This window comes from Chaetodon trifascialis, chromosome 6 (genome assembly GCF_039877785.1).
Source record: "Chaetodon trifascialis isolate fChaTrf1 chromosome 6, fChaTrf1.hap1, whole genome shotgun sequence".
Taxonomy (NCBI): domain Eukaryota; kingdom Metazoa; phylum Chordata; class Actinopteri; order Chaetodontiformes; family Chaetodontidae; genus Chaetodon; species Chaetodon trifascialis.
The window spans coordinates 8252333-8373542 of NC_092061.1; the positions used below are offsets into that span (position 1 = coordinate 8252333).

The 121210-nt window shown below is 44.1% G+C and overlaps 7 protein-coding genes and 1 long non-coding RNA gene across 13 annotated transcripts; 3 read left to right on the forward strand and 5 right to left on the reverse strand.

The window, feature by feature from the left end:
- The first annotated feature begins 286 nt into the window (after positions 1-286).
- fam222aa (family with sequence similarity 222 member Aa) lies at positions 287-46196 on the forward strand. 2 transcript variants are annotated; one of them, XM_070963793.1, is made up of 3 exons: positions 287-1205; positions 26178-26320; positions 42692-46196. In XM_070963793.1, the coding sequence occupies exons 2-3, from the start codon at positions 26224-26226 to the stop codon at positions 44167-44169; spliced, it is 1575 nt and encodes a 524-aa protein (XP_070819894.1). In that variant the 5' UTR covers positions 287-1205; positions 26178-26223; the 3' UTR covers positions 44170-46196. The 2 variants fall into 2 exon arrangements, with proteins under 2 accessions (XP_070819894.1, XP_070819895.1); XM_070963794.1 differs by lacking the exon at positions 26178-26320 and having other exon boundaries at positions 304-1205.
- A 6894-nt stretch (positions 46197-53090) lies between these two features.
- On the reverse strand, positions 53091-65732 carry trpv4 (transient receptor potential cation channel, subfamily V, member 4). The gene is made up of 17 exons (XM_070964324.1): positions 65704-65732; positions 64408-64489; positions 63425-63873; positions 62637-62812; positions 61684-61836; positions 60708-60848; positions 58932-59230; positions 58653-58832; positions 58346-58504; positions 57478-57570; positions 57264-57337; positions 56730-56895; positions 56570-56636; positions 55837-56141; positions 54839-54966; positions 54636-54757; positions 53091-54522 (listed from the first exon to the last, which is right to left on the reverse strand). Exons 2-17 carry the CDS (start codon positions 64414-64416, stop codon positions 54422-54424), a joined length of 2622 nt encoding a protein of 873 aa, XP_070820425.1. The 5' UTR covers positions 64417-64489; positions 65704-65732; the 3' UTR covers positions 53091-54421.
- Positions 65733-67799: 2067 nt separating this feature from the next.
- Positions 67800-72891, reverse strand: gltpa (glycolipid transfer protein a). 3 transcript variants are annotated; one of them, XM_070964952.1, is made up of 6 exons: positions 72751-72891; positions 72442-72571; positions 70101-70159; positions 69882-70015; positions 69631-69781; positions 67806-69542 (listed from the first exon to the last, which is right to left on the reverse strand). In XM_070964952.1, exons 2-6 carry the CDS (start codon positions 72542-72544, stop codon positions 69360-69362), a joined length of 630 nt encoding a protein of 209 aa, XP_070821053.1. In that variant the 5' UTR covers positions 72545-72571; positions 72751-72891; the 3' UTR covers positions 67806-69359. The 3 variants fall into 3 exon arrangements, with proteins under 3 accessions (XP_070821054.1, XP_070821053.1, XP_070821051.1); XM_070964950.1 differs by having other exon boundaries at positions 72442-72564; positions 72747-72821; XM_070964953.1 differs by lacking the exon at positions 72751-72891 and having other exon boundaries at positions 67800-69542; positions 72442-72624.
- A 1139-nt stretch (positions 72892-74030) lies between these two features.
- Positions 74031-79426, forward strand: tchp (trichoplein, keratin filament binding). The gene is made up of 13 exons (XM_070963796.1): positions 74031-74188; positions 74536-74730; positions 75446-75656; positions 75740-75796; positions 76136-76204; positions 76624-76797; positions 76879-76991; positions 77086-77152; positions 77252-77424; positions 77515-77596; positions 77686-77871; positions 78461-78604; positions 78713-79426. Exons 2-13 carry the CDS (start codon positions 74540-74542, stop codon positions 78743-78745), a joined length of 1500 nt encoding a protein of 499 aa, XP_070819897.1. The 5' UTR covers positions 74031-74188; positions 74536-74539; the 3' UTR covers positions 78746-79426.
- Positions 79427-79495: 69 nt separating this feature from the next.
- On the reverse strand, positions 79496-95120 carry git2a (G protein-coupled receptor kinase interacting ArfGAP 2a). Of its 3 annotated transcripts, none has more exons than XM_070963790.1 (20): positions 94734-95120; positions 91493-91626; positions 90339-90451; positions 90099-90204; positions 89894-89980; positions 89668-89798; positions 89480-89574; positions 89223-89268; positions 88124-88175; positions 87968-88040; positions 87758-87855; positions 87544-87655; positions 87303-87445; positions 87064-87213; positions 85054-85302; positions 82592-82674; positions 82279-82470; positions 81882-82016; positions 81250-81313; positions 79496-80929 (listed from the first exon to the last, which is right to left on the reverse strand). In XM_070963790.1, exons 1-20 carry the CDS (start codon positions 94783-94785, stop codon positions 80717-80719), a joined length of 2328 nt encoding a protein of 775 aa, XP_070819891.1. In that variant the 5' UTR covers positions 94786-95120; the 3' UTR covers positions 79496-80716. The 3 variants fall into 3 exon arrangements, with proteins under 3 accessions (XP_070819891.1, XP_070819890.1, XP_070819889.1); XM_070963789.1 differs by lacking the exon at positions 81882-82016 and adding an exon at positions 84055-84144; XM_070963788.1 differs by lacking the exon at positions 81882-82016.
- Positions 95121-96215: 1095 nt separating this feature from the next.
- On the forward strand, positions 96216-103849 carry ankrd13a (ankyrin repeat domain 13A). Its single transcript, XM_070963792.1, has 15 exons — positions 96216-96598; positions 97559-97694; positions 98003-98127; positions 98236-98281; positions 98610-98753; positions 98860-99049; positions 99736-99802; positions 99905-99986; positions 100074-100135; positions 100223-100353; positions 100458-100615; positions 100694-100825; positions 100926-101086; positions 101189-101253; positions 101884-103849. The coding sequence occupies exons 1-15, from the start codon at positions 96491-96493 to the stop codon at positions 102080-102082; spliced, it is 1806 nt and encodes a 601-aa protein (XP_070819893.1). The 5' UTR covers positions 96216-96490; the 3' UTR covers positions 102083-103849.
- Positions 103850-104277: 428 nt separating this feature from the next.
- Positions 104278-105645, reverse strand: LOC139332085 (uncharacterized). Its single transcript, XR_011602279.1, has 2 exons — positions 105490-105645; positions 104278-105217 (listed from the first exon to the last, which is right to left on the reverse strand). It is a non-coding gene; the product is annotated as an uncharacterized lncRNA (long non-coding RNA).
- A 4173-nt stretch (positions 105646-109818) lies between these two features.
- On the reverse strand, positions 109819-117313 carry slc6a4b (solute carrier family 6 member 4b). The gene is made up of 13 exons (XM_070963872.1): positions 117086-117313; positions 116071-116205; positions 115727-115946; positions 115474-115612; positions 115228-115362; positions 114210-114313; positions 113095-113222; positions 112903-113015; positions 112549-112680; positions 112268-112367; positions 112052-112152; positions 111315-111482; positions 109819-111202 (listed from the first exon to the last, which is right to left on the reverse strand). The coding sequence occupies exons 1-13, from the start codon at positions 117309-117311 to the stop codon at positions 111122-111124; spliced, it is 1782 nt and encodes a 593-aa protein (XP_070819973.1). The 5' UTR covers positions 117312-117313; the 3' UTR covers positions 109819-111121.
- Positions 117314-121210: the final 3897 nt, after the last annotated feature.

Below are 121210 nucleotides of genomic sequence, written 5' to 3' on the forward strand. Positions count from 1 at the left end.
GCCTTTAACCTTTCACTGGCTGCTGATAAGAAGAAAAGAGTGATTAAAGATCTCAATCTGCATTCTGCCACGGCAATTTATATCAGACTTTTTTTTTTTTTTTTTTCTTATTCCGCGAATAAACAACGTGGTTTCAGACGCTTGGACGCCGAGCATCTCTATGGTAACAGTCCTCAATTACCGATGATTGGCCAACCCGTGGGAATGTTTCTATTCCCTCAGTACAGTGATTGGTCGGTGGGCGGTCTGTGCAGCCTGACAGTCTGCAGCGTTCCGGGTTATTGTCAGTCTCGGCAGCTCGGCACAAGGGCAGGACCGCATCCCGGAGCTGCCTGAAGCAGCTAGCTCTTTATTCAGACGTAACCATTTCCTATTTGGTTAATATACCAAAGAGAGCATCTTGGAGCTTTGCTATCGAGGTTACTCCACAGCCTCAGCTGGAAATCTGAGTCTGAATCGGGAGGCAAGACATCTCCGAGAGGCTGCCGACACCACGGAGAAAGTGACGGACGGAGCAGAGCCTGATCCCCGGGATTTTACATCGCATCAGTTTAGGATATTTCAGGCAGCTGCTTCGGCCTAGCCTTGATTTCTTTCAGGGTACCTTCACACAATATTGCCTAAATAAAAATACTAACATTTGCATGAATATTTCACCTAAGGTCGTCGGCAGTGAGCAGGCGGACCACTTTAAACCCATGCGTAACAGCGGTGGATTTTGGAATACTGCGTAGCAGTTCAACCATCCAGTCTGTCGATTCTCAGTTCTGTTATTTGGAGGAATCTACGAGCGACAAGAAGAGCAACGAGGACCTTTTTATTGTGTCCCGGAGGCTAAACGGTGAAAACCCGAGGCGCACTTGGTGCGCAATCCTTCCGAGGACGCTGCTGAAATTGCCGACCTGCGCTTTTGCCCTCGACAAAAATTGGCAGCCGAGTCGAGAAAAAAGGCAAAGCTTATTAACTTTGCATGCTAGAGGCTATAGTGTGGAATCTAATTCGCAGGGTTACCGGTACAGTGTATTTGCATACCGTCGGAAGAGGAGGATAAACTTAATCAACATTTGACATCGACGAAGCGGCTGCTGGATTTTGGAGAACAGCATGAATCCTTTTTAATTTGGACCACAGAAGTATGAGGCAGATTGCTCAGTGAATGCTACAATCTGCATGGAGTTCTAGTCTGCACTACGGAGCAATTTATGGTAAATATGTTTTATGGTACATTTCTCCTTGTCTGAGTCTTTCGGATTCAGAGCGGTTTGGGTTTGTAACCATTAGCGTGCTCACTGTCAGAGCCTCGCTGGGTCTTTTTGGGATGGCAAATAGAGGAACGGCAGAAAATAACGAATGTTTGTAAATGCTCCCTTCTCCCAGGATGCTGCTCACATAACGATGTCTCAGATTTAAACCCTTTGTTTCCTTGCGTGACCCACAGTAAAGGAAGTGTTGTAAAAATCGACTTGTTAGAGAGCCGCTCCCGAATGGCTTTAGGAACTGCTTTGATGTGTAATATTGGTCTTTTCAAGTATGGGTAGCAATTAAGTGTATTGTCGAGGGTATTGCACCGCAGGCACCGCAGGCAGGAATATGTGGCACTGGAGGAGTTTGCGGCTCAGAGCAAAAGGTGCGAATTTTTCATCTGTACGCCCCCGTGCGTCACCGCGTGTGGGGAGGGCGACTGGAGTGTCTGCTGCAATTAGTGATTTTTCACCCCGGAGTGTTAATGATATACAGTCTCCTTTTATAGTGGGTCTGCATATTGTGACAGGCTTTTATGGAGGGAGTCATAAAATTCATGGAGATGTGTGCGTAACACTGTAAAACTTTTCACTTTGTGCTCGGCGACATGGATGATGCTCTGTGCTGCATTGAGGTCTGGAGGCAATTTGTCATTGTCCTGTGAATTCTTCAGCAAATTTGTCCTCTGCAGCCCAGGCCTTGAATGCAAATAGAGAAGTCTGATTGTGCTGAATGTAGCTGGAGTCCGTGCGTTATTTGAATGTGAATGCTGGCTGATAAAGTTTAGGCACTTTCGACTCCTGTGAACTTTGAGCCCCGTGCGTTGGGGAGGTTGTTTTGCAAAATTTAACTCCTTCGCTCCCACTGCACACAGATGAGCCCGCGTGTCATGCTGACTGTGCAGTGAAAAAGCTGCACACAGAATGTTTTATCATAAGACTACAAGCATCCTCAAAATTTATCTTCCTCGCTGGCTCCAGTCATTCTCTCTCCAGCAGCCCTGCAGACAGGCAGCTCGCTGAATGTAATATGGGCCCCTACAGCAGGGCAGGCGCCCCCACAGTCAGGGCACCTGCCATAGAGCCTTCCTGGCTGTATTGAATAAAACATCCAGTGATGTATGAGGCAGGGGCTGCACCCGAGGGGGCAGAACTGCCTCATTTACTTCCTCCACTCTGCGCCTGTGACCTGCTGAGCAAATTGTGCTCATATTAGCTCTGCGGCTGCTCCTCACCTAAACAAATAGTCTTCCCAGCATAATGCTTGCCTTAACTCAACATGATGGTTGGACAAGGCAGGGGAGAACGAAATGGCAGAAAAGCTTTAATATCTAGGTCACTGAATTACCTTTTGGAGTTTGTAGCTCTTGTTTTGCCTCTTTATTTTCTGCCTTGCTGTTGGATCTTTTTTTTTCTTCCTGTAACATTGGACCTTCAAGTATCCTGCTGCAAGACTTTCCTCACATTTCATCTTCCTCTTACTCTCAGCCTGTTTCCTGTTGCTCTCTACGATCGGCTGTCTAACAAAGGCAAAAGTCCATTCAGGCTTTGCGGGTTGAGAACTTGTGTTGCGTAAACCCTGATCACAGCAGCACTTTATTCTATTCTGATGAAATTATGAAAAGAGATTACTAAAGTACAATCTGATCTGCTACTCTTATTTAAGCTGGCAACAGTTGGAAGGTGGAGAGGATATTTTGGCATCTAGCTACAAGAAGTCTTGCATTTTTTATCAATTTGCAACTCAAATTGCATCAGTTTGGTTGATTGATAGCGTTTGGGTTCCTTACTGTATTCTTTGCTTATTAAAGCGCCTGCCTGAAGTGAATAAGTGAGCTCCACTCATGAATATCGTTAAAGTCGCTGAAGTTTAATTTCCTGCACTGTGTATTAATCTTTTTTAATCCCTGCATGGTTTGATTGTCTCAACACCTACCCAGAGGCAGCAAAACTCATTTTGGCACTTAAGATGACTAAAATAGTAGATACAGATGTGTGTGTGTGTGTGTGTGTGTGTGTGTGTGTGTGTGTGTGTGTGTGTGTGTGTGTGATATTAAGCTAAGCATGTCCATTCTTGTCACAAAAGTGCTTCATTTTCATTTACTCAAATGAAATAACACTTTAAAAACTACTCTTCCAAACTCCTTTTATGTAAAAAAAAATCTACTGTAGGTGTGAATTATCATGATAAATATCTTTCCCTCCTGTCAAAGAAAAGAAAACACAGCTGCTCCGAGATGATCTGAGATCCTACAGATGCACCAAGCTTCTTACTCGGAAATATCATCGGACACTTAAAGTAGCATGAACGTGTTCTCTCAAAGCCACGTCGACGGCAGCTCATTAGAAACCCGATCAAAGCGCTTCGTTTCAGGAAAAGTCTCAAACATCTGTGTTTTAACACCTTTCATGTGCAGGCAAACAAAAGAGACGTGCCCTCTCTTTATAATATTACATGATTTAATACAAAACTCTGCTGTCCTGGCAGCGAGGCTTGTCTTGCATGTCAGCGCTCCGGGTGTGGAGACAGAGAAAAGCAACATAAAACAAACGCATTTCACACAAATGATCGTGGAGAAGCAAACGCACCCTTCAGCCAGTCAGTGGGAATAAATAGAGGTGACAGGGATGTTCAGTTTCCAGCACAGATGACGCCGCTGATGCGGTTTGATATTAAATGTACGGTGGGATTAGCAGGAATAGTTTGTGTTTTTGGCATTTGCAGGTTTTTGTCTTGTTATAGCTGCTACAATACCTCAGACTGCACACTGGATCTATTTCACTGCCGGATGATTGACCCGTGGTCTTATTAGCTGTGCTGACAAACTCAGATGAGCAGCTCTGGTTTTCTTCCCGGTCTCTTGATGTTTGCTCAATGTCGGGGTCAAATAATCAAACACAGACTCTTTTAAATGGTTCAGGGTCACTACCGGAAAAGGACCGCTTCTCAGTTTTCAGATCAGCTATATGTGAGGCATCTGTAAACCAGCTTTCCTCTGGTATTGACATTGTCCCAGTGAGGTATCTCATTTCCTGAATATCTGTCCAATCATGTGATGTCCCAGTGAGATTCCACTCAAATGGTGTAATATGTAAAATTCATATCATGCAAACAAACTTAAAAATCTTTTCCACTGCTGTACTTTTAGCATAACATCTTGTTTTCATACACCGGCGCTTAAGCTGTTAAGCTGTTGTGTTTGACGTGGAGTAGCTCCACTAAAACAGACGCCGTGCATGTGATTACATACATGCACCCCCGCCGTGTTTCTGATGAGTGCTGCGTGTTAGCGAGACGCTGTGCAGTTCTCAGCTCGCCGCTCCGCAGATGATTTCCTGTTCTTTGGGGCTGTAGTAAAAGGTTTACCTGACCGCTGCTCTGCTCATGTGATCTGACCTGCTGTGCTGCTAGACGCTGGCAGCTCTTCATCAGGGTTATCCACTTAGCGCATGACGGACAGCGATGGCCGTCCGACCTGCTCCCTCTCTTCCCCTCTCACCTCCTGTCAGACTGAATGGAAGTCACGTCTCGCCAGGCCCCGAGGTTAATGTATAGCCTTTTAATTTGGAAAGGTTGGGGCGGTTAGTCCATTTTTTTTGTTTTAAAATGCTCTTGGGTGTGTGAAATATAGTCAACAGGAACTGTGCAGTTTATATGTGGTTAATGAGTACACTAGTATGGAGGGGCTGAGTGCTGTGCAGTTTATAGTTTGCTCCATAACCCAGCCAGAAAAGTGCGGGGAGGCATGCTCCTTCCAAAGTGTTCTTAGGAGTAGAAGGAGAATAAAGCAAATCTGACAAGCTCTCCAACAGCGAATTTGCTCTCCTTAAAAACAATGCCGCTCTTGCCTTCCTCATGGTCACATTGATTTGTTCTGGGTGACAGTGCAGGCTGCTGTGAAATCACCCCGGTGCCATTGATCTCAAGGAGAGGAGGAGGAGGAGAGGCAATGAGAGCCTGGCGACAGTGAGCAACATGGGAAAATCCTCAGCGTGCCCTCCTCAACCTTAACCAGTAATAAAATGAAGGCCTTGGTTGCTATCAGATCAGCCCCTGCTGTACTTCTTCAGCCACTGTATCGCAGTCTAGTCGGCCCTTTGATTTGTTTTGGAGGCCCGTGCATGCTGTTTGATTTGCTATTGTGCCTCGCCATGTTTCAGATTATCAGTTGAACTCTTTATTGCCACTGTTTTCCATGCCAGAAGCAAGGCTGTTTTTTATCTCACACAGGCCTCTGATTAATCTCTCCCTCTATGCTGGTGTACTTTAATCTTGAATGGGAGATATCTGATTCTCCTCGGCTATTGAGGAAGATCAAACTTTAATGGAACAAGGAACTGCACATCATCCTAATCTCCATCTCCCTGCATTTTGGTTGACTGCTCTCCCTCGGGCTTTGTAGCTTTCTGCAGAAGCAGGAAATACATCAGACAGATAAGATGTTTTCTCTTCATGCTTTGGTAATTTATTCCCTGTTGACAATGGCCACCACTTTTTACATCTCTGCTGTTTGATTACCTGGTCGAAGGAACGGCGGGTAAAAAGCAGAGGAATTGATTGACACGTCCAAATGGCTATCCTGTATGACCGAAATGTGTGAAACTTTTCCAGAAGCTTTAATTGGGGTTTCTCCACAGTTCAGTCATTCTACAGGAAAACGTGCCTCCCCTGTCTCTACTTATTGACATGCGAGAGATGTGACCTACGTCATCTGTCTATAATAGCCTGAGGAGGGATACGTCAGCTGTATGGATGTATTCAGGTTCAATGCATTTGATTACACTACAGCCAATCCAGGAATTAGCTATTGACCGCTATTTTCTCCATTCAGTTCCTCCATATCACTGAATAATGGGGCACATTATGCTGACCAGCATCCGGACTTTTACCGCCTAGATGCATATTGTTGCAAATGGATAACACTTATGGGGTGTCGCACCTCCCACAGACGGTTTGTGTCTGTGACAAAAAGAGGCTATTACCCAATTCTAAGGCGGTTGCTGTAAAGTAATGAAATTTCCACTGACTGGAGAAAACAATGTTGTCTGGTCCGGATTGTAATTGCAGAACCCACCTCACCATTTTCCTGAGTTCAGCGTGAATGCAACACGATTTAATAAAACTCTGGAGATTTTTATCATCTATTGCCAGGCCTGGCAGCCACATCAGGCAGAGTAAGCTGAGGCTTGCACAGATAAAACTCATTCAATTTACTTGTTGAATTTTAACCAAGCCGGAGAGCATTTACAAGAGAGCCAGCATGTGACCCATAGGGGAGCGTTCTGTTTTTTTGTATAGGGCCGGTGCAGGTCAGCTATATTGTTTATATAAAGCCACCATTTCCGTAATCTAAAAGGAGGAGTAGCCTGGAATTTCCGTCATTTTCTCCAGTGTTATTATTTGTGTCAAGAAAGGGTTGAAAATCTGTGGGATATTAGGCCCTAAGGCCAAAGAGCTTCTGTGTGCCTGCCTCCACTCACATACAAAAACATAGGAACATTGACATGAGGACATGTATGGACACACACACACACTCTCACACACACGCACGCACACACTCCTAGCCCTGTTTTATTACCTCCTGCCTGCTGCTGGAATTGCTTTCCTCCCTCGAGTGAGCCAGGCAAAGCCGGCTTTATTGTGTTAACCTATTTGTGTGTCAAGAGCGATTGCAGCGTTCTTTATCTCTGTTTGTATTCGGACGGGGAGACGGCAGAGAGAGAGAGCGAGAGAGCGAGGAAGAGGAAGAGAGAGTGGCAGAGGCAAAGGGGGGGGGGGGGGGGGGGGGGCGGTTTGTACAGGAGCCAGGCAAGCCACCGGAGTTAGACGGATGGCCGGTCACCTCGCTCCACTCTGGAGGATAATGACTGGTTGCTTAGCAATAACCCACCCCCACCCACTTCCAGACTTGCATCCAGAGTAATCACTTTTTTTTTTTTGCTCTAAAAGATTTCATATATAATTATAAGCCCAGTGCCGGCCTTTGAAATCTGCCTAATGGGTCTTTTCATTTATTTAGCAGAGTGGGTTGAGGGTGCGAGCTGGAATTGGAGATTTTGGTGTGTGTGTGTGTGTGTGTGTGTGTGTGTGTGTGTGTGTGTGTGGGTATGGCGGGCTCCAGAACTGTGCGTGTGTGTGTGTTAGCGTTCGTCAGCATGTGTTTATGTCTGCTTTGTGCTGAGCAGTTGGTGGAGTTTGACCGGGATTACGACCAGGCCAAAGCTATATTTCCTGCTAGATATCTGCTGCCGTACAACCTTTGACCTGCGTAATGCCGCAGTGGCAACGATGCATTCAAATAGATGCATCCGCACAAGCGCACACGTTCACGTATTCACTTTTTTTGATGGGCGACCAGAGGCAACGAGTGCTTCTTCTTGTGAGCTCTTAGTTTTATTAACATTTTTATTGAGTTGAACAAATTGCTGACCTTTTGTGGCATAATGAATAGACCGGCCTGCTTAGGAAAAATGAGAGTTTTGGCAGAAGTGACTGGCGTCAATCCAAGCTGTTTAACACATGATTTGCGGTGTGTTTATTCAGCAGGTGACAACATTTAATACCGCTGAGTGTTTTCCAACATTTCAATTCTTTCTCAGCTGCTTTTTTTTTTTTTTTTGAAATCTTCCTCCTCAGGCGGGACATTAATCTGCTGTAAAGGCTGTCTTTATTCTGCACTGTTCTCCAGCAGGTCTCTATAGTTTTAGGTAACTGTGTTTTTAAGTGGCAGGATGAAGGTATAATATCTGCACATGACCCCAATTTAAATAGCCTTTCATCACCAGCAGCCACTAATGTTGGCACAAAGTCCAGAGTCATTTTAATGCTCAGCCAATTATCCTCTCTGCTTTTGAAAATAGATTTTTTTCCTTCCCATCTTTTATGAAGATGTAAAAAATTAATTTGAAATTCCCTGTGAAGTTCATATTAAACTTTTACTTGTTTACGGTGATAAAAACGTTGCGGCTGCTCAAACAGACCCCCTGGATCAGATGAAATGTTTTGACTTATGCCAGTGTAGCCAGTTGGTGACGCGTTCGATTGTTCATTTATGGAAAGACAAAATACAATTTACAGAAAATCTTTTTTGTTATTGAAGTTTCTTCAAATAATGTCAGCCGTGTCTGATAGTTACCCATCTGTGCTTCCTCTCCGTATCCTGATCACTGCCATCTTTCCTTATCCAGCCTCATGCACCATTGCTAAAACTGACAGCTATGCACGTCCTGGGAACTTCATACAGATAAACTAAACATACAGCACCATCCCCCACCCCCGTCTCTGTGGCATGCTTCTGTGGCTGCGTCTATAGGAACAGCTGTCCAGCTGTCACCGCAGCCAGCCAGTCAGCCGCTCTCCAAGGCAACATCTGTAGAAACTGAACGCACAAGGGCAGCCTGCCGCTCTGTGCTCGTCCCCAAAGACCACAGAAGTGTGTCAGGCCTTTTGGCTGCACATTACCGCTGACCGCATCAACCGTATCACTGGGTTTTGATTGAACGTTATCTGCTCCTCTGCCACTTAAATAAGCTCTGCGAGGCGTCACACTGTTGTTTTTTTGTCACCAACTCACAGCGATCTGTTACTGAAGCGATTCGTATTATCACAGCAGTTCTTTAAAACGGAACACGTGACTGTGCAGCCCAAAAAAAAACCCCACACCACATTATCGAAGCCATTAATAGTCATCTGCTTCTGCATGGATGTGTGTGCGTGTGTGTGCGCGCACGTGTGTGTGTAAACAAAACAAAATCCCAGCGAGCAAGGTGCAATGGCCTGGAACTGACGAGAACCCACTGGGAGAGTCTATCCTTGATGTAGCCCCCCCCCCCCCCCCCCCCCCCCCCGCTCCCCCTCCCCACCATCTTTTCCTCCTGGCAGCGGAGTGATGGTGAGGTGGGCGGCGAGGGGGGTGGGGTGGGGGGGGCACAGAGCCATGTGAGTGGGGAGATGAACAGAGCTGCGGTCCCCTCTGTCAGCCACAAACTAGGATCAGGAAGCTCGCATGGGACTCTCTCCGAGGATGAGCAAAGGGAAGAAGGGAGAAAGCAGCTGTTCGCTGTTTTTCTCTTACTTCTTCTTCACTTGTGCTTTTTTTTAACGCTCTCTTTCGTCTTCTCTGAGGCTGTCATTAGCTTCTGTCATGCTCTTTTTTTTCGGTGGGCCTGTCTTTAAAGGAGGAAATGCTTTGAGTGCTGCTGGAGACATGGATGAGATGACAATTTGCTCTTTAAAAGTGTCATAATCATCCCCATGCCTCTTCTTGTTGTTTTTAGGGACTTTTAAAGGACTTGATGTCCTCATCGGTCCTCTTGGTAACCGAGGGCCTCTCAGGCATACTGTGCCTCTCCCCACAGACAGCTGCAGACTCATACAGGCTCTGGGCGAGGTTTGATGGATCCTGTTTACTGGAGCTGAGAGAATGCCTGGGTATCTCAAATTAAGTGTCACTTAAAGCTTGTCTTTTAGTCAGCTTTCCATTTTGTTCCCCCATCTCTAGTGACAGCACTGTGCTGCCAATTGTAACAGGGATTGAGAGGAAGACATTTGGTGATTACACATTCTGTCATGATTGAGGGGTGAAGCCAGCAACTCGAGGCAAAACCAAATTCCATATGGCTGCAGTGAAATCTCTCCACCCATAGTGAGTTACACTCAAACAGCCCCTGTCCCGATGACAGGGAAATCGCCTGCTCATGACTTATCGTTTTATCATTCAAATTTACCCCATTGATGCCTGCTGCTGTGATTGACAGCCGAGCTTGAAAGCCACAGCTATCTCAATTGAGCTGCGGCAGCCAGTTGGTAACTGTGACAATGGTCTCTCCTCTTTGCCTTGTTTTCACACTTTTTCTGCTGTCACAGAAACCTCACTGATTGCTTCTCTGCCAAGACAGCATCCTATTAATCTTTTAAATAAGGGCCGCAGCCCAGCAGTATTGTTTGCAGAAAACCGAGAGGACCTTGTGAGACCACACTGAAAGGGAAAAAGGGGCAACTGGGGCTGAATCTGTCTCATTGTGGCAGGAAAGCCGAGCCTCGGTAAAACCAACAATATTAGAAATCTAATAGCTGCTGTGGAGATAGATGGTGCAGGGGGCTGAGTGTAGCCAGCGCTCTCTGGCCCCACCTGATAACTCCGTGTGCTCTCTTGTCTTCTGCCGCTCTCAGCTTTGCTCTCCAGGTGCATTCTGTGCTTTCATCTACATCGTGGCACTCTGAATAAAAGCGCCTGTGTTTATGGCCATTTTCTTTTTCTATGCATTTATTGATCCCTTTCAGCATGGGTGGAATAGGCCTTTTTTTTCACTTCTGGCCTCAAACCGCACAACAGTGACATATTCTGAAATGGCAAACCATTGATGTATTGTGATGTGACCTAGGGAAGGAAGAATAGCAGCTCAACCTTTTGTCCCTCAGCTGACAATTTGTTTGAGACAAACATAATGAAGCGACGGTGTCCTTGCGCAAATCTATGTTTCTTATAACCCAGAAAAATCTCGCCTCTGCTTTCAAAAGGCTTTCTGCTCTCTGATTTCATGGACTCGGCTTTTGTGTTTAATTAGGTGTGATTTGTGAACATTTCCCAAGCGGTAGGAAGTCTTTTTTGAGTCTCTGTACTGTCTTGTCAAGTGGTTGTTAATGGAGAATTGCTGCAATGCTCCTGACACCTTCTGCTTTGTAATGAGTGCCTCCTATGCAAAATGGCCCCATAAACCAAACCTTTCAAGTATGAGGAACATGTGGTGGCAGTATTTGGTATCTCAGTAGTTGGGGATGTTTACTCCGAGTAAAGACCCTGAAGTTATGGGATGGTTATATACCGTCTTCACGTCTTTGTCTCGTCTCTGGCCATGGAAACCCAGTGAGGCACGGCAACCTAGATGACTAATTGACTCCCAGGTCAGAGCCACATGATAGCAAGACTGCAGGTGAATGGAAATTGATCTACTTTCCCCTGCAGGGAGCTATGACTGCTTTGTGATCATCTGTGTGATCACGCACCCGCGCATGCACGCATTCATGAGAGTTTGAGTGTAGCTGTTCGTCCTCTGTGACGCAGAAAATCAGTCCCTTAATGATAATGATATTTAGTGGTGATATATCACCACTAAAGCTGCGTTTACACCCAAAATACCACAAACTTTTAGCCCCAAAGAACTTCTTTAGAAGGAATTAAAAGGTTCCCTCGGCCCGTTGTTGTCTGCATTTCCACCGCAGTCTAAAGACCAGCCGAGATTAGGCAAATCAGCCACCTGAATGAAAAAGAAACGGCTGTTTTTACGGCTCATTTTTGCATGCAGCTATACGGCAACAATGTATGGCTTTGTCTGCCGTGTGCCGACGGCGCTGTGTCAGAGCACAATGAACAAACTGGTTTCCGGCTGCAGGTTTTTTAAAAATGGAGGCTGAAATAAAATGCTGCGAGTACTCGATCAATCAGAAGTGTTCAGCGCTGCAAGCTCCGACTACCAAAGTTCTTGTTGTTTTGGACAGGATAACCCCCTGAGCAGAAACTTTTTGGGGGGTAAAATAATATCCCTGGAACTTAATTGAGACCCTGGTCCCTGTGGTGGAAACGCTCTGGGTCCCGAGTCTCTGGGAAAGTTCCTGCGGAGGAAACACAGCTTATTTATACAGGCTATAACAGTGAGTGTTTAACAAATGAGGAATCTGTGAAGTAAAGCATTTGTGTTTTAAAATACTGTGCTTTAGCTTTGCTGAATTGTGGCCTGGTTGTGTAATATTTGACACCAGTTTTAAGTGTATCCACTTCAGTATTTTATGAAGAAGTGTCCTCAGGGCGCAGCAACTGTTTTGTGGTGGTAAAGGTTTTCCCTGCTTTCTTTCCGTGTAGCCTCACTGCAGTGCTTTTTATCAACAATGAAGTGCTCTGTGCTTTACGTGCAGCTTGTTGTGCACAAAGACAAGCGAGCGTCTGTAACAGTTGGTCCTCGAAGTGTGCGCTAAACCGCGAGTCTGTGTTTCCTCTGAACATGCAAAATGTGTGCACATAGGGATGTCTTTTTGTTCTTGTTTGCAGGTTAAACACAAACACTGCTGTCCCAGATTCACACACAAGCCCCCCTCCACCTGAGCCTGATCCCCGGCAAGCAGCCCGAGCGCCTCACACGCAGCCACGAGCCTCCTCCCCTCCGCCCGTCACCCAAAAGAGATCCTCTCAGTTCCTCCACTTTCAAAGCGCTCGCATAGCTCGGCTGTGTTGAAGCATGCCCCTCCTCCCTGACCCCACCTCCTGGAGACGGCACTCTTGACCTGCTGCCCCATTGTTTCCAGCGGGGATGGATGAGGAGCCGCCTCTGCCGGCGCGATCCTTCACTCAATAGCTGCTCCATCTGTTGACTGCGTGACTCTGGGTTACAAGCGGGGATTTTGCTCCGTCTGTGCAGGGGTGTGAAAGGAGCTATCTCAGGGGGCTTCCTGAATAGGGTTTTAAAACTGCAGTAGCAGGGTGTTGTGATGCCCCTCACACCCCAACTCCCCCTCCACCCGTCATCAGCCCAACACAGCCGGCTGGGTGTGTGCAGGATGAGAGGCCTTCATTGTGCCTGTTCACAGGCCCCTAGGCAACAGGGTCACCTTGTCCCCAAACAAATGCTGCCCTCAGAGGGATTGTTGGCACTGCATGTCTGTGTTTCTGTGTGTGTGTGTGTGTGTGTGTGTGTGTGTGTGTGTGTGTGTGTGTGTGTGTGTGTGTGCAGGGGGAGTGGGTATTTGAGTGTAAGAATGCATCATCAGGGAGAGGGCAGAGGCCTTGGCTGTGAGGACATTTATCTAACATCTCTGCCTTTCACATCAAGGCCTATTCAGTGCAACCCGTCTGCGTCAGGCTTTCAAAGGACATCTGAGATAGAGAAACACTCTGGGCTGCTTTACAGGTCAAACTGCTCAGCATTTAGCCCAACAAAGCTGCGGATGTCATTTTCTATTTCTCTTGTAAATTCAGCCTAGAAAGGAAAGAGCATCATCTGCGCTCCGTCTCTCATGAATCCGAGTTCCCATCGCTTGAAATAGTGGAATAGCGCTGCTTCAGCTGGTCTGTCCTGTGGTTCGTTCTCCTTAACAGAGCGTTTGTGAACAAAAAGCTAATCCGTGGCTGCTTTGACTGCTGCTTCACCTTCGGTAATTAATGTTGAAATTGCAATCTGTCAGATGTTTGTGCTGAGGTCCTCTGTCTGTCTGCGTGGGAGTTGTTATTGGGTGAATTCTCTTAAGTGAAAATAAGCAGGATCCTGCCCTCTGGGATCCTTTTCTTCCCCCAAATTAAATTCCCAACAACTGAAAGAAAAACCTGTGTTTGGGATGATTTTGTCTTTTATTGCAACGGAGATCCAAATAGTTGCACATATTTATCACTTCTAGGCTTTTATATGGTTTTCTCTCTCCCTCTCTCTCATGGCTTAACTTGCTTTAAACAGACTGAATAAGTCAACTGCTGTTCTTCTTTTTATTTCGGTCTAATGGGGTGGTCCTCCTGGTTTGTCTCCTCTTGCCAGGAGCTTAGTCCTAAAGAGGCACAGCCGAGCACCCTCATCTGCCTTGTTTCCTGTTCTTTTCCTTTATCGCGCAGCCACAGCTTCACGGCTGGGGCCCGAACCCCTCAGCTGTCACAGGATGTCCCCAGCACACTTTTTTACCTCGGCTAAGATGATTAAAGTAGCAGGATCCACTCTCCTCGTGTCTTTAGCACAAGTGTTTCACCTCCACCTTTCTCCTCAGGCTGAGAAAAGACAAAGTGAGCAACAGTATCAGACAGGGAAGCAGGCGGCTGGTTCAGGCGTGGAGCCCCCTCGCCAGACGAGACGGAGTTGAAGGAAGAGGGGGTTGTTGAGTGGAGGTAGAAAACTGCAGTGACAGCAGAATGAATAAATTGAAAAACTCTCTCATTGTAAATTGTCTATCGCTCGTGACAAACGATCTGATAGGCGAGCGGCCCGGGTTTCCGACGCATCCGTCCCAATAGAGCTGTGAATAACTGGTCTATCTCCACACTGCTTAGCACTGGCCCCGCACTTAATAATTCATACAGTGTGAAATATTTTCCCCGGTACAGATATGCCAAAGAGCTGCCGCCAGCAGGCGGGGGCGGTGAGGGGGGTGTCCCTGCGGTGCTAATTTGGGGGATGGTGACGTGCATAGATTTCTAAGGGGGCTGTAGTTTAGTGGAGATGCCTCAGACACGTTTGCTCTCCTGTATGCTCTGTCTGTTATTGGAAAGAGCAAAGCTGGAGATGCAGGGAGTGAGAGTGAAAGAGTGCAGTTGACATTTAACTCATGGCTGATCTTTCTGGAATCGGGAGGAGAGAAGGGAAATACATTTCCATTTAAGCTGACTGAACACAGTTATCAGTAGCTGTGGGGACAAAGGGAGGCTGTAAACCCGTTAAGTAGTTTTTGCTGTTTGCCCCGGTGAGCGTTGTGGTCGCAGTTGACATCAGTGGCAGCAGGTGTCTGTGGACACCTGGTTTCTGTCTCCTGTTTCCATCAGGTGACTCCTCCTGCCTCGGGCTCCTGCAAGAGCTCAGCAGCCAAAAGCAGCTCTCATGGTCCCTGACCTTATTGTCCCCTTCATTCACAGCGCTGAGCTCACGCCGCCTGATTCTCCACGGCAATGAACCCAAAGCTATAATGGCCTTGCTCGCATGGGCGTGCACGAGCGTGCGCAGATGCGTGCTCGCCTGTAATGGTGGCATGCCATGTGTGTCATTTTTGTGCCACGGTGCTGTGTGGTTTTGTCTGGCTTGTTCCGCAGCGCAGTCCTGTACAAACTGGGTTTTTATGGTTCGCATTCAGGGCCTGATACCAATTATGCAAACTATTAAAAATTTAAGGAGGACAGTCTTTTATAATTTAATCCTAAAGTAATAGATTCTATTAAAAATGCATGAGAGGAGCTTTATAGATGGAGCTAGAATTAGTGTCTATCAAAGAGTCCAGTCAAGGATGCAGAGGGAATGGGCGGCAGTAGTGGTGGTATTGCCTCATTATTCAAATAGGATATGATTACCATAGAGCAGGAGTCCCTCAGAGCTGAGGAGCAGAGCCGAGCTCGCTGGCCACTGTGATCACAAACAGGAGGAGTCTGGTTGGGCTCCTCAGGGGGAGCTCTCCCCTTTTCTGCTAAAATGAAACCGATTTTAGATTTCCTGTTTTAACTTTCACAGATGGGATTCGCAGCGACGTGCGGTTCGCGGTGGTTTAAAGCGTTCTGTCGTTGAAATACCCTTTGTCTTCTCGGGTTTCTCCTCTCTGGTGTCTCACTCGAGATTGTTTAGTCTTGTCCTCGCTGAAAGCATGTAGAAGGTGTTCAAGCATGAAAACAGGAAGCCTGCAGTGTTGTAACTTAATGGCTCATGCAGCAAGCGAGCAGCAGACCTTTCACTGGCCTCGGTACTCCTCGGTTTACCCCACAGAGCTTCCTGGACAGGTGGAGAGCGCAGTGAACACTTTGCACGGTGCCAGTGCTGTTTTTAACAAAGCAGCCATATTTGCACTGTTTTACTTTTTTAAACCTTTCAGTCATTTTGCACTCCACTTTATCCTCCTGTGGCAGGGGAGCGAGCTTAACAGTTTTTATGCACCACAGGTTTTATGGAGTGTAGATAGCAGTTGAATTTCACTCTGTTGTCATTGTGACTTGCTTTAATAATTACAGGTAGAGAACTGCAGTGATTCAGATACCAAAACCTCTAAAAAGGCACCGTGCTTATTTATGTGCTGCAAGAAGTGGATTGAAAAAGCCAATAAAAATTGGAACCCTCATGAAGCTTATATGGATTTCAAGTTCTGCCTCTGAGGTAAATTCCTTGCCTTTTTGATGTAATGGCTGCCTGTTTATGGAATAAATCCATCAGGCTTAATCGATCATCTCCGTGGAAAGGTCAAGAGGAGAAGCTCTGGTGTTTGAAGTGCTTATCCCATGGAGGAGTGCCAGAAATGTGACACCTCCTTATGAGTGGGCGGCGGCGGCGGGCAGATTAGTGACGGACAGGGTGGCCCAGGGGGATGATTTAGGGAGATTCAGCTCTAAATACTCTGTGTATATCAGAGAGAGAGAGAGAGAAAATTATAAGCTGCCTTCCTCCAATCCCTATTTCCAACTGAAAAGCATATTAGTAGATTAAAAAGGAAATTTCCAAAAGAGAAGAGTGGAAAAAGGAAACAAGCGAGGTCACAGCCGCTAGTGAAAGGTGAACAAAAGTTTATTTCTTTTAACCTCCTGTCCACACTTTCTGCTTAATGTTGCTTGAAGTTACCGGTCGGTTTCATCCCTCCGCAGTCTAATCTAATCTGGAGTGGGTGGCTGTGGGCAGCATCTGTGCTCCGAGTTGAAATAGGGCTTTCTCTCTGCCTAATCCTCTATCCAGGGATCACTCAGTAGGGTGAAGACAATTACCAGCCTGCTTTCTCATGCTAATGGAATCTCTAACTAGATCTTACAGAAAGAGGAAAAAATAGATGGAGGAAGAGGAGAAGCAGGGACAATGGCGCAGAAAGATGACCCAACTAAAATGGGTTTTTAGATTACCATTTAATTATTGATAGAGACCCAGTTGTAAGGCCTAAGGTCAGGATTTGGAGAGCATTTTCAGAGAAGAGAGATAGATTATCAAGTTATTTTGGTGTGTGCGTGTGTTGGGGGTGTCAGGAAGTTGCTGAGACAGGACCGATGTCACCGTCGGATCAGCAGCTGTGTGCCAGGTAGTCTGCCTTTCACCTTTTTATCACCTGCCTCCAGCAAGGTGTCTGGAGTGGTTTTAAATTGCATTAATATGCAGGAATTTATAGATTGCCTCCCTTGGCATTTCTGCAGGGAGGGGAAGAGAGTATTACAGTCTCCATCTGCACTAATTACTGGGTCTTGGCAGTGTTACCTGTCTCTTGTGAAGGACAAACCAAGGCACCGAGCGGCAGCACACAGAGCAGAAGGAGCTCATCTGCTGAGGAGTCTTCAGGAAGAGGGATGTCTCCGGGGCATTTTTACTCTGATATGTTTGATGTGTTTGGGGCCTTGACGGCCATAAAAAATCTCCGGTAACAACATCAATAAACTAAATGACTTTGTCCAACTTCCTCCGTCGAGCGCTCAGAGAGAAGAGCGAACAGGCTTTGCACCTGATTTCACTGACAGTTAGCTCAAACTGTTGTGGTTAAATGTATCAGCGTAAATCTTCCGCTAATCCTGCTGGAAAACTTAAATTGACTGTCTCCAGTGCGTCAGAAGATTTAAAGTCGTGGCAGCTCGAGAGTAAATCTTAACAGGTGTACACCAACTGGCTCTCCTTGAAGTGTAGCTCTGAGACCTGAGACAGGAAGCAAGTGTTCGGTCCACCAAATAAATCACGGGGGCAACGAGATGTATCAAAAATCCTTGAGAGGGAAGAGATAATCAGGCTGCACGTGCAGCCGTTATCTCCGCGATGACCTCGCTTCTCAATTCTCTCCGTGCCTGGTCAAACTCGCTGATAACAGGGCCCCTTATCGGGTCGCTTTTGTCATGGAAAGCATCTACCATTTTAAATCATTACGACCTGCCCACTTTTTCACTTTCCCCAATCACTGAGCAGTGACACCGAGACCTTGCCCGTGGAAACGGGAGATCAATGCTTTAACTCTTCAGGTAGCTCTCCGGCTGCCAGCTTTCTGCCTCAAATCTGCATGCAGTAATTCCTCAGCTGGGTTTCTCAGGTTTCTGTGTTTGTCTGTCGGCCTGTCACAGAGACTTCTTGGATTGCTGCTGCACGAACATCTTGCTGCTGTTTGTGCCATCTGTGCCTTTAGCCAGCAGGTGATTACCAACTGCAGCCTCACCTCCCACTCTGTCCAATTGGATTGTCTCTGCTGGCATGGTCAGGGCCAGCTTTCAGAGGGAGCGGGATGACAACAGCTGGATAGCACACATCATGGCGCAAAGGGAAAGGCTGCTGAGCCTCGGCGTCGGGATCTGCAGCGAGAGGAAAATGTGTGTGCCTGCTTCCTCTCCCGGCTAGCTTAGCTGTGAGCGCTTGTGTCACCCTCTCTTTTATAGTCCTTAGCAAAAATGGCTTTGTCACACTTCAGATATATCAAATGAGATCAATGTCAACATTTCTACGGTGCACCGTTTGATTGCCTCGCGGGCTTCACAACACACTAATGTTATGCATGACTGACTATTGGATCTGTGACACCCTCCAGTGAAAGACGGCGGAGTTGTCCTTTGGACCATGGGAATTGGGGTCACCTTAGGCCCTGCACAGAGCGATGTTTGGAGTCAGGCTCCGGCAAGTGAGAGAAGAAATCACATTGTTTGAATTTAATTATATTCCATTGATTTATTGAACACCCATTAATACGCATACATTTCGAGGCAGGGCCATTTTGCGCGAAGGTTTTCTCCCCCTCTCTCGCTCCCTCGCTTCTCTCGCTTGCTCACTCCATTTCATCATAAATTGACATAAGCCTTTCTTTGAAGTTCAGGAGCCAAGCTGAGGAATGACAGCACAACAAACAATGAACAAAACACAAAAAGACAATGAACACTGTTTGAATATTCAAGTGAGCCACCGTAGGATGGGCGGGGGGGGGAGAAGCCTTGTTTTATTGTGGTTGTGTTAAGCCGTGAATGGACCTGTCTGGGACAATAAAGGATTGTGTCACACTGGGATAAGAAATTTTTGCAATATCAACAATGCTTTACAAATGAGTGTGTAATAAGGTTTACAGAGAAAATATAAATCCTAGCATGAAAACCGAGAAAGCACAGCTCATTTTTCGCATCTGGCTGAAGTTACCGTGGAAGGTTTGTGATTTATGTTTTAAAAGTCCTGCCTGGTGCAAATAATCTGTTTTGTGCACTAGAAGGATATTTAGCTTTTAATGCAGCCAGATTTGTATTCAATTAACAGCAGCCCTCTGGCGTATCTGTGATCAACAGTTTAGTAAAAACTCCACAGCTACTCACCACATCTGCTCAATATGTCACAACATTCGCAGGGTTTCTGTGTGAAAGTGGTATCAGATGACAACCGATGCTGCCGCCTTACAAAACAATACAAGAAAGGCTGAGGCAATAAGAGGAGAAGAGGATGTGTTTCCCCTGTGGTTTGTCTGACAATCTTAAGCCACGCTCTCGTTGCTCAAACTCCCTCGCCGGCATCAGCGGGAGCGCAGAGGCTCAGGCATGTTGGAAGAGCACCTCAGTTGCACCGTGCTGGTGGAGACGAACAGATTTTACCGAGGGGACTCTCCCAGCGTGGGATCGCAGGCATGCGCCGGGTTTCAGACGGGTGATTAGCCCACAGGATGCACAACTTTTAAAATTCAAAACACACGGCTGCAACCGTTATGACTTGTGGGTTTTGTTTGTTGGTGTGTTTTGTCACGTACTGTGCATTTAGACTCTCGTCACACTGCTGTTGTTATAGCACCGCGTTGTTGAGCTTCAAGCTTAATGAGTTTATACTATCAATTAAACATCATTTTTCATGCTCATTTTAGCTCCTTTGATTGTGAATACATCTCAGCTCTCGTAGCTTCAACTGGAATCTTCTTCCCTCGTCTGTCAGGTCTGTCGTAACTTTCTTTTAGGTGACAGAAATGTGTAAAAATGTTCGTCCAGTGCCACTGTGGCATCTGAATTAGGTCAAGCAAAATCAACAAAAGAACTCATCAAACGGTGAATTAGCATTTTCCTGCACTGTCGCATAACCTGTTCATGCTCGGGGCACTTATTTGTAAACCTCGCATGTGATCAGCTGATGTCAAGGTCAAGCTAATCACTGCTTAGCTCACTTTACGCCCCTGTACATGCTTCTCACGTCTAGTGAAGGTGTAAAAAGAGCAGCATGCAGAGCCTTACATAACTGATCCTTTGGTAAACCTCACCAAAAGCTGCACATGTAATACTTAAGAGAATTGCAGTCTCTGGTTGTTTCTGAGGACGGCAGTGGAGGACGCATTGTTTTCCCCAGAAGCTCGGGCTGCCGTGGTAGTCGAGGAACAAGCCTTGTTTTAAATATATGGAGACATTTTTGATTTCACTCAAGGAAAGTATGTTATGAATCCACGGTGCAGGGGCTGAGCATGTGAGCTGGACCGAGCTGGACCATGATGGGGATCTTGTCTCCATCCTAAACCAAACAAAGATCCCCATCACCCATAACCACCTGTTGGCTAGTATCAAACAAAACTCCTTGATTGGTGGACCATCTGCACTAAGTTCCACCTGACAGGCTGAACCCTCAGAATGCAGCTCAGGTAGTGGCTGAAAATTTCTAGTTTAATTCAGTATCATACTCTCAGATTCCTGCTCAGACTCAGAACTGTCTCTGTCTGAATCTGAATCTAAATGTCATTCATCTCCATTTACTTCAGCTCTCTGCATTTTCTACATTTTGAATGTGGTTGCCACATACTCATAATGGCTCACTGCCTTCTGAGCCCATTATTTACTATTAATGAAACCTAGCCCGGCACAAAGATGCAGCAGTTGGCTGTGAAGTCAATTAGTCCTCATTGCTATTACAGGGTTGACATTAGCCTAGGCAGGCGTGTTTTGATTAGAGATGACAGACGACTCACTGCTATTGGATTGCCAGACATTCCTCACCCTTCATCCCACGGGTGAAGCTATTGAAGCTGACTGGAATATGGAAAGCTAACAGCTGAGTGTTTTTGCCAAGATGCCCTTCATCTGCAGAGAAACCTCTTATAAATACGACTGCACGGCATACGAGGCTGTATAAGCCCCAATAACTGTGACACGCTGCATCGTATATATAAGAATCCGCTGCCAATATGTTATTCCAGGGCTGTATATCATGGAAATAATACCCAAACTGTAGGCTTTTACACACAATGGCCTTTTGTTGTGCAGGTTATTTATTGTGCTGGTGTGAGGTTGTGCAGAGCTGGTGGGTGAGTGCATCCAGGGGCTTGTATTGTTAGGGAATCAGTGGCTCTTGTTTGTGGAGCTGGGAGGGTTTGTTAACAATGCCTTTTTTATGTCCCAGAGTGCGTGCCTGTCGGCAAACGTCCCCTCAGAATTTTTGTTTGTGCGTTGTTTTGTTGTTGGTGTGTTTGTGGATCAGGGTCGGCGAACATAACCCTCTCATTGTGTGCCACGTCCAGGCAGACCAGTTTTACATCAGGAACATGTGAGCATTAGTGTGCGTGTTCGTGTGTGTGTTTTGAATATACAGTATGAGTGCAAATTATTTAGTGCGGATGTGTGGAAAGTGCCGAGCCGAAGGGGTTTACTGCCAGTCCTTCCTAATGGAGCCTTTCACTCTCCCTCCATTCATGTGACGGCATGGTGACGGAGAAGGGGGAGCCGGGGATTAAGGGGGTAGAGGCAGTGCCTTGTTAAAGAAAAAGAAAGGGTTTGAGTGTGTCGATTGGATTAACTTGTTTGGGCTTATTAAGAGGGGAGACACAGCAGCTTGTTAAAAGCACTGCATGGGGCGTCCCACAGTGAGACGGCAGGGTCACCATTCAATTAGGTTGAAGCCCCACCTCCGCTCATTGTGGCGGCTGTCTGCCAGGCTCCCGGACCACGGCTGGTCCTGAACTGGGAGGGGGAGCTTCACCGGAGACACTTTAACTAAGGCACTCAGACCTATAGAAGCTTAATGATTGGTTTTCTGGAAGGACCACTGAGGGATAATATTAGCTAAGCCTGCTACTGCTGCAGGTTTACTACTTGAGTTTCAGTACAGATGCCAGAATCATACCTGTTTGATACCTTACTTTGAGAAATATTTGCATGTTTGAAACACCCCAACAAGAGCGTTGATTGGACGATTCTGCAAAAAATGATTTATGATGCTGCACATCATGCTTAAAGTTACGTTCAGAGGTTTGTAAAATAAACTGAGGTTACAGTGTCGTTCAGGTCAGGCAAAGATCGGGATTCCCGTTAATAAAAAGGGGAACATCAATTGTAGGTTGGAACAGGAGGCGAACTCTGATTTCCTGTTAAATTCAGACATGCTTCCTGTCCATCTACCTCACTGCCTTCCTTAGCTTTCAGCCTCGCTGTACAGAGGGCACGCTACTTCCTGCCTCAGCGCTGAATGTCGGCGCTGGACTTAAATGGTGCGGTGCGGATATGTCGAATATGAACCTAATTCTGAGGATGCTTGACAAAAGAAGCCAGAATTCACAACTGTTAAGCGTTCCCAAAGCACAAGCAGCCATACAAGAGCGATCTGATCAAAGAATGAGCAAACAAGGCTGTGAGTCTGCCACCATGAACGCCATCTTTTGGTACTTAACACTTCAGCTCAGCGAGGTTCGGTTCCCGGCCCCAGTATCAGCTGCCTCGCTCCTTCTTTCACCTGACACACACACACACACACACACACACACACACACACACACACACACACACACTTCGTTTATTCACCCATGACCACCCTGTTACACCCCGCACTTGGCAGGATGCTTATCTGGGCACACAGCTTTGGGCGCGGGGAGCCATCTCCTCTGATCTCCTCTGCAGTTTAAGAACCTTTTAACTTCGAAATAGCCCTCTGCCAAGCCCACCGCCTCTTGATTCCGGCTTATTCCCTCATCTCATGGGACTGATCTTCCGCCCCCATTGCAAACCCTGCAGCAGCGTTAGCAGAACGGGGAAGAGCCGATAGACATCCTGGCTTTTGAGATATCCCCGCACTGGTGTAATAGGAGACCTGTGAGTGGATTTGATGAGCGAGTGAAGTGCAGGTGGTTTTTCCAAAGGCGTGCAGGACAGTGTGTGTGAGTGCGTGCTCACACACATCCTCCTGCACCTTCAAGGGGACTGACCCGGGCATGACAGGCTGTTTTAGGGCAGCTGGATGGCGGGTCACAGGGTTTTGGTTTGGACATAATTTCCTGCCACTGATAGACATCTGCTAAGTAGTACAATAACCTAATAGGGGGAAATGAGGGGAAAGGGGGACATGACAAACAAGCCAAAGACTTGCTCCTTCTGCTTCGCTCTTAAAGGCAATAATAGGAGAAAATTGGTTCTTGAAATTGAATTGAAAAAAAGTGGGTCTCTTTCAGCGAAGTATAATGCCTCAGAATACATTTGGTGAGCAGCAAATGGAGAAAAATGGAGGGTAGTTACACGATTGTCTTTCCTTTCAGAGAGGGGAAAACTGTGGAGGTATCCCCCGTTAAGACTAGCTTTTAGTCTCAATCTACACCATGTGTCCCTTTCCTCTCTCTCAGCCACTATCTTTTAACAAATGGGCTGCGAGGATGGGCTCGTTGTGAAATTAGTATCCTCACAGAGAGGACACAGAGAAAGGATTATGTGAATAGCCAGTAATGAGCTCAAAGTGCCAGTGTGTTTGGGCCAGGCCTGCCTGTGTGTGAGAGGAAATGGCACTGCATGCGACCTTTTTTGCTCAAGCACCTGGCGAGAAATAGAGTGGCCCCTCTCTTCCATCTGCAATGTGTGTGTTTGTGTGTACGCGTGTGTGTGTGTGTGTGTGTGTGTGTGTGAGGGCACAGTGAAATTCTTAGTCTAAAGGTTTAATTTACTTACATTTATTAGAGAGAAGCATTTTTTTTGTGAACACCATTTTCACACCGTCAGGTTTGTGCTAAAAGTGTTGTTTTGTGCTGCTTCTGACAGGTTTTAAAAATACACATTTGACTCGGAGTGTTAAGTGCGTTATACAAGCCTCGGGGTCTGAGGTCAGATTCAATGTCTTGTGAAAAATGTTTTATCTAAAAACGCGTTTTGTGAGTGAAAGGCTGAATTCTTTGCAGGGACGGTGCATTTTCTCCTGTAACACCTGCTTCTAATCTTAAAGTATTCAAACCAGGAAAGTCATTCAATGTTAATTATAGGCAGTAAATTTTGTTCTGTTTGTCAATCACGCTTCCCTCCTCCATTTCTCAATCCATACTTTAATCAGGTTTTACTTTATCCGTGAGAAAAGAAAATGTATTTGCGACAAACAGTGCAGTAAAACAGCGGCAGTAAACACGGATCGACTGCTCTCAGCTCTGTTTTAAAAAGTTGAAATCTGTGTGAGGAGGGCTGTTGAAGTTTATATAAATGCACCTATTCTTGAAAATCTAGTCCCTTCTTTCACATTCAAAGCTCAATTATACTTAAAATGGTATCAGCCCATGTGGGTGTGGAATGGGAAGAGTGTAAACATTCAGACCAAAGACTGTTTTAGTTATTTTTCAGAGGATTTGTTGTTCAAGGTCAGATGAAAAGAAGGCGCTAAATTCACTTTATCAAATCAAAATAACAGTAATCTCGAATTCTGGGAGACATTTTGAGCCGTAACCTTCCATAAAACTGCATGAAAACGTATTGCACGGATGTGTTTTTCAACTTTCAAATCAGTTTTCGATCAGATATTCCGGGAACGTTCAGCGAAGGCTGCCTTGATCGACTGCTTCTGTTAGCGCTTTGATATTTTGATGTTTTTCACTGGTGATCTGTATTGTCCTTTATTCCTTAAATGAGCAAGAGCAGGAGCTGGCGCTTTACAGACTGCCATTAATTTATCTCGTAATCATTGTAATTGCTTTCTTTCATATTAAAATGATAATCTATACAACTCAGTAATGGACTGATGGCAGGTGGCTAAATGTTCATTTAGTGATTCACTGAGAAAATAAATAACGGAGGACAAGCCTGTGACAGGCGCATGAGAAATCATTTTTCAATAATCTGCCACGCATCATGGCAGGAGACGCTGGCGCTGACAGCATAGATGAAATATTTGCCTCTGTTCTTTGTTTTAATATGGGAGGAGACCAGCCCAGATGGAAACGATAGTGTTTCATATCGATGCATTTTTGGACAAGAGACTCAAACGCATTCAGAGCTTAGACGAAGGCCGCGACGGCTCCTGAGCCTCTGCAGCGTACAGTACAGTAAGAGCACATTTTTCCTGGAAACCAAAGAATATCCGCTAAGTGAACTATAGAGGAGTGAATCTCGATCCTTATCATATAAAAACACTTTCTGAGCCTAAATGGTTTGCTTTAGCTGTTCTCATCCAGCCCATAATCCAAGTAGAAGACTTTGTAATCAGTCATCATTGTGCTATGTGACACTGGTATGTTGCTGATGAATGATACCCTCCATGCTACTCGATTGTCCTGTGTTTCCACCGGAGCTGTGATGGGCTTTTTGAGAGGAAACTAGCGGCGACTGCCTCACTGTTCCTGAGTGAAGGTGGCTGTGGGGAAAAGGGGGAGTGTAGAGCTGGAGATTTATGGCCTAGAGGGAGATTGATTAGTGCCGTCACTAGCCCTGATGTACGGCTGGCAGTCTCACCCACCCAACCCATTGCATTTGCTCACACACACACACACATGCAGCCATACGGTTCAACACACAGCTACACATACATCCAGACACCGCTCAGTCCCACAGGCCTCTCCTGACAGTCCCCCAGAGCTGTTGCATGTTAAGTTGTAGCAGACAGACTGCTGTTTTCTCAGCATTACCTTCTTTTTTTTCTTTTTTTTTTGCTGTCTATAGATAACGCCATCAATCACCGCATACACACTGCCCTGGAAGGAATGTGCCTGAGTGTTGCTACTTTCTGTGTGTGCCTGTGTGCTTGTTTTGAGGATGGTTTCACAGACGGGGGATGCGGTTGAATGGCCGTGTGGATGTGCCGTTTGAGGCTGCAGAGTGACTGGGCTGGTCTGTGCTCTGAACCCGTGTCAACCGTGCTGCCCCAGTGCAGGTGTGTGTTTATCATTCAGCACGCAGAGCTGAGAGGCAGGCAGCTGGAGGCATGCGTTCCCAATTAAATCCCGGGTGAGAAACCTAGCCCATGTAGCCCAGAGCCAGCTCCTGCCGCCTTACCGGACACGGCCGTGGAGCTTTGACCTCAAATCATCCTGCTTAACTCACCCAGTGTTCCTTCCTCTCTCTTTTTCTTGCTCTTTCTATGCTCCAGGTTGGCCGCAGAACTCCCCCGGCTGTAGTACTGTGCCCACCTCGCCATGCTGGCCTGTCTGCAGAGGAGGCAAAACCCTCCACCCCAGCACCCGGTGTGTGCCAGCAAGACCCTGGAGCCCCCGCAAGCCCTTGGACGGAAATGTGAGTTAAGAAAGCAACAGCGGGCGATGGAGGTCAGGAGTTCAGCTCGCCCAAAGCTAAGGAATGAGAGAGGCTTGTGTTTGGCGTTGGTATTTAATCTATCAGTCACGCTGAATGATGGAAACGGGTAGTTAACCCTGACTGTGAATAAGTGAAGGAAAATAGACTTTCCGGTTTCTGTTGTTTGTCACTGTGCTCTCTCTCCACTCTGAGGAATTCTAAACAGTTTCACTCGCTCTGCACTTAGACCTTGGATTGCCATGTTGTTTGGCTACTCATTGTGAGGGGGGCCTGTTTAGCTGTGCTGATTGTGCAGTCGTGGCAACAGGGCTGGACAGACAGTGTTTAACGTGCCTCACTGGCCCTGGGTGACCCTGAGGGTCTGTAAACATTTACAGTGTCTGGCCCTGGCTGTGCCGGCCGCCTGTAAAGCATGACAGCTGCTCTGTTTGCTCCCCGAGCACCACCCTCTGTCCACTCACAAAATGGTGTAAAGGGACAGAGATGAGCCAGGGATGAAAACTGTTACAGGGCTGGCAAAACTAATTCTAACCAGTTTGGGATTAGAGAGAGCTGCGGCAGTCAGGCATCTGGAAGGTGAATTTCTCCCTAATTTTGTCGAAGCTTTCGGATAAGCCTTCTACACTGAGTCTGTTTTCTGATGACGGGGAGAGAGGTCTCTCCGCCTTATTGAGCGCTCCGAGGGTCTTTAATGGCCTTTGTTTACATGGCAGGCCTACGAGCTACCTCAAGCTGATTAAAGGGGCTGGCTGATGAGAGCAGGGGAGCACTAACCCACCAGATTTTACCTCATCTCAGAGAGGCTCTGTGGGAATAGCAGCGTCTGTGCTTCTTCATCAGTGGGACATTGTATCAGGCCTGTAACCAGTCCACTGAAAGGCTTTAAAGAGGCTCTGATGGGCTCTGGGTGAAGAAATGAAGCACTGCCTGCGCTCTTTCTCAGCTCCTCACCGGCCAATTAGCTACTTCTCAGCTCAACATCACACTCCAATCGCCTCCTACAGAGGAGAGGAGAGTCACAAACAACAGGGTGACTGGGTGCTACCTCTGTCCTCAGATCTGGAGGTGTTTCTGCTGGTCTGTATGGATGTTTCATATGGAGCTGTGTAGGTGCGTGTGAAACCAGAGGGGGGATCGAAAGAGATAAACAGAGCTCCGGGCGCATTCGGATGGGGCAGCTCTTCAGCTGAGTGGGGTTCAACTGGGCCCACTAATGAGGTTTCAGAGAGAGGTGAAGTGAAAGGGAGCACAAAGAGAGGCTGCGCAAAATAGAATTAGAGAAGGTAAAGATGGAGAGGAAGGGAGAGAAATGGAGGGAGTCCTCAACAGTCGTCTTAATCGATTCCCTCCTTCCAATTTCGCAGGATTAGCCCACTTCCTCCCAGGGTCCTTCATTGAGGAGCAGCCAGTGGGAGTCAGGACTCAAATCAATAGAGAAAAAGAACAGTCTTCCCTTTCGCTCCCTCTTACTGACCCTCTCTATCTGACTCCCTCTCTCTGTCTCGCTCTCTCTCCACCTGTTAAATCCTTTGATTGAAAGACTACCACTGCGACTGACTTGAGGTTCATAATGAGGATGTTTGAACATAATAGCCTCCTTTCTGTCCTTGGAGGGGGAGGGGGGAGCAAGTGTTGGATTTCCACCACTGTGCAGCTCTTGGCCTCAATAAGGCAATTGTTCGTCCAGGCCCAGAAGGGGTGCAGAAAGGCAGACAGTGGGTCTGGCTGCAGAAGTGGGCACACTCAGGTCACCATGCTGAGCAGGTCCCCATGATTGATTGTTCGTGGCCCAGTTCGTGCCAACATGGAAGGGGGTTGTGGGTAAGGTGACCTGGGCTCTCAACAGGAGGCTGAATACCAGAATACACCCCTCAAAGAGACAGAGTGAGTGAGAGCACAGGAGGGGGATTACCTGGCAGTGAGGCAGAGGTGAGCTGTGTCATTTGCATCTTCTGTCCTTTACACACAAGTAGTGCATGTGTGTGTGCGTGCATGTGTGTGTGTGTGTGAGGACTAGGGTGGCAGAGCAGTTGGGATGAGAGGGCGAGAAAAAGCCCCTGCATGCAGATGCCGAGTGGCTGCACAGTTCATTGATGCGACTCCCATTAAAAATCCCTCATACCCTCAATAAAAAAGGACTTAACTGGCTCTACCATCAGCTGGAAGCGTTCAGATCGGCTCGCCAGACAATCAATTTCCCCCAAGCGCACAGAGCTTAGCGGGAGAAACGGGAGGCGGAGAGCGGGATGTTTCCATTATCACAGCCCGCTCTGTGTCTGGACTCGGGGGGTTGGGGGTTGGGGTTGGGGTACTGTAGAGCGGGGAGTGCAGGGGGGAGAAAGGAGGGAGCGGCAGAGGGAGGTGGGGAAAGACAGACAAGTGGAGAAGAGAGCGAGAAGCAGAAAGGGAGACAGAGAAGCTGGCTTTTCAAAAAGCCATTGACCGCCTGCCCTTAAAAATATCATATTGGATTAGCCTCACAGAGACGGCCTTTTGATATTTTTTTCTTTGGCCGTAGAATTAAAAGGAGTGCGGAGCATTACTTGAATTATAAATCATAGGCACTTGCTTTCACTGCGCCCAAATTCCGCGCATATGTGGCTGCACTCTCAAGCGCCAGCCCCTGTCATTTTTAATTAAATCCCCCCTTATGGGTGACATTTGTAGCTTGCCCCCTCCTTCGTCCTCCCCTCCACATCTCTCTACCACTGCCCTAGATGGAGACATGAAAGGCAGAGGCGGCAGCAGAGCCAGGGCCTCTCATCGTGTTGAGCCCCAGAGAGAGGGCACCCATCCAGACAGATGAGAGAGAAAGACCCTGCAAGGGGAGAGGGGTGAATGGATGCCACCGACCCCGGCCACCCTCAGCCAGCGGCGACCTCCCTCGCTCCCCGTCCCTCTCCTCGATTGTCATCCTCCGCTTAGGGTCTGAGGGTCCGGGGAGCAGGGGTGAGCGGAGCAGCCCTGCTCTTAGAGGGGAGAGGAAGGTGCGCCAGGCCAGTGATGAGCAACACCGAGATGGCTGGACAGGAGGCTCAGCAGCCCCCACCACTACCCTGCCTCCTTCCCGGCCCAGCCAGCAATTACTCTGCCACATGTCAGCTAAAGAATAACAGGTCCAGAACCCCTCAGTTGACTGCTTGATGGGAATATTTCTGCCTGGCTATTTTCCAAAATAATATCTTTTCAGATTTCTGCAGCTTTTCATTTGTTTAATCATTACTTAGCAGCTGCATTTGTCTCAGGCATGACATTTTCGAGGAATGGCATTGTCACACTGGGTGTGCACTTTTGTCTTCTTTATCCAGCTGTAGGTTCTGCCCTTGTTAACCACACAGGTCATTGCCACTCCCTATTTGCCTTGCAATTGGGTCACGCTTTGGGCAAAACCTGGGTGTTCCCTCCTGTGTCTAACCCCAGCAGGGCCTGGCTGCAGTTCACACATACTTTTGGTTATAGTGCAATGACTTATGTAAGACTAATTAAGACAGAAACTGTTTCTCATCATTATGAATGCAATTATGGTGAAATCAAACTCAAAAAAACAGTTTTGTCCCCTGTTAAATGTCTCAAACCTGCAGCCGTGACGCTCTGTGACACCACCCAGGAGGCCTAAGGTGCCAATCAGCCAAGTGTAGATGAAAAGTTCCCAGAAGGCCTGATAGCGCAGGTTCATGCTATGTCAGGCCATGTGCAGCCTTCCTCCGGCTTGAACGACAGAGACAACCTGGCCATGTCACACACAGCCTGAGGACATGACACGGAGTTCACCTGGGGATTGTAGTTTTCCTAATAGCCCTGTGCCTCAGCAGGCAGAGCTGCCAGAGCCATTAGTTTGCTTTGCTTTTAGCAGCTTCTCTTCCTAAGCCACACTCTGGCAGAGAGGGAATATGCTCAGGTAATGACCTCCAGCCACCTCTCTTCCACTGTTGTCTGAGGCCGTGCGAGACATAACAGGGGAATTAGCTGGCATATCAAATTGCAGCGCGTTGTTCCAACGGCTGTTATGTGGGGGGAAAAAATAAAACGGGGGAGAGTTTTCAGTTGAATATTTAAAAGTGGTCGCGAGCGGCAGCAGAAATAACAACCTTTTCCCTGATTGCCTCAGTACCCCGAAGGTGGGGGGCATAAAGTGGAACTGGGGGAAAAAGAATGGAAAGAGAGCGAGGGAGAGAGAATCTGCATGCGCTTGACCTTTTCCCACTGATTGAACCACCTCGTTTCTAACTCCCATTTGGAATTCCACAGAGTGCCTACAGAGACTGTCATTATTGCACAGTCTGCAGCAGGGAAGCAGAGGTCATGAGGTATTTTTCATAGTGAAAGGTGATTGACAGCTATCCATGGCCTGCCTCCTCCTGGTTGCCTACTTATGCAATCTCATTTTGGGGATCGCTGGGTTTGCATAGCCACATGAAACGTGTCATTCACACTTTCATCACGGTGCTATATTGCAAAATCCAGAGCATTAATGGAGTTTGACTTTATTTCAGAGGGACAGCCGTGTCATTTCGCTTGTACTGGTCTTAACTCATGCATACTACAGGCCCTCTTCTGTCATGTTGGCGTCTCAGTGCTGGCACACAGAGGATCATTTCCGGCTGGTGGCGTCCCACAGAGCCATGCCTTCCCTCTGCCCTCTGCCTTCTGCTGTGAACACGGGGGGCGAAGCAATCTTATTGCCTCGGGAGGTGAGCTTGAGGAAGAGGGGCTCTGCTTTAGTTTTGGTCACAGCAGGATTTGGGTTGAAAAACAGGCTCCTGGTTCCAAAACCTCCGAGCTGGCATTTGGGCATCCCAGGTGCAAGGCATCGACACCCTCTGTCTTCGCCTGCCAGAGAGTGGGGGTGGGCAGGGGGATGCGAGCGAGGGTACAGAGAGTGTCCGCGCTCCCTCGCCATCCCACAGGAAACGACACGCAGCCTTGTGCCATCTCTGAGCTGAGCCCACCACAGACTGACCATGAGAGGCGTTCAGGAGGTGTCGCACGCTCCTGGCACGCTCCAAGCGTGTTTGAGTGGTCTCTTCATTGCAAATCTCAAAATAAAAATGTAGTTTTGGTCCAACGTTTGAATTGCAAAGTGTGCAAGTAGGAAGAAAGGTTTCATTGTCCTTTTAAACTAGATTGCCAGCCTTTAATTGCTCTATTTCTGTCCAGTTTATCCAAACTCATCAAGAAATTACAGCACATTTAAAGGTGTTCATCAAAATTTCATTATATCTTAATAGATGCAGAATAAATATTTTTAAGGTTTGAGGTTGAGGTTTGCTTGATTCTGATTTATTCGTAAATTGGCCAACACACTCTAATATTCGCAGAAGGTAAATATTGATCATGATCTCCTTTAAAGGGTCTTCTTGCGCTGGGAAAAGAAATGTCGTGGGATCAAATCGAGTCACCAGCGGCAGAGTTTGGTGTTTTGGTCCGGACCAGTCATCAGCTTGCACCAGATTTTAATTCCATCCCTGGCTGTGGTTTTTCAGTGTGCTCTAATAGTGCAGAGGGTTTGGCGGAGAAAGCATGGGAGTGCAAACTGACCACAGCACAATGCTGAAATCATCGCTCCTGTGGGACATTTTACTACAGTTTCTGCGGTTTGCTCGTCAGGCTCGTTCTCATGAAGGCCATCTTCACATGCGTCGGTCTCATCGTCGTCTTTGCTTGGTTATTCGTTCAGGGTTAGGGTGTGTGTTTTTGTTTTGTTGCTGACCTCTGGTTGCCAGATCTAACTCTGGGCCTCGAGTCCTTTGAACAGACTTTGACTAACCCTCTAACCCTGGAGGAAAGCCAGGCCTGCATCCCGAACTGTTTGATCTGTAAGGTCATTTTTATGTTTTATCTTTGTTTTTGACCAACCCTGTAACATGAGGGCAAAGGTTTTACTTAATGAGCTGATGAAAGCCCCGCCAACCCGGAAGGTGTGACCCCACATTTGTCGTTCATTTTGTTTCACAGATGCATGAAATGAAAGTGTATTAATTAAGAAACATTAAAGATTTCAGCTTTAAGCAATACTTAAAATATAACACATGGCGTCTGTTAAATCCCTGCCTCCACAACTCCATTGACATTAAATCTTTCATAATGTTTTTTAATCTGACTGAAAACTTCCCATTTATGTACCCCCCTCCTCTCCTCTCCTCTCCTCTCCTCTCCTCTCCTCTCCTCTCCTCTCCTCTCCTCTCCTCTCCTCTCCCCTCCTCTCCTCTCCTCTCCTCTCCTCTCCTCTCCTCTCCTCTCCTCTCCTCTCCTCTCCCCTCCTCTCCTCTCCTCTCCTCTCCTCTCCTCTCCTCTCCTCTCCTCTCCTCTCCTTCCTCCCCCCCTCCTCTCCTCTCCTCTCCTCTCCTCTCCCCTCCTCTCCTCTCCTCTCCTCTCCTCTCCCCTCCCCTCCCCTCCTCTCCTCTCCTCTCCTCTCCTCTCCTCTCCTCTCCTCTCCTCTCCTTTCGCTGGCATGTGTACTGCAGCCGAGTGCCTTGTTGTCTGTGCAGTGTTAAATATTAATTGGGAATCAGTGGAGGACTTGTCTCCTAAATGATAGAACAGAAGGGCCCAGGCTTGCCTCAGGCAGCCTGCAGGCGCCTTTCTTCTTCCATTTACCTGCAGGCCTGCGCACCAGCACTTCCTCCAGTCTGACAGGCCTGCCCAGGCGCCTCCAGCCTCCCCTCATCTCTCCCACTCTCTCCCTTTCTTCCTCCTCCTCTGCTCTCTGCACTGGTTCCTTTTCTTATCTCTGTGTGCGCTTACAATCTCTACCTCTGGGTTCCTTTACTCCAAACCTGTGTGTGTGTTTGTGTTGTCGCTGTGTCCATTTGAGTTTGTGCATGACTGTGAATGCTGCTCGCTCTTGGCTGTACATGAAGCCCTTTGAGAAAATAGTGTCACAGCGTGGCATATTCTCTTAAAGACAGGACAGGGAGGGCACAACATAAATCTTTCAGGTCAGGATTTTCACACGTCGTATTTCTTTCTTGGCTCTGTGTCCTGTGCTGCTCTCTGCCTCGTCGCTGAATGGTTTTATCTCTGCTCCTTCTTCCTGATGTTTCCCCATATCTGGCCTCGCAGTTTGGCTTTTTTTTTCTTCTGTGAGCCTCCCTTTGTTCGTCTCTATCAGCCATGTCATCTGGAGAGGTGTACCGAGACAAAACAACTGGCACCAGCTGCTTTTTGGTGCACTGGCTGCCTCTAACTTGCGGGTGACCCTTCTGGATCGCGTTAATTACGCTGCGGAGATTTGTTTTGGAAATCAAAGCTGTCCAACCTGTTGTTGTGTTTTGTCTCCGTATCTGTTTGCTCTGGAGCACAGCTTTCCACAAGGTTCAATGAGGGTGTGTTGTGAAGTGGCAGGGCTGGATGTAAAATGGAAAAACCTAGAGAAGGAGGAGAGGGCAGCAGAGAGGCAGGGATATAACTGGAGGAGAGTAGGGGGTGGGGTTGACTTTGATGCCATAGGAATGAGTTCACAGGCTCATGAGCACAGGCCTAATCGCACATGACAATATCGGCTGGTGTGCCAGTCGCAACGCATAACCACCCCGCTGCTTGTGCTGACTCGGGGTATTTGCTGATAAAGCTCTGCTTTCTAGACCATGCTGTATGCACAATGAGGGTGGCCCAGGCAGGCCCGAGGGCTGGCTCATCACAGGCAGCCCGCAAACCGGGGGCTAGGTCCCCCCATCTATACAGAGCCGTGCACTCCACTAAGCCCTTTGGCCAGACTTGATTATTAAACAGAGAGCCGTTTTGTGATGAATATAGTTATTTTTTCCATTCATAATCTATTATGTTGCCCATCCAGGCCCATAAATTATTGCAAATGGAAAGAGCCTGGCGAAACTGGTGCCTGAAATGAGGTCGTGGCTGTGTTCACACTGTGAAATATTCAGGGATGATATTTTTCTATTGAAATGCCTTCTTTTTCTTCTTCTTCATCTTCTTCTTTTTTGGCTGTCATGGGAACAAACATGGAGCCGGTTCTTTTTGTTTGGTCGTTTTGTTTATGGAGTGCAGCGTGTAGTGTGAGTTAAACATGTTGCCCCAGTTTCTGTGTTTTGTTCGGAGCACGGATGTCCCACAAAAGGCCTGACATGGCTGCTGCTGGCCTGCATTCCTCTGTGGCTCAAAGAGGACGTAAACTGCACTCGGCGGTGTTGTTTTTGCTGGACAGATCATCAGTAATTAAGACGTGCAGTGATCCTGTGATTTCTTGCTTTAAAACATAACATAAAAGGCCTAATAAAGCTGCCTAAATATCGTTTTGTCCTTTCAAATCTTCACAAAGGTTAGTGCTGATAACAATGTTTTAATTCCAGAGAGAGGCAGCAGGTCTGCTTTGATGGTGCCAGTGGTGTTAATGGGGCAGGAATGCAGGACGAGCGCTTTCCCACGCTGTTAGTTTTCTTCTGCCGGCGCGTTTGAGACGAGGCTCTGGGCTGGCTAGGCTCTGCTAATGCAGCCAGAGTGCAGACAAATGGAAAGTGACACTTGTGTGTGTAGAATGGTATTTGTGGTGACGCTTTGACTACAGATAATAAAGTGTTCGCCCTGAGGTGATTTCGCCCGGCAAGCACCCCAGATGAAACTCACTTACTCAGAGAGAGAGACGGAAGAGACAGAGAGGGGGGGGGAATGAAGAGACAGAGAGGGTGGGGAGGATGAAGAGACAGAGAGGGGGGGGACGATGAAGAGACAGAGAGGGGGGATGACGAGACAGATGAAGCAAAAGAAGAGATAAAGAAAAATATAGAGAGGAGGTAAAGAGGATGAGGAAGCAGCAAAAAGATCAAGAGACATGTGGAGGGAAATTCATGGATCAGAGGGTTCAGAGGTCACGGAGATTTGTCCCTTTGGCTTCATCCAGTTTTAACTGTGAATCACCTGCTTTTGGGAAAAACAAAGAAGTCGCACAGATCTTGCGTAGACTTTATGGTTTTGACGACTAATAGGCATCGATGTTGGAGCTACTAAAGAGAAAGGATGTCAGGTTCATCCGGAGGGTAAAACGTTTGGATCAACTGTTGTTAGCAGGATCTGTGTGTGTGTGTGTGTGTGTGTGTGTGTGTGTGTGTGTGTGTGTGTGTGTGTGTGTGTGTGTGTGTGTGTGTGTGTGTGTGTGTGTGTCTGCCAGGCCATGTGTACAGAGGAGTCCTTCAGGATCAATCAATTCTCAGTAATTTCCCCTACAGCCCATAAAAGCCAGGTCTGTCTGGAAGGAGCATGAGGTTGCCACATCAAACCAGCTAATTAATTTTCATGGCTGATTCAGTAACATCTGGCTTTAGAGATAAATTGTAACGAGAAAATGTAAACATGGCTGTGTCCTGGCGGTATAATATTTCAGTTTCTTGGGAGGAAACCTTCATAATAGAAGCCTAATTAGCTGTTTTGATCTGACACATTGACCACCATCAAGTTCTACACCAACGTGAAACAGTGAAATAATTATAGTATCAATAGACAAACATGTTGTGCAGAAAGTGTCAGTGGATCTTGTTTTTTCTGCTCCCATCTGGTGCTATCTGTACCTGCAGACCTTATCTCAGCCTCAGTGTACTGTATTAACCGCACACGTGTACTGCCTCTCTGCAGGCTAACTAAATGACCTCATGCTGCAGTCTGTGTGAGGAGGAAGCCCAAATTAGGCTCTCAATTTGGTATTTCTTCCATCTGCTTGTGCAGGAAATAGATAGATTAAATCTTAGATGAGATTGGGTTTAATGAAATGAAAGATTAGATTTGGGAGTTTAGTCCAAGTTTTTTAAATCTCTTTTAATGATTAAATCCATTTTTGACATTGTGCCATGTCTGCGTGCCTGTGAAGGATCAGTGTGCAGATTGCTTTAACATTCTCATTATCCTCTTTGCTATTTGTGAAACATGTTGGCAGGTTAAAAGTCCAATATGTGATTGCAGTATGGCACCCCCTGTGATTTTATGTATTCATTCGATTCAGATATTTCCGTGTGATTTAGTGTGTGACATTCGAATTAGAAGTAGCACGATGTGACTGTGACATGGACGGTTTGTTTACTTTGCGAAACACAAATTTTTGACTTCAAGATTTGCATGAAAAATTACAATCGGCCCCCTCAAAAATAAACGTGAAGAATTTGGAGAAGACAGAGAGGAGTTTGGTGAAGAAGGCCACGCTTTCTTTTCTTCTTCCCCTTGTACAGTTTGCATCTGTTTGATGATTATGATGACACAAGCAGTCGTGAATTCAGACAGCTCTATCCTCTGAGAAATCATTGCAGTTTGATTTTTATCTTTGCAATTATAGATAGCAAAGGCCTGACAAATAATTGCCTTGATTTTTTTTCTCTCTCTGTGTTGTTGCACAGAAAATCAACCTTGAGATGAACAGAGGGAGATGAGTGTTCCTAAAAATGGCTTTTCTGATATCAAGCAAGCAGCAGGGTTCCCTTTCCCCTAACGTGCACTCGAATTGATTAGTCCTCTGGCTGAGGGCATATTCAACATGTCTGCCCCCCTGCAAGGCTGCTCTACCCTGTTGATCACTGGCTCATACATGTGCTTCCTCTGCTCCCTCTCTTCTCAGGAAGCTCCTGTGGGGCACTGAGGCTTTGATTGACTGGCGGCCGAGTCCACAGGACGCCTCTATTATTATCATCTCTACCTCTGCAGAGGGGCGGGGGGCTATGTCCAGGGGGTCTGGCCGACAGCCCCCGCTTTGTGTGCCCGATAGTCAATTAGAGGCAGCGCACTGCCGGAGACGAGTGGGATGCAGGGTTAATTGCAGAGGACCAAACAGCTGGCTCTATCAGGGCCCATTGTGTTTGCAGCAGTTGTCACGGCAATTGAGGCCTGGCTGTAATCGCTGACTAATCAGCCCTGTGCCAGATGACACCTCCATTAGCACAAGGCAGGTATTGTTCAGGATGCGAAGCTGCCTCTGGCTTCCCCCCGCCAGCCCGTCCTTTTACGGCAGGCTCATGGAGGTGGAGAGAGGATGTCATAGACCCTGATCCTATCTGCTAAGAGCTAAACAATAGCCGCGGGTCAAGGGTCCCTCCATGGCACAATGCTGTTGAATCTGCCCTTTCTAGGCTGCAGCACATTTGACAGGTCATCCTTTTTTTTGCAAGCTGAGGGGTTCTGACGCGACGGACTGTTCTAGCCATGAATTATTAATTTGAATAACTTGCAATTAGGGCAAAGTGTCTGTTAGTAGTGGAATGTGGAGAGGGGCATCCTGGTGGTCCAGCGGTCTCAAATGCATAGCACGGAATTTAAAAATCCCCAATTTGAATCCTCTGTTGCATGCAAAAGAATAACATTTTGGGGGGGAAAAAAGACCCAGCACATAAAGCTGCATGTAGGTTGAAAAGATACACGATCAGTGTAGCAGCTAATGTCCTCTCTGGGCTCACACACATTAAACAGGAGCCGTCCCTCTCAGGGGAAAAGGCTCCCTCTGAACCCCGTGTTTTCTTTCATCTTTCTGGTTCATCTCTGCTCCCGTTGTTTGCCCTAACCTCATCACAGACGGCTCTGTTTGTTTGGGCCGAAGTTAATGTGTACTATGCACTCGTTGTTCTGTGAAAACTTAATTGCAGTTCAGCCAAACGATCCTCTCCTTTCATTTAAACAGGCACTTTTTTTTCCCCCCTCTGCTCACCAGTGTACATGGTCAGAGGGGATCAAAGCGTGTGGTAAGTAGGGATACAGGCTCGCAGGAGTGAGTGAGAAAACGCCAAGGGCTTTTTGATGTGTTGGAGCGTTTTCTCCACTAATAAGAAGAAACTTCTCCAACCTGCTCATAATTTTAGAACACTTGGAACACTAATAAATGGGAGCAAGGGCATTTCAGGCAGTTCTCTCAGATTTTTCCCTCTGCTTATTCATTTAAACCTCTAATTAAAATGCAAAGCATTCTCGTGGTCCTCTGGATTTGGTGCTGCACTCTCGCACAGCCTCTGACTCCCTATCTCCTCTCCCTTTTTTCTCCACTCCTCTGCTACCCCCCACCCCCCCCACCCCTTTCCACCTCACCTAACTCCCTGCTCTCATACTCTCTCTGACTGCCTTTGCTTCTTGTGATCAACACAATTTGACCTCTCACTTGGAAGAAGTGCACAGAATTTAATGGATTTTTTACAGTCTAATCTAACCAGTTCCCTCTTTATTGCTGTTTTGTACCCAGTGGACCTCGTCTTTACCAGCCCCCCCCCACACCCACACCCACACCCACCTCCACCACCACCACCACCACCTCCTCCTCCACCCTCGCACCAAGAAAATTAGTTCATCAGAATTCAAAATGTACTGCTGGCTAATTAAAGGAGTGTTAATTGAGTGTTCAGAATTGGGTACCCCCTTCACTAAACGCACTCAGATACACACACACATGCATGCATACACAGAAGCACACATGCAATCACAGTGACAGCACGGGGGTACACCAAGGACGTTGCGCTTGGGGAGTTTCATGCCAATCAAAAATGGAGAGAAAGGAGAGTGCCCATCCTCCAAGTGAAATGGGATTTCTAGATCATATCATGGCCTACTGCAGCTCAGTCTGCCATGTTATCCTATCCAAGCCTTGCTATCTCTGTCTGACCGCTGGAGAGTGTAACACTGCACAGATAGCCTCTCTCACTGCGTGCATCGTACTAATGAGGGGTGGCATTTAGAGATGTGCTGCTCTGACACATGGGCATTGTGTGCCAGGCACTGGGTGATTAAGGACGAAGGTCAGCCCATTAATTGCCTCCCTGCCATCTCCGCTCCCTGGCGCGTGATCTCTCAGAACTAATGCATGTGTTTGCCTGAGCTTTTATCTCATCTCCAGTGCAGTTCAATCATATGCTTGGTTTGTTTACATTCCTTTCATGTGAAAGTTTTTTTTCCTTGCTTATTGTAAAAGCAGCTCTAGCCCAGGTTTCCCTGTTCATTTACTATAAGCTGTTTCATGTGCTTGTGAGTGCACATAGCCTCCTGCTCTCAGGAAGGGAAAAAGCATATTCTTCCATCCCCAGGGGAAATAATTAATCCTTACAAGGCTGTCGCATGTCGAAATGAAGCGAGTGTGAAGCATTTAGCCCAGGAGGCATTGCAGGCTGTCGCCCGCACAGGCACCTGTTGTTGTCCCTGCCCTACATTTCATGAGAGAGCGCTGAGCAGAGGATAACAACATGCTCCACTGATGGCAAATGAGACACACAACTGCACATGCAGGTTTGTGTGTGTATGCGTGTGTGAGTGTATGTTTTTGCCCCCCCAACCCCCCCCCATTATCGTGCATTGTGTTTGCATGCACGACCACGCCAGGGAGTGTGCACAGGTGCAGGAAACCCCCTACCTTATGAGGAGGTGAGGGCTCACACAAAGGAGGCAGTGTTGGCTGCCTCAGAGGGTGTTTATCAGGCAGCACCATCTGTATGCTGCTGCTCATAGCTATGATCTACTGCAGCCTAAACCAATAAGTCACAGAGCGCCAGCCTAAAAAGAGACTCTCTCCTTTAACCTCCACGTCCTCACTTATAGACTTACTGCTCTGGAGGAGAGAGATGTGGAGACCCTGCGCATCAAACACACAGTGTGTACAACAGTGTGTGTATGAGAGTGAAATTACACCTCAGTTTGTGGCCATACTTACTGTAATCAACTTTGCTATAAAATTTATACCATGGAACTTTTTAAAGAGGAAGCTGGAATCAGAAGCATCCAGATGCTCATTTGCCTCCTCCTCCTCTTCTTCCTTTATGCCTGTGGGTTCTAATAACCGGAAGCCTTTGTGGAGCTGAGATGGGTTTTGTAGGCCTGAAAGGCCTCTAATCCCTGTGGCCTGTGAAGTGTGAAACCCTTTGATGCCAGGTTGGTGTGCCAAAGGCTCTGCCTATTGACAAACAAGGGCCAAGCTGGGAAAAGACGGAGGGAGAGGGCTTTCTCGTCTCTCAGAAGAAATGCAGGCTCAGGCATGGAAAATATGGACTCAGTCAGTGAGAAGGAATAGAATTAGCCACCCTTTAATGAATTTCCTGGCTGTTTTTATAGTTTTTTTTTCCTCATGTGGCAGTAATTAGGTGGAATGATGGGCATATTGCAGCTGGGGGCTTGTAGGGGCGGCAGGGCACAGGCCCTTGATATGCCTGAAAGCCAAGTATCTTTCCTCATTTAGACCATGTGATGATCAAAGACAGGGTTTTTTTGCCCTCATGTAAAGAAGATCAGAAAAAAATGCTGCCATTCCATTTGCATGTGGATCAGCAATGTGCTTTGAAATGAGCATGTTTTTCTCTTCTGAGCAAATGAAATAAGTCTTCTGTCAGTTTTCCACTGCAAGTCAGAACATCAAAGCAAATGGCACTGCTGTCACCAGGGAAGCAGAGCTTTGCCTCAGTAAGGTTGGTTAGATCTTTGATAGGCTGACCTGGCACACTCAGCCTAGCCCATTAGGATGGCACCAGGTTCCCTCACTCTGATTAAAACGAAGTCATTAAAGCCAGGCTGGTTTTACAAATTTAAATTCTAATTTCAAGTGTGGTGTTTCTGATTTAGAGAGCATGTTTTCTGCAGGATGAGCCAAACTGACTGGAATAGGTTGTGCACAAAATTTGACTCGGGATATTCACAGTCGCTCCCCTCTGCTGTTAAATTCCCAATTTATTTCTTTTATGATATGGATCTTGTAGATTTAATCATTTTCACAGTTGGAGACCCATAGGGTTGTTGAAATGAACTCCCCATGCTATCTGTAATGGGAGCAAAGAAATGAGAATTGTGACTACTTGGCTGTGGAGTCTCTTTAAAATGATTTTGCAATTGCAAAGGAAATGGAGTGAGTCCCAGTCACAGCCTGCACCCTGCAGACTCCTTAGGTCGCCAGGACATTTGCTGACGGCACAGTTATGGCAGTTAATTTTTGTGCGTTTTGTTAGCTTTTGCATAAAAATGTCATTTTTGAAGGGGTTGCAAGTCATTTGTGGCAGCTGATATATTGCTTGTAAATTGAGTTCTTTTCCCAACCCCCCACCCTTTTTGTTACACTGAGCTAAGTAGCCATGAAATTGCCTGAATAATGTCGTTTAAATCCAATCTCACCGCGGCCCCTCACCTCCATGCCCAGCCCCCAAACAATGACACATGGTGCGGTTTTTAGAAATTGCCATTTTCCTGTTTGCCACCTCAATTCACAATGGCCAAGCCTTGGCTCATTGAGCGAGGGCCATTGCTAGTCTCGCCCGCCACGTTCACTGCTGAATTGAATTTTGGGATTGGATTGGTTTCATATGGCAAACAGTACAGATCATTTACATGTATATTTATAGCAAAGTCTTTGTGCTTGCCTTTTGTCTGTTGTGCCATATATTATTCTATGAATGTAAACTGAAGACATGTAATAACAATCAATATAACATGAACACAAGAGCCTTTTTCTGCTACTCTATGTTCAAGGAAAAACCATTGGCATGTCTTATGTTTTGATCTCAATGATAATGAGTTTCTGTCTTTTTCAATGCTTTTCAGCATGTGTTCATCTGCAAACTGATTTTTCCATTTTTATCCTCGACTAAGTTTGCAAATAGTAGCACTCCAGCCTTCTTGACTTGACTCTGGTCTGACATAGTTAACCTTAACCAGGCTAGTAATTCCCCATAGATGTTTAATTGGTTTTTTTGTGAGGGCCTCTCCACGTACTCCTCGATTGAATAAATGTGGAAATTCTGTGGCCAAGGGTAAGACCCAGTAAGTGATACCACTTATAAATCTCAAATGTGCCACTGCAATTAAACAAGCTTTTATCCCCTCCCCTTCGTCCCTCCTTGCCTGGTATCCAAGGCTAACCCAATTCAATGCTAAAGAGAGTCCGAATTAATTTCACAATGGACTGATTTAACAGCGCCTAAGGTACCAGGCTTTGACAGAATGAGTTTTTAAAAAGATCCATTTGTCTAGGGATGAACTTCCACAGGAGGGTGTGAAAATGAGATGGAAAGAAAGCTCAAATGGAGGAGGGGAGCGATGGAACATAAATGAATGTCAGCCCTGATTTACGATTTGCAAACTCTGATTGGGTTCTTCTGCTGTGTTTCTGCTGTTTGTGCCTGGTTTTATTCACCTGCACTTGTAGAATACTGACGTTTTTCAGTCTGCTTTAGATGTAGTCACTGTAATGCTGCCAGGTTTTACTGTTGTAACAGAGTAGTGGTTATTGCAATTGATTGATTGATCTGACTTTGTGGCTGCCATTGCTGTCGGCTCCTTTGATATTTGTGGTAATTAAACTCCTGGTCTGCTGTTCTGTTCTTCTACACGGGCAGCCATCTGTGGTTTTTTTTTAATCTCAATTATTCATTTGACTCACACTCTTCTCTCTGTTTTGTCTTGCAGGTGAGCTGGTGGTGCCCACACATACCCCACGTTACCCCACCGCAGCAGAGCTTGATGCCTACGCTCAGAAGACGGCCAACAGTCCTCTGTCCATCAAGATCTTCCCCACCAACATCAGGGTTCCCCAGCACAAGCACCTTAACCGGACTGTGAATGGGTATGACACCACAGGGCAACGCTACAGTCCCTACCCACATCTCCACACAGGGGGCTACCATGGTCTGCTTGCTATTGTCAAGGCCTCCTCCTCATCGTCATCATCATCAACATCCACCTTTGTCCCTTCAAAAGGTGTTCTGAAGAACTCGGAAGGCAGACGGACTAAGCTCTCTCCAGCCCACGTAGCTGTTGCCCCATACCCACCCCCTAGTAGTAGCACTTTAGCCAGTGGCCATGGCCAAATGGTATATCACACTGGGCCCTCAAAGCCTCCAGAAGGCCCTGGACTGTCGGTTCCCCCAAATGTCACTGTAGCAGGCTCAGTGATTCCTGTAACAGGGGGCCGAGGCCTGGCCCTGCCCGCACAGTCCAACCTCCCCTCCATCCAGAGCATCATCTACCAGATCAACCAGCATTGCCAGGCCCAGGCTCTGCAGCAGGTGTGCCAAGGGGCGGCGACAGCACCGTCGAATTCCAGCCCCTCCAAGCAGGGCACAACTGTCATGGGGCTCTCTTCTAGCTCCTCAGGTGGAGGCTACGTGGTAGGAATGGGTCCCCAGGCTAACATGGTGTACACAGGGCCTGGGCTGCCGGCTCAAAATGCAGAGGCGATGAAGACCGGTGTGTATGCTGATGGTATGGACTATATCCTTTGGCAGAAGCAGCAACAACAGCAACAACAGCAGCAGCAGCAGCATCAACAGGCCGTGCTCCGCATGTACAGTGGAGGTAGCGGAGGAGGGGGCGCCATCAGCAAGTCCCCCGAAACTTGTGTTCCAGGGGGCGGGATTATGGCGGCCCAAGTGTCCTCCTCTTCCTCCAGACCTTACCATCTGACGGCGAGTGCCAGTGGCGGAGGCGGGTTGGACAAAGTCAGCTCTTCCCCTTTGAACTGTGTGGGTATGCATGGAAATTTCTCAGTGGGTCAGTACTTTGCCCCACCATGGAACAGTGTGCTGGTGACACCTGACAGTGACTGCTACAACCCCCAGGAGCTTATGGGCACCTCCACAGGAGGGCCAGCCACGGGGCACAGAGAGATGGGCTACCCCCATCACCATCACCTCTACCACCACCATCATCATCATCATCACCCTGCTATAGACAGCGGGGGAGGTTTGTGCTGCAGCCTGCCCAGCAAGAGCTTGTGCAACACGTCTGTACTGAGCAGCAGCTTGCAGTCTCTGGAGTACCTGATCAACGACATCCACCCACCCTGCATCAAGGAGCAGATGCTTGGCAAAGGCTACGAGACTGTGTCTGTGCCACGTCTGTTAGACCACCAGCATGCACACATCCGCCTCCCTGTTTACAGATAGAGGGGGAAGAAGAGGAGGAGGAAGAGAATCAAGAGTTGCAAATTTGTGAAGAAAATCAAAGTTAAAGAACAGAGATGTTTTTCTGGGTACAGATTGTTGAGAGTGGCACTGCTTTAACTAGTGTGGGAGCTTAGAGAAGAGCAGTTGATGTGCTGTGCAACCCTGAGTTTGTTGGTTTCAAGGCAGGCTGTGGGAATCCCGAATAAGAAAGGTGGTAGTGATTGCCAGTGGGAGTGAAAAGGGATTTCAAGATTCTCCAGATGTTCCATTGTGTGGTTTGCCAATAGGAATTTTGGATTGATTTATTTTTTCTTCTTTTTTTTGTTGTTGTTGTTTTTTGGTTTTCATTTTACTTGCCTGAACTGTTTTGACGAGAATCATAGGTTGACATGAAGTGCATATGCCACTCGTATCCCCCTTCCAAATACTAAGGATGAAGCTACTGTGTAGGTTGTCACTGAAACGGTCTTAAAAGGGCCGACATTTAGGGCTGCTCTCAAAATCCAAAACTCTGTAACAGCACACACATAAACACTCACATAAACACACATACAGATACATGTGGAGACTAAAATTATAGGCAGTACTCGAGTGGGTATGTACAAGGATCATAAGGTTGAATTAAAAGGATAGTACAATATTAGTTATTATTTGCTGTTATAATTGATACATAAATTGCACTGCTTGAATCTTGTTAACTTTGAAGTTTGGAATTGGGTAGTTTGAATATGATATATTTAAGAAACTTGAAAAACTTGAACCTATTTTTTGTTGTTTTATATATTTGTAGGTATATTATATGCATCGGCTGCTATGAGGAAAAGTGTCTCAAATGCTTTTTTTTATTTTATTTTTTTCCACTTTTGTTTTTATGGTTTAATGATTCCTCCTTAAGCTGATGTGCAGTCTCTTATGTCCTGGTGCGAGGCATAGTCGCTGCTTTGGTTCTGTAAGAACCCGGTCGGAGAGCTCTTTTTCCTAACCAACACTGGAATCTACAATAAATCTTGAAATACTTATTTAAAAAGAAAATGTCGCAAAAAAAAAAACAAGATAAAAAGAAATGTTACAATGAAGAATGTGATTGGGAGGTTATCTACATAACCTGTATGTTTATGCGTGTATGTGGCTGAGTGCATGCGCGTGTGTGCATTTTAGTTTGTGTTCTTCAAAATCCTCAGACTTTTTTTTTTCTTTTCTTTTCTTTTTTTTTCCAATTGTGTCATTACAGGATTTCTACCACCAAGACTGAAAAACTGATTCACCAGTCCCATGAACATCATATCTGAGTAATGTACAGGAGACTTGGCTCCCTGCTGTTGGAGGCTTTAGATATTCTCTGGAGCGTGAGTAGAGCTCACAAGTTCTCACGAGACTCCTGTAGTTACAGTGCTACATCCCCTGCTTCTGTCCAGTGTTATCATCAGGACAGAAAGAGGTGGGAACACATGGAAGTCCTGTTTTGGGGGTGCCGTTCACCCCTGATCCTGCAAACAAAAAACAAAATGAAAACAATCATGCCCTGTCCTCTGACATCAGATGAAATGAGACGAGGCTCACTGCTTGCCCTTGTCCGTTTCAGCCCCTGGTTGGGACACATTTAGCCCGGGCCAATCTTAACTTGATGATTCAGAGCAGTGAAATATTTATTATGACTGTGAGATTCCCTTGAATGTACTGCACTTAAATTACTGCAATGTGTTATTGCCTTGTGGGACTCAAGTGAAAGAGAAAAATTGGATCAGTGCAGCAGTCCTCTGGTCTTAAATTAGCATTTCTTTTGTCCGTCAAATTTCAATGGTAAATTGAATTTAGTAACTGGAGAGAGAGTGACGGAGCTTTGTTGTGGGGAAATACTGGCATCAGTCTAGATTTATGAAGTGCAATTATTATGACTGTATTAACATTTTTCTCTGAGCTTACACCAAAAAATGTAAACTACAGTTGTCAATACATTCCCAATGTACCACATCCCTAATCCCTCTCCTTTTTTGTTTTGAGGTGTAAAATAAATTTCTTTAAGAATATATTCAGAAGCCACATCTTGGCTTTGAAGTCTGTCATTATTTTTTAACGTATGTCCTCTAGAAGTCAGTGGGAAATTGGGCCCCTGTTTCTGCAGCTCTGTGAGATCCAGAGTGGAGCGTGATGTGTGATGTAGATCCTTTCCTGTACTGTAGCGATAAAACCTCAACTGTGGAGAAAACCCAGATTTTTTTTAACTGATCATCATTTAAATGTTTACACTTTGGCCATCCAAAGATAAAGGACAGACAGCATTGTTGGAAAAAGAAAGGATTCACTCATGAATATTGAACACGAAGTGAAAAGCAGGAAATAATGTTTCTTTGATCATTTGCACTCCATAAATAGATCAGTTTCTCCCTTAAGATAACCCTTGTTTAATCTTAACTGTGAGCCTTAAATTTTGAGCTAATGGTGTTTGTAGACACGCTGCTGTGTTTGAAGGCTGACAAAGATTTCAGTCGAAAGAATACCAAGCCCCTTGGCTTAAATTTGCACAGTAAGCCTCCTTAACATTCCAGTGAAAAATTTTCATGTTGTTTCAACAGCTTAATACCCCAGCCACAGTGTGATTCCAGCATATTTTCTGTCTTGTAGAAATATTTTGACAGATTTACAGATACATCCCATCCCTAAATCCCCTCCGTTTGGCTTCTGCATCCAAGCATTAAACCCTGTCACATGATGTTGAAGTGAAGAGGAGACACTTGAGGCAGTGGAGTTTCTGGTGTCTGGCCTTTCCCACCAGTGGAGGTCTGAGACACCAGGCCTCTCTGCTAATGGGAATATTGGGTGACGCCTGGCTGCTGGACACTGCCAGTGGAGAGTATTCATTCACTCAAAGGGTTGAAATCAAACCCTTTTCAAATAGCAAGGGATTTCCTATTAGGCACTGAGAGGAATCTCGCCATTTGGAGCCAAGTTCAGCTGAATAAAACAGGGAGACAAAGACACAAAATAAAGGAATTTCTATTTTTAGCCAAAATGTTTAAGTCGGTTCCATTGAATTGTACGAAATATAAGGTGGCGTTTAGTTACTTTTACCATCTTCACTCTATGGCTGCATTTTCTGCTGGACAGGCTCCAAACTGTCTGTCCCCCTGGTCTTTTACACACATTAATGAGCTCCTATTGATGGGATGCATCTTAGCTCTCCAACTCTGGTCCATTCTACAATTCCCGATTTGGACAATGGACGCTTAGCCCATATTAGGATAATAGAATTAAATTTCAAATAGATTTGTGCCTGAGCTGATCCATGCACGGCTCACTCAGCTGCAGAGGCAGAGTGGCATATGGCACGTCATTATCTAAGCCCACCCTCCCCCTGTCCGGGGCCAACAGGGTTCAGCAGTGCTTAAACAAACTGAAGGTTAGGACTGGCTGGCTGGTGTTGAAGGGGAGGACGGCAGGGTTTGTAAGGGGGTGGGGGCGTGGGGGGGTTGCTAAATCACAGCCTCCACAGCGTCTCAGAGGGCCTCAGCGCCGCACCATGGCGCCTGGGCTCAGAGGCCTGCTTGAAAAGCTGGGCTGTGTTTGATCGAGGGGATTTGTTTTCTGTTGGATTATACATGGTTGCTCCCTGCCTGGCTGAGGGGCCCTGTGCAATGTGACAGATCTCCGCAAAAGACAGAGAGAGGGAGAGAGATACAGGGAGGGATTTTGGGGTCAGAGAAGCCTCGAAGCATCAGTAATCAGGATAATTGCCATGTTCCTGGTGCTGCTTTCAGCCCCCCCTCTTTGGCTCTGCGGCCTCATATTCAGATTCGAGCTCTGAGGAAATCACGTTCCTCACTGAAAGACTTACTGTGCCTCAGTTTACTGAAGTCTGCTAAGTGAAATCTTGATTTGTAATTAAGTTTTTAATGCTTGGAAAAATGTTGCCCAGGAAATGATAAATTACACCATCCCAACACCATCTGAAGGGGGGCTTTTAGATCTATAGCGTATCTCTGTGGCTGCAGACTATTGACTGTTAACACGTTTTCAAGGGCAATGAGACACTCACGAGGATGGCCTGAGGGCAAAGTAGATGGAAATTGACTTATGCTGTTTGTAAAAATCCCTTAGTAAATCCCAATAAGTCCATGAAGACCTTTACCCAGTGCAGACGTCCAGTCGCATATTGTGCACCTTAAATACTGCTGAGGAGGAAGGGGAGTGGACGGACCCGTTCAAAGCAGGGTCAGCTCATTCACTTACAACAGAGGGGACGGAGGGATAGAGAAAATAAAGGCAGCTGCTCGCTCTGTAGAGTCTTGGCGCTGCTTCTCTAACATACAGATGACAGAGGGAGGTGGGTGGTGGGGGCTGACGTCCCCTCCACACCGCTTTGGTCAACCCCAGTCATGTCCCCTGGCTGCCCTTGGGCCCCTGGGGCTCTCATCTAAGAGTCCTTCCCAGCATCCCTCCTTAACGTCGTCAGAAGATAAAGTCATGAGGCCAGTCCTCTCCATTTGGCTCCTACCTAGCAAGAAGATACTTTAATCAATAATACAGACGGTCCTGAGGAGGCTTGTATCGTCGGCCCACCAGCCTTATAGCTGTATTGCACAATGTCATTAAAAATTTGTTGTGTTTTGCCACAGAATTAGAGCACAGTGCCATCTCTTTAGTGCGACTGAATAAAACTGGATGGGTCACATGTGAGCGCCGTACAATTTAAATGTTGTTTTAAGCATTTGTTAAATATAACACAAGATTTAAAAAAAAAACAAAAAAAAAACAGCACAGATCACAAAATAAATCAGGATCTTTTTTCCAAAGGCACAGCCCCAGAGCCCTTTTCTAAAAGGCAGTGCAGCAGGTTGTAATTCCAGGAGCTTATAGCTTTTTCTTCAGCGTCACAACTATGTATGTTCAGCTGATAAAGCTTATGGCCTCCAAATATTCATCTAGTTTATGTGGTGGGTACATTTCTGTATCCAATCCAAACACAAAAGTCTGGGGATTTTGCTTTTTTTCTTCCTGTTTCCGTTTACTGTTTGTGTGGCTCTCAGAATGTTCCTGTGGACAAACAGGGCTGTTTTTCCCGAATGATCTCAAATGCACCAACGCTGCCAAAGTCTGAGGGTGCCGCAACCTTGAGAAAAATCATATATATGGAAATGGGAAATCTATAAAGCATCTCTCTTATTGTTCTCCCTGCAGTGTTGTATTTATGTTTAAAAAATGATTTTGTCTCCTCAGGATGAAAAAATGTAAAGAATACCTTGCTTTTTTTTTGGGAAAATGATAATATATGAGTCTTAGATTTCGAAATAAGAAGTCTGAATATAAAAAAAAGCTGTAAAATCCTTTAGTCGTGGGGTTTTCAACTTTTGAATGTGCCTACAGCCAAGCATCCCAGTGATTGCTTACCTTCTTCCCCCTCTGCAGTTCTGCAATCTCCCCCTAATCTCCCCACAACCATCATCTTCAATTTGCTGAAACTGCCACTGTCCCCCCTCCATCCCAACGACCACAGTAGATATTTTGTCTGTTCCCTGCTTTTTGTCAATCTCAGGACTGAAATTTCTTTATTTTAATGTAGATGGTTGTTTTTCATTTGACCTCTCCTCTCTTACGTATTATTGTTTGACATAAGTAAATAAAGCAGATGACTTCTATGCTTGTCTTGTTGTTGTGCTCATCCGTTGTTGTTGTTCTCTCTCTCTCTCTCTCTCTCTCTCTCTCTCTCTCTCTCTCTCTCTCTCTCTCTCTCTCGCTCTCTCGCTCTCTCTCTCTCTCTCTCTTCCTGTAATCATCTTCTTAAACATTTTTTAAGACTCTGGATGAGGCCTTACTGTAATGAAGGTAAGCATATTAGTCTTAGGATTCACTTTGCACATCACCGCCATATGCCAGCCCCCACAATCCTGTTGTTCACTTGACCTTTTTCACCTCTGCAGCAGCATGTTTGGCATAACTGAGGCCTCCCAGTTCACTAAAGATGTGTCCTCTGTGCCATTACTGGAAAACAACCTCATGTTGGGTAATCAAGAAAGAAAGAAAAAAGGGGACAGAAGCCTCAACGCTGTGAGAATGATTGACATTTTCCCTGAATGAGGACTTGGAGAAACTTCTCTTAAGCAGAGGCAAAGGCGAGCTAAGTCTCTTAACATGCAATGGACCAAAGTGGCAAAGACGAGACAGCCTGGCTGTTCAAGCCATATAATGAGGACACATCAGACGTCTCAAATAAACATTTTTCTGAAGCTAATTTGCTACAAATCAAAGCACAGCAACTCATTTTTGTCTCTTGCTGCAGGTCACACTTCATTCAAAAACACACTGAAATGCCAGATTAGTGCTTATTTCTGCATTATATTTTAATTTCATCATTGATAGTCCATATTCTAATACCAAGCTATCAGCCGTACTCTTGTGTATTCTTTTTGTGAGCAGGATTACACCAGTGCAACATGGTCTTAGTCCACTTCCTGAAGATAAGGAACACAAAATACACCCAATCTAAAATGTTAAACAACACATGCGCCTTCAAGAACTCAATATTGACGCCTTTCTTCCTTTCTCTCCTCACTCCCAAACCTCTCCACCCACCTAAAACATCAGATAAGCCGTGGAGTGATGAGCCGGCCGCCTCCACCAGAGCGTGTGGTACTGGGAGACTGCACACTGATTTCATACACGCTCGCTCAGACAGAAAAAGAGCTCTGTGGAGCAGAAATGCTCCTCTTATTAGCAAAACTCATTCACCTGCACGCCACATTGAGTCCATGGCAATTTCACAATAAATCATGAGAGATGCCTATAGAGGCCGGGCAGCAGGCTGACGCTCCGCCGCAGCCGTGCCCTCGCCTGTCAGTTTAGACACTCTGAATCATTTCGGGTTCAGCAGCCTCGTTTCATCTTAGATGAACTGAAAGGTCATCTCACAAGCCACCTAAACAATATGTCTCTGGCTCCTCATCTCCCAGCGCTTGCTGTGATTGCTCATTCCATTTAGAAATACCACACCTTGTGTTGTTTCAGTGGGAATCAGGGAAGGAATTTCAAGCAATTATTTGAAGGCAGAAAATTAGCACTGACTTAAAAGTGTGAGAAACCTGCTCCAGCAGTTTTCTTTTTAGTCCTAACCTGATTTCATCTTTTAGCCGAGAGAATCAGTCAGTGATGATCAATCCACCTGTTTTGCAACGTTACTCTGTGAAATGATGAATGAGACTGTGACCCATACGTAGGAGGGTTTCGCTCCCAGGATCAGACTGCTGGACCTCAGGCAGACAACAAATGTTTCTCTTGAAGCCATCAGACAGTCTGGAGTGTTGTTTAGTGAATAAAGAATGAGTTGGCCCAAGTCCAGCCCAGTAACCGCTTGAGACTCATCAGCCTAAACACCTTAAAGCTTAACTGGCTGGACAATAGCTGAACAATCTGTACTGCCAATACCTAAGCTAGTTAGTTTACTTAAGACCTTTGGCTGAGACTGTCAACTTTCACTCGTGCAGTTACTAAATGAGGGCCGTTACAACATGATCCTGCTTGGCTGTCACTTGGTTTGTTGAGACACATTTGTGGCAGCGAGCGCACACATGCTGCAAGCAAGTGAGCCATTTTGTTAACAGCTCACACTTCCTGTGCAAGTGTGCGGTTCCAGAGTTGCTGACAGTGACGCTTGCAGGACCGAGCCCTGCCCTACTTAACAGGCTGCAGGGAGGAGGGCAGGCCAAGTTGTCAGCAGCGCTAGGTGCTCGCTGCTTAGATAAACCTGGAGGATTAGTGGCCCAGTTAAAGTTGGGGCAAAGAGGATTAGCCTCTTCTCTGAGGTGGTGAGAGATTCCCTGTGTCCTTCAGCGCTGCCCGCCTCAGAGGGGAGAGAGAGGAGGAGAAGGAGGAGGATGGGAGGTGAGGGGTGAGGCCCTAGTTATCATGAGTGAGAATCACCACTGTAGCATTTTAAAGAGGAAGAGGAAAGGTGAGGTGTAATTATGAAAGGTGAAAGGAAATGAAGCAGTTCATAAATTGTTGCCAGCTTGTGGTTTCATTAGGAAGGCAAAAGCCCGTAATTACTGGCTGTGTTAGAGTGAGGTCAACGAGACCTGAGAGCCACAGGAAAAAATGCTCCATAAGTGGACTGCATTCCACAAACTATAACCTATTATAGTAATAACAGTTAGCACTGACAATACAATATTTACAGCTGTGATTAAAAAAATTTGTGCCCTCGCAGTACATGCATGAGTAGACGGCTAACACTCGCCTGTCTCAACTGGGATCTTTACGCCAACACGGCAGATGAATTTAGACCTCTGCAGCCATCAGCAGGCCAGAGATGGAACTGCACAGATGAAGACTGAACAGAACCCCTCATCTTTTTTGGGATTAAATTGGATTGAATGTGGACTTGTTTTGCTTTGTTTTTTAGAAATACACTGAGAACAAGAACATATTTTTTTTACACCTGTAATGTTATAAAACCCCTGTGGGAAAGATTATTAACCTCCAGTATGGTAATATAAGATGTGGGTTTTCATGCAAAGAATTATAGAACAATATTCTACTAATAGTGAGATTGTACCACCATAAATTTAAATATTTAAAGGTTTGTCCAGATATACTTCTCTACTATCTTTCTGCTAAAGCACAAATGGAGACAGAACGAGAAACCAGATTTTAAAAACCCAGAGAAAATCTTATTTTCCATGTGAAGCTTTTCTCTTTCATCATCTCTTTCATTCATTCCATATTGTTTTTGATTAAATAATGAAATCAAATTAATAAAAATGAATGAATTTCAAGCGGATGCTGATTAGTAGCACAGGCTAAAATAATTCAACCACTGAAGTAGACCACTGATTGGAAAAATCTTCTGGAAGAAAAGAATCTTATATCTATGCAGGAATTACAAGACAGATTAGGGTTTATTAAATGAATTCAGTGTTTATTGTTCTGTGCAGCAATGTACAAACAATACAATAAATGCAAAGACATGTCTCTTTATAAAAGTAATGCAAACATAGCGAACAATGACCTGTGACCTTCAACAGCACTGAATTAGTGAAAATGAATTGTAGGGTCTATCTGCTCTTAATCAAGCACTGTCATGCAGTACAATAACACAAATACATGCATACATACAGTAGTTGCGCATAAACAAGATGCTATATAGGGCAAGGAGCCAATTGCAATGAAAACACTGCAGCAAATATGGGGAAGCACATAATGGCAAGGCCTGAGAGTTGATTATGCAAATACCCCAGCTGCAAAGGAACAATAACTCTGGAAATTCAAAGACAAACCATAACACGGGACGCTATTGTCTGCCATTTGCATATTTGCTTGACAACTATAACCTGCTCATCATGCCCATCTTGTTCAGAACAATGTCTTTGTGTTCATATAATAATGCACACATCAGAAATTGTCATAGTGCATTGTTTCAGTTCAAATGAGAGCCGTGCTGCCTGAGCTGGCAGTCCAAGTCAGAGACTTATGTAGTTTTGAAACAATTTGATTAATACAAAACAGAAAACAACAAGAAAATATACTTTATAAAATAGAAATATGTCCTGTTTCTATGCTCGCTGAGCTTGAACAATAAACATTCAAATTAGCACATACAATATAATCTTTATGATACATCATATATGAACCTCTTAAAGATAAACCAAGCAAATAAAGCTGATTGTATTCTATTCTAAGTCTATGAATATTTATGGCAATGTTGAAGAAATATTTTCCATTGTGATTGTATCTGTAGATGGCATTTCTCTCAAAGCTTTTGTTTACACTGCTAATGCAATAATACAGTAATTATGCTTCTGCTAGCTATTAGATAACCCACGATTCTGTTTTCTGTAACACTATAATGAGACTGGAAATGCTGAAATATCTTGACTTAAATCCCTGAGTGATACGCCGCTGATGTCTGAAAAGCAGAGGTACAGTACGTTTATGAGAATAAGCCCTCTATTCTTATGTGACAAGTACAAAAACATATTCCAGCTCACTGTGCCATTCATTTTGATCTCAGGCTTCATTTTTAAGATCAGTGATTGTTTAAGACGTTGTACATCCAGTGTCTCTGTGCTCAGTCCTCTATGTCCTGTTACACTGACTGTCTTACTGTAATATTTACTAGACTTCCTCTTAACAGAAGGCACTTGAGATCTGTGCAGATTAGTACCCTTATTGGCCAAATCGTCCCCTGCAGAGTGATCTCACTGGTACTGATGGCTCTCTGCTGTCTCCTCATAAGAAGGACAGTAAAAGTCATGTGCAGGCGTCAGTGTCTGGGCGTCAGCGGCTCCATCTCTATCACCAGATCACGAGGCCGCGGACCCTTACTTAACTCCACCACCCGCGGGACCACTGTGGACCAGCGGTCTGGAGGGGGGTGAAAAGAAGAAAGATTTTCTTTTATCTTTATGAATAAATTAGAGTGAATATATACTTATTTGTCTATGAATTTATTCATGACAGCACGGTGAGAATCTCACCTCTCCTCAAGGCTCTGACGCTCTGCTGCAACCCGTTGGCTTGGCAGGTCTCATTCTTGCCTGGATCCTCGTTGATTATCGCTAGGTTCTGATTCCAGTGGCACCAGTTCACCTCATCCACCCTGATATAACAAGACGCCATTGGGATTGACAGTTTTCTTTGAAGAGGCACTGGCATTGTGATTATGACTCGTGCAAAATACCTGAAGCACCAGCGTCGGTCAGGTGTGCTATCCCAGTTCTTCCCCACCGTCACCATCTCCCCGACTCGAAAAGACCTGCGAAGGCACACCGGGAAAGAGCGCTCGATGTCCAAGATGGTCGTTGCCCACTGTGAGTATACATTATGTAAACACATTTAATTACTTAATTCACTAAAACAACAAAAAGGTATTTCTTTAATCACCTCCAGTTTGGTGATTGCTTTACTTTTCTTCTAGCGCCACCATGAGGTTCACAGCTGTGTTTTTAAGGGAATATCTTGGCAGCTATTTGAGGGACTGCCATGAAATAGGGTGCATGCATTCATGAGCACTCCAGGATGAATCACTTTGGTGAGTTTTTAACTTTTAACGCAGCGCCATCATTGGGTTAAAAGTCAATGGTGACGACAGAGAGAACTGGGTCCTCGGGCGCCGTTTGGATGGCAGCCCACCGCTCCTGGTCTGCCGCAGGAAGGACTACCAGGATGGGTCAAAAGCGGAGGACAAATTTCACCAATGCATGGCGTGTATAGCATGTGTAGCAGTGTGTGACAAATAAAAAAGTGGACTGTTCCTCTGATTTCTCTTAAAAAAAAAAAAAAAGATTGTGTCTATTATTATTTTGGTTTATGACCAAATTCTGCTATTAAAAAAATAGAAAAAACTAGGAACTGAAATGGTTGATATGGTGAAGGTAATGTATGATAAGATTAGCACACTTATGTTAGCATTTAGCTCAAAGTAACTCTAAGAGCTGCTAGCGTGGCTGCAGGAAAACTTAATTTTTCAAAACTGTACAACAAACAGAAATTGTTTCACCTCATATGTTGAGATACATGCAGCCGTCTCAGAGATGGATATCTCAAAACCCAGAAAAATTAAGCTAACAATCTGCATGACTTTATACAATGAGTCATTTTTTGGGAGAACTTGCCCTTTAAAGCATTAGATCATATTTCATTGCCCCAGCCCACCACAAACAGGTACTTCCAGCCCACCTGAAGCTTCCAGATCTTTTTGCTCTCCTTCGACACCTGTCCCACCGTCTCCCCCATCAAAGCGATCAACATGTTCAGCAGCAGCACAAAGGTGAGGATGATGTAGGTAACCAACAGGATGAGGAAGACTGCGGGATACTGTGCACTGTGGATCATATCCAGTTCTCCCATCCCAATGGTGAGTTTAAAGAGGTCCAGGAGGAAAGTACTGAAGGTGTCTGGGTCCCTGCAGTTGGGGTAGGTGGGACAGCCCCCGTCACACTCTGTTCCCGGGGGAGGACACACTGTCAGCAGGGACACCAGGGCTGTGGAGTGGAAGCAGAAGAAGTTGGATTATGTGTCTTATCATGTGTTAGCTGAGATCCACACCACTCTCATGTCTTTCTGTTTAATGTGAAGCTAGAGCCAAGAGATGGTTAGCTTAGCATCCAGACTGGACGCAGTAAAGCCACAACTTGACAATTTTAAACTACGGTGTTTCTACAGACAGCTCAGGTACAGTTATCTTAGCATAGCATGAAGACTGGAAATGGGGGAAACACACTGTTTGCTTTATGCTAAGCTAACATCCCTTCGCTGTTGCGTCATATATACATTTATGGACAGATATGAGAGTTATTGATGACTCCTAATTGTCGTCCTGACATGAGTGAGTTTCCCAAGATGTCAAACCATCCCTCTGAGTAATGCAGATAGACAGTACACCTGTAGATGTAGGTAACCATAAGCCTACCTGATGCATATCCAATCATGAAGAGCACATACACCAGCAGAAATCTGAAAAGGTCTTTGAAAAGAATCTGAAAACCAAAAATAAAAAGAGTGTTTACATACACATGGATGCTGATGTTCCATTTTAATTCTATTTCTGTTCATTTGCTCCATTATCTAACCTTCTGTATCATGATGCTATAGGTGCCAGTGAGCTTCAGGCCTCTGGTGAAGTAAAGAGTGTTCATCCAGCCCAGGACAAGTGCAAACACCATCACAGACACATAAGCCTTAATGCCAGACAGGTAGAGAGCAGCGGTGACTACGATCAGTACAGAGTAGATGAAGCTAGAGAGGACAGAGAAAAAGCTCGTCAAGGAACTGGTTCCAGTGCTGAAGTCTGCAAGACTGAAGGGATACATGAAGGCATGAAAACAAGACTGCTGGCATTTAGCATTTTTAACAGAACATCACAGCCATGTTGCTAATGATTTAAATCAACATGGTTCAGAGAGGTGCACGACATTCTCAGCTCTTTGTTTGTATCATGGGCTTAATTAAAGATGTAAACTACAAAAACATGCCAGGGAGGAGGTTGAGGAATTAATTAGATAACTCAATTAAGAGGAAGCAAAAATTTGCCTCGGGTAACAGTCAGCATGAGCTACAGCAGAGGTGATGAAGAGACGGAGCAAGGACAGAGGATGGAGACTTACTACAGCAGTTGAAAGGACCCATCAATAAATAAAGACTTCACCCCGGGGCACTTCTTCAAGAAGAGGTCCTTAATCTGCAAAGTGCAGGAGAGACATTTCCATAATGACAACAAACGCTGTTGTTACAGGTTTGAGTTTGATGCAGGAGGCTGGGAGACGGCAGCGAGCAGCCAATGATCAAACTATAAAGTGGCATCAGAGCGTACTGACTCACGTTGGTGAGGAAGAAGAAGATTCCTGATGCCAAGGTGACAATCTCTCCCACCATGCGCAAGTAGTCAGAGGATGTTGTGTAAGGGTACGGAGGCTGGGAGGAAGGAACACAATGCTTATCCAGCAGAACATATTCATTTAATTCAGATTCAACTCAATCTGAACATGTCGGCAATAAAACATGATGCATACACAACATAAACCAAACTGAGAATTAGCATCTGACAAAACCAACCATTTTGGGAACTACACCTGTTTGCTGTCTTGCCAAAGGTTAGATGAGAAGATTGTTATCAATGTAAGACTGCAGCCAGTTAGCTTAGCTTAGCATTAGCACATACTTGGTATCTGTTTGTGTGCAAAGTAAACAAATAAAATGTAATGTGTTAATTAGAAGAAAATAGAGGTGCCAATGGATGGATTTCTTAAACTTTGGAAGGAGCCAGGCCATCTGTTTACCCGTTTCCAGTCTTTATGCTAATATAAGCTAACCAGCTGCTGGCTGTGGCTTCATATTTAGGTACAAGTACAAGAATGGCATCAAATCTTCTCATCTACTTCTTGGCAAAAAGGCAGATAAGGATATTTCCCAGAATGTTTACATGTTCTGTCATTTACTGCAAGATCGGTGCAAACAGTATTAAACCATCCAATGTAAGGCATATGTGGCCTTCATAAAAAAACCATAACAGATACACTAAATGAGCAAAAAGCTAAATACCTGCTATGATACTAATATGCTCATGTGGTGTCCTGAAAAGTGCCGCATGGGCATGTTCATCAGTTTCTCATCATGAATCATTGATCATTTCCCATGCAATCTGGCCACGCTGTGAAAACGTCTACATTTTCAGCAGCTTCTCACCCACCGTTTCCTGCGTTGGGTGGTAATATGCCACTAAGGTGAAGATGATCATGGTGATGAGGTAGGAAACCACGCTGATGTAAAAGGTGACTGCAGCAAACTTCTGCCATTTGGCCCTGAGCAGCTCATTGATGGGCTCCACTGCCAGCATCTCGTGGCGGTTCTGACATCAGGACCAGAAACAAGAGATTAAATAAGAAATCTTTTATGTGTTGTGTTGCTCTTAATACTCTGATCAACAATATTTCATCTAAGCTCTATTTTTTAAAGTAGGAATGACGGAATTTTCTAAACAAAATCTTCCCATTCACCTCATTGCGACTGTTGTAGACGAGGATTTCCAGGACAGACGGTTCCTCTCCACATGTATCCAGCGAGGACAGATCATAGAGGGAGGAGTACACTGGCCCATAGGCCCAGTCCTTAAACTTACGTGACAGATGACGCGCTTCTTCATCTTTGATCTCACGTCGGATAATGTGCTGAAACACCTGGAGGAAAATGGAGAAGCTGACTTTCGACTTGGACTTAATATTATTACGACCTGACGAAATGTGATGATGTAGATGTATCATAAGATGTATCATTACCCCTATCTTGCCCAGCTGGGCGGCCATCATGAGAGGTGACATGCCGTCGTTGTTCAGCACCGTCTCCAGGTTGCAGTCTGGGTAGAGCTTGGCACTCTTGATTAGCAGCAGGTCGTACATCTTTGTGAGGAAACGTGTGTTGTCCTTGGTGTTGTCTGCGATGTGCACCAGGGCGTGCAGCACCGTGTTTCCACGTGAATCCTGTCGCCGCAGGTCGGCCTTCTTGTCCGGATTCTCAGTCAGGTAGTGCACTATGTCAGGCTGGTTAGTGCATGCAGCCAGTGAGAGAGGAAGCTCACCTGGGCACACACACAGAGAGAGAGAGGAATACTTCATACTGGATTCACAGGGGATTAAAGGAACTGTATTTCAGATTAAAAATAAGCAAATCAACAGGAGGGTTAATTAAGAACTGTAGCTGGCATCTGTATGTTTTTCGCAAAGCATACTAAACATGGATCAAAGATTTGACTTAAATCCCCGCTATGAAAACAGCACAATTAGCAGTTGTTTGAGGGAGGGGCGCAAAGAGGCCAGAGTGCCAAAAGCAGCTGCTGAAAATGAGCCGTTGCCATGGGTGACAGATTACTTTGTCACCTCACATAGAAACGCTCCTCTTCATGGATTTGCACGGGTGCATGCAGAGTGTTAGCGTGAGTCTAAATCCCATTAGCCATCAGCCCTGCCAGGTTCCTGTTCACCTCACTGCAAAGCTCCGCAGCAAATTACTCACACTGTGCCCGGACACGCTGGGATTTGGGAATGACAACCGTGCTAAGTGCAAATAGAAATCATCTCCTCTGTGATGAGTGAGGAGTATAACACATGAGTGTAATCAAATAAACTGTTCTTAAAACTGGGTTGGGTAAAAAATAAAACAGGGTCCATAACAAGCTTTTTCTACTGTCTATTCTGTGTTGTTGGAGAGTAACATTAAAATCAATTATATCTGCTATAATTATCATTGGACGGATAAGAGGACACACTTTTATACATGCAGAAATGTCTTTTTCTGGGTACCACATACTGTGATGCAGGAGGTTGGGCGTTAACAGTCGCCAGCAGAGGGCAGTGTGCTGAGCTCAGTTTACAGACTCATTAATTTCCAGGTCGGTGAGGTTCTTCCCAGAGGAGGCTCAACAGAGGATGTTTACTTTTCTTAACTGCAGAACACTGACACCTTTCACTGGACGCACCTCTTGAACATATGACCTAATGCTTGTCTTTTCATGTGTTTTTGGAGCACCACCAGTGACGGTTTCTCGTACGCTACTTCAAAAACATTTGGGCATAGGGTGGATTGCACCTCTGGACCACAGCAGCATCCTGACAGTGTTTGCTCAGCTAAAACCTGCCAGGTTAAAAGGAGAAAGGGTGGGGTCTTATGTCACATCATTTCTCCATGGAAACAGAGGTCTCTTGCCAGGACCGTGTACCACATGTTAACTATTTTACTGTATCCTGGCAGCTGCTGCAGTCCACATCACAAAACCTTGATGTTAAAGACAGAACAACCACTTGATAGAAAGTCAGAGCCAGAGTGGAAACTAAAAGATTTACCAGTGAAGTCATAGAAACCACAGACACACTACATCATTTCCACCATATGAGGCAGAAAATACACTAACACTTTTCCAGAACTCTTTGTGTGACCCTCTGCCTGCAGTGTTTTATCAGTTAAGGAGAGACTATAGGGTTTGCCAGAAGCAGAAATATAGGAGCACAATGAACTCTTTTGTTTCCAGACTAGATTTATGTGCTGACAAAGGTCATTACCGAAGTAGAAGTAGCCCCCCTCGTCTCTGGGCTGGAAGAAGCGTCCCCTGGCCTGGGCGTGAACATCAGCTCCCATCTCCACCAGCAGCTTCACATACTGCTTACAGCGGCGCTCTATGGCAATGTGGAGCGCCGTCTGGCCTGACAACAGCACAGAAACATTTGGACTAGTATCAGTATTAGCTGCTGCTTTGTTTGCTGTGTTCAATTAAAAAATATCAGCTGAAAGAATGTGTTTTCCAAGAGGTAATTACCGAAATGAGGAGCACAGGGTTAAATATGTTGACAGGCATTGTGTAAGCAAAAAAAGCAGTTACACAACAGAAACAGTGTCGACTCTTGCCATTTGTCTACAGGATTTATTCTCTTTTGAGAAGCTGACGGCCCGTTATGAGCTTGAGGGTGGAGGTCATAAAAAATGAACTAAAAGCCATGAGGGGTAAATTTATGTGCAGGTTGTTTCTATGGGGTCAGAACCCATTAAAAACGAAACGTTAAACATTTTTTATGCTGTCACATAAAAAATATTTCATGCACGAGCAAAAAAAAGGAATTTTCAAACTGACTACCAGACTTGTGTGAATCGTGTGTGATTATGTAAATAGGCCGATCAGACAATCATGGAGAAAACAATGAAGAGCAGCACCACGGTTTGTGTAACAAGGTCTTCCTGAAACCTAAAGACGAGGTTTCCAACACCTGGATATTATCATTTACAGAGCTTTGAACAGTCACTGTTCATATACATACTGTACTGTAAATACAGTCCTGTTCCCCTTAATTGGGCCTCACCCACCGGGCGGGGGAGCTACAATAACAAAACACTGTCTCTGCCAGCTTCAGCTGAGTGGAAGATGAAGGCTTCTTCCACAAAACAGCAAAATTCAAATCAGACCATCATTTATTTAAACGACTCCCCTAAAAATGACAAAAGATTCTGTGGCTGCATGTTATCGCTAGCGGGTTATTTCCATACCTCTGTAGTAGACATCCCTGAAGGGCGAGTTTATGAACTCTCTGAGGTTTCCGGTCTTCTCTGCTATGTCCACCAGCAGTGGGATGGTGACGTTCTGCCCACCGTAAAGGTTGAGCAGGGCTTTGGGCAGACACGTCTTACCGGTGGATGGCTCTGGTGCAAAAATTAAATTAAAACAAAGAATATTTTTAGTATTAGTACGCTTATTTATGTAAATAAATCTACACCTTCATCAGCACAACCCATCCAGTTCTAACTGTGTAAATGTGGATATTGTGGTTAGCATTTGTCCTCGCCCACTGAAGCTCACTCCTCTTTCTATCTTTAATAGTTTTGATTTTTCTTGCTATAAAATTATCATTTCTGCATATTTTTTGTTAATTAGTTGAACAATCTTTCCATAAACCAACTCCAGAAGTAGCCTCTTGTAACCCCTGATTGGGCCTCTACTGTCATGGCCTGTAAAATATGACTTCCTGGTACGCTCTTCTAAATGTTCTACTGGAAACGGGTAAATGACAAAAGACAGAGTTTTTGGAATTGTCGCATCCGGATAAACATTCAGGGTTCATAAGATCAAACTGTAAAGGACAGGGGTCACGCAAGCACTATTTTTAGTCTCTCAGTTAAAAAAAAAAGTCCAGTTTAACTCTCTGAAGGAGTCGACAGTTTGCTGTGATTTCTCTCTGCTCCCTGTTATCAGCCTGAAAAAGCTTCTCAGACACACACAGGAAGCTTCCCCTTGGCCTGCCTCTATCGGAACAAAACCCCTGATGTCACCCCACATTTTCCCTCTCACATCCTCTCACCCAAAAGCAACAATGAGAGAGTAGCAAGGAAATAGAAAAGGTCAGCGGATAACGCCCAGTTTAGAGCAAAGACAGTCGAGATACAAGCGAGAAATGAATCTGTCACAGACATCTGATTTGAGTGACAGCACATTCTAGTCTCACCTCTGAATTCCTCATCAGTTAACCTCTTTTCATGAGTTTGCAGGTACTCCAACAGACCCTCAAGGGCCTCGGTGTCTGCACGTGACACACACTCGAAGAGGATAGAGCGGTTGAATATTTTCATGACTTTGGGTGGGTCCGAGCTTTGGCTGTCATCACAGGACGCCTCAGTTTTACTGAGGAGACACAAAAACATGGCGTGATGTTACTGTGTCAAACATTCGCTGTAATTCATGGATTCTTTCTACATTTCATTGACAGAAAATAAAGAGCTGAATGGGCGTTTGGTGCACAAACCATCTTTTAAGCAAACGGCCACACCCTCGAGTGCTCCAGTAAATAGACCTCTGTGTGTGTGGGACAGGTAGAGCAGCCAGGAACAGGCGGCAGCCTAAATATTACCTCAACTGCTGCTGCAGGGGGACCAACAACATGTCCTCTGTTACATCAGTGAATGGGCTGAATGAGGGAGCGCTTGGCCTGCAGTGTGTGTGTGTGTGTGTGTGTGTGTGTGTGTGTGTGTGTGTGTGTGTGTGTGTGTGTGTGTGTGTGTGTGTGTGTGTGTGTGCATACTTCCTCATGTGGCACACCTCTGTCTACAGAGTGGCACTTGTAGGAGTTTTTTGTTTTTATGACATTTTTCCAAACCAGCCCTTTTGTGCCTGGGAAAAAAACAGTCTAGGTTCCCAACTGCTAAGACAGTAAAAGTAAACCCTTAAACTAAGAAGTCGAAAGGAACACACATTTATTAAATCCTAACGTTTAGAGACAGTGAGGCCCTTTCTCACCCTCTTGGGAGCTTCTTTCTGCGTCGCTTCTGGTTGCTAGTGTTCCTGTAGGTGCCATAGTCAAAGAGCGAGTCCATGGGAGCTTTCTTGGGGCCTGGAACCACATTTGACTCATATATGGTAGATTCCAGCAGGTCCATAGGGTTGGAGATGCCCTTCTTGAAAGCGCCCTGGAACTTCATCCGCAGGTTCTGCCTGCTGTCCGCGGGCTGGCCGGGCTGAACCAGCTCCAGGGCTGAACCCTGACTCGTGTCCTGAGTGGCCGGGGAGGCGTCCTCGCTCTCGAACAGGTCTGAGAGCTCACACAGGGGGAACGCCGCATCGCCCTCAGGCTGAGCCGCCCCGCCATCTCCCGGGTCAACAGAGACGGCATCTCTGGAAGGGACAGAGCCGAGGGTGTCGGCCTTGGACAAGGCGAGGTGGCACCTTCTGAGGAGAGCAGAGCGGCCCTGGAACAAACAAACACCATGACAAAACGATCAGAGTGAGCTGCGTGGCCTTCAGGTAGCAGGACATGCTTGGACAAATGGAAAGTCTTGTTCCCTGTGGAATTTCCTTCTAAACAAACAGAAGTTATGTTTACAGAACTTGTAACTTGTCATACGTATTTTAACCGCATGCATCCCAGGTTCACGGTGTCAACATTAGCACATTTCTGGCCTGCTAAACGTACCTCTGCCACTTCAACAGTTTGTCTGGTGTTTTTTCTTTCTCTTAGTCGTAAGTTAAAGATCAGCTGTCATTTCTGTGCATGTGTGTGTGCGCAGTCTAGGAAGTAATTATTACAATTTACTACAGGAAACACAGAAATAGCAATAGTTACATTGGGTTTTTCTATGCTATAATCAGAGCAAACTGGATAAAATAATACAAAATTAAAGTAATGAGACATTGAACTACAATTACCAAAGGAACCCTAGAAACTCCCGTGTAAAAGTGAAGTTTATTTTGAGGTATACATTTGACCTTTAACCTCTCTGTACCTCATTCATCCCTTTTATCACAATGACGTGTCAAATTCCTCTTCAGGGGAAACTGGAAATGATGCTGAAGCATGTGGGCGTCCTGTCGAAGCCAAAAAAGAGTAAAAATCATATGAATAACGCACAGAAGTCCAGACATCTGCAGGTCCTGAGTGACATAAAAAGAGCTCTGTTGTTTGGGGCTGGGATATATGGAAAAACTAGGAGAGGACTGATGCCAACACCAATCACACGGCTGTGAGTCCGGCCTCTCATTGGTCAGAAGGATGTGTTTCCTCGAGCAGGCAGAATCACACCACCTGTCTGTTCAACACATAAATCACTACACTCATTTACTCACTACAACTGGTGCATAAGCACAAGCTTCTCTGCACAAACAACATGACATCCTCACATGTCCCTCCACGGCTTCATTTTGAATCACACAACTTTGTTCCTGACACTGACAGCTCATCTAAGTCAGACTTTGCTGCAAAGGAGCAACACAAACACCAGAGCTGGGGTCCCACCGAGGGAGAGGCATGACTCACAGCCCTGTCTGACATCCGGATTATCATGCCTTTACACTTCAGCGGGCAATGGACAGTAAAAAGACGGAGAAACAAAGAGAGGCTGCCCTTGATAAACTATTAGACAGACTAAAAGCGAGGGATTAGGTTGTTTGGTGGAGGTGTGTGAAGGCAGTGAGGACCAACTGCATATTAAACCTGTCCGAGTGATAGAAAGGGATCATAAAATACCACAAGGACCCAAAGCTCACATATCATCCACTTACAGGGACATGAGAGACCCTCTTGTGAAAGTTACTAAATGTGAGCGTTTTTAGTTTTCCCCAAGAGATGTGGGACTTCCTGCTCTGTCACTGCTGATGTGACATTATCCAGTAACAGAAGCTGGAGGCCGTCTTCTTAATGTTTTAAATGGTAACAGATTTTAAGGTGAGGTAAGGATGCATGGAAGGAAGTATAAATGGAAAAAAAAAACAAAAAAAAAACAAAACAGAAATAATAGGCATAAAAATATACATTTCAAGAAAGGATGTGAAAGTGATGAATGATAAATAATGACATTCAACACAGAAAACATGTGGACAGTGAGGAATCACTAAAACTTTCTCTAAAACAATGTCACAGTAATTAAACTGAATCAGTAAAACTTTCTCTAAAACAATGTCACAGTAATTAAACTAATCCAGTCAGTTGAATAGTTTTCTCTCACACATATTTTTGGGTAAAATGAGTAATTTACCTTGGAGGTCATCTAATGAAGAAAAAAGAATAAAGATTTGTTACTTACCTTGCTCTAATCTGGTGATCTTGTTTTCCGTTTCTTAAAAACAAATTATTCCGCAGCTTTTCATGGTTTAAAACTTCCCAAACTTATTTTTTCTCTCCAGTGAACACTCTGTACACTGCTTCTACTAAGACTACAGTGTCCCCCTGATTCATGTGTGCGACTGTCGGTAAAGTCCAGCAGAACAACGGATGCTTTTACGTAAGTTAGGGTGGGACAGAGGCGCTGCTCACGGACTCGCCCGAAAACCTGGAGCCGACCGTGAACGCAACTGACGCGGAAATGGGAGATGCAGTACCAGCGATGGCCGCTAGGTGTTGGCTTAAAACTTCAGCCTGCCGAGAGACCACTGAAGACTGGTGATGGAAGAAGTATTCAGACCATTTACTTATGCAAAAGTAGTAATACTGCGCTGTAAAAATACTCTGTTACGAGTAAGAGTCCTGCATTGAAAATGCAAAAGTATCCAAGTATAGGCTTAATAAGGAAAATTTATTTAAATAATTAAAAGTACTCAATGCAGGAAATGTCTCCTGTCACTATTAAACTATTATTAGGATTACGATTATATCATCACTACTCATGCACTAAGAGCAGGATTTTGCTGTTGTAGGTGGATGAGGTGCAGCTAATATCATAACTATTTTCCATGTGAATGAAACTAATGATTTTTTTCATTATGGATTCATCTTTCTCGATTAATGGATTGCTTGATTTGTAAACATGATGAAAATGGTGAAAAAGAGAAATGCATAATCACAAGTTCTCAGAGCCCAAAGTGCCTCCTTCACAATGCTTGTTTTGTCAAACCAATCGTTCAAAATTCAAAATTATTGACAATGAATTAAAAATTTGTGGTATAATTCAAAAGAAAAGCAGGAAATCACCACATTTGTGAAAATCCTTGAAATGTTTTTCCATGAGAAAATTAGTGAAATGATCATCAAAGTATTTGACCATTTTCTGTCAACTGAATAACTAATGATTTCAATCAATAATCCTCTCCTTTAGAAAGAGACAGTTTTTGACTAAATGTACTTTGTTACAGTCAATCACTGCTTGCTGAGTGTTTTCTTTTCTCCTACAATGGACACAAAAATCATCCATAGCAATAGCCAAAGTTGACAAAATGATCTCTCCAGAAGGTCCATTTAATTGTTCTGGAGCTTTCATCACAGCAGAGGGTCTTCCTCATCAGTTGTCTGGATCTGTAGATATTCAAACACTCATTTTTCTACCCATGCTGATTTAAAAGCTGAGAGCGAAACCTCATCTGTGACCTTGTTTTCTAACCCAGAGTGCCCTTCATAGGCGGCTTCACTGCTGAACAAACATGCCTGCAGGGAGCAAAGTTTCACAAATACTGACCCATTTGTCAACTATTGAAAATCACACAGTGAAGTGGAGTCCAGTTAATGAATCCGTGGAAGGAGAGGGCGAGGCTGCCAAAGGGAGCGTGAGGAGCCTCACACCAAAGAGAAATAAGTCCTCTTGATGTCACAGCGGTGAAATGCAAGGACCAGTTTATTTCCTTATTTATTGATAACTTCTATAGGTTTATCTCACAAAATATTATCACAATTTTAATCAGTGTTGTAGTTGGGTAAAATTAATAAAAATGAGAAATAAGGCACTTCTTAACTAAAATATAGCATTAATAATTTTGTCAAAGAAGAAGTACAGAAGTATTAGCAGCAAAACAGATTTAAAGTAGCAAAAGTGCTCATTAGATAACAAAAAGGCCTGTCAGAGTGTCACATTTTATTACTGGACTATTACTACTGATGCATCAACATGTGAACAGTGAAAGATAATCGTACTGTTTTATTTACTATTAAGCAGTTTAATTCATGAGATACATGAAAAATCATACATAAATGGCTAATCTTCAAAGTAAAAAGTATCTAAGATGCCAGATAATTGTTGTGGAGTACAAAGTACAATATTTCCCAGTAGTGGAGTAGAAATATTAAGTGGGAACAAATGAATATACTGAAATATAAATACCTTGAAACTGTACTTACTAGACTTGGAGTATGTATATACAGTACTTGTGTACTTCCCATGTCTACTGAAAGAAACTGAAGCAAATATGAAATCGCATGAATATTTGCATGTATTTTTATTGCAAATTCTGGTTTACACAAGGTGAAAATATAAGGTTTTGTTGTACACAATGCACACACTGCAACATATAGTTTCAGTCCCAAGAGACACCAGACAAGCGTTTTAGGACATGCACTCAAAACAGTATTGATGAACCACCAGAAAAACCTCTGTTCAAAGTCAGTATGCTGTCAAAATATCACAGTTGACATCTCACGTAGCTTAGAAACACCTGAAAGTCTATCCAACAGCTGTGTAGAAGGCGAGAAGTCATATCGCAACACTTAACATCCCCTCGACAATGAGGTTTAAAGGAAATACACGTTGAGTTTTATGTCAGCACCTGAGAGCAGAGTGGACAGAGAAGCACTTGCTTTGGAAGAATCGTGAAGACATTCAAGTCCTGAATAACACAGAAGTAAAAATGAGGCAGACCACACCTTCAGTCCCAATCATTTGTTCCTAATTAGCCTGCCTGGTTCACACAGAGTGACACATATAAAAAATATAAAGCACTAAAGGCAGAAAAGTTGACATTATTTAAACACTGTGCACCTCGAGCTTAAGGCACAAACAGGCGCGCAGCATCACGAGCCAACAGTGTACGTACGTACGTTTTCTTGTGTTCTGTGAAGTTTTTAAATATAACGTCTGCAAAATATTCTCTTCATGAAGCTGTGAAACAAGCCAGAGAAGTCACAGTGATGGTTAAACTCATTATGTTTTGTGTAACTAGACAACTTAGAACTAAAACCCAATCCCTGTAAAACATGGACAGCTGAGCAGTATTTGTTGTGTGTGATGAAAACATGGCTTCTTCAAATTATTTGTAGATGATGTAGATTTTGGTGACTTTATGTCAGAATAAAATCGATATTTCCTATGATTACAAATACAATTGAAATGCAGCCCTTATCTTCCCCAGGATAAAGAACAATATTCACTGGTTGGCTGTGGACTTTAAACTGTAACATTTCAAACTGAACAAATTAAAAACTCAATATCTATAGCATAAATCCAGAAAAGTAAACAAATCACTGTAAGCTACAAATGATTCTAACAAAGATTAGATTTTCTCATCATGTTCAGTTTTGATAGTGATGTGGCTCAACTCACACCACACTCATTTACTTAAAGTCCTGGTCTCTAAAACATTTGTTCTATAAGTAGCACTTCGATTCTTGGTGTAACTATCACGCATTTGTGAGAGCGCTTACTATCATGCACATGAATATGTGGCTGTGCCACTGCTTTAAAACAAAACCTGTCTTCCTGTAGGAACACATGACTCTTCAAATAGAGAACAAATACAGAGTTTAAATCTGCAGCCGCGTGAGAAAAAGGTGCGCTGAGAAAGCCAGAAGAGGCACACAGGCGATTAAAAGCGCAAACATTTGATGTGCAGTGACAGAATATTACAAACACACTCCGCAGAGAGCCGTCAGATGACCTGAGGGGAAACATGTCGAGATGCAGAGAGCAGAGCTGCAGACTGCGGGATGTAAATGATGTCGTAAACTGAGCGGATCACTGGAGGAAAGAGCGTCCTGCGGTCACACTGTGTAATCAAGATCAGCATTCATCTTATTGTACATCTCATAAATAGCATCAACAGTGGCGGTGAAGTTGATGAGGAATTTTCTGATTTTTTCCAGGCACTCCTCTTCTTTGACTTCCCGACCCTTGGAGAGGGCCTTCAGGAAATCTGACTTGTATGGAGCAGCGAAAAGAGCCGCCTAAAAGAGCCAAACAAATGACATAGTTATACACAACTCTATGCATTTTCTACTCGTATGCTTCTCTCATAAAAGACTCTGAACTCACCTTGAAGAGCTGTTGCACCAACCAGCCATGATACTTTTTCAGGGCTATTTCATAGGCTTTGGTGACGTTGACTCGAATGAGGTTTGGGTTGCTATCATCCTTTTCACCATCCGCCAGGCTCTGAAGGAAGACTTGAATGAATCGTAGACCCCTGGTTGATGAAGAAGACATGCAGAGTAAGAAGACAGTGGTCAAATCTAATGAACACAACCAAAATATCTGTGAAACCTGAAGTGCACAACTTCTCAAACCTTTTTAGCCACATAAGAGCCAACGTCGCTCCAACTTTGGGCCATTGTGCTCCATGCATTTCCTTCTCTGCCTCCACAATCTGCTGGAGTGTCTTGAACCGTCCTGGGTTGGTATCATAAACCGCCTTGATTTTCTATTACATACAACAGAGCGTCTTATTTTTTTACAACATTACAGAGAAATGAAAGAGTAGACTGACACATTTAACTCATACTTACTGTGATATTACCAGATATGTCAGCCTTGATTGGTGCAAAAATCGTAGAGCCAAGGCAGTCTGAGGAGGAACAACCTTGATCAATTACCACAGAAGCTTAAAACATATACACGCCTGTATAAAAGCCTCTTTGTCGGATATTATCAGAAAGTGTTGCACATTTCCAATCGTGAAAATCTTGCCAATAAGCCATGCAGTTACTGAAATGCATTGACTGTTCAGTAGCTCTAGCTGTCCTTCATGGACAAATGGACTATTGCAGGCAGAAAACATCATTTCAAAAGTAATCACTTTACAATAATGTTGTGATATGTGTAAATATTACGTAACGTTAAACTGTCATCGCAAACATATCAAATGAATTAAAGGGACAATGTGTATGAAATGATGCAGAGGACATTCAGATTTTTTCAAAATGATCAAATTGTGCAGCTATTAAATTACACCCTGGATCTGATTTCAAGTGATTTACATTATGTGTGACAAAGCTGTAGTGAAGTGCTGAATCAAGCAGATAGAACAACACTGTATATGTACTGTTGTCAAACACTGTGAAAACAAAATGTACCTCAGTGCTGATCGACATAAGACGCACATTAAAGAGTAACTTAACACCAGGCTGAAAAGTTGTGTTTCTCTGTCCTCTCTTGTTCAAAGCTTCAGGCCTGTTTCATGTTTGCTGTTGGTCTGAAATGTGCTCTGTTGCACCTGTGACACTACACAGTGATGTCACAGGGTCCTGGAGTACACCTGTACATCACTGCTGTGAGGTGAGAAGTTAAACCACTGAAGGTCAGAAAAAACAAGATTTTAATTCTCTGACAGACAATGAAGCAGATCCAGTTGGATTAGATGTTTTCACAGACACTTCATCACAGTATCATAAGTAGGTGTCCTTTAACTGGGCTACTGTGGGACCTGAAATTTGGTGATGGGATAGTGAACAATGAGACCTTAGGAGTGTCGACTACACACAGCTCCTGGCTGACCCACTGACACATCAGCAGCTTTCAGCTCCTGATCTGTTTGAGGAAACAACTCATGACAACTGATGTGAGGCATCGCCACAACACTGAAGGCAACTTATCTTGTTGTGGAGCCATCCTCGTCTCTTACAGCTTTCTCCATATATTTTCCACTCTCTTTACAAGGTTTTGTTACAAACACACAGTTTCTCTGGAGACAGCATGCAATTAAACCACTCCCTGAAAAGTAACAGTATCCATTTCACAAAAACACTGAAATAAACAAAAAGCTTAACAATTAGTCCCAAACAGCATCATTTGTTCAGTTCTTGGTTCATTAAACACGAACACAGACAGGTGTTAATTATTCTGGCTAATTAGACCTCTTCTCAGGTTGGAGTTGGACAGAGTTTAATGAGGTCATGAAGGGACTTATACCTAAAAAAGCTTAAAGATGTGAGTTGTCCTGCTAAAACAGGAGAGTCAGGAAACACTGTCCTTGCAGTCCTGAAGAAAAAGTCTAATTAAGCACATTAATTTAAAACACTAGTGTGAATGTACTATGAGAGCGTGCGGGACTTTAATAGCTTGTAGGAAAGTTGGCCAAGAAATTTCTAGGTCAGGAAAAACAATGGCGACAAGGAGGAAAGAGCTTAATATCGACATCAGACTTGGTTCCTCTCAAGGGTTTCACATGGCAAATTCAATAGAGGACCTTTGGCATATTAATACAGAATGAAGTTGCACAAAGATGCCCTGGCGCACTGTGCCGCCGGTGAATGGGCAAGGGGAACTCAACACCGTACTAATCATTTTCACAACTTAAAATCCAGGCCAGTGGATTAAATAATGCATGCCAAAGGATTGTGGACAGCTTGATGGAGAGAAATACGATCCAAAAAAGATTATCATTTGGAACAAGCAAGATCGTTTCATTAGGCTTGATAGAAGAGTTGTGACAGATTTCCCTCTCAACAAGCTCCCTGTTTATTAATCAAAGTTAAACAAATCCCACATGCAGAATGTATGACGGTGGAAAAAGGTCCATTGCAGGGGACTTCCAGCAGATAAAATCCTGCAATTGTGTGCATGTTTGGTCAATTTAGTAATCAGTAGGCTTGAGTTATATGAATCCACAGGCTTAAAACTGATTCAGATTGCTTTCTCAATAACTGTAACTAACTGTAAGCTCTGACAAAGCCAAACATAATAAGTTGAATAGAAATAAATGCGTGCATAGAGCTGGCTCTTTCCCCTGCAGCCACTGACGTCTGAGGATTATTTTTTCCACCTTTATTTCCACACAGCTTCATATGCAGGAATGTCAGAGGTGCCTACATGGTCTCTACTGTGTCACACTGTGGAAACTTCACTTACCAAAGAACGGTGGAAGGTATGACACAGCCTCCAGAAACGGTCTGGTTTCCACCTGTCTGTCAGCTGGCAGCTGCCTGAACTGGTGCTCCATCAACAGAGCCATCTCTTTGGTCCGGACACACTCTTACCTCTGAAGTGATAGCAACAGGCTGTCAGCCCTCTGCTGCAGATTTACAGTGACACAAGAAAGAAGCTGTGTGTGTGTGTGCCATACCCCACCCTGAGAGAGGCAACACACACACACACACACACACACACACACACACACACACACACACACACACACACACACACACTCCAGTCACCTACACTGAACCCAGGTGGTGGTGGTGGTTGAATATCCAGCCGACGGCTCATGTGATCGACTTGTTACTGATAGATCCGGGTCATCGTCACCTGTCGGACAAAAAAGGCCGATAAACGGCGCTTAGACTGAAGTCCAGAAGAAACAGAGCAGCAGCTGATGCACTCTGATCAGCTGACACTGGGCCCCCTGTAATCACATATGCTGCTTTACCGCCAACTAATGGAGTTTTGTGGAATATCTCAAAATGTACAGTTACAGTTAATGTACAGAAGCCTGATCATCAGCTTATGAATTTATCTAAATACATTTATCAAATATTAATCATTTAACTCACTGTATGGATGTATTCAATGGAGCTGGATTAGTGGTTTCATACTGTATGTTTTATTATCCATCCATCCATCCATTATCTATACCGCCTATCCCTTTCGGGGTTGCGGGGGGCTGGAGCCTATCCCAGTTACAATGGGCGAGAGGCGGGGTACACCCTGAACCGGTCGCCAGCCGATTGCAGGGCCACATGTAATGACAAACAAACATTCACACTCACACTCACACCTACGGACAATTTAGAGTCATCAATTAACCTAATGAGCATGTTTTTGGTCTGTGGGAGGAAGCCGGAGTACCCGGAGAGAACCCACGCATGCACGGGAAGAACATGCAAACTTCACACAGAAAGGCCCCGCCTGACCCGGGGATCGAACCGGCAACCTTCTTGCTGTGAGGCACGCGCACTACCTGCTGCGCCACCGTGCAGCCCATGTTTTATTATGTAATAATAAAATAGAAGAAGAAGAAGAAGAAGAAGAAGAAGAAGAAGAAGAAGAAGAAGAAGAAGAAGAAGAAGAAGAAGAAGAAGAAGAAGAAGAAGAAGAAGAATGTGACGATGATGATAAGTAAATAATGCTTATCATTATTATTATTTGTAGTAGTAGTAGTAGTAGTAGTATTTGGTTAGTAATTCATAGTTGTTGTTTTTTTATTTTCTGCGTTAAAACAACATTAAGAGAAACCGCTGTGTCACACTCAAGTGATTATCAGTACACAATACTGGCATACTGTATTACGGATGCTCATTATTAGTACTCAGTAGTATTAGTAGTAGTAGTAGTAGTAGAAGAAGAAGAAGAAGTAGTTTAGTTATTGGACGAGCGCTAAAACACAAAGTAGTATTTATGCTGGAAAAGTGTATTTATTTCGGTATTTAACTACTTAATTGGCGAGTTGCGAAGGAAATACGGTTTCGCTTTTTTGTGCCAGTCAGCATTTTTGACCTTTACTTAATGCCGTAGCGTGGGAGTAACTAGGAAGTGTGTTGGTAACTAAGGAGATCTCGGAGGTTGAATAAAGGCGATTTTTCTGTGTGGAAATGCTAAACATCGCCTGATTTTTACAAACACCAAGAGAGGGCGGTCCACGTTACCACCGAAAGGATAAGTAAGTATTATTTATCGATGTATTAAGTTCCTTAACTTCGTTAACTGTTGCTGTGTAGTGGCTAAGGTGTAACATACGCATTGTTCGTATTTCCCTTTCTTTATTGCTCGTAAATAATAAACGTTACATTGCCATCAACGTACATAGCTTGAGCAAAAGCATAAAGGTAACGGGGTACTTTGTGTTTCTGTGTGAATGAGTGGCCTTTAGCGTCGACTCAACAACACATACGCAGTGTTGGTTTAGTGTTGAGTTGGCAGGTAACTTAGCAAATATAAAACAAGCAACGTTAGTTAGGACCAGACTGGGGTCATTACTGTTGGTGATGCATGTTAATTATGATTCAGGTCTATGGCTTTGCCGACCTTCTCGGCCCATGTGCCCAGTCGGTCCCGGGTGCTGGCCGGACAGCTGGCCCGGCAGCGGGAGCAGGAGGCCCGTTGGCGGCAGCAGTGGGAGCTGCACGCTCAGTACTTCAAGGAGCAGAGTGTCCGCAGCCAGAAACAGGCGGTGTGGAGCTCCCGTCACTCCTACCAGCAGAGGTAACCTCACCGCCATAGCTGGACAGGCTCGGTTACCACATGATTTCACCATCAGAAATAAATATCAAGGATAAAGCAATCCAATCAAAACAACCAACGGTTATTGCCAGTCATCATTTTTGTTGATGCTTTCTGTTTTCTTCCATTTTCATGCACATATTTCATATAGGGGGTAAGTAGGGGGCTCCTACGCTGTTTTTTTTTTTTTTACCTTTTCTCTTTCACTGCCCTTCCTTAGATGGCTCTGTAAGTAATCATCCCTTACATTCAAGGTCTCTGTATTACAAAAGTCACAGAACTGGTCAGAAATGTGTAAAGAGGCAGTGATTCATAAAGAAATCCTCCCAGTAAATTAAGTAGACAAACAATTATGCCAAACAATTCGCCAGAAAGGTGATCTTCAGGATGTTTATCATACACAAATACTTATACTGTATATGTTGAGAGAGAACACTAAATACAAGTAAGTAAGTCACTGCCTCTTTTTCAGCATTTAGTACTTGTTGATTATATTGTAGGTGTAAAGAATATCAGCATGTGTTCCCTTTAATCTGCGTATTAGCCTTAAATGTGTGGTATTATCATGTCTGTTTGTGTGTGAGTGTGTGTGTGGATAGTAAAAAGACACCACGCAGGCATAATCTTGTAGCAGACAAATGACTGACAAATATGCCAGAGAAAGACAACCCAAGTCCTTTTTTCACCGTTTTGTCAGCATGTCAGCATACCATAAACAGAGACTGAAGGAGGAAAAGCAGGCCAGCCTGGAGCGGCGCAGGAATCGGCTCAGAGCCATGCTTCAAGAGGAGCAAGACCGGCTGGAGGCGGAGCTCAGGGAAGTGCTTCCTGACAGGAACACACTGGAAAGTCAGCTGGTGCAAAAAACTGAAGAGCTCCGTTCAGCGAGAGAGGAAAGAAGAAAAAAGGTTGGATATTTCCCTTTAAGTACAGCATCATGACGCTCTGCTGTCAGTGCATTATATTTATTGCTTCTCTTTTTTATCCCTAGCTTGCACAAGAGCTGCTGAGGGAGCACTGGAAGAACAACAACCCAGAGCTGCGAGAGGTAGCTAAGTTTAAACTATTCATGCAAAACAGACAAGTTGCCGAACCTCTTACCTCAGAGTCTAAATGTTGATGATAAATGGGTCTCAGGAATCTTGTGACCATCATGTGCGTCTGAACAACTGTGCGAGGAGAGAAAACAGACACTTTTGGTCAAGACATCCACTTGATCTGGAAACTAATAGGGCTTGTGATGCAGATATTCCATTACTTTTTGGTTCACCCGAGTCCAGTGTTGACTCGAGAGTAAAATGTTCTGGTATCCTTTCCACTGAGGGTCAGGTTCATCAGTATCTCTGTCTTGTCTGTGTCACTACTTGCTCTTTTAATCCGTCCACAGGTCGAGTCAGCATTGCATAAAGATCACGTTGTTAGCCAATGGCAGGAGCAGATATCTGAGAAGAAACAGGTAAGATATTCATCACAGCTGTCAGACAAAATGGTTGAGCTTCTCTTCATTCACGTGTTAATAACCATCTACGGATAAGAAGTGTTCTTGTCCTTCTGGCCCTTTGTCACACTTGTGACTTGTGAGTTGGTACATTCTCGATTTTACCAAACCCTATCATGGAGAAATTGCATTGTCCTCTGAAGTGTCACTTCCATCAAACCAGTGATGACACATAGGACCCACACATCTTTACACTTTGTCATTATCCTTTCAAAGGACTAATTATTTATGTAAGAAATCAATTTTTAATTAAACGGTGCTCATGTGTGAGCACAGTATCAGGTCTGAAGTCTACTCAGCTCAATCTCTTCCACGTGGTGCATAATTGAGAAAGTTTAGACACCTACTGTAAGTGACCCATCTCTCCTCACATGCAGCATGAAGTGGCAGAGCAGGAGGAGCAGAGACGCTTTGAAAATGAGTACGAGAGGACCCGAAAAGAAGTCCTGGAGAGGATGAAACAAGCAGAGGAGAAAAAGAAAGTGGAGGAGCAGAAGAGGGCGGAAGAACTTCGCAAACAGATGGAAGAACTGAAGTTGAGAGAAGAGGAGGTATTTAGAACTTGGACAATGTATTTCTACTCTGCAAAATGATACAGCAGGTGTGTTTTTTAAGCATTTCTTCTCTCTCAGGCAACTCGTCTAAAAAAGGAGCAAGAGGCGTTGCTGGTCAAGCAGTGGGAGCTGGAGAAGATAGAGGAGGAAAGGAGAGAGGTGGAAGAAAGACGAAAGAAGTCTGAGATGGGGTAAGAGAAGCTCTTTCTGCAGATAACCGATGACAAGTGAGATGATACCTCACTCCGCTGAGGCATTAGGTTCATTGGATTTGTGTTCCACCAGGCATTTCTTGATCCGGCAATATCGTGCTCAGCTGAAGCGGAGAGCCCAGAAAGTGCAAGAGGAGCTGGTTAGACAATTCACCCTCTTTTGATACACTATATTTCTCTACGTGTAATCCAACCTGCCTGGCTTTCACACCTACCTTGAATTCCTCTGTGCCGACCAGGAGGCTGACCGTAAGATACTGGCAGCCTTGCTGGAAGGAGAGCAGGAGGACCGGAGGATGGAGACTGCACGAAGGGAAAGGGCCATCGCCGACACTGCCTGGATGAAACGTGTGATTGAAGAGCAGCTTCAGTTGGAGCAGGAGAGGGAGGCTGAGTTTGACATCCTTCACAGGTGAGCATCAAGATTCAGTAAGTTCAGACTCTGCTGGAAGGGACTGCTGATTCTCCTCAAATACAAACCACCGACTTTCATCCATTTTAGAGAAGAAGCTCAACGTGTGTGGGAGAAGCGAGAAGCGCAGTGGGAGAAGGAGAGGAAAGCCAGACAACGGCTCATGCAAGAGGTGAACGGGCTTCAAGTGAAACTTCATGTGTGTGTAACTTGAAAGATATGACCACTAAAAAACAGCTCTCCTTTCTTCTTCACGGGAAGGTGCTTGCCGGCAGACAGCAGCAGCTGGAGCTAAAGATGCAGAAAAACCGCGAGGCTCAGGAGGAGTCCCTGAGGAGACGAGAAGAGCTGATCCAGGAGCTGGAGCTGGAGAGGGAGCTCAGACGCCAGGAGACGGAGCGAGATGAGGGCCGTAAGACTGCACGGCTGCAGGAAATAAATGCCCAGGTTAGCACATAAAGCAACACTTTGTGTTTTCATAGCATGTTTTTTCTCCGCAGACCGAAGTTAATTATTTAGACCTTAAAAAAATCTACTGAGAAGCCTCTTTCATACGTAGCTCCTGGTTACTGCTAGTGATTTTCACTATTCCCACATGCAGCTACATTCAGGAGCATTTCCCTGTTGCACCTGTTCACACATGCCACCGCAGTGCCAGAGTAGATGGAGCAAGTTGGTAATGCAACACTTACAGACGCCATCCACCATTAAACTCCACAGAAGAAGAAGATAGGGCGAGGCCGGATGTATGCGTATGCGGCGGAAGAAAACAAAAGAACTTTTATTCCTTATCAAATCGGCCTCAAAGGTGTCGCAGATTCAAATATGTCATCAGTGGAGTCTTGTGATTGGTTCAATGTTAACACTTTCATTCACAACACAGCCGTACCTGGAAGTGTTCCTGAACATCTCAGGGTTAGGCTGCGTAAGTGAAAAGGGTAGTTGCAATGATGCCACAATGATAACAATGATGCCACAGTAGCAGCTTACTCATGTACATTTGAGAGCTAAAATTGTTAGTGTGTGTGTGCTGTAGGTGGAGGAGCAGCGCCAAAAGCAGAGGGAGGAGCAGTGCAGGATAGAGCAGGAGGAGGAGGAGGACAGGGAGGCTCTTCGAATCCAGGAGGAGGAGCTGAGGCTGGAGATGCAGAGGATGGCCAAGAAAGGGTACCAGGAGAAGGTAAAAGATGAAAGTGAAGCTGCAGGAAACTGATGATCCCAAATGTTCATATTCCAAGTTTCAAAAAGCTCGTTGATATTAAAATCTGATTGAAACTGTCTCTTTCAGATTCACAGCAGACCTCGATCAGCCTGGACATGAGCAACCTGCAAAACTGAAACCAAAGCAGAACTGTGTGATGTATGTTTTTCTAGGTGAAATTAGCTTTGACGTGTGTCTTAAAACAACACTCATATGCTCGCATGTGAGTTGTAAAAGATGGCGGACTCCGTAATCTTAATGTGAGTCCAAGTAGCTGATGGGGGACAAAATCCACAGTTCAGAAAATCAAGCAGAGACCTTCCTTTTAGTACAAAATTCCCTCGTTTTGCTCTCTTGTATGTTTTCTCTTTGAGCCGCAGTGAAGGACAGTAACACAAGCAGAGAATTTCATATTGATAGAAGAATATTTGAGCAACGCCGACTCCTGAAGCTCCAGATAATCTTTGATTTTTCACACAGATCCAAGACTGTTAATTTTGTGCCCCATCTTTCACGTTGGAACTGCGCTGTGAAGGACAATTTTATCAACCAGTAGCTCTTTAAATGTACATATGGACATTATTACAGTATTGTTTAAAATCAGATTTGAGTACATGTGAGCCTCTCCTATAACGCCTTTTAAAGACTGAAGCATTTATCATTTGTGCCATCTTGATGTTAATAATTTAATGCTGGTTGTTTGCATATGTAGAAAAGAATTAGCTTTTTTTTTTTTTGCACTTTAAGAGCTGTGTATTTTCTATCCTGAATTTGTAGACTGTTTTTAATAAAAGCATAAAAAAGCAATTCAGTACTTTGTTTTAAGACAACAAAAACTGATCATAATCAGTGGCAAACCACAACAAGCTTTAGTTATAAATTACGTTTATTTAGAAAATAATTATTTTTCGGAAGTGCAACTTAACAGCTGCATCACATACATCCCTGCACTCCATTCAGGTGCAGAGAGGGACATAACCTTGATCAGATTTCAAAATGTCAATGAACTCTGAAACACTCGGTGAGGATGAACGTTGGGTTGCACAATTATACAGGAGACGAGTTCTATCCCATATGTTGCACATTAAATACAAAACTAGCAGCAACAGAACAGAGCACAAAACACATGGACATACATACAATATGGCTGTGAGCTCTGAGTAACATCAACAACACTGCAATGGCACACAAGACCGCAGAGTACGATGCAGTGTGGCGCCTATTAGAAACACACCAAACCGTTTTAACTTAATACAACAACATCTTGGCGCTGGTGAAGAATATAAGTTGGCCCCTGAACAAGTGTTATTTGCATTCACTGACTTGACAAATGGGCATACATAAATAGCTGCAATAAGTGCGCAGCAGACTGAATTACACTTGGAAAGGGGACAGACCGTATAAATAGCTTTTTCGATTGCAACAAACATTAGCATTGCAGAGCCAAAGCATGTGCATGAATGAAGTCCCAACATTTAATGGAAGTTTAAATTTGTTTTTGGAGAGGAGACTTTACAGTATGATGATGCTTGCACAGTGAAATTGATGAGAGGAAGCTCCTTTAGCTACAAGAGAGTTAGCAATAGCATTCGATGACATTGGATTCATGACTCCTTTATGGCTTTTCAGCATCCATGTCTGTCTTTGGACTGATAACATTAACCAATATCATCACGTGGATTCTCTGTGCTGTGCTTAATTCTTTCTCTCAATAAAAGGTATTTACAGTATGAACTGATTAAAGATTATCTGTAACTAAGAGATAGTTTTACTGTAATTGTTAAAGAAAATTTTAGAAACCATTACAGTTCCCAGGCCTGCTAGCTGCTGCAACATGATCTGTTTTCATTTTAGCCCAAGAGAAATTGTGCTATTAAAACCGCTGGGTATCCCAAAGTAAAGTTTCTGACTTTTTCCCTTCACGCTCAGATTTTGTCCAGAGTTGGCTTAAGATATTGTCAAGATTTATTCATAAATTAAAAAAAAAGAAGGCATGCATATACCACAAATACGAAAAAACAACAAAATCATTAAAAATATAGATAAAAACAAAACTGAGATGCTGACGGCTTTGCAGCCCTGTAAGTGCTGTTAGTTGGTATTCTCCTTTGTGGTGATGGTGACAAGCTGCTTGGCTGCCTTGGCAATGTCATAAGCACATTGGATGACCTGCTGGGTGACCAGCTGCATGTCCGGTCCCGGGCAGCCCTCTGAAGGCACCGCCTTCCTGCACTCGCTCTGAAGCCGGTACGCACTGGAGGTCAACAAGCGCAGAGAGCCTCTCACAGTCTCTGAGCGAGGCTTCTGCAGAGGAAGGTTCAAATATCTCAATAAGTAATGGGACAGGTCTGCTTAAAAGTCAACAGATTTGTGCAAAGGGGCAATTTAGGGCAGATCATGTAGAACCACGCTGACCTCTGCTGGCCTAAGAGCGAACTTGGCCCTAACAAACTTTGGTCCGTCTACTGTTTTTTCTTGTAACACTCACTGGGAATATGTATATTAAACACACAGTATATATTTAAGAGTAAAGACCTTGAACTTTGAACCTCAGATATTTGCTAGCTAACTGGTTGACTGATCCATTCTCTCCAAGAAAAATACATACAAACTTGTTTCCGTACCTTCGGAAAGAGGGCAGCCATTTCTGTCACAGCCACATGTATTCTTTCTGAGCAGGGTATGAAGCTGTGAAGAGAAGAGATTTGTCGATGAGTTCAGCATATTGATGTCAAATTCATAAAGTATTATTAAAATCGCAGAATTAACATTGATAAAATGTCAATTAACCAAAAGCTTTTATGTGCAGGCAACTTACAGAGTAAGGTACTATAAAGTATTCACAACACGCCATGCAGCTAACATCAGCTAACAGAACATGCTACAACACATTTTAGGCATTAAAAAAAATATTGCATTATATCATTATTCATTATTCAGCAACATCAACCTGAAAAATGGGTTACATCAAATAGTCACCTACATATGAAAAGCAAGTCGCTCCACATATGTAACTGAATTAACTGTCATCAACATAAGTTATCATGAACTGACCGAAGCGAATTCAAAGTCAGTGCTTAAAGAGAAAAGAACTGAACAAAGGCAACAAGTTTCAAACTGAACACATTCAGCAGCACACCAGAGAAAAGGAGTTATCTTGTTAGCAGGTGAGGCAGAAGGAAAAGGACGAGGCAGAAACTGTGAGGGAGAGGAAAATAAAACTGTGCCTGGGAGGCAGGGACAGAGGCCAGAGTACCAGGAGGCGGGGTCAGGGGACCGGAGGCTGAGCGGCTGAAGGGGAGGGGGGGCCTTCTCGGCCCAGGGCACCAGAGTGCTGAAACATCCCAGGCTGTGCCTGAGTCGACGCACGCCTTCGCGCTCGCATGGTCTGCTCACGGGGGTGAGGGACGGGGGCGCCGTGACACCACCACAACATAACAGCGGAGCAGAGTGGAAGTAGAATGAGGGGTGAGAGTGTAGATAGCAGACAAAAGGGAAATGACAGGAGACAAAGGCAACTACACATAACAGAATAATGATGAACTTAAGAGGAACTTAGGGCTTAAAATGGAAGCAAGGAAATGAACGCAACAAAAAAAAGGACCCTAAACTGCCAAAGAAAGAAAACCTTTCTTTGGTCTTCTGACTCTGACCTGTCGTGTTTGTTCTCCTGAGCAGCTCGCAGCAGCTCCTGGATGTTCTTGGTGATCTGCTCGGTTTTGCGGATGACGTCCTCTGTGCTGGGAAGCGTGGGGTCTGACTCCATCTCCAGGTCATCCAGCTCAGGGATGGAGCTGCCCTCGCCCAGCCAGCCGCTGCTCCTCAGCCTCACTCTCCGGCACAAACTGCAGAAGGAAATTCAGAACCAGTCAGGTCTGCCGCCAAACGCCCTTCTTATTGCTGTTGCTCTACAGACAAAACCGCACATTATTTCAGTACAAACCACCACCTGGGTGATGCTCTTACCCTGAGTCATCCATCTCAGAGTCATTGAATGTGTTGTCATAGTCACTTTCTGGCATGCTGCTTTGCTTCTCTAACTTGGAGGCCTAGAGAGAAAAGAGAAGGCAAAAGCAAAAGCTCACTGTGCAAAGCATCACATGTCAGACGATGCAAACCAGAAACAGCTGTGGTGAAATCAACAGTTTCTGTGCTACATGTCAAATTCATCGACCAAGAACAAACACATACTGCAGCCCTGCCCCTTTCTGTTTGCAGCGTGTCAAATTGGAATATAAACCAGTGAAAGCGATGTGGATGACTCTGAATGAAACAAGCCAATAAAGCTGTGAAGCAAGAGCACATGATCAATTGAAAGCAATCAATATAGGATTAGCAAGACAGATTTTGCAGAGTTCATTCACACCAGTATGACATAATCACTGATGCTGAAATGGACCTGATATTCTCAGTAACAACGTGTAACTCTGTACATGAAACTCATGAACTCCTGAAGTAAGGATGGATTCATGGAGGACAAACAAAAAGCCAATACTAATAATCAGCAACACATGGCTAGAAACATTACATCAGAACCATTACACACGAGCTTTACTCATTCTCCAAACTGAAGGGGAGTAGACCCAGAGGGGCCTACTCCCCTCAGATTCAGATGAGCTCAGAAATCCCACGCAACACGAGTGTATCACACAAAACAGGAGTGTCTTATCTGAGAAGCTCACTGTAGCTTAACTTTATGCAAATTCCCTGCATTTAGAAACAGGAAGCAGAGGCGCACAGGACCTACTGTACAACACGTTCACAGTCTTTCAATCTATATGCAAGAATCTACACAAACTCTTCCTCGCGTATACGGCACAAAATGCAGCACGCATAAGCTCGCCTCAGGAAATGTGGCTTAGATAAATCTCTGTTCTGCTTTACCAGAAGATTAATCTTTTTAGACTATAAATAACAGTGTTTGTGTGCTACTGGAGGAAATGAGAGCATGCTGTTGGAAGCTCACTGTGCAAAATGGCCAAGCATTTGTTAGACAAGGGGGTAAGAGGGACTCCTCTTTATCCTGAGAGCGTTTGAAATGAAAAACGTGGTGAGTTTAACAACGACACAGAAGGGTAAAAGATACGTTAAATCTAATTCACAAAATGCGAGTAACAAACTTTCCACACATCATCTGCTACACACGTTTCTGGAGCCGAGAGAGAGAGCTTTCAAATTAGCAAGTGCTGTATCGCAAGCGCAACTTTCTGCTCAAGGCACAATTCCAGCTGTTCAGCCGCGCCGTGAAGATGACGCCGATGAAGGCGAGTGTGTGACGGTGAGGGCAGCTGGTGGTGGGGTGGCTCATGCAGCGGGGCAGATCAGGAGCAGCATGTAGGAGGACAGAGGAAAGCGAGGGAGGGGGCAGAGGTAATGGTAATGGTAAAGGGCTCCAAGTGGACTGGCTGCCGAGTGAGGATGTACTTAACCTTTTGAGCACTTTCGTCCTTCGACCATGACAGGGTGGATGGAAATGAGGGGAGGGATGAAGAGGTGGTCACATAAGCGCCCCTTTCCGTCTAAAGACAGGGTTCAAATCACATCTTAAGGATACAGATTCCTTAAATCAAAAGAGAAATGTTTATGCAAACTAAAAAGTGAGATGAATTGTCCCAAAAGTCTCTTCAAGCCAGCTGTGGCTCAACTGAATACTGTACAGTGAGAATGGAACTGATGGAAAACTATATCTGTGCAATGACCATGACCACTAAGTTCAGGATGAGAAAACTTTAATTTTTTAGAGTTGGGCTTAAGATGAATTGATATGAAGACAACTTAAAAGAGCTTATTGTTTGATCCTCCTACATTTATTCCCTGAGCTCACAACCATTTCCTTTCTGAGCTCAGCGTCCTGGAAAAGAAAATGGAGACTGGAGAACCGGGGGAGTTAATCCGTCGAGAGAAAAGTACCAGAAAACTATGATTCACAGGCTCAAATTTCAATGCACAAGTATCTCATTTGAATCAAAGAGAGAACTGAGAGATGAGAAGATTGTGAGTTTGTGAAAATATCATGCATTACAAAAAACACAGAGTATTTGTATGGTAGTTTTAATGCTTCATCAACATAAAACACAGTACACACCTTCAAAGTATATCAGAATGAGTACACAACTACGTTTTGTCTGACAAACAAGCAGCACTCCAGTGAACAACAGATATATGCAGGATAATGGTTTGGAATATGTTTCTGGACAAGATGAGATGTGACTGGCTCTGTCTGAACGCATGACATTGTGCTTTTTGATGACTCTGTCTTTGATGCTGCAAAAAACCGCCCAGTGGCAAATGAGGAAGGAAAAAGATTTTTAAAAAAAACAGGCAGAGAGAAAGGTCTGCAGACAGGGTGAAGACATGAGGGGAAAGTGGTGGAAACAGGGCAGTGGAGAGGAAACGGCAAAGGAGAGCAGGGAACAGGTCTTACTTACATGAGGTGGGAAGGGTTGCAGGGTGGGGATACCCTCCTCTGGGTAGGGAGTTTCCCCTTTAGGGAGATAGGGCTTCAGGCCTGAGCCGGTCTCATACATAGACATGGGCCGACTGGCCCGCGCAGACTGCCGGCGTTTCAGGTGTGAGGGGCTGGAGGGGTCAGGGTAGTCTGAACCGCTGGGGATCTGATAGATATTGGTTGTGACCTGCCGCCTGAGAGAGGTGTTCTCGCTTTGCAGAGATTGCAGCTGGAAGAGACGTTCAGCAACACACTAAGAGGTGCTCTCAGCAAAGCAAGCTTTGTTCCCTGTTCTGATCCACTTTACCTGAACAGCATAACATATCAGCCTTTATCCCATTCTTCCTCAATACAATGCTCTGACAGCCTGCTGCTGTCAGCGTGCTAAAAGTCTGCCAAGCTTTTCATTTGGCAGGAATAAAACACATCTTTGTGGGCATCATATTGTAAAATGTGAGAATCTAACCCTGTTATTCCCATGATATAGAAGGTTCAGTCAACATTTGGAGAATATTTGGAAGAGAGAGAACCAAGTTTCTGATATGTCTCATATATATATATATATATATATATATTAAACCTAAAGCTGCTTCACTGACTTAGAAACACACCTGAGAACATTTTCCCATAAACATCACATCCTCCTTCAACTTCATTCAAGTTGACCGTGACTGTAATTGTTACTTTTTTTGCACTGGGAGGGATTTTCTCTTGGTCTGAAAAATGCAAAGCAAGTGATAAGCAAGCAAAAGACTGTTGCACAGGTCAGCAACACAGCTGCAGTTTAAGTCAAAGATGTAGCCACAGTACAGACGGACTGACTCAAGAATTATGAGAGGATAAGAGGCATCCAAGAACGAACAAAATCAGGACGATTTTGTCAAGGATGTAACAGCTTGGGGAAGAAAAAATGGCCTTAATTGATAAAACTACTAGCGTTTAGTGCAAAGTAAATGGTAGATCTTGTGTACAGGACAGAAAAAAGGAGTAGGGTGGTTTAGTTATGAACATCAATGTTTGGTAAAAGCTGTCATTCCTAATGGAGCTGAAAGTAAACTACATTCACGGTATGATGTGCGTGTCCACTGGCTACTACGATATGTCATCACAAGTCACATGTCCTGCTTTCTCCTCTCTAATATCTTCATCTGTTTGCGACCTCGTGTGCAACCGAGAGTCACACAGACAGAAGTGAGAGACGAATGATCTGCATGCTCCTCCCAAACAGCCGAATTAAAGCAAGTTTAACAGAAGGAAAAAAAAAAAACTTGAAGCTTCAACATGCTGAGATCATCTTTGGCCAAAATGATCACTGTCAAAATAGTTTGCGTACATTTGTGCAGAATCTCAATCTTAACAGTATCTACAAATGGGCAGTTTGAAGCAACACAGTAACAGTATTCAAACGTTTGTGTCTTTCTGTGAAATCTCTAATGTGACCACTTAGAAAACATGTCAAACAACAAATCAGTAAACACAACACGTGATGAAGCAAGGCACACACATACAGTTTCAGTTAGTCACTATGTACTATGAAGGGATTAAAAACACTGTCAATTACTTCATGCTTTTTCTAAAAACATGCTTGTTAGTAACATTAGACAGCACAGCTTGAACTCTACTTTATTCATTACAAAGAGAGGGACTATACTGTTTTTGTTATTGACTGGATTCAGGGTGCATTTCTTCTCAAATCCAGAAAACAAACCAACAACAACAAAAAGAAAAAAAAGAAAAAAAAAGAAAGAAATTTCCAGTTTACATTCAAGCTTTGAGACTGAACATGCTGGCCAAAACAGAGGGCGGACCAGCAGGGTGTCGCAGCAGCCTTATCTCGCAACAGAGCATTCCCATTCAGATAGCTCGGCCCTCGTTACAACCCACAGGCTGGGCCTCCGCACCAGAGGGCGATCACGCTGCTGACCACTGTGGCCCCCCCTCAGTCCGGCCCCCGGTGTTAGTGATCTTATTGGTGCAGCGCGGTGGATACCTTTTTCTGCATCAGCCTCAGCTCATCGCTCAGGTTGTTGTTGGCTTTCATGAGGTGCTGGATCTTGGCTTCAGAGGCAGTCAGTGCATTTTTCACCTCCATGTATTCTTGCATAGTAATGGGGCCGTCCGAGAGGTCGGAGTCCAGGCTCTGTTGGAGGGAGGGGTTAAAAAGGTGAAGCCCAGAGAGAGACAGGCTGAGTGTTTCAGGGTTTTGATTTGTGAAAGTGATGCTGATACCTTGGTCCGATCTCCTTTGCTCGAGGGGAGCTCTTGATCTGTATCCTCATCGGACGCCACGCTGTCATAGTCAGGCTGGTCATTGTCCTGGCTGTCGCTACAATGCCTGCCAGCCACACTCTTCAGGATAAACTCAACACTGTCTGGAATGAAGAGACACAGAGTTGAAAAGTTGCTGGATGTCTGTGCTACACCTCAGAGTCGGTAAGATTTGTGAATAAAGTGAGAGTAAGATGCTGACCTTTGGGGCTGGTGATTGAATTCCCTTGCTGTCTGCGCTTCGCATCGCTTAATATGTCAATCACGAGAGTTGCGAATTCATGTGCATTAAACCTTGCAAGCTTCTGTCGTCCCTGAGCCAGAAAAAGAACGTTGCATCAGCAGCAGTCGAACATCAAAGTGAATACGTGCAGCGGGAAACGAGGCAGCGTTTGACTTGGAGCTGAGTGACTTGCCTGGTTTCGTGTTGATGAATACTCTGGATTCACCGGAAGGAAAGGCACCACAGTTGTCTCCGTCACCAGAGTGCTGTGATTCTGTGTAGCCAGCCACACTACAAATAATAGATTGAGAGTGAGATCAGGTGTCTGGTTTGGAGGCGAGCACAGCTGCAAGAAGTATCAGAGTGAGACGACGAATGCTTTTACTGGATAATTTTACTGCACCTGCATCAGTCTCTCGTCTGTCCACCTCATCATACACATCCATGGCCAGCTCCTCGAATAAATGATTACTGAGCTGCATGAAAATGACAGAATTACACTTATTAAGTAAAAGGGAGAAAAGAGAGCTCAGTACAGTGAGTCTGTGAAAATACTTACAGACTGAAGTTTCTTCTTTGCAGCCTTGGCCAGTTCTGATAAATCTAAACTGCTGCAAACAGACAGAAAACTCTCATAAACATGTGCCGAAGAGTCGGTAGGTGACATCATGCGCACTTCAGGCTGAGTAATACTTACACATTCCTTATCCATCAAAAGAAAGCAGGGAAAAAGATCAAATGCATCATTTCAAGTGAAAAAAGCACAGTAGCTGTTCTGCAGTGACCATTCTGCAGTGGCCGTTCTGCAGTGGCCGTTCTGCAGTGGCTGTTCTACAGTGACTGTTCTGCAGTGGCTGTTCTGCAGTGACTGTTCTGCAGTGACTGTTCTGCAGTGGCTGTTCTGCAGTGGCTGTTCTGCAGTGACTGTTCTGCAGTGACCGTTCTGCAGTGACCGTTCTACAGTGGCTGTTCTACAATGGCCGTTCTTCCATGGCCGTTCTACCATGGCCGTTCTACAGTGCCTGTTTGCTCGTTTGCTGTTAAGAGTTGTTTGGAATGTTAATTATTTGCAACAGTTGCAGAGCTTTTTGGGTCTGTCAACTACTTGAGTGGGGCTGCTTCCTCTAACACAGATAACAGCTGCTGCAGTGAGCTCCACAGCGTGTCTGAACAGGCCTCACAGCTGCCTCACTGCAGTCACTTTGTTGGCTCGATTCAAGTTAAATCTGTTCACTGAGACATGTGTTAAACGCACAGCATGTCATTTCTGCCGCAAGGGGTCTCTCAATCAAAGCAGTGAAAACTAAAGATGTAGTTTGAAGATGAAGTAGTGTGGGATTGTGGGAGTTGCTGTCTTCATTGTTAAACAACCACCTCTGCTGCTGATGTAATTCAGGCAGAAATGTTCACAGAGGTAATGTATTAAAGCTTTATTCGGGTTAGCCGACTTCCTGCCTCACTCTCTGAAGTATCACCTGGGGTTTCCTGTGTCACCACTGAATGAAAGTTTGAACATTGTTGGAACCACTTGGGCTGATGTAACTACACAACACAGCAGAATATAACATCGGCCTGGTAGCTTTTAGTCATTTTAATGCAGAAATGTGACATATTAAATCACTTTGCATCATGTTGACTTATAGCTTATGCTTCCTTACCTGTCAGCCATCTGTGGAACAATGAAGTGCTGGCCGTTTTTATGATCTGAAAGGAACAACAATGTTATTCTGAATGACTGCCAACATCATCGATACTTGTGGGAAATGTAAACACTTCCTATTCAGCATGATTTAGATGAAGTACATCATCAGTGTGCGCGCAGCAAATGAAATACTATGAGCAGCTGTTTTTGTCTGCTTGGAGTGCCACAGAGCTGAAATCTGTCATCAGGTAACCAGGTTACTTGGTTGCTTACCTGGCTTTCTCCCACACAGGTAGAACGCCAGTCGATCAGTTAGTTCATACTGAACCTCCACCAATCTGTCTGCCAGCTCGTGGTGGCCTGCTTCCCTACAAAGACATGTTAAAACACTTTGTAATGCTTCAAAGTTGGAATTGAAACATTTGTGCTTGAATTATAAAAGATTACTGAAAACAGCTGACCTTGCATAGTCAATGGGAGTTTTGCCATTGCTGTCAGGGGCTCCAGGATCTGCCCCATAAACAGTTAATAGTTCAGCCTGAGATACTTGTCCTGCCTTTGCAGCTACATGCAAGGGAGTGTTTCCCTTTTCCTGGAGGAGAGGTTGAGCATCAAGATAAAGCAATATGATCTAAAATCAACAGAAAATTAAATGTAAAGTTTTGAAATACGGCAGGTGACTCTTACGGGGTGAAAGAAATTCGCTTGTGCTCCCAGGGATAGCAACCGCAAACACGTCTCGAGATTCCCGGTGCGCACGCTTGAGTGGAGTTGCTGCAAAAAAGAAATAAATAAATAAAACATATTAGTATTATCAAACTTATCAATGAGGCTTTGTGCAAGAACATGCTTCAGTTTCCTCCTCACACCTGCAGCAGCTCCTCCTCCTCACCTTGCTTAAATCCTTGGCCGTCGAGCTGTCATCCTCCCGGCAAGGCATGCGATGGACAAACGCCAGCATTTGATATTTGGCTTTTATAAACTCTGATTTGTTTGGGCTTTTGGGACAACATGGAAGTTCAGACAGAAACAAGGAGGCAATTAATGAGTAGGCGGCACATGTTAAACTTTATAAACGAACATGGAGTGAACAAAAAGTCCTCTTTCATTATTTCCAAACAGGATGACTCACTGCAGTTTGTCCTGAGGGTTGGCCTTGCGTTTTCCACTCATCACAGACGCAGGGTCCAGAAGAGAGTGCTCCCATATTGAATTAGAACCATTGCTGTATAATGTCTGCACCATCTAGGGCGAAATGAAAAAGAAACTTGTAAAATGCGCCTCTTTGGTTGAGACTGGAACGCTGACTGGCTTAACAGTTCCCTTCCTGAACAAACACTTTCTATATTTGAACAAAATCAATACAACTCAGTGGGATCTGCTGTATAACTGCTGTCAACAGATTTATCTCAAGCAAAGATCAGAGCTTGAGTGCTGGCTGCCGGCCAATCAGCTGATTACTCGTTCAAGTCCAGCCGCAGATTTTATAATATTAATTTTTGATTGTAATAAAATAGTTCTGATTAACAAGTTGTGATTCGCCGTGTGCATACTTCACAGCCACAAGCCTCTGCTGCAAAACAATGTGAGCGTAATGATAGAGAAATGTGCCCATGTGTCGATCAGTCGTGCCTCCACATGCTCTATATGAATGTGTGTCTGCGGGCTCAGCTGAGAGGTTGTGTCCCGCTGAGCAGAGAGCCCAGTCGTCTTCAGAGTTTGGCAAATATTAGCAAAATAACTGGTGACAAAACACACTGGGAACTGTCCAGACAGGGGACATCCTCATTAGATGGACTGCTTTGGAAAACACCAGTGGCAGCAACTTAACGACTGTGCAGTCCACTGAAAGCTCTGCATCTTCCACATACTCCACACAGACGTTTATGGGCTTAATGAATTAATCATCTTTATTTACAGTGAGCGCTTTCCAGCAGAGCCATTTCTAACACGCACTGCAAACAGACACTAAAACAGGCAATGCTGTCAAAGCCATGGGCCTGTGTCGTATGGGGAAAATGTAGGCTATGCCTCAGCCTCACACTAATATTCTACAGTTACAAATGTCGTTTTTGACCCTTGACCTGCTATGCAAACTCATTGTGACGATGTAATGGAACTTCCTGCAGTAATATATATGATCAAGTATAGTGGTTTGGGGGGGCTCTGAGCCTCTGAGGGCTCACAAACTACAAAAAGAAGACAAAAACTTCACAGCAGAAGCAGCAATATGTAGCTTTGCACAGGCAGATATAAATATAAAATCTTCCTGCTTGGGGTTATTACCTGTAGCTGCGTGGGAGGCCACGGCGTGTGCGTCAGGTGGCGGACTTGTGAGCTGTGTCTGCCCAGACTCCGATGAACGCTGCAGCACTCATCGCAAATCAACACACCCCTGTTGACCGAGGCCCAGCGAGGCTCTGGGAGGGAAGAGAAAACCGCAAAGTGAAAATCATGACGCTTCATCTGATGAACACCAACTGATTAAGGATGTCATTTACGGAGTAGCTAAGAGCACAACGTTGTACCCTGCAGCTCTCACAGGTTTGATTTGCTCTGGTTTTATCTGTCGATAGTCTGGGCCGAGTGAGCTGAAAAGGTATCACAAGTCATGTCCTCATATTCAGAAACATTATTTAAATCATGACACGCTCCCTTTGGTCTTTACTCTCCACTTCTCCTTTTTCTCTGCACCTCACTGGCAGGACCCTGAGAAACTCTTACTTATGGAGTTACAACTACTGTAAGAAAGACAGGCGCTTAACGGATAAGGCTGACCATATTCTACATTTTCAATGTCACAAAGCCCAGAAAAAGATTTCAAACTCTTAAAAATCAGTGAGCCACGCTGTTGTGCTAGGTGTGCTATGCTATCATTACATGAACTTGGGCATTGTAGCTCATTTTGAGTCAATCCCACATACAGGGTACTCTAAATGTGTATTAATCCATGGCTGAAAATAGCCCCTACATATACTACTTAATCCTGCTTGTGTAACATTTGCTGAAAAACACAGAGAATTGGTGTGTCAGGAAATTACAGAGCCCTTCAAAAATTTTATTTCATACATTTGACCTGTTTTAAAAGATTTATGTCATCGTTAAGATCAAACTGAGGCTGAGTGCCACAGACAGGGGAGAGAAAGCAGAGTCATGAGAGACAGACTAACACAGTGTTGGATTTTTTAACAATAAAGAAAATACAGGATGATGCCAGTCTTATCCTTTAAAGTCCCTGAGTATATGTGCACAGCTCAGACCAGTGGAGGCATTATTCAGGCTAATGTTACATGAACCATTAACACAACACAGTGCACAAATACCACTGACTGCAAAATTCAGGTTAGACCATTGTTCAACCTTTTATTATCAGGGCCTGCCTGGAGGCGGCTTTCAGACCACATGCAGACAAACACAATCTAACTAGAAGAAAGAAAAGACAAAAGCTAAACCTCAGTGGGCAGTAATGAGAGTAGCCCTAATAAGCATGCGAGGCCCTTTCAACACCAGATTTAGGTGAAGCTATGCATCGTCTAAAAAGGAAGTGAGGACTAGCAGTTGTAGGTTAAAGCATCTCAACCTTTTTGTTGAGTAACAGAGCAGCTTCCTCTTTCAAAACAGTGCAGAAAATGACAGACAAACGCTATCAAGAATGTCAGTGCTGCACATTCAAGAGAAGCATGGCGATAGACACCGAGACAGATACAGTATACGCTGAGACCAAAATAAATACATTTACTTAACCTTGACCTATTTGGCATACTTCACTTCATGCAAATGTCACAGAGTTGTGTCGTCTGCCACTAATACCAAGACTCTCATGACAGCAAACATCTCAGGACCAAAAATACTGTAAATTCATACGACACGCCGATAGCCAATAAACTGTTAAGCAGATTGAGTGTCTGGCACTGTGACAGGACAGACAGTGAAGAAGTGTCCGAGCAGCAGCTGAGGAACAGCTGCAGGGGTTGCTGGTCAAATTCTGGTCCCCAGTTTTCAGAGTCTCCTCCTAAATTACTCTCCAGCAGGACCTGAGAGATTGTGCGGCCGACATGCCTCTTTTACCCTTTCCTCAACAAGTGCTGCTAAATTTAATACCACATCTTGAAACTCTAAAAATATTCACACCCAGCAACTGGCAACAGTTGTACAGAGGGGCAATCCAGGCCAGCTGCCGTGGAAGTCTGAGGGGTTTAACGAGTTTGAATGACATGATGAGAGACTAGGCACAAAAACTAGGGGGAATACTGAATATTTTGCATATTTGTTATTGTTTTCTTGATTTTTACTCTGCATTAGACAAGTGACCAGTGCAAGGACTTTTCATATTGGTTAGCTATTTATAAAAATATATATTTCTGACAATAATTCACATTCTGATCTCAGAGTATATCATATTTAGAATACACTGTGGTGCCACAATAGAGAAAAAACTCCTCTGCATTGAAAGCATACTGCCGCTTCACTCGGCATCCTGTTTTGCTTCCTGTGCCTGCTGAAAAACATCACGTCATTTCTATATAAATGGGACTTGAGAAAGTACCTCACACACAATGCAACTATCGCTTGTTGAGGTTTCACAGAAATGTCTGATTGTAAATGCTTAATTCTCTCATTTCTAATAGTATTAAGACCAACAGATCTCTGTCAGGAGGTGCTGGTGTTGCTCTGATGTCATATAATGGACACAGGATGAAGTTGTGATCAGTATTTTATCTGCATTAATGAAATCTGTGGCCAGTCGGTACAGATCAATGCAGTGACTGGTTTAATCTGACAAAAAGAAAATAGATTTGGGTTTAGGGTGCCAATCAATCAATAATTCAACAACAATACGCTTACTTTTCCATAACAAGTTAACATCCAAAAAGACATCTGTAACATTAAAAGTCCTTTCATCCTGTCTTTCCTCATCAACACAATTAGTGAAGTTCTGTCTTACATTGTGAACATGGGTCGGCTTCCTTTTACACCCGACATCCCTGTGGGGTGTACAAAAAGCACCAGAAGACCACCAGACCCACTGACTTTTTCTGTATCATGCAGTCATCCTGGTTGTACTTCAGACATGACAGAGAGATGGCAGAGCTCTTTCCTGCTCATCTGATGAGCTTTCATATGGAATGATTACATTTCAACCATGCAGGAAACGCCTGCAGGTCACAGACATCACTCCGAACATACACAATGTTTGTTTCTTGTGACAAAAATTTGCAGATACAATGACACAAATAAAAAATGCCTGACTTTAAATACTTAAAGTGAGTAACACCGGATGGAAACGGTTAAATAGACAGCTGCATCCTCAGCTGTGAGCTACATTAGCGACCTGTCAATAACACCAACAACTTGCCTGAGCAGCACTGCATATTTAACTTACTGTAAAGAAGAGAGCAGCGTGGGCCAGCACTGATAATCTGATTTAAGACAGATGAGTTAAGTGCAAATCTTTGGATTACCAAACGTCAGTGGACAAATGACGGCTAACAGCTAAACCTTGTAGGGATGGTCTGAATTTGCTTACCTGGAACACTGCAATCAGCGCAGAGTTCAGTGTTTCGCAGGCGTTTAGACATCCTTCACTCAGGAAGATATCCCTTGTAATATGAGCAGACTGTTATGTCCGTTGCGTTATGCTAACCATTGATTACTCTGTGAGGATGCCTTCCGCGTTAGCTAGACCTAGCTAATTAAAAACAATCCAAACAACGACCTGCTTCTTCATTCAACTGTTGCTAGCCTCTTCGTTTGGGCTAGCGGTCGCGTTACAAACATTATAACGTCACCCCACAGGAGTATGGTACAATGCTGCTTGCCTGCAAGTTAGCTGACTTAGCACATGATTAGCTTCCTAGCCTGGCTCCCTTAGTACTTCACTCCTCAGTCTCTGGTCGACAGACTACATAGACCTAGAGCATTCCCAGTGGCAGCTGCAATTGTGACTTATTGTTTATGGGGTGCTGTGCCCAGGGTTACGCCTCTCAGGAAGTAAACTCCCCCCTGCTTCATAGAAGTAAGGCCTCACTACTTCTGTCGCTTGTATGAGCAAATACCAACCGTAGTCCTGATATTTACGGCTATAAAAATAATCTGTTGTATTTCAGACCTAAATACAACACATCATGTTAGGTTGAGATCCTCTGGGTTGGGCGGTACACAACCTGATTGACCCAACTGAGGGCAATTAGACACCACTAGTGAAGTACTTAGGTGAGTTTGATCTATTCACCTTAGTGGCACGGTAACGAAAGAGTACGTTTTATAACAAAGGGGCGACGCATAACGGACCCCCACCTACAGGTTTTTTAAAACACTTCGCACGTCAATTTGACTGCCGTACTTTTTGCAAATAACGAGAAAAGAACAAATCAACAATATTATACAACTGTGGTCTGCCTTGCTGTAAGATGGACCAACATCCAGTGTGTTTTAAACCATATCCGCAGAGCAGCAACAATCCAAGCATACATTAATACAGCACACCGCCACATGTTAACGTTATATAATATCAGCTGTGATTAATAGTTTAAAGCTACCAAGCCTTGTGTATGTGCATCTATTACACTGTAGCATGCTGGCGGTAAAGTTTCAGATTTTCAACCTCCCGGTCCCTCCCCGAAACGTAACGGCGCCCGTCTCATTTTGACGTCATGGCCACAACTGTTCGCATACAGCAGTTGTAACATTTGTTTTATTGTTTTTTTAAAGAACAGCAATGCATTAAAACCCAGCTATTTAAGACTGAACGTATAAAAGTGGGACGCGGAAACGTTTTACAGGAATTACAGGAATTAGTTTAACGTTCCGTAACCCCCCTGCGGACACGTTGAATGGTCCCGTCCAACTGGAACCGACTATTCTTTTTTTTTTCTAAAGGCGATGGTTTTATTTACAAATTAGGTTTCTGCCTTGTAGCAACCAAATAAATTATGGTTATTACGCATGAAATGCGTTGTTTTTTAAAATGACTTGGAAATATAGTCTGAAATAGATGACATTAATTAGATTGTGAGTCAGTTTCTATATAGGACACCCCTGTCATTATTGGGCACTATTCTCCTGGCACTTCCTTGTTCAAAAGTTTTATTTAGGGGAAGGTTTGGGGAAAAGTTGGACACCGGTTTGGATATTTCGACGTTGTTGTTGCCAGATATTAAGGGTATGGATCATATGATTCGTACATTTTTGGTACAAGTAGCGTGAGGGTACTGCAGTTTTTCCCATGGCTGTAATTATTAGAAGCTGGCTAACGTTGCACTGAGCGGCTCCATAAAGAGGAAGATGTCTACGGCTAACGTTAGCGAAGACATCCGAGAGAAGTTTCCTCTGCATTCCGCAGTGTGGGAGAACGATTACCGGAGACTGGATGAACAAATAACGTTGCCACAGGTTGGTAAAACACCGAACAGGTCACTAACCCATGGCTTCACACCGATGCTTGCTAGCTAGATGAAGCCAGGAGTATGATGTTAAGTCTCCGGAGCTATCCAGTGAAAGTAGGCCAGTCATGTTGACAGATGCTCCGTAGTGTCACACAAAGATAACGGTTGAAATGTCTGGGAGGACGCAGCTATTCGCCGTTCAACAGGTTCGGAAGTAAACTTTGCGAAAATGTATCCCAGAATAGATTGATTGCGTGTTTTCAAATGTCAATTTAAAATACTTACCCAGTTCACTGGATTACTTGAACACATCATGTAATCGGACGAGATTTGGTAACAAAAGAGCCACCAAATTTATGAAGAGGTTTGTGGTGTTTTGCGCTTCTGATAGTTTGAAGACAGTCATATGGATTGTGCTGTTTTTGTGCTAAATACTTTACATTAGAGTGATTATTATGTCCTTCATCTGTACTGTGTCATTCCTGTCAAACATGCAGCAGACGAACAAATTATGAACAAGCATAACAAATTTGTCAAAAGAATCTCTAATCTCATCTCACAGTAACTGATCACAGATAAATACTGTGTATTGTTGTAGTATAATTACAATGATCCGGTTGCTATGATTGATACCACCCAGCAGGGCTGATCAATAACACATTTCCCTCAGTAGCATGAGTCATTTGAGGACCAGACATGATGCTCGGTCTTGTCAGTGTGCTGAGAGCTGTGGTCCTATATCATTATGTGTGATGACGTAAAGTAAAAGGTCTAGAACTCTGACTGTGAGTTATACTCTGCAGGCCCTCAGTTGAAAGTGAAGCAGTATTATAAGCCCATGCTCTTTCGTTCATGTAACAGGTTGTCATGTTGATACAGAAGTATTTAGTCTAAGCAGGTGCATAGATTTTCCTAAACAAACAAAGGTACATGGGTAATGTGTGTTGGTTTTTCCTGATTCTGTCAGAATGACGTCGAGGCCGTGGATCCCAGAGGTCGGACACCTCTGCACCTGGCTGTGTCGCTCGGGCACCTGGAGTCAGTGAGAGTCCTTCTCAGACACGGGGCTGAAGTGACTAAAGAAAACGGCAAGAATTGGACAGGTTCGTAACAGACAAAGACTGCCATGATCCCATGAATGTTTCCTTCGCATGTCTTGCAGTTATGCTTTCTGATGATTTGCGGGTTGTGATCACTTAGAGCCCTTCTCACATTATCCTACAAGTGATCCGCTGTTAATGGGGTTTCTTGGAAAAACACGTCTCCACTCCTCTGCCTGCAGTGAAACAGTTTCCTGGGTTATTACCGTCATCGTTGAGGTTTTTTAATGGATAGTTGCTACTCTTGGGGAACAGATGCTGTTACCTTAAAAGGTTTAGTGGTTTGTTGATCCTTGTCTGCCTCTGTGTAGTGCTGCAGGAGGCAGTCAGCACCGGAGATCCAGAGATGGTTCAGTTAGTGCTTCAACGCAGAGACTACCTCAAAGCCTCCACTGCTCTGGGAGGAGTGCCTGAGCTGCTGTCAAAGATCCGAGAGGTTTTGCTTCACATAGTTTCCCCATTGTCTTGTCATCCATCTGGACCTGTGCTTGGAAATATTTAGTGGCAAAGGAAATAATTGCTCTGTCTATCTTTTCATCCACAGTCTCCAGACTTCTATATGGAAATGAAGTGGGAATTCACCAGCTGGAGTAAGGCCTTTTTTGTGTGTGGATATGTTTCATTAAAGTAAAGTAGAATGTGTGCGCATGGTGATCTGTTCATTTAACGCAGGCTGTTTATCAGCAATTCAGTATGCAACAGAAAAGGTTGCTTAGAAGTGCTTTCTTGTGCTGCACCCCCAGAAAATACACCATCTTCACTGGCCAAGAGGTTTTCATCAGGTCATACAGGAAAGACTACATACCTGCCTCTTGTTAGCTGAAGCGTTTGTTTTGGTTCAGTAATGAGCCACATTGTTTGTCATCTGCCGATACATTTCTTTCTGTTGTGTGACATTCATGTGCTGTTGCTTCACAGTCCCTCTTCTGTCCCGGGTTTGTCCAAGTGATGTTTGTCGCATCTGGAAAAGTGGCGCCAGCCTGCGAGTGGATGCCACTCTTCTCGGCTTTGAAAACATGACCTGGATCAGAGGGCGCAGAAGCTACATCTTCAGAGGAGATGGTGTGTTTTAACTCGCTTACACACTAAAAAGTTTTCTGAGTTCCTCTATGATTTGTAATTTTTCCTCTAAGGTGACTTAAGTGTAACCCTGACTGCATTTTGACAGATTCATGCGCAGAGTTGATGGAGGTGAACCATGACGATGAAGTAGTGGACACTGAACGCTTCAACATATCCCAAGAAATGGAGGATGTCACACTAGAGTCGATGCAGCCAGCTGAACAGGAAGTAGCCAAGAGGTTGACCACTCCGATTGTCAACACCTACTTGGACACCAAGGATATTGCTTTTGAGAGGCAAGAGCCGTCCTTTTTGTCACAGCATTCATAGATCTAACTCTCTTTAACCAGCCAAGAACAAATTCCACTATGACAGTATTTCATGAGAGCTGGCATCTCAGTGATTTTCACACTTGCTTTGGTGTCATTACTCTTTGAGTGAGGTTACTGTGTAAACAGTGATTCCCTTCGGCTTATTTATCATCATTCTCCACCACCGTCTGGATAATATTTACAGTATCATCCAAGCATCTAATTGTCTGAAATGCAATATTTACACTGTCTTATTCATCCAAAGGTTGTCTTACCGTCAGTACACGTGTTGTGCAACCCTGCAAATGAATAACCTCGAGTTAAAATAGATAGTGATAATGTGAGCAAATTTAATTTTGCATGTTAGTCAAAAGCATGAGGTGAGCTGTCATTATATCATCTTGTTAATCTTCATGGGGGTAATTTCCTCAAACACAGTTGACGGTCTTACTTAGCAGAAACTGTGATTATGTTTGTCTTGGATGAAGGGCCTTTCTTACAGTGGACACTTATCAAACGCTAGTTTAACTAATAAAATTAGTGATGGCTGCACTCCGTCCAGGTTCAGCCTTGGTGTTCTGTACAGTGGTTCAGATGAATAACTTGAAGTTATTCCGAGCTGAAGTCTGTGATGGTGGATATTGCCTGTAATGATGCTTCTGTTTTGGCAGGACCAAGTCCGGGATTTGGGGCTGGAGAAGTGACAAAACTGAAATGGTCAACGGATTTGAAGCAAAGGTTCACAGAAGCTCTATATTTTCTTGCCATCATAACTGAAGTGTAGTCATTCTTAAAACTGTGAAGCCCATTTATGACCTTTGATTCTGATTGTTTTGGCAGGTTTTCAGTGTGAACAATGTAAATGTGGTAATCAGGACAAGGACAGAGCATCTTACAGACGAGGAGAAAGCCAGGATAAAAAGTAGGTGGAAAATCTTCTTCATGTGTTACGTTTCTGTCCTTTGGTGTATGCGTGTATTGTACTGAAGCTGACTTTTGTTGTTCAAAGGTGAAAGGAACATCTTGGAGTCTCTGCTGGGGACTGTGGAGCAGCACATAAGTGCGCAGGGGGTAAGACATGCGTTCAGTAATCACATTAAAACGATGTGTTTGTTTCCTACCTGGCAGCTGATTTCATACAAGTGCTCAACTTCACAGGATCTGACTCTTGAGTATGCAACTGCCACCAATCCCACTGCCATCACTCCAGAGGAATATTTTGATCCTGACTTTGACCTGAAGGACAGAGATATCGGCCGGCCCATTGAACTGAGCATTCGAACGCAGAAGTGAGAAATGCAGCTTTTTGGCTATAATAACCTCAAACTTTAGCCCTCATCGCTGGGTGTCACCTATATCAAGAAATTGCATTCTCCAATCTCGTCTCACGCAGGTTCAAAGGCACGTTGTGGATGAGCGAGGAGCATCCTCTGTCCCTGGTGGAGCAGGTGACCCCCATTATTGACCTCATGGCTCGAACCAGTTCCCATTTTGCGCGCCTACGAGACTTTGTGACCCTGAAATTTCCTCCTGGATTTCCTGTTAAAATAGGTACGCGACATTCCTGTCAAGTGTTTCACCCTGAAGTCTGTTTTTACATCTGATCGGTTATATTTTCCTCTCTTGCAGAGATCCCCCTGTTTCATGTGCTGAATGCCAGGATTACATTTGGTAATGTCAATAAATGCAGTACTGAAGAGGAGGCGAACACAACGCCAGCAGCCACGCCAACATCCTCAGGAGAAGATGAAGAGTCTGCAGGTAGGAACGCAGCTAGTTTCACCTCTAAATCTGACTGTGTTCATAACGTTACACATCTGTGATTCCTGGTCCGCTTGTCTTCTGCTTTTCATCCGTCCAGCACTGCCTCCGTTTCAAGTGTGTCCTTCAGTGTTTGAGGTGCCTGTCAGTTACCACCGTCGAGGAGGCAGCCGACACACACCCGTGTCCAACAACGACGAGGAGCTTCTGCAGTACGCCATCCACCAGAGTCTCCTGGAGTCACGCAGAGGCCCGAGCCCGGTCAGAGCCACCATCCCTGAGTCACCTTACCGCGCACAAATCTGCTCGCTGCATTTTTCCATTGCTCACCTTGATTTTGTGCTGATGTTTGTGTCATTCTAGGAGGGGATTTGGTATGATGCTGATGGGGAAGTCACTGACGTAATGCCCAGTAGCCAGAGTGACAGGTAGGAACACAGGTTAAGGTTGGTGGCATAGAAATGACATAATCGCATGTGGTGACAGGAGCACTCCTTGTGGCTTGCGTGTCCCACAGGGATTTAGATGACGCTGTGTATCTGTCCACCTCCTGTATGTGTCAGTAAAAGTTAGTGGGTGATATGAGGTGATATGGTATTGTTAGCCAAATGAGCAAAATGCATCTCCCTTGTTAACCTCAGTCCCTCCCACCTATCAGTTTCCTCTTGGATCTATAACATTTTCTAAAGTGCACACTATAAATACTCAATGCAACATTGTTTTGGAGCCCACAGACTGCTCTATGGAGAGGTGTCACCTTCATGATCAAAGTGACAAGTCGCATTTGCAGAAGAACAAGAGGATCATAGAGACTCACTGCTGCCAGCAGTATTCCTATAACGTTCCTGTAATATTTCTATGATCATTCAGTGTCTGTGATGCTGAAAATACACCCCCAGACCAAGACACCCCTGTAACTAAATATTTTACGGGCAGACATGACTACAGATATAGTTTTCCTTTAGGGTTAGGATCCACCCCACCCGTTCAAAATAAACATACTGAAAAAGCCACGGAAAAGAGCTGATTCTCACTGTCCTCTGTCCATGTCATTCTAGGAGTATCCCAGAGGGGGTGCTTGTGGAATACGGAGACACCCCCAGCCTCGTCAGCTCTCTTTCTGCCTCTAGCCCCGACACAGACCTCCGCCTGGCCATGGAGCTCTCTGCACAAGCTCAAGCAGAAGAGGAGAAGATGAGGAAGCAGGAGGAGGAGGAGCTGGAGAGGATATTGCAGCTATCGCTCACTGAGAAGTAAAAAGGAATAAGAGGGAATAATAATAATAGTAATACGACTTTTCCAGATCCAGAAGCAACCACCACACCTCAATTTTCCTTCCTAACCACTGTAGTCATCTATGCAACCGCAGATTTCTTTCTGTAACAGATCATTCTTGCACAGGCAATATCAGACTCTCAGTATCCAATATTTTCCAAAAGGTATTTTTGGTAAGAGCATACTCCTTTATATATATTTCTATCTCAGCATAGTGTGTCTCCATCGTCAAGCTTAGACTCTTTCAGATCATTTTTGGGTCGGTTCTTCTTTTTATTTATTTCTTTTCGTTTCCAAATCAGACTCACTGCAGCAGCCCACATGTGTTGATCATACTGTTGCCCGGAGTGGGGTCCAATAAGTGTAATTAAGGTTCTATGAATAAAAATGTTTGACTACTCGAGGTGACTTCATATAGTGCTGGCACTCAAATGTGACGTTTATGGTCCAGAACACTGTAGGTTTCTATTATTAGTATTAGTATTAGTATTATAACCTCAGTCCCTGATTTTTAGAAAGCTGGAATGAAAGCAGCCCAGTACAACAGAAAGCTACACATACTGTGGCCCTGAAGGGACAGATTTGAGTGTTTTCACTATGAAGTCTTCCAACAGAGTCAATTTGTTGAGGACCGTGGGCTCACTGAATAATGGAAATCTCAGGGTTCCAATTTTACACATTTTCCCTTCACTTTGGAATTAGTTTGTTAACCAGTTGTAAAACTATCGGAAATTGTAGCCTGATAAATGTTTCTTTGGTGCGAAATTGTATCATTAATGCATATCACTCTATGCCATATCGATATTAGCTGAGCAAGCTGAGTTCAACGTGTCAAAAGTTCATAAGTAAAAGCTTTTCTTGTACTTTGTGAACGTAGACTCTGCAGATGGGTAAACAAAAGCATGTTGCTGTGAGAGAAACTTTAAATCAGCTGCATGGTAACATAATCTTTGTTGCAACAAGGATGCGGGATACGTTTCCTGCCCGGGTTTTCTCTCTTTTTAATTGAACGTTTTGTCAGATTTCATCGAGGAAAGGACTCTTTTCTAAAATGTTACTGAGAAACTTCAAGCATTATCAGCTCAGTTCAAAAACGCAATAGCAGAGACCAGTCTGTCTGTGGATACACAGCCGTCATGCAAGCGGCGCTGCAGAGATTATTCAGATTCCTGAAGGCAGTCCGTTCACCTTTTGTAGCCACGAACAACTCGAGACCTCTGAGCAGGAGAAAAGACAGCACAGACTCAAAGATCAAGCATGCCCGCCATATGTAGGATTAGTTTCTTCAGCATGTGCCAAGCTCTGACAGCGCTTTGTCTGAGCAAGAGGTGGTGACAAATTAATGCAGTGCCACTCCGACTAAACTTTTCAGCAGATTTTTAGATATTTTGTAACTTAAAAACAAGATGAAGCGGTTTCAGTTGTACTGGGGTGATGCTGAGTTGTATGCATTAACCACTATAGTTGATTTCAGTGACAACCAACCACTTATGAAAGGTCTCTCTGTGTCGCCGCGTCTGACTTTCAGGGGCTTCAGCTGACAAACTACTAATTATAACGATCAAGTTTCCAAACTGACTGAACAGTCGACTTTAAGCAAAGACTAGCTTTGGTTAATTTAATGCAGCTGTTTGTAATGCGCCGTTCCGGCTGCAAAGGGTTTTTTTTTTTAATGTTAAAATTTTAAGAAAATGTGTCAGTTTCAAAGCATTGTTTCTTAAATAAAAGCACTTTATTTCCATGAGGATTAAACGTGGCTTTGTTTGTGTGCTTTATTCGCAAAAACGCAGCTGATGACAAAGGAGACAACCCGAAGTACCCTGTGATGAGTTTGATATGTCCATATTTAAAACGAGTGGGATTAATTACATTGTCAGGTCAAGTGAAAACAACATGATTTATCTGCAGTGAATTTACTTTTGGCTGCCTGCTAAACATGATCACAGTCATTCCTGTCCTGACATCTGATCTCTGCATGTAACACATAATTAAAGTATACTGCTGGACAATTGGCTTGTGCAGGATGCAAAGTTATCACATAAGAATCAGTTCTAAAAACAGAATCCAGATTATGGTTTTGTTAGCAGCTCATTTGTAGAGCTCCTTAATTTCAGAATCAAGTACCAAGCCACAATTCTACCATGTACATGTGACTAATCAATCGCAGAACAAAATGATGTAAACCAACAGTTTTATTTCAGGAAACTGAGCAGATATTCAGTCATTTCTTGGTATCACTTGATTTCATCTGCACAGGAGCCTTCACCAACATTATTTCCACTGCAGATTAAAGCAATGACAGCTCTCACTGCTGTATGTTTAATGCACATTTATTGACAAATTTCCTTTTTAAAAAGCCATAAGACAAAAAATTGGGCCTCAAAAGCAAACCTGTACACAACATTGCCTGTAAAGTTCTGTCGCAACCCCCCCCCCCCCCCCCCCCCCCAAACAAACAAGCAAACAACAAACAAACAGGCAGTTTGTGTCTGATTTCCACAAAATTTAAGGAAAAACTGGTTTAAATGATGTGGATTTAAGCAATGGCAACTGTCACTCAGATGTACTCAATGATTGCAGGCCTCCAGGCTTAGTGACCACATTTCCCTTCAAAAGGGTGAATAAGACAAACACAAAGCGTTAAAGGCAAACAAAATACACATCATCACTGCATTTCTTTTAGATGTGAGGTCCCAAGAAATAACAAAAATCCAGTAAAAGGTATGTAATATATGTAATAGCCAACATTAATGGGAGTAACAGGCAAATATTTTATATCCCTACGTTTACAAAAGTCGTTTGAAAATGAAATAAAAGCCTAATAAATAAAAAAAAAATCCCACTTAATAAATAATTGTGCAGTCTTGTTTTTTTCTGTTATATGCAGCCATTGTATGTTGGCAGTGTGTGTGTTTTCCCTCAGTTTGGTCTGGCAGGAGGTGGCTGCGGGACCGGGGCTGAGCTGCACGGTGCAGGACGGACAGCAGGCTTGTCTCCCGGTCCTTCCTTCCTCCTGGATTTCGGGACAGTTTCACCGACGGGGCAGCGGTTTGTAGACACACACAGCCATGATGATCATCAGCAGCAGCAGGACTGCGAGGACGCTGCCCAACGTGACTGTGAGGACAAAAACACAAGCTGTAGCTGCCGATCCCAGCCAACAACAACAACAACAACAACAACAACTACAGACAAACAGGCTGCCTAGGAAGGTGGATTAACCGCTTTTGTTGGCTTTGTTTCTCCTGTTTAATTAGCAACTAGCTGTCCCTCTAGAATAAAGACAAAAAGACCTTTTTGGACCCATAAGCGCCCTGCAGGAGCCTGACTGTCAGCATCCCTCCCTGCATGCACTGATTGGCCCTTCAATCTCCAGCATCAGGTCTCACCTAAATTCTGCTTCTGTAAGACCACATAAGCTCTCTCCGTCAGTCTGGAGTCTTCGAGTTGTCCGTTTACTAACATACTAAAACACATTATTAGCGCTTGTGGGATGAGGCGCAGCATCATAGCGATGGAGGCTGGAGGATGATGATGATGATGATGAGAGTGAGGTGCTTCTTCTTCCGCTGTAGGATCTGGGTCCTAAGCCCGTTGTGTTATTTTATTGACTCTTGGAGTTGAAACGACTGGCTGAATGATCGACTTGTCAATTGACAGCTGCTTTGATAAGAAATCAGTCATTACGTCATCTTTGGAAACACTTTCAATTACAGGCTGATTCTTTCCAGGAAGGAACTGTGGACTGAAAGCTGACTCCCTGTGTTAAAGTATGAGTTAATGGGAATTTGTAAATTAGGCATCTACCAACTGGACACGGTCTCTATATTTATGCTATAATTAGCACCAAATTGTATAATTATTTCCAGGAAAAATGTGTGTAAAATGCATAAAATGAAACGTTTTTTAAGCCAAAAGTGTCAAACATTCACTAGTTCTGGCAAATCAAATGTGAATATCTGTTGGTTTTCTAAGCCTATTATTATATTTATCATAGTTATATTTATAGTGTTAAACTTGGAGGTTTGGGACTGTTTTGACATTTTATCAACCAAATGATTAATCAATTAATCTTAATCTTAAAATCAGGAAATAGAGAAAAAGCTCATCACAGTCAAAATTGCAGTTGAAAACTCAAAGATGTCCAGTTTACCATTAAAGAGGACTGAGAAAACAGGAATATTCGGATTTCAGATTGTTGAACCAGCTAATTTATTTCGCTTAAGAGGTGACTTCTGTAAGTAATTGATTATCAAAATTGCTGCCAGTTATTTTTCAGACCATCAACAACTGATTGATCGTTTCATCTCTAGGTTGATGATTATACTGCTGCTGTTGGTGTAACTGTGAGGGTCTCTCTGCAGCAGGGCTCTCAAACTTTCAGGTGTTTGCAGACTGTGTAAAATCAAAGCGCATAAAATCTCTTCTCTTACTGGGAACCATCAAACAAGTATGAGGCCCCCATCACATTTCCCATTTCTGAAATGTCAAAGAGCAATGAAGAATAGATATAAAGGTCAAGCTCCTTGGGGTTATGTCCTTATATAATTAGTCTGCATGACTGATGTATATGGCCTTTACCTTCATCCTCTATAGAACTTAAGTGTAGCCACCATTACCAACACTTAGTGCTCTTAATTATATGCCAGAGAAGCTTAATGAGCGTTAGGAAATGTCACTCACAGCGGCCTGAAATTAAAACTGGAGGCTTCCTGGATAAATCATCACAATAAGAAAACATTTCAGTACAGCATGAACTCAAAGATCCTGTTTTAATAGGCCACCCAAAGGCATTTAAACTGAATGAACTCAGTTATGATGCAGTCTTTTTGGTGCTAAACTTTTTATGAGCATGATCCTGTGACTGCCATTGTTCTTAACTGTTCCTGTTGATTCATGACAGCAGATGTAGGGGAGCATTACATAAGCACAGTGTATGTGTCATGCCATTACATCATGTGACACAAATGCACAGTAAACTGAACTCAAAGGCTTTTGTTAACACAGTAACTGGAGTAATCTTCACTCAAGACCGTCTGGTAAATCAGTTTTCCAGGTTTGATGCTAATATTTTGAGCTCTGTGGTCTTCGTGCATTGTGCAGTTTTATTAAACACGAGGGGAAACAGGTTTGTGTCCGGGGAGAACTGCGCGTGTCTTAAAATCAGGGCATCAACCCAGATTCAGCTGTTAAAATGCAGACAGATATCAACACACAAATTACTACTACAGCCTCACAACAATGGAGGGACTTTTCTTGGAAAAATTGTGTCGGATTTTTTATAACACCAAAACAAAAGTCCAAACAGACTGGACTCCCACCCAAGTGCTGGAGAGAATGTGGCCACTCCACAGCAGACCACGCACACATATTCTGGGGCTGCCCCGCCCTCGGACCTTTTTGGGATGGGGTTCACAAAGTAACCAGAGAAGTCCTGGGCTATGACTTTGAATTCTCCTGTTTGTCTTTTTATCTGGGGAACACAGACCTGGAAACATCTAGGGCGGACAGATATCTTTTGAAAGTCTTCATGGCGGCAAGTAAAAAGGCCATAACACGACGTTGGCTTCAAAAGGACCCGCCCACCCTTAAAGAATGGCTAAACATAATTGATACTATCCAAAGTATGGAACGGCTAACTTTTAGTCTGAGACTTAAAAAGGACAAGAGAGAAGCAATTTGGAGAAAGTGGGACAGCTATATTCAAAAGAGAAACAACCTAACTTGTACTTGAAATGCTTTGTCAAGTGATTGTGACACCATTGATACCAATGCCCTCACTAGTTTGTATGTGCCCCCCTGTTCCAGTGTTCTTATATGTATGAGTGTTTTTTTCTTGTTATACTTGTAAAGTGTGAATGGTGTATGCATAAGCAAAAATCTGGAAAAAAAATAAAGTAACAAAAAAAAAATGCAGACAGGTGAAGTGAAATATTGCTGTGAAGACAACAGATAAATGACCCTTTTCCTGACTGATTGGTTGATGGGAAACAATGTTAGTCTCAACCTCCAGTAAGGGACGGCGATGTGGTCCTGAAATAATATCACAGTATTTCTGGGTATTTCTGCAACAATGATATTCTTGATGATGAATATCATGATTGTGATGTGATGTTACTTTAATTTTCAGCCGTGCTTGTTGATGTGTGTATGATGTCATTATGTAAAGTCAGAATATTGCCATTATCACAATATGAGCTTAAATTACACCAATATTATTGAGAATAATATGACATGGCACACCCCCAACCTCCATCTTTCTGTGTGGAGGGTCCTCTCTGCTCATTTAGTTTCCTTCCACAGTTTGTACACATTTTCAGGCCTTTAGGACTCCATCTTCTACTCTGTGTTTGCACTATAATCTGACCAATACAAGACTTTTTAGACCAATATCAGTGTTTTATTTGTTTTAAATCTAATAATGAAATATGTACCAATTGTAATCCTGATGCAGATCCAAGACATACGTACTGGGCCGGGCATATTTTACTATTGACAAATCAAGTTGTCAGTGATCTAAACACTGAGTCTAAATCACCTCCAGCCTAGTTTGGTATTTCTGCTCTGCAATGCCCTCATATAAACCCATACTAAGAAAGTATCGGCTGATATATCAACCTGGCAACCTTTGTGCAAACTGAGGCCTGAATGTGACTGAAAATATATAATAAACAGGTGAATGTGAATTTAGATTAGTGATCTCTAATCATTCATATGCAGAGTAAAGAATATATTTACTGGAGCATGTGAGGCCTCTGGTCTAAAATAGAGTCTATTGGCTGCAAAGGATCACACACACTCATGGTTCTCCTGCAAGTTAAAAAGTCCTGTGAAATTCTGCTTTTTATTTCCACACTTGTATCTGTGTTTTGTCAGGATTAATGGATGCAACGTTTCAGTCAGAACATACACATACAGTATCTATGCTGTCATTTCCCCCCTTAATATGCTGTTTGTCAAGCTCTTCATGTCAGGTAGAGAAGAAACCGTCTATTTAGCAGCGTCTCTTTTATGTGTCTCCTGTGCTTGCCTGCTCTCTACTTCAATAGCAGTCAGTGACACAAAAGGGCTTTGATCTGTGCGTCCATCAACCAGCAGCTCAATGGAGAATCATATGTTCCAAACCACTTTCTACTCTCGTATACGTTCATACCTGTCGTCCTTGAAGTGATCGGGCCTGGCTTAGGAATAAAAATCAGTTGAATAAGTAAAGATCTGAAAGGCGGTGTAAGTGGGACTCATGTATTATTGTGTGTGTGTGTGTGTGTGTGTGTGTGTGTGTGTGTGTGTGTGTGTGTGTGTGTGTGTGTGTGTGTGTGTGTGAGAGAGAGAGAGAGAGAGAGAGAGAGAGAGAGAGAGAGAGAGAGAGAGAGGGTTTTGGGAGTATTTGAAGGGTAGAGGCTGCTGTTTCCTTGTATGTTGATGGATTCTGGATATTGCAAATTAGCTTGTTAATTAGAATATCTAATAGAGGTGAGTAGCAACAGCCAACAGCCATTACAAAGACATGAGGATCACCATATGGAGATTTACAGGAACAAATCTCCCACATGCACGGCCTGCTTTAGCATAGATAATGGAATTTAACTGCCTAAAATGCTGTATGATGTTGTTGTTGTTGTTGTTGTTGTTGTTGTTGTTGTTGTTGTTGTTGTTGTTGTTGTTCATATTCATGCCTAACCTGCAGGAATGAAAAGAGGCACAAAGACCAAATGTGTAATGTATACAATAATGAATTTATACACATCTGACTAGTACATAAAGCAGGTTGAAACAGACTGAAAATCATCACCTTGCTCATCATATTATTCTCTAAATAGAAATAAAGCATAAAGCGCTTTTAGATAATACATGTGGCAAAGACCCATGCAATATAATGCTGTGTCGAAAAAAAAAAATCTTAAATTAGAGAGTGAAACATTGGAGAGGCACAATATCAATACAACCTTTACAGTTTTTGTACATACAGTGAAATATTTAGGCAGATTAAGGCAAAACAGGCTATCTGGAGTTGAATGAAGCCATCAGATGAAGACAAAAAAGTTCATTTTGATTTTAAGTGGTCTTTGTCTGAGCTCCTCACTCATCTCCATTTGAAACACTTGTAGGGAAAAACAGCATTTTTTAGCAGATATATCCAGCAGCTGGCATGAAATCCTATACAAGCCTTTTATTACAGTACAGATCTACTCTATAAATATTAAATACAGCATTGACAAAATAAGGGAGGGACTGTAATTTACCATCAAGCTGATTTAGGTTTGGTCTCATTTAATCTCTCTCCTCGTGAAGATGTACTGCCCAGTGAAAAAAAAGGCTTTGCACAATCCACATATAATATCTGGTCAAACTGCCATGAAAATACAGCAGAGCTGGTAACATTAGCTTTTAGTCTACTGAATGGATAAACAGCCTGCTGAATAAAGTTTTTTCACTATGTGAAATCACACTGCTGCCATGATTCTTGTAGTGGTGCAAACCTGTGTTAACCTGTGTTAACGCTGCTGTTTCCATCGCTGCTGTAGCTGAGCATGCAGAGCCGATGTCATCTAACTTTCACAATCAACAGAAAATACAGAACTTAACAAGAGAAGACGGCCCCGTGCAATGCTGCTGAATCTTACATAAATACATGTTATAATTTTCCTTGGCATATTGTTCTCATGGGATGAAGACGGCAGATTAAGGGAATGAGCAGACCGTTATTTAAACACGGCTCCTACAACCGCACGAATGCAACACTTGAAAATGGCAACATGTGAAAGCTACATACTGTCCTGGTGGCGCAGGTTCATGTGAACGCACACAGACCACACAGTAAGGTTTGAGTATTGCTATCTCAGCTCCTCTTGGGATCAGAAATTTAGCAGCATTTACCATTTTACAGAGTCGACATGTTCAACAGTCTTGATGTCAGATAATGTTCAGGTTCACTCACAAATAACTTAAAGCTGAGGTTTAAATAAAAAACTACAAGCAGGGGACAAATGTATTTTTCATGTGTTATGGTGGTTTTTCTTTCTATGGCACAGTAGCCATGTTGAGGCTGTCAGCGTGGATGTCCGGTATGGTCCTCTCTGGTCTGAGACACACCGCCAACCTCTGTGGAAAATGAGACCGTGGAGAGAAGAAGAGGACAGACGAGGTTCATTTCAAAGAAAGTTCACACCTTTATTCTTTTGCACATGTTTTCTCCCTCCCTTCATCCACTGACCTGTTTGAGAGATCCAGGAGTCCACACCAGCTTGTAGACCATGTAGATGGGGATCCACATGAAGGATGAAAAGCCAATGATGTACCCCACTGTGATGCTCCAGTCAGGGTACTTATAGTCAAACAGCGTGAGGGGCGGCGCTTTGAGCAGGGAGCTCACTATAATATACTGAGAAGAGTTGGGATATATAAAGATATTCAATGTCCATATATGGTAATGAGGGTTTTATATTCTTCCATAAGACATATTATTGGGAAAGGGTAATATATCTGTCACACGTCCATACGTTGTGAAAGAAATATATAAAGGCAGTGTAATAATGCAAAATGTCAACAGGAAAACAACCAGAGAGATGGATGCAAATAAGAGACAAGGATATTAAACTGTATGAAGAAGAGGAGGGAAATTGACATTTGCCCAGGTGTTTTTGCAGAAGATAGAAAAAGTTTTGAGGAAGACGTTTCAAACACAAAGGAGGGCTGAATCTACAGAGAGAGGGTCAGCTGTTAGGTGACCGCGCTCCACTCGTCTTTTGATTTTACGCCGAGCTTGATTGATCTCCGCGTCATTTAAATATGTGACGCTTGTTTGATCTTTTTAAAGGACCACATGTTAACATATTGTAAAACTCCAAATCTTATGTTACTGTCATGTCAAATTTGTTCTGTCTATCGTTTCCACTGTCGACATTTGGATCCACCTGTTGTAATTGTAGGGCAGAATATTTCAGCTCTTACCGCTAAAAACGCTGGACTGATGGCGACCCAGCACACCCTCCAGAACAATCCTGGAGCTTTGCCCAGCATGGCCTGAACATCACTGCTAAATCTGTTGATGCCTGATAGCAACAAAATCAACATGAATCACAGTAGCAGCAGATTTAATTTGATATATTTGACATTGCAGATAAAAGAATCTGAGAAGCAGCCAGCTGATAATAATCGCTTGTGTACCGTAGAACCAGGAAACTGCGATGGCCTCAAGGAAACCCACAGCTATAATGGAGCATCCTACTCCGAATTCCTCCAGCAGCTTCACCACATAGGCACCACCCTGTCAATAATACCATCCATCATCACTGCATTTCCTCCAACAGACTTCAGATCTCAGTTTTTAATCCACCACAGTGCATCCAGGACCGCCCGAACCACACAGCAAATGCAACTGAAAACAACCATTTGAACTGACGAGGGGCTGAATTTCTGTTCTCTAATTTAAAATGTGAAAAACTTACATTTGTAAGGGTGCTGAGAGAGCCCAAAAAGCAGACAACTACCAAGCACAGGACAAAAAGCTCACGTCTGTGAGAGAAATGATCGGGGTATTCATCCAACACAGCAGTGATGATGGCCTCCAGCCCACCAAACTGAAACACAGAGAAAGCTTTAAACATACAGTATCATACCGTCGTCTGTACACATGTCAGCCTGAATATCATGTATCAGTAGATTTGGCTGCTTATGTGTACATTTCTGTAAAATGAATACTGATGTGTAACTTAAATCAAGTATGTTGCTTAGCTGCCCTCTCTGCGATACATGAAGTGATCCTGTGGCCCTCATGTACTCGGGGCGTCCACAGTTCGTACCGTGCTGTCCAGTCCCAGCGTGATCATCATCACAAAAAAGATGATAGCAAAGAAAGTTGAGCCCATCATGTTTGCAATGGCTTCTGGGTACGTGATGAAAAGCAGACTCGGCCCTGAAAGCATGTAAACATGAATATGCAGAGATCAGAGTCTGTGTGTGATTTTTCTTTTATCTAAAACTCATTCGCTGACCTTTATCTCTGGCCACATCCTCCACCTCCACCTTCCTCATCTCGGCCATGTAGCCCAGCACCGTGAAGATGACGAACCCCGACACAAAGCTGGTCAGACAGTTCACCAAACTGGTCACGATGGCGTCACTGTTTGGGGAAGAAATCGAACCCTGTTAGAGGACACGCTGTCTGAGGTGAAAGCTGACCCGACCCTTCTGACCTTCGTTTAATGGGCTCCTTTATATTTTCTCATTATCTTTGTGTATGATGCATGAGGATGCTCCTAGCTAGCAACCATCCTGCGGCGATGCTAATGAGGAATACTCTACTAAAGGATGAAGGTTGTGTGTTCATTAGAGATATCGAACTCTCTCACCAAACAACCAGCCAGTGTTGGGTGCAGTTACCAAGTGCCAGTGAGCAAAATGCTTTAAATGACAGAAAATCTTCAGGAAAGCTCAACAGAAACAGGAAGTAATGGTTTTCAGTGAATAATTGTTTGTGTTAAAACTGGAGCACATTCTCTCAAAAAACACTGCCATTACTTCTTCTTTTCTTACATTGAGAAATACAATGTTTTGAGCCAGAATTGGCATGTATTTTTTATGTAATAAAGTATAAATTTTAATGGTAATAAGTGAAAGAAATGGAAAAACATCCCTCTCACACAGACTCATTACATTCTTGAAATGTGCCTGAGCTCCGTGTCCGTGACGCGGCAGCATCCAGTTTCATTCATGATCTGTGTGTTTACTACTGTTTCCTCACATGCCACTCCGCTCCGCTCAGCCACACACACACTATTCGTCATACTGGGAGTGTACAGTTTAATTTCGCCTGTGCACAGCTTGGCATTTATACCCACCATGCAGCATTCACCACTCTAATATCATCGTCTCGACCACACTGTCTTGTTTAATTCATAGGCAATGAATCCCACAGCTGCTCTCATGCTGACCGCGTGCTGTGCACTAAAGTCTTCAAACTCAGCCCTTAAATTCAACAGGAGCTGCGATTTCTCATCATCCGGAGAGCAAAGAGCGTTCAAAGGTTTTGGCCTTTTATCTGGATCCTCTACTTGTGAAGCTGTGTTCGAGCCACAGATGTGGGTTCACATGACTCAGCGTGTCTTACCGATAGCAGTTATTTGTGAAAGGGTTGTAGCTGGAGAGAGCCAGGAGCACCCCGAACCCGGGCCCCAGAGAGAAGAAGATCTGAGCCGCAGCATCCACCCACACCTACAAAAGACCACAAGAGAGACAGAAGGACACATTACTGTACAGGTTCTGGGATGCTGCAGGTTTTAGGGGCATTTAACGGCATAAAAATACAGTATTTCTTTCACAGATTAGAACAAATTCAATTTTTTCCTTTGAGTGATTTAATGTCACCCTTCATATTTTCTTTTTCTTATTTGTGTTCCAATCCCTCAGTATTTAATTGGCCGAGCAGAGAGGTGTTGTGTCAGTCGTATAGAAATCTAGCTGCCGCACAGCTGGACGCAGGGAGATCTGAAGAGGAGCACGCATTCGGCATTAAAAAGAGGAGGGCAGCGTTGGATATTGGTGAGGGAGACAGAAAGGGAGGCCTTTGTTAATGGGCAGAAAATCTAAACCAATTATGCATCTTATTATCCTGCTCTGTGGTTTATTTATGCATCTCATTTCATCTCATCCATATTCCCTGCCAACCAAAGCACTCACACATGTTTAGCAAACAACCACAATGAGCCAGAGAGGAGGAAGAGGACGTTTCATAGATCGAGAAGAAATCTAGGCAGATTCTCGAGGGACTGCAGTGAGCAGAAGCAAATGAGGATATACTCTATTAAATTACCGCCTCTCATGTTTGGAAGATCCACATGTGTTATTTCATTACACCAGTCCAGCAAGTTAAACACGAATCAGAGACTCCTAAATCTTGTCAGGACAGCGGCGAAACACATCATAGTCATGTCTCAATGAAATACAGCATATCATTCATGTGTGTGTGTGTGTGTTCATGTATTTAAGCTTTTATTATTATCATCTTCTCTCCCCATAAGAACCATTTGAATTAAACCTATGAGGATGACCATGTTTTTCATGTAAGAAATGAGTGACTTTCATCCTTTTCTGACAAACAAGCTGACAACCAACTTTGTAGAACTCACACTGGTCTCCAGCAGCTTCCCCCACTGGGGTTTTAGGTAAAACACCACACCTCTCCAGGCTCCCGGCAGAGTGGCGCCTCGAATCAGCAGGATGAAAAGGACTATGTAGGGCAAGGTGGCGGTCACCCAGACCACCTGGTGTGGAAGGAGGAGATAGATCAGTAGGGGTTGGAAGACCTACAGGTCATAGTTACAAGACTAAAATAATCCTCTATGTTATTATGGCAGTAAAGCAGCTGCAGTTACCTTTCCTGAAGTCTTTACGCCCTTCCAGAGGCTGAAGTACACGATGGTGAAAATGAGGAAAAGGCAGAGCATCAACTGCCAGCGAACGCCCCCAACGTTTCTCAGCCCCGACGACTTGTGGATCTCAAGAACGTTCCTCCTGTGACACATAAATCATCACCTTATCATCACCAGCTGACAGTATTTGTGTAGAGTATTACTGTAAAGCTATTTATATATGCGGTTTCTGTTACTCACACTTACATGCACTTACGTGTAAAATTCCTCTGCCGGAGACCTGGAGGAATTCGTCCAGGTGACGTTGTCCATGCCAAAATAGTTTGTGCAGTCGGGGGTGTTCCACACATTGTCGCAGTTTGTCCACGGCAAGATGCTGGAGAAAGAGGAGTAGAAGTAGAAGAGGGCCCAGGCGATGATGGTGTTGTAGTAGAAGGACACATACAGAGCGATGATGCAAATGGCGTATCCTATACCTGAAAGAGAGGAGGAGGATAGATAGAGGATTGTGTTGAGTTGATTCTGAGTCAGATTTCTTATGATAACTCATTTTCAGTGTGTTGAATATCTGCTTCTGAGCAGCGCAGTGTCAGGCCTTACCTTTGAAAATGGGACAGATGTGTTTCCATATGGATATGGCTCCGGTTCTGTGGAACTGCCCCAGCGCCAGCTCCATGTAAAAGAGCGGCACCCCACCAAAGATGGCCATCAAAATGTAGGGAATGAGGAAAGCACCTGCACGGGGATGCATGGGGGTGCATGTTATGGAGGGCTTTCGCATGAAGGTCACGGCGAGTGTCGGTGCTGTCTCATGCACAGTGACATTCATAAACAGAGGAATTAAGAGGGCATGAATCTGATTAAAAAAAATGAAATCTGAATGAAAAAAAGGACCTCTCTTTGGTTGTTTACATTACATCTCAGCTCAAATGGGGCATTTTCAAAAGCTTTATTTTGATCAAACCGTGGACAAGAACATATCTTATTAAGGCTACCTTTCATGTTTAAAATGAAAAATCTGTATAATCTTCTGTTGATTCCCTTTTTTAATCTCCTATTTGAGCTTTTTGAACAAATCATTTTAATAATCCTTCATTTCTTTTAAATTTTAATGCCTTTTTATGGTATGTGCAGCACTTTGAATTGCCTTGTTATTGAAAGGTGTTAAATAAATAACCTTTCATTGCAACCAGGTTGGCTGCTGCAATGTGACGGACTCTTAGTTGCTGATTGGCATGTGAGTAAAGCACATCCTTTCCCCAGCAAAATACAGGATGACTTGTCCGGATAGGAGCTTGTCAAGCTTCTGAACTGCAAACATAATGGATAAAAAGCGACCAAAGACACAAGATTATGTCAGAGGAAAAGTGTAAAAACTTTTCGAGGACTTTTCATTGACGTGAAGGCGACAGACGCGCACTTCAGCACCACGGACAGTTTCTGCTGTCATGCGTCGCTTCAGCCTGTTTTCTGAACGGGTTGAAGCCATTTCGAGCACGAATTTAATCGATTGAAGACTCACTAAGTATTCGCCAACTGGCTCCACGCGTAATATTTGAAGTTGCACGAATCCTAACTTGTGAAACAAAGCTTTAAAAATCTCTAAACCACTTACCGCCACCGTTTTGATAACATATGTAGGGAAATCTCCAAACATTTCCCAGGTCCACCGCAAAGCCAATGACAGACAAGAGGAAATCCATCTTTTTGCTCCACTTGTCCCTGGAGTCCGTCTGCGTGATGACCGGCACCGGGACCGCGTTGTTGGGGCTGTAGCCGGGGCTCGGGGAGCCGTGGTGGGTCAGACTGCCGGCCATGACTGCTGAGTCCTGTCGGGGCATCGGACTGTGAAAAGTCAGCCAGAGGACCAGAGAGGAGGATGTTTCTCCTGTAATGATGACAGGCCGAGTGGGAGGAGTTGGTGGAGCTGCTGCGGACTCTGGAGGATACCTGCGAGTGGAGGCAGCAGCTTTCAACAACTCCAAAAGCTGATTTACATGTGCACTGATCAATGGCATTGATCACTTTATAGTAGTTTAGCTGCACGTTGAAGGGTTTGACATTTTCACTGCAGATCAGCGGCTTCACCAGCAGCTTAGACTGACAGGACTGCAGCTTCGCTCACTTTACACATACTTTTGGCAAAATCCCATTTAATTCATATTTAACAGCAACAGGATGTGACAGGCAGAGCGCACAACGGTCCCTAATTTAGCTGTAATCAACTTTATTGCTGCAAATCACATTGACACAATCACAGTATGTGGCAGATTGTTGATTGAACTTTCCAGTATTTAACAAGAGGCCCTGAATGGAGGATTTTCCATGAGGTTTCAGGCCCTTTTCGCTGAGATACTTTAGTTCAATTTGAGTTACCATTTCAGTAATATGAAAAACTGTGATTAATGTTCTGTGAAATGGTTTGCAGCTTCTACATGCTGCCAAGCCTCCACTCGCACAGTAAAACTGTGAGTTCACGCTGAAGCAGGATTTTATTCTTTTCAAGCAACAGGTTGGCCTTCAAAGTAATTACAGTATTGGAGATTTATGTCTGCTGTCTATCATTCGTCACTAACAGTGATGTGACATGTAGCTCATGAATCACACAATCACAGTGGATGTACCAGATTATACATATTTTACTTTCCAGCTTCTAAAAAGTAGTTTTGATGTTTGATGTTTTCAGGATCAACTTTAGTTCTGATACCATGTAAACAACACATGAAATACAGTGATTACAGCCAGGCAGTAATCTCACCACACGGTCCATTTAGTAGCTGTTCTGCAGCTTTCAGGCATGATCTTTTGCTGCTTCTACATGCAGCCAACCCTCTAAATGTAAAGCTACTCTCTAACATGTTTAGTTTCAGGGATTATCTATATTCTCCCATGTATTTATTTACAATTTCTCATTTTCCATGTCTGATTCATAAGGTAAAAGTACTTCGCAATAAAAGACAAAAAGCAAAAATCAAAGTAAAATACATACATAATATAAAAGTAAGGAATAAAATAGAGATAGTATAAATAAAACAATGTCAAGGAGATAAACAGGTGGGTTAAAACTGGAGAAAAAGTAAAAATTCCATATATAAAAAAAGGGTCAAGATCTTATCCAAACCAATGAGCAGACGGTCCAAGTTAACTTTTGAAGTTTGATACAGGAAGCTATAAATAGCACCTTCAGCCATCTTGGCTTCCTAATCCTATGTTAATATAGTTTGGTGAAGACAGAATAGAATCACGGCAGCTTAACTGCACTCATTAGGAAAAACCTAATAAAAAGACTTTGTAATCAAATCCAGCGCTTTTAGCAGTGAGCACTTTGAAAAAAGGCCGCTAACTGCATCTTCAGAGAGCAGCGGTCACGCAGGTCTGCAAGCGGAGACAGAGTGCATCAAATGGAGTTACTTTGGGGAGTGGATATGACACAGAGGGGGCAAGAGGCATCACGAAACTGTCACTTCAAAGCCAAACTGTCTGGCTCGGCTGCATCACCTCGAGCTGGGAAATGCAGATTGTGTTGTTTGATAGCCGTAACTGAAGTAATTTTCTGCCATGAAGTGCATCAAAGGAGATGCAAAATCCTTTTCATTTCCATTAGATAGATGCTTTGTTCACGGTTCAGATTCCCTCAGATCCAACATGTCCTCTCACTGCCAGAGCTAGGATGGGGAAGAGTAAACAATCAGCTGGTGGGAAAAAGGCTGCGGTTGCTCAGCCGAGGTGCGGGGCCCCCCCGAGGGCCAAAAGCCTAACAACAAACCATATAGCACTGGCCTTCTCTAACATACAATCCTGTCAATCTGCATTGGCACACATGGGCAGAAGAACATCAGACTGACAGGAGCCTCTATCACATGCCCTGCTGCCTGTTAGAGCACGTCGACTCTAATCACACACGGACATGTTGCATGTGGGTCCTGCCCAGAAACTCTGCTGACGGGCAAACAGACATATGACACAGCATTGTTATTTCTAAAATGTGGGATTTTATTTAGTTTTGAACTGATATCCCAGCATTCATTCATTGTAAATTCTTCTTATTGTCTCCTGAGAATAGAAGAGTGTGTAAATGAGACTTTCCTCTTCATTGGTGTTTCTGACCATTTCACTTAAATGGAACAAAATCAATTCACAGTCTTTGTTTCTGCATGTTATCGATTTGACTTTTTGACTGTTAACAAATTTGGTTTCTCGTGAGCATTGAACCGACAAACAAATAAAAACTGCTGCTTCCCCATTGACAAATAAGCAAAGTCGAGCTGCACAGAAGCTCTGGTGTGCTGTTTACTCAGGCAGAAGTCCTCGTATGGCATTTAACAAGACATGCTATTACCTCATATTATCTAAAGCCACTGCAAGGGATGAGTCACCCAGCGAGGGAATCCTGGGTTGCTTGTGAGAAAAAAAAAAAGGAAAAAATGAGATCAGTCGTCACAAGGAAGCCACTGCAGGAAGAGGGCCCCTTCATCTCAGCCAAGCACGCTTAAACTGCGGCTCTGGATTGTGAATGAATATTTTGAAAATGGCTTCATACACAAATCACACTTGAATGTCTGAATAGTTTAGTTATTGTAGTTTGGTCTGTCATTATCGTGTAACAGTATCAGATTACAGGTCCCAACACGTGATTAAGACTCAAGGACGATGAATCAACTCTTGTTGGTTCTGAAACTATGAAGGGAGCTTTTGGGGGTGGGGTGGGGGTGTCCGCTCCTGCTCCTCTCAGTCTGTCATTCTGTGTTATCCCTCCATCCTTTCACCACCTGATCTACCTGACAGCTCAGTCCTGCAGGCAGAACTGGACTTTTGGCTCAAAGGAGCTCCACACTCAACTGCACTGATGCCTACCAAACCCTCCTGCTCCCATTCTGACCCAGACGGTGGTTTTCCCAAACATGCCCTCACTCATGCAACACACACAGATTCTTATTTAAATCAGAGTCCATATGGAGTCATTTTTGGGGGTCTTGACAGGTTTCGTTGTCCTTGTTCTTAGCTCGTCCTGTGTAATTACACTAAGAGCAAAAATTGGAGACAAAGTCTTTCTATGTGTGCACACTTGGGCAATAAAACTGATTCTGTTTAGGGTCTTGGGCATCAAAAATGACACAGTCGCCATCTTCTGGACAATATTTGATACAGCTTTGTTTTGCAAGCATAACTTAGAAATAAGTAATTAAGCACAAATGTATTTGTATTTGATTCTTTTTTTTTTTTTTGGCATATTTTCACATTTTTTAAGAACATTGTTGAATGATAAATGTCTATATCAGCATCAGTATTAATGATATTTTAATGCAGGGAAGCCAGATAGCTTTGTTTTCAGAGTACACACAGATTAATTGTCCTCTGTTCATCCTCACTATTGATATTAACACAGAAATTTGACCTGATATGCCCCAAGTTTTGAGCTCCAGGCGTTTTCCCCAAGAGTCGCCTATCCAGCAACAGGTGCTCTGCATGTGGAGCAGGAAGCACATTTGCTTTAAAACGCAGTTTCCTATATCCTATTTTCTAGGATTGGAGCACAATAAGCATTAATTGGTTTGACTATCAATCTTTTTTTTTTAAAGATCAGTGTGATTTGCAGATGTAGCATCAGGTTCTTCCCAAGATTTTGTCTCCCAGTCATTTCATATCTTGACCACAAGATGGCGTGAAGATAAAATATTTCAATTTACAACAAGCGTGTATGTTTTCGTTTTCAGTTCAGAGATGTTTTTTATGCGTTTGC

Coding starts and splice junctions, on each gene's coding strand:
- ankrd13a (XM_070963792.1), top strand. CDS start 96,491: ATGTCTACGGCTAACGTTAGCGAAGACATCCGAGAGAAGTTTCCTCTG. Junction 98,754..98,859: donor CTACATCTTCAGAGGAGATG/GTGTGTTTTAAC, acceptor GCATTTTGACAG/ATTCATGCGCAGAGTTGATG. Junction 99,803..99,904: donor TCAACGGATTTGAAGCAAAG/GTTCACAGAAGC, acceptor TTGTTTTGGCAG/GTTTTCAGTGTGAACAATGT.
- tchp (XM_070963796.1), top strand. CDS start 74,540: ATGGCTTTGCCGACCTTCTCGGCCCATGTGCCCAGTCGGTCCCGGGTG. Junction 75,797..76,135: donor ACAACCCAGAGCTGCGAGAG/GTAGCTAAGTTT, acceptor ATCCGTCCACAG/GTCGAGTCAGCATTGCATAA. Junction 77,425..77,514: donor GAGTTTGACATCCTTCACAG/GTGAGCATCAAG, acceptor CATCCATTTTAG/AGAAGAAGCTCAACGTGTGT.
- slc6a4b (XM_070963872.1), bottom strand. CDS start 117,311: ATGCCCCGACAGGACTCAGCAGTCATGGCCGGCAGTCTGACCCACCAC. Junction 115,947..116,070: donor CATCTGTCCCATTTTCAAAG/GTAAGGCCTGAC, acceptor CCTCTCTTTCAG/GTATAGGATACGCCATTTGC. Junction 112,681..112,902: donor CGCTGGGACTGGACAGCACG/GTACGAACTGTG, acceptor TCTGTGTTTCAG/TTTGGTGGGCTGGAGGCCAT.
- git2a (XM_070963790.1), bottom strand. CDS start 94,785: ATGTCTAAACGCCTGCGAAACACTGAACTCTGCGCTGATTGCAGTGTT. Junction 87,214..87,302: donor GCAAAGGAGATCGGACCAAG/GTATCAGCATCA, acceptor TCCCTCCAACAG/AGCCTGGACTCCGACCTCTC. Junction 85,303..87,063: donor TGAGGCTGATGCAGAAAAAG/GTATCCACCGCG, acceptor CGTCTCTTCCAG/CTGCAATCTCTGCAAAGCGA.
- fam222aa (XM_070963793.1), top strand. CDS start 26,224: ATGCTGGCCTGTCTGCAGAGGAGGCAAAACCCTCCACCCCAGCACCCG. Junction 26,321..42,691: donor GCAAGCCCTTGGACGGAAAT/GTGAGTTAAGAA, acceptor TTTGTCTTGCAG/GTGAGCTGGTGGTGCCCACA.
- gltpa (XM_070964950.1), bottom strand. CDS start 72,798: ATGAGCCGTCGGCTGGATATTCAACCACCACCACCACCTGGGTTCAGT. Junction 70,160..72,441: donor ATACCTTCCACCGTTCTTTG/GTAAGTGAAGTT, acceptor GTTCCTCCTCAG/ACTGCCTTGGCTCTACGATT. Junction 70,016..70,100: donor ACATATCTGGTAATATCACA/GTAAGTATGAGT, acceptor TGTATGTAATAG/AAAATCAAGGCGGTTTATGA.
- trpv4 (XM_070964324.1), bottom strand. Junction 58,833..58,931: donor CCCAGCTGGGCAAGATAGGG/GTAATGATACAT, acceptor ATTTTCCTCCAG/GTGTTTCAGCACATTATCCG. Junction 54,967..55,836: donor AAAAGATCTGGAAGCTTCAG/GTGGGCTGGAAG, acceptor GTATACTCACAG/TGGGCAACGACCATCTTGGA.